Source organism: Brachycentrus maculatus, unplaced genomic scaffold (genome assembly GCF_059751285.1).
Source record: "Brachycentrus maculatus isolate JH-2025_06_01 unplaced genomic scaffold, ASM5975128v1 h1tg000078l, whole genome shotgun sequence".
Lineage (NCBI taxonomy): Eukaryota > Metazoa > Arthropoda > Insecta > Trichoptera > Brachycentridae > Brachycentrus > Brachycentrus maculatus.
This window is the reverse complement of record NW_028280832.1, coordinates 78,770-222,948: the sequence shown is the minus strand read 5'-3', so window position 1 is coordinate 222,948 and position 144,179 is coordinate 78,770. Positions and strand designations below refer to the sequence as shown.

General features: G+C 33.1%; 2 protein-coding genes across 2 annotated transcripts; both read right to left on the bottom strand.

Moving 5' to 3' along the window:
- Nucleotides 1-17,041: 17,041 nt before the first annotated feature.
- Nucleotides 17,042-27,945, bottom strand: LOC148311046 (aladin-like). Its single transcript, XM_088257312.1, has 6 exons — nucleotides 27,733-27,945; nucleotides 27,064-27,653; nucleotides 24,321-24,530; nucleotides 22,196-22,356; nucleotides 20,050-20,251; nucleotides 17,042-18,687 (listed from the first exon to the last, which is right to left on the bottom strand). Exons 1-6 carry the CDS (start codon nucleotides 27,853-27,855, stop codon nucleotides 18,534-18,536), a joined length of 1,440 nt encoding a protein of 479 aa, XP_088113438.1. The 5' UTR covers nucleotides 27,856-27,945; the 3' UTR covers nucleotides 17,042-18,533.
- Nucleotides 27,946-32,667: 4,722 nt separating this feature from the next.
- LOC148311045 (uncharacterized) lies at nucleotides 32,668-142,438 on the bottom strand. The gene is made up of 12 exons (XM_088257340.1): nucleotides 141,468-142,438; nucleotides 122,304-122,453; nucleotides 83,738-83,921; nucleotides 78,960-79,142; nucleotides 77,612-77,761; nucleotides 76,538-76,757; nucleotides 71,760-71,963; nucleotides 70,929-71,232; nucleotides 69,304-69,638; nucleotides 39,527-40,122; nucleotides 34,389-34,588; nucleotides 32,668-33,730 (listed from the first exon to the last, which is right to left on the bottom strand). The coding sequence occupies exons 1-12, from the start codon at nucleotides 142,436-142,438 to the stop codon at nucleotides 33,331-33,333; spliced, it is 3,897 nt and encodes a 1,298-aa protein (XP_088113466.1). The 3' UTR covers nucleotides 32,668-33,330.
- Nucleotides 142,439-144,179: the final 1,741 nt, after the last annotated feature.

The window sequence follows — 144,179 nt, the reverse complement described above, 5'->3', positions numbered from 1 at the left end:
AATGATAAATTACGTAAAAGGAAGTTTAATCAGTCAGTAGACAAAACTCGTTGGATTTCCGGCTGCTCTCATTTAATTATATAATTTTGATTGTATTGCCATTTTTTATTCAATGGCAAAAATGTGTGGAATTCATCCGTTTACGATGATTAAAACAATTTTAAATGCCACAAAAAGACATAAAAATACACAGAAGCATTTGAACGCTGTTATAAGTTTCCATATTTTTGGTAAACAAAGAATGGAAACATACATACCTCGGTAATTATCTGAGGAGGTAATTGGACACAATTTAAAAGTAGACCATAATCGAAGTGTTTTTTAGCGTTTAATCGATGTTGTGTGCCATCAACAAGAGCTTCCATTTAGGGGTCACTATGCATCCGAAACATCATTGAATAGAGACAATTTCCTAGAGCTCGTTATTATTTAATATATTTATGATCATTTTAATTTTATATGATCATATTTATGATCAGGGTCCTAGTTACCTATCTAATAAAATACAAAACGATATTATTTGCAGCGTATCGGAAGTAATGAAAAATCAAATAGAATGGGATATAAAAACATCTACTTGTGTTTCAGTAATTACAGGCAAAACGCTAGATATTATCATAGTGCGGTGACTCGTGCAGATACCGACTACCGACGACAATCACCCGGCTGGCAACACTGACAAGCGCGTCACGCGGGCTGTCCTACACATTTCTGCAACTCGGGCGTACTCATCGCGCACTGTAAATATTACGTTTGAACAAAAAATAATCTTGTCTTGTCAAAAAATGTCTTGATAAGACGAAACACGTCACATTATATAACGTATATATTAAAATAAAAGTGGGATTCGATCTAATAATTTTGTTTCATTTTGGATACATTCCCAAAAATATTTTTTTTTTATCTAATTGACTTATTTACTGAAATGGCTGACAATCCTCAGCAATGGAAAGGTGATGATACAAATTTGTCGGCGGATTTTTTTTATAATTCTTTAAAATTAATTAATGAAATTTTATTTCAAGTATTTCATGAATATTTGAAAAAAACCGATAGTCTGTATAGTATCATACAAAAATCGCAAGTCGAAGTGGGTTGCTTCAGCAATAAGATAAGAATTTCATAACTGGTTGAGTAATGATTTTCAATCGCAATTTGATCAAATATATGTCGTTGCATCGCAAAACAATTCTGCCTCTCGCATAAGGCGAAATGTTTCTTGTGCTCGTACGGAATAAAAAAGAATTTTCATCCAAATTATTGATAACATATCTTCCGAAATTAATGACAGATATTCTGAAATATCATTTTTTTCAATTGCTCAGCAACAAACTATACGACAGACATAAATTGAATTTTCCAAATGATGAATTGGAAACTTTAGAATTTCACAACATGCTGCCACGGATGATGTATTGGCCGCAGCGTGAAGTGCATTGGGCGAGTTCTTATTCCTCATCCCGGTGGTACACCACCGTTTTTCCTGCAGGAAAAACTTTTTTATACAATCTTTTGATAGACATCCTAGAGAAAGAAGTTAAGAAAATAATGAGTATCTGCAGGAATAGCTGCAACGCTCTTAAAACACAGACGTATAGTACATTCGGCTTTTAAAATACCTCTAGAAATAACTTCCACATCGCAACTTGCTGTACAAGCGTAGTGGCTGCATGTATTAAAGAAGCGTCTATAATTATTTGGCACGAAATTCCAATCGCAACTTGCTGTACAAGCGTAGTGGCTGCACGTATTAAAGAAGCGTCTATAATTATTTGGCACGAAATTCCAATCGCAACTTGCTGTACAAGCGTAGTGGCTGCACGTATTAAAAAAGCGTCTATAATTATTTGGCACCAAATTCCAATCGCAACTTGCTGTAGAAGCGTTGTGGCTGCACGTATTAAAGAAGCGTCTATAATTATTTGGCACGAAATTCCAATCGCAACTTGCTGTAGAAGCGTAGTGGCTGCACGTATTAAAGAAGCGTCTATAATTATTTGGCACGAAATTCCAATCGCAACTTGCTGTACAAGCGTAGTGGCTGCACGTATTAAAGAAGCGTCTATAATTATTTGGCACGAAATTCCAATCGCAACTTGCTGTAGAAGCGTAGTGGCTGCACGTATTAAAGAAGCGTCTATAATTCTTTGGCACTAAATTCCAATCGCAACTTGCTGTAGAAGCGTAGTGGCTGCACGTATTAAAGAAGTGTCTATAATTAAATATTTGTGGGGTGCCCTCAAAGATAAATGTTACGCCGACAAGCCAGAGACAATTGACGCTTTAAAGGACAATATTCGTGAAGCCATTGGTGAAATACAGCTGCACACAATCGATAATGTGCTTAAAAATTGGACCGATCGTGTAGGCTACTGCATGGCCAGCCGAGGCAGCCATTTGAATGAAATTATTTTCCATTATTAACCGGAAGGATTGTACTTATAAATAAAAAAAGAAATTTGAGAAAATATTCAGTAGTTTTTTTTTTATAGCATTTTCAAAAAAAAAAAGTTATTTGGCGGACCCTTTAATAGTCCAACGGTGTCAAATCGCAGCTCCGAGGTGGCCAAACGACATCAGCTCTGCGGCTGATAATGCGATCTTCAAAAACAGGGCGCAAAACATCGAGTGTAGCTTCGGCTGTGTGGCACGTAGCGCCGTCCTGTTGAAACCAAATGTTGCCAATATCCTCCTCTTCAATTTTTGTGAACAAAAATCCGTTCAACATGGCCCGATAACGATCGCCATTGACTGTAACGGCCACTCCTTGCTCATTTTCAAAGAAAAATGGCCCAATTATGCCTCTGGACCAAAATCCGCACCAAACAGTGACTCGTTTTGGGTGTGCCGGCTTTTCAATGTATGCGTGCGGGTTTTCTGTGCCCCAAATACGACAATTTTGCTTGTTTACATACCCGCCAAGATCAAAATGAGCTTCATCCGAAAAGATGATTTTTTTGGCAAAATCGGCATCTTCTGTAAGTCGATCGCAGGCCCACTCAGCGAAGCGAAAACGCATTGGATGGTCAGTTGGCTTCAACTCCTGAACCAATTGGACTTTGTATGGCGTCATACCAAGGTCTTTATGCAAAATTCGTCTCAATGATGTCTCCGAAATGTTCAATTGTTGAGAACGACGGTGAATTGATGTTGATGGCGCTTCACGCACACTTTCTGCCACAACATCGATATTCTCGGGTGTACGCACTGTTTTTGGCTTTTCACGCTTTGGTTTATCGATGAGGATGCCAGTTTCTTTCACTTTTTTCACAAGATAACGAACATACGGAGCTGACGGTGCTTCTCTTCTTCCAAAAACCGTACGCAATTTTCGCACACATTCTGCAACATTACCATGATTTTCAAAGTAATGTCGCAATATTTCCCAGCGTTGTTCAAGCGTATACACAACCATATTCGCTCAGCGGAAGGATAAAACTAATTATCTGTCAAATCAGACATGAGCTAAGTGTTACCATTCACGAAATAAGCACTAGTTGAAAAAAAAAACTTTAGATGGCTTAAAGATATTAACAGAATTCTGTCCCGTTTGGATGTAAAATAATAAGGATTTTAGACAAATACTCCCAGTCATTAAAGATTCTTCTAGACCCGCCTCGGTCAATGCATCTTTAGTGTGTAATAGTCTAAAGAATATTACTCGTTTAAATTTGAATTTATCATCAGCGACTCACGTGATTCACACTGTTTACGTGACTTTTGGAACATTTTTTCATTTCCGCTCAAGTACATTGAGTACAATCCCGCCCGGACGACGCCATTCCAAATAAGTCACTCGTAGCGTGTGCACGCTATATTCTATTTTACGAGAATTTCTCGTTTTATCATAAAATGAAGTTACTTATATATATGAATCTGTGCTTGAGGATTCATAGTTCTTCAAATGTACGATTTTCTGTGAGCTGAACCAAAGTTAACCTATAAAAAATGGAGTTAGCCATAACCTAACTATAGCCAGGTTCAAAATAGTGTCCTCACGAGTGTTAATCGGACATGAACATCACATAAATCTACACCAGATATCGATCTCTCGAACACGTGGGCACTGGCATCATATTTTATATTCACGTCAACTTCCCTAACCTCCTATGCCGTCATGTCTTCAGATATACAATTGTCCAGCCTCGAAGTCATCGTCTCTATCCGCTTCGGTACCTGTATGACGTCATCATCCAACGGATTCCAGTAGCCAACGCCCTGTCCGTATGACGTCATCATCCAACGGATTCCAGTAGTCAACGCCCTATTCACCTGACGTCATCATCCAACGGATCTACAGTTGCCCAACGCCCTGCCCATACGACGTCATCATAACCTACAAATATCTAGGTACCATCGTTCCATATAGTTTAATTAAAATTTTAGACAATCGATACAAACATTTAGTTAGTGACGTCTGGTACGTTGTCTGTAGATTTAATAATTATTTATAATTCTTGGTCATCATGTTAACATTTTGCTAACCTGTTAACGTCAAATAAACATTTTGTAAATAATTTAAGTGTTTCATTTGATGAGAATGTAGTCACCTTTAAGTATATTTATCATGGTATGCAATTAATGAACCGCGGTTTAACCCCCTGGGAATACAAGGAGTAAGTGTTAAAACCGTTGAGCTAGAAATAAAAAAAATAAAATAAAGAAAAGTGTCTTATTACAAAGCGTAGTGGCTGCACGTATTAAAGAAGTGTCTATAATTATTTGTCACAAAACTCTAATGGCACATTGGCGTGCCATCGATGTTGTAGATAAACTTAAGATATTCAACAGAATTCTGTCCCGTTTGGATGTAAAATAACAAGGATTTTAGACAAATACTCCCAGTCATTAAAGATTCTTCTAGACCCGCCTCGGTCAATGCATCTTTAGTGAAGTCACCACTATGGTCACAATTAAGAATATAAAGTTTGAAAGATAATGTTCGGGCATGCCCAGAATGGGCATATTTTTCCACGGGGCTATTACAAATGGATAACAGATCTTTAGGTGATCTGGAAACTCGAGATAGAGGTGCCATCATCTCACATTTTTCAGGGTACTGACTTAACCTCGAGGGATTTACTTCTATTGTCTTATTTTACGTGTTAATTTTAAATAAATGTTTGTTGAAAATAACCTCTTTCATTTTGGGTGATGAATTCCTACATTAAAATTAAATGAAGTAAGCCCAAGATGACCCCTTAGGATCTAGAGAGTTATTGGGTATGTTTCTCTCAAATAGGTTCATCCAAAGGTTTATTATTTTATATTCCACCCAATTTCAATATGTATTGATAACACAACTTGGCCTAGGCAACGAATGGACATTGTCTTATCATTGAGAATATTGAAAATGATGTAATTTTGCATGTCATAAAAAATTGTGTATTTTTTAATGATATTAATGACATTTTAATGAAATTAAGATTATGTAAGTCATAAATGTATTGGAGAAGAACAAAGAGACGCAGTTCATTAAGCTTTAAATGTTACAAATATTGTCCCCACCACATGCAACGCCTTTAAATTTGTATATAAGGGGTGGAGGACCAATATTTTGGTGCTCAGATGAGATTAACACGTTGTATCCCGGAGCCGTGTTTTGACGTGACAGTAAAACCGAACAAAAATGTGCATTTTATTGACATCTACTGACTTAACTTATAACTTTTTTGTACTTCTATGAATAGCAAATACTCGAACCATTCCAAAAATGTCAATTGATTTGCGATATCGATAAATATAGAGACCTCTTTTATCGATTGAAATCATATTTTTTTTCACGGCTGCTTGCGGCCGCCATTCGCCATTACGGTTTCGCTTGAGGTTGACGTTAGATTTCAAAGATTGTTTACGAGGCATATTTATCACAGGACTGCTGTTATTTTGATCAGAAAAGGTAAATATATTATATATTACATATTATTTTACATAATTAATGATTAATATAATGTTTTTATTTAGAGCATATTGTAGTTGCACGTCGGACTGGTCGACAATTAAGTCGCAACTCCTTCAACGCTTTGAGGAGGAAGACTATGTGACTTCAAAAAAATTGGAAATCTGGTCTTCCCGTCAAAGAACAAATGAATTGTCTGCTGACTACTTCGCGAGGGTAATTGCATCAAACAATACAATTGCAGAGGACGGCCTCTCTGAACCTGAATTGCTAAAAGTATTTAGAAAGGGATTGTCCCCCATATTAGTTTGTACAAAGTTTTCTTATGTTTCGGAACTAGAACGGGCGTGTCTGTCCTTTGAAAAACTAAACCAATGTAATTCGAGACCGCAATTTTCCGGTAGGCCCCCTCTTAGCAGACCTGTGGCTGAACTTTATCACAGGACTGCTGTTATTTTGATCAGAAAAGGTAAATATACTATATATTACATGTTATTTTACATAATTAATGATTAATATAATGTTTTTGTTAAATATCCTCGTAGTTTTGTGAGTCACAATACCACGTGTCAGTTTTGACAGGCAATTAATTTTAATTTTTTGTTATGTCCTCCAATATTCTTTATTTTTATTCTAGAAACATGGATAGTACATTTGATAATGAAAATATCAATGAATTGATGTTTGATTCGGACTCAGATATCGATTCATCGGCGTCTAGTGACATCGGAAACGTGGATGATTTGTGGTCCGATATTTTCAATGTTTCACCGCGTTCAGACCGCACTTTCGATTATGATGAAGACGTTGAAGAGACGCTGTTATGCTGTGCCAGTTCTGGAAAATTTCACTGGAAATCCTGGTGTAAAAGTGTTCCCAAGTGAACCTGAATCCGTTAAGTCAACGGCGGATTTGTTCCTTGGGAATAGTTTTTTTTAGCTTGATTACAGAGCAAACTAATATATACTGTAGGCAAAATTTACATAAACTGAGCACACATAGCGAGGATTTGCAATGGACTGATGTCACTGTGGATGAAATGGAAACATTTATGGGAGTATTTATTCTCATGGGACATGTACGCAAAAATAGGCTCAGAGACTACTGGTCTACTAACGCTCTGTTAGAAACGCCTATTTTTGGACGTACTATGTCCCGGAATAGGTTTTTCCAAATCTTGCAAATGCTCCATTTTACAAACAATGAATTGCGTCCCGTAGATTCCAATAGGTTATATAAAATACAATCGCTCATAGACCATTTTATTCCTCTCTTTCAGGCTGCTTACAAACCTAAGCAAAATATTTCTTTGGATGAAGCGATGATACCACGGCGAGGACGATTGGCATTCCGTGTGTACAATCCTAGCAAAATCCATAGGTATGGTATCCTTAGTCGTACTGTGTGTGAAGCAGGATCCGGTTACATCTGTAATTTTGCACTGTATCATGGGGAAAGTTACACTTTAGAAAATACGGTGACGAGTTTGCTTTCCCCGTATAATGATCAAGGCTATCATTGTTACCTTGATAATTATTACAACAGTGTAAAGTTGACAGATTCGTTGTTGCAAAAAGGCATTAGACTTTGTGGTACGATACGGCAAAATCGTGGATTGCCAGCCGTATTCAAAGCCACATCGAATGCCCTTAAAAAAGGGGAAAATGCTTTTTGTCGCAACGGCCAGACCTTGCTTCATTCCTGGTGCGACAAAAGGATGTACGAATGGTTTCCACAATACATTCTGCTAAGATGGTACACACGGGTAAGACAGATTATCTTGGCCGTGATATCATCAAGCCTGAAAGTGTGTTGGAATACAATAAGTATATGAGCGGTGTGGACATCTCGGACCAATTCTTGTCGTACTATAACATCCACAGGAAGACCATCAAGTGGTCGAAAAAAGTCTTTTTCCATCTTGTTATGTGTGCTCTATTTAATTCTTTTATTATATTTAAAAAAAACATGTTAGCAGTAAGAAAAATTTTAGAGTTTATTTATTAGAATATGTGCATGCTTTATTTTTTAGTAACAATTTTTCCCCTTCTGGAGACCACATTTTGCAGTCACCGGGTGCACTCCGAGTGCGGAACTCGCAGGATCCACCGAGCAGGTTGTCAGGGGATATGTCTAAGCTCATAATGATGGCTATACCTCCCACAAATAAAAAAGAGAAACCCTGTCAAACTTGCAAGGTGTGTGCGAAGCACAAAAAAAGGAGTGAGACCCGGTACATGTGCAAAAATTGCAATGTGGCTCTCCATAAAGGTAAATGTTGGCAATTGTATCACACTAAAACAAACTATTAAAGTGTTCTAAATAAATATATGAAGTTTCAATTGATTTAACCCATTATTTTCATAATTATAACACTTTTAAGGAACCCTTCGAAAAACATGAAATTTCACAAAAATGGGCCGGGCACTGGGGAAGTTTTATGAGTTGTATGCCGGGGCCCATAGAGTTAATATTAAAACGTGTATACGTCGCATTCGCTGTTTCTATTGACGTCGCTTTGTTCTTCTCGCCCTTGTGTTTGGTAATTTTTGATATATTGTTGTCGCTTTGTTCTTGTAACTTTGTAATTTTCTTTATAAATAAACAAGCGTCTACATTTGCGCATTTCCGTCTTCCTCATCACAAGTGTTCCAGTACCGTTAGCAGTAACAAGGTATGTTAGGTTCCTTGAGGAGGGTTAACTGACCCTATTACAATATATATATTGGTGGTTTGACTTTGTGAGGAATGAAGAGATAAGGCGTAGGACGCAGCAAATCTTGGTCACAACTGTCGTCAAGAAAAGGCGATTCAGTTGGCTTGGCCATGTACTCCGCATGCCTCCTGAGAGCCTTAATCAAGCTTGCCTCTTTTACAAGGCATCAGGTTCGCGCCGCCCAGGACGACCACTGCTGACAATTCCTCGGCAGTTCTCGTCAGAACTGACGCGGGGGGACGCGGATCTGACTTGGGAGGATGCAAGGGAGCTGGCAGCCGACAGAAAAGCCTGGAGACAGTTTGTGGACTCCATATGCTCCACCTAGGGAGCGGATATGGTTAATATATATATATATATATTACAATATACGTATATTCATCTATTCCGTATTATGGTGCTGTAACCACCAATGGGTAAATTAGACCTGATCTCCCATTTACTTCAAGAATTGTTTTGCACCTATACAACAATTTATTAATCTCCATTCCTGAAGCTGAAGGCTATATAAACAAGCCCACAATTAGGAGAATAATTGATGAAGTTAAAAACTCATTTAGCAGGTACGATAATGACGGCTAGAAGGCATATCCCATTACCAATAAAAAATGCTAAATTGAGGTCAGGTGAAACGATAACATGTGTCAAAAATAACAAATCACTTCTTGCTTGGAAGGATAGGAGAATAGTAACAGTATAAACCAATCATTATTCAAATGTTTATAAAACTGTATGAAGAATAATGAGAGGTGGCAAAGAATAAACGATAATAAAACCAAATATGATAATAAATTACACCAAATAATGGGAGGTGTGGATACTGCAGACCAGTATACTGCTATTGACCCACATCCTGATTTTGCTGTCTCTGCGTCAGATGACAATATCCTTGCAGAGTTTATAAATAAAACCATCCGCCCTGTTTCGGCCAAAATTTGTGTATTTTTTAGAATAATTGATGTATTAAAATAGTATTAATAAAGGTAGTCGAGAAGAACAAAGAGACGCAGTTCAGTAAGTTTAAAAATGTTACAAATACTGTCCCCACCCCAAGCAACGCCTTTAAAATAGTATTTAAGGGGTGGCGGACAAATATTTGTGTGCTCAGATTAAAAAAGATTCAAAACGTGTATACGCCGCGCTCGCTGTTTTTATATTGGTGTCTCTTTGTTCTTCTCGCCCCTTGTGTTTTGTAATTTTCGATATATTAGTGTAATTTCGTTATTTTCACTTACAACTTAATAAATAAATAAATGATGTAATGTAATGTAATTTTTAATAAATAAATGATTATCTTCATTTGCGCGTTTCCGTCTTCCCAATGACAAGTGTTCCAGTACCGTTAGCAGTAACACGCCCGAAGGACCTTCAAGGACTTGAACAGTTTGTTATTGGAGAAAAGCCAAGATGGATGCCATTGGAACCTCAAAAAAATTCATTACAGCCAAAGAAATGGGAAAAGCATCCCGATTTTGCTGTCCCTGCGTTAGATGACAATTTCCTTGCACAATTTATAAATAAAACCATCGCACTGGGAGTGGTTAGCAGCTAACCAAATGTAATTAACCAAATACAGCCCATCCACTGAAATGGAACAAATTTCTATAAATTATCTTGTGCATTGATTTGTTAAAACGAGAAATATTTGGTCTGGGGAAGATTTTATAAGTTACCTCCAATATCTCAGAAAAATCATGCAAGATGGCAGCCAATGCCACCCTCCAAGCAGACTGCTTTATGGCATAGCCTAAGATTTGGGAGGATAACTGCATCTAGACTGCACGAGGCTACAGATTGCAGCACAATTGATGGGATGCTGACTGAAACCATTCTTGATGGCAGGATAATTGAAACTGCGGCAATACGGCGGGGTCGGCTTCTTGAACCAGAAGTTTTACAAGTCTCGCAAAAAGACTTGAAAATAGAATAAAGAAATGCGGCCTCCTGCTTTCCAAGAAGTTTCCCATTTTTGGAGCCTCTTCGGATGCAGCAGCGGACAATTTTGTACTGGAAATAATATGCCCTACAACAAAACGATATTTTGTCAATGGGATGGAACCCAATCCAAAATATACGATCCAGATGCAACTTCAACCGCATATTGCTAACACAAAAAGAGCACTTTTCTGTGTAGCTTCTGTAATACTCATAACGGTATTACGCGTCAAATTTAAATAATCATCGAGTAGTCACGTGGTTCACTCGGCCTACGTGGGTTTCTACATGTTTACACTTCCGCTGATCTACATAACTCAGCCCCCCCACCCCACTCTTTTTTGGTCGGTCCGACCGAGCGCACGTGCTTGTGCTGGTTTGTGGTTTTTATCATGAAACTACGTCGATAATCTGTTGAAGAAGTTATTTTTATGTATTTGATCTGAGCTCTAGTGTTCCTAGTTCAAGTGTGCGATTCTGTGATCCGAACCGAAGTTGACCTGTGGAAATGGAGCCAACATAGCCAGACTTAGCCAGATTCCGGCTTGTGTCCTCGCGAGAGTTAGTCGGACACAAACATCACGTACCCCTCCGCCAAGATATCGGAGGATGGATCCAAATCTCAGCCAAGCCAAGTTGTGAGAGGCATTGTGTCCTGGGCACGTGTTCCGCCCTGAAATAGCATCTCAAACACGTGCACGCGGGCGTTGTGTGTTCTAATTCCCGCCAACTATATTGGCCTCGTGCCCTGTAATATCTTCAAATCATCGTTTTCAACCGTTTCCAGTGCGCCACGCCCTTGACGGCGCCATCTTGAGAATCGAGTTTGCCGCTCCGCTCGCCAGAGGTTGCTATACAGCGTTTGACAGTTGACATTTCGTGAACCTCAAAAACTTAGGTAGTATTGTTTCATCCTAGTTAATAGAAATTCAGACAATCCATACAAACATTAATCAATCTAGTCTGGTACAGTGTCTCTAGAATTAATATGTAGTTTTAATTAGTATTTATAAATCTTTGTGATCCTGTTAACATTTTGTCTACATAACCTCGAATAAACCCCTTGTAAAAATGTTTTAAGTGTTATCATTTGGTGAGAGATAGTATTCCCAACTAAGTTCCTCAGATATGCAATTGAAGACCCATGCTGTTACACCCTGAGAGTCAAAGAGCAAATTGTTCAACCTTCTGAGCTAACAAAGTAATTTAATTTAAAATAAGAATGTACTATTACACTACAAAAAATCACAATCACAATCCAGAGTCAAAGCCAAGTCAATATCCGTTGAGACTAACCGCACAACATTTCTTGGCTGACATTCCCTCGATTCCCCAAACAAATAGAAAATCGCTGTTCCGGGAATGTAATGCATGCAACAATACATCACAATGACCGAAATGACGAGTCCAAACACAATTTTGGTGTAGTGAGTGAAGTGTAGTGTATTTTTAGGCTTCTTATTGGATATAGAACTGGAAAGCTGATTTACTTGGGAGTAAATAATAAATTTTGTTACATTTGTACGTCGAGTAAAGGACAAAATAAACAACATAATTGTCGAATATCTTAAACCGGACCATCAACAGGTACGGAAAAAAATATTATAGTACAAGGTATGAACCATATTTTTAGAAGTAATGTAGTATGGGTAAAATTTATGATTGGGAATGGGGATTCTAGTACTTATGCTTGTGTTTTTGGAAAAGCACCATTCGGGTCAAAAATTATAAAAATAGAATGTGCTAATCGTCTAGTGAAGTGTTTTGCATCAAAATTATTTACTCTTGCTGCACATAAAAAGTTTGAAGTTCATGGAAGAACCTCGTTGCGCATAAGAATACCCCGCCTAACAGCTGCAGTACGCGGTGCCATTAGAAATGCCAAAGGGAATATCCAACAATTGCGCAAAGATCTGAAAAATGCCCCATAGCATGTTTTTGATAATCATGGTATGTGCAGAGATGACTATTGTAAGTGAAAAATGCCCCATAGAATGTTTTTGGTAATCATGGTATGTGCAGAGATGACTATTGTAAGTGAAAAATGCCCCATAGCATGTTTTTGGTAATCATGGTATGTGCAGAGATGACTATTGTAAGTGAAAAATGCCCAAGAAATAATTCATGTCCCGTATTTAGAACGGTGTAAAATTTTTCAGGAAATTGAATACCATTTGTACCCAATTATATTGAAAGCTGATGAAGTAAAAGACAATACAACTGAATGAGAATGTCTCTTCTTTGTAAGTTTGTCGGTGGTAAAAGGATAGATTTTTCTGAAGGCGCCTCATACGAGCGACGTTGCTATGGCGCTGGACTCTCGCATTCTATTGGTCCCGCATATGTATATAGGCCATGCAAAAGACTCGCAGGAAAGAGTCCTGGCAAGACAACCAAATAGATTCTTAGGAAAGCTCAAAGCCTGTCGCTTAGTTTTTAGTGAAGAAAGGGGTAAAATAAGTCGTGCAAAGAAATCTAATCGTACAGCTTCAGATTGTGAATATGGGCCAAACGCAGCACAGCCAGATATAAACCAAACCGAGACCTTATCAACCAAGTATCTAGTGAAGACCTATGCGTGGGTCAATTGGAAAATCTCACTCGGATGATGGCACGAGAAAAAAGGTTAACCGCCTCTATATTTGGAACCATATATAAAATGAGAGAGACCACTTCGTGTCGCAACATTGCTAAGCATCTCATTCTGAAAGATAAGATTCATACAAAAGCTATTCAGTATGGGAGAGTAAACGAAAATAGAGCGATAGATTTGTATGAATCCGCTCATCATGTAAAAGTACAGCTTTGCGGAATATTTGTAAGAAGTAATGTACCCTACCTAGGATCAAGTCCTGATGGATTAATTGGTAAAGAATATCTTACCGCTGCAGGTGTCTGGTCCGCATATACCAGTTATAATTACATGATTTTGATAGTTTTTCTGGAATAAACCCTGAATTATCATTATCAAAAGATTCGTGTGAATTAAAATTTTTCGAGCACTTCTACAATAAAATATCACAGACAAAATTGTTAGCAAAATAATTTTGCCCTAGCATGAAATAGGGTGTAAGAACTTCACCCCAAAAATCGAAAATCAGAAACTGGTTCGAAACTTTTAGCGCTGAATTATGCATATTTGAAGCGCTTGTCATGCTGATGACGAGAAATAGTCACCTGACAATTCAAGAGCATTGGTCAACCGATCCACAAACAATATCCCATGACCGATTTCAACTTTTGCTGCTAATGTTTCATTTTTGTGATAATCGCGTTACAAGTTCAGAATAAAAATTATGGTACATTACACTCGAATCATTTTAAAAACACTTTCATGCCATTCCAAAACTTATGCACAGTTGAAAGTATGATTGTTTTTAAAGGCAGGATTAATTTTAAGCAGTATATTCCGTCTAAACGGCACACGTTTGGGATAAAAACGTTTATGTTATGTGATGTACTTACAGGATACATTTTAGATTTCACAATCTATACAGGAAAAGGAATAGAAACAACGCGTGAAAATGAACTAGGAATGTGTGGTTCAGTGGTGACAACCTTATTGAATGATTACTGTAGTAAAGGACAGTTTGTTTTGCAATAATTGGTCCTGGACTCGCAAATTATATTCCATTGTTTCAATTTAAGTATTTCCACCCTCTATCATTTTAAGTTTAGTTAAGTTTGTAATTTGTATCAATAAAAGGTATAATCTGTCAGTACGATATTTTATTCTACCGTGCATTGAACATACCATTTTAGCTAAAGATTCAACCAAAGCGTTCTCAAGAGCTGATTTTTATGGAGCGAATAATTATAACGCTAGATATGTAAATCATTAGCAGTTTGTAGAGCCTGATAGTAGTCGACAAACCCCATGTTTAGCAGGCACTCACAACTTAACTATTGTAGCCGTCTGGCGACGCCATTTGGTGTTGTCAGGTTGACAACACTGAATTATACTGCTACTGTCAGGTTGACGACACTGAGCGGATTCAACAAAAGCAGCCAACCGGAGCGCGGGGGCGAGAATCGCCTGCCATCGCTTGATTGTTAAAGAACGTATATTTTAGCTTCATATTTCATTCAATGTTCAATAATCAATTAGATAAATTATAATAAGTTAATATCAAATCGTAATCAAAGTGTAAGAACTGTAAGTAAGCATTTTCTTTCAAATATCCTGCTCTGGCTTCCCGCACAATAACCCACACACTGGGTTTCCAAATTGGTGACCTCCGTTATACCACATACACAGGGTCTACCATACTATTAAAAGCCTAAATGTGTGATCGATTATAATAAAAGTATGGGCCTTGTTGATAAGGCTGATACAATGTTAAGTAGATTGAGCTGTATGAGAAAATAAATAAAGTGGTACAAAAAAGTTTTTTTTTCCATTTCATAGACTTATATTTACTAAATGCGCATATTTTGCATACGTTTATCATGCAAAAAAAGATAAGTCTTTCTGAATTTCAGTTAGCTGCAATTAGACAGTTAATTGAAAAATACCATAAAAGTGTAATTTAAAGAAAAGTCTAATCGTCCATCTATGTAGATGTAGGGTTTATCAGCAGATGTCTGCTGATAAATCCTTAAGATTGATTAACACTAAAAAGCATACGTTCCGAAAACTGCAAAGAGTAAAAATCCACATAGAACGTGTCGTGTATGTGTCCATACAAAATAAAAGACAAAAATTATAAAAGTAATCATTTAAAAAAAAGACAATACCGCCACACACGGGCGTCTCTCGGAAAGAAATTAAACGCAGTTCAAAGTTTAAAGATAACTCCAAATTAGTTTCATTTGATATAGTCAATTTATTTACAAATTTGTGCCAGTGGACAAATGTAAAAAAATTGTTCATGATTTACTAAAGTTTCCGAAAAAAATGGACTAACCGGCAAATCAATTTTAATAACATTTTCACCCAAACACACAATTAACAATAGCAATAAATTAGTTGAAAAATTACTAGAGATAGATCTTAAATTTTAGATATCTTCAAATTAGTTTCATTTGATAAAAGTTTCATAAATTTATTTTCAAATGCGTCGGTGGATGAGTGTAAAAAAATTGTTCGTGATTTATTCAAGTTTCTAAAAAGTTAAGCCGGTTATTAAATTTTAATAACATTTTCACCTAAAACACAATCAACAACAGCAATGCATTAGTTGAAAAATTACAAGAGATAGATCTTACATTGTCTATACCTCCAAATTAGTTTAATTTAATATAAGTTTCATTAATTTATTTTAAAATGCGTCGGTGGATGAATGTAAAAAAATTGTTCATGATTTATTCAAGTTTCTAAAAAATTAAGCCGGTTATCAAATTTTAATAACATTTTCACCTAAAACACAATCAACAGTAGCAATGAATTAGTTGAAAAATTACAAGAGATAGATCTTACATTATTGATACCTCAAAATTAGTTTAATTTGATAGGAGTTTCATTAATTTATTTTAAAATGCGTCGGTGGATGAATGTAAAAAAATTGTTCATGATTTATTCAAGTTTCTAAAAAATTAAGCCGGTTATTAAATTGTAATAACATTTTCACCTAACATACAATCGACAATAGCAATGAATTAGTTGAAAAATTACGAGAGATAGATCTTACATTATAGATACCTCCAAATTAGTTTAATTTGATATTAGTTCCATTAATTTATTTAAAAATGCGTCGGTGGATGAATGTAAAAAAATTATTCATGATTTATTCAAGTTTCTAAAAAATTAAGCTGGTTATTAAATTTTCTAAAACACAATCAACAATAGCAATGAATTAGTTGAAAAATTACAAGAATTTTACATTATAGATACATCTAAATTAGTTTCATTAATTTATTTTAAAATGCGTCGGTGGATGAATGTAAAAAAATTGTTCATGATTTATTCAAGTTTCTAAAAAGTTGGGCCGGTTATTAAATTTTAATAACATTTTCACCTATAACACAATCAACAACAGCAATGAATTAGTTGAAAAATTACAAGAGATAGATCTTACATTGTCTATACCTCCAAATTAGTTGAATTTGATATAAGTTTCATTAATTTATTTTAAAATGCGTCGGTGGATGAATGTAAAAAAATTGTTCATGATTTATTCAAGTTTCTAAAAAGTTAAGCCGGTTATTAAATTTTAATAACATTTTCACCTAAAACACAATCAACAACAGCAATGAATTAATAGATTTATATTATCCACTGACACTTCGTGATGGAATTGCATTTTTAATTTATTATTAGATTAAAACCAATATTTTTAGCTTTTCCACTTTTTTTTTTTTTTTTTTTTTTTGAAAGAAAAAAAAGTGGAAAAGCTAAAAATATTGGTTTTAATCTAATAATAAATTAGCAATGAATTAGTTGAAAAATTACAAGAATCTTTCATTATAGATACCTCCAAATTAGTTTCGTTAATTTATTTTAAAATGCGTCGGTGGATGAATGTAAAAAAATTGTTCATGATTTATTCAAGTTTCTAAAAAATTAAGCCGGTTATTAAATTTTGATAACATTTTCACCTAACACACAATCGACAATAGCAATGAATTAGTTGAAAAATTACAAGAGATAGATTTTACATTATAGATACCCCCAAATCAAATGAAACTATCATTTCATGTAGGCAATTTATTTACAAATGTGTCGGTGGACGAATGTAAAAAAATTGTTCATGATTTACCCGAGGCCTCACCATTAAAACTTGAGTTCTCAAGTCAATGGTAACACATAAAGTCTTACTAGTAGTAAGACTCAAGTGGCAATGAGCGGGAAACGTTGTGAGACAGGACCCCACAAGGTGGACCCCTAAAATTTTGAGATGGAGACCTTGGGAGAATAGAAGGGACTTCGGAAGACCTTAAAAAGATGGTCCGACAACATAGACGCTGTGGGGGATAGAAATTGGCTGCAAGCAGCAACCGAAAAAAATGGATGAATACGGAAGAGGTCCACACCCAGCAGTGGAGGACAGAAGACTAAAGAAGAAGTAACACATTGATTATCTGATCGCCCTGTTGAGTAACAGACTGTGGAGTGAAGTGTCGTTGTCATCGCTCATCAATTACTAGTGTTCTTCTGCAGGACCCATGATCCAAGCATTTTCCCGAAATCGAAGCAGTCATTAACTAAGTGATACCCTTTCCAAATGATTTCATGGAGTTATACAAGGCTGTCACCACCGAGAAAGCTGCAGCTGAGAGCCCCGCGAAGCTTGAACTCTGATTATTGAAAGACGCAATTCCATGCACACCCACACCCGAACCAGCCATGAGGGTGCTCCGGGGGCCATCCAAATCAAACAGTTAAAATACGTTCCTATTTTATACGTAATTGGGTATTTTCTTGATTTTACTTTAATATGTAATCTGAAGATGCACCACATATTATTACCGAGATAAGATTGAAAAGTTTAATGGTAGCAATTAAGACTGGCAACAAAACTAGTCACTTATATGCAAAAAGTTTCATTGACAAATTTAATCAAAAAAATATCAAGTCCATTTACATCCGACACATTTAGTGTGTAATGTGAGTATTTTCAGGCATTACTCTTTTTTTTTACATTATGACGATATTCTAATGAATTTTCAATTGATGTAAGAAGCTTGATGGGAGTCACCCATAACCCACGGATGGGCTTACAAAAAATAACTGTTTACTAAAAATATCAATGGACAGTACGGACCGTCTATAAAAATTGTCCGATTAATTGTTAAAATAAGATATTCATAACACTCTCCTTATCATTCATCGTTCACTTTGTGTAACACCACTTTTATTGAACGATGAATGATTAGATTGGTGAATTTTATAGAGCGTTATATTATACCACAATGTTAACAATGCTTTTAATATACAAAATATAAGATATTCATCGTCACCGTAGATTATAGTACTCGAGTGTTTAGAAGGACACGTGGCCTTGAATATTTTTATTCTCCGATACATGTTTCCACTTATCTAGGCTACCGAGGGTGAGCGTCCGCGCTGGCATACAGAATAGGGAAGTGCTGAACTCTGCCACTGGACCAGCCGACGGTGAGGCACACACCCTCTTCGAAGTTGTTCTGGAATGCTATCACGTTGGCTACCTCATTGCCGATTCCGGACAGGAAACAGCTGAAAAGGAAAAAAGACATGCCGATGATTCGGGATTTAAAAAAAGTAAAATCTAACAAAAGTATATTATTTTTAGTTTTTATTTTACTTAGTAAATACCACTATTTGTTCAAATCTACTGTGACACGTGTTTCGATGCATTCCGCATAATTTTCAAACACCGTATGATACTAAGAAAATGATGTAGAATGCATTGAAAACCGTGTCACACAAGATTTTAACAAATATTGAATTAAATAAGTAAAATTTACCACAAAGTGACTGCCGAATCAATTAATAAAAAAGTTTATTATTTTGTGTGTATATTAAAACGATATTTAAAAGACTTAAATATGTGGACTGTGTGGTGTTGATATGTACACCACGCGTTTCATATTCAAAATTATTAAATGGTGACTTTTTTAAAGATTGGAGTTTATTTATTTATTTACCTTATATACAACTTTAATTTTAATAAGTGGATTTTCATTTCTTCTAGCTAATGTTTTATTTTAATTTGTGTTGGGAACAGGAGGGATAATCTAGTACGGGCCAATCAGGAACTTCTCAGCATTAGCTCATTGCTGGGAGGAAACCACGTAAAACTCCTCAGGAGAAGGCGGACTGTTGACCGTCGTCAGCGGGCCTTCCATTGTACTAGAAGAGGGTTGAGCATTTTGTGTTCTGACCTAGTTAATGGTACCAACGTCCTTCACTATTTAAAAAAAGGTGCTTGATACAGGCTAGAACCAAGCACAAAGATGAGTGCATTTACACTCTAATTTTGTATGGGCGGCCTGGCAGGCACGGCATTGGAGAGTGCACCAACGCACTTGAGGCAGGGAACCGGTAAAAACTTCAGTCCGGAGGACAAACAATAGATACTTAAATGTCATGTCGATCAGAAGTAACTGCCGAAAAATTTGTCATGTTTCAGGGATTACAGGACTTCCCCATACTAATGAGCAGTAGAAGAGGTTACCAACGTTACCAGATTTAAATATACATATGGTATTTAAATTCACATACAAAATCCATTTAGAACATAAAATTATATCAAATCATGCCTAAAACCTATACCGTGACTTACATGTAATTATTATTATGATACAATACTTAAACTCATTCATTCAATTTAAATTCATTTTGTCAGAAAAATTATATTAAATCATGGTTTTCAACTCCTGCCTTGCTGTGTATATAACATAGAATTTTGTGTAGCCTCACACCAGCCTGATGATGTCAGTTACGACGAAACCCGGTTGGTGGTCAAATAAAATCCATGTGGAAAAAATCACATGGTTTTTATTTTATTTGATAATTTATGATACAATTATGTGGAAAAAATGACATAATTTTTATTTTATAGGAGGTGTTCCTTACCAAGGAGTGATCTGCAAGGTGTTCTGGATGTTGGTGTTGAATATGGCGACCACCGGCGACTCCTTGAACGTCATGGCGATGTGGTGTCCCTGGGGGCTCCACAGGAGCTCCAGGACTCTGCCCCCGGCTACCTCCCCATTCTCCAACTCCACCTTGGTGAGGTCGATCACAGGTGCGGCGGCGGCCGGAACGTTCTTATCTTCTGAAAACATATTCACTATCATACTCTCAATCCCTTCTTAGAACAACCGAAATGAAGACTCTACGAACCATTGCAGGCCTAATACTTCGCGACAGAGTAAGAAACTCGAAAATAAGAAAAATCTGCGATGTTGTGTGATGGGGAAGAGAAAGAAGAGGTTTCTGGAGAAACCATGTGGGAAGAGCAAGTTCGGATCCAGTGGTGAGAATAGCAGCAAACAGCAGCATAAGAGGTAACATACTCCCAGGAAGACCACCTAAACGATGGAGAGACAGCTGGTCTTCCACTTCCCGAATACCAGACTGGAGAATAACAGGACATAGTCCTAAATAAAGAAGAAGAAGATATTCTCATTATTAACATTTAAAGCATTTACTTTGTAGTTACAACATTTTGAGTGTGTCCAAATACTTGTTCACAAAATCTGGATTATCTCCAATTACAGGAGTTATTTTCATATTATTTTTTGACATCTCATCAAAGATGAAGAAGAATATGGAAGTCTGGGCATTTACGGGGCTGACGACCGTCATAGGCTGGTTTAAGTGATCACTTTACACACGTGAACATTCACCAATTCTACCCATTATTGACAACCACACCACTCAAATTCTTGGAAGTTCTATATACATACATATATGAACCAATTTAGAAACCTTGTTCTTGAATCACTAGAACTTCACTAGACTTCCATATTCTTCTTCATCTTTGATGACATGTCAAAAAAAATAAAAAAATAAAAATACTTTGTAGTTAGTAATTTTTTATTTTTTATTATTTAACAAAAATGCTTGTAATATCATATAACCACTCACCTAGATATTCATGTCTACCGGTTTCGAAACGTACCCGTCTCTTCGTCAGGACAATCTAGTGATAGTCCATAGCTGTGGTAGTCCACAGCATGCAAACAATACTACCGTAGCGGTGCGGAGAGATTGTCCTGACGAAGAGACGGGTACATCTCGAAACCGGTACACATAAATATCTCGGTGAGTGGTTATATACTAATTGTGTCGCACAAACAGCGTCTGTCCAACACACCGCTAGACTGTGTATAGGTGTGGCAGTGACTTCTCCGCTCCGTCGCTCTCGGGGTCGTAAATCCCGAAAGTTATGAGCTGTAGGTCCGTGTAGTCGATTCGTAGTCCAGTGGGTGTAGTGATGGTCAAGTCCCAGAAGATTCCGAAATCGAAGTAGTAGCGCAGGGTCGTTGAGGATCAAAGTGAAACGCAGAGCTCGGTGTGAGTGGAATCATTTATTCATACAATGGCACAGATATTTATTTGCTCATAACCAGTGCGGTCCGTCGAAATCGACCGAGCGACAGAAATCTTCTCCCCCTACCCTAACCTGCGCCAGGCCGGCCGCTCGCAACGTAAATAACACGTGATAACGTAAATACGACATAAAAAACGCCGCGCGCGCCGCGCCTAGCGCATTCGGTGGTCATGGCGAGAAGTTCTCGTTGCGCTCGCCCGATTTCCCCGCTCACAACGTAAATACGGTCTTAAGCACCACGTATAAGACGCCGCGCGCGCCGCGCCTAGCGCATTCTATATTTGATTGCCGTTGCGAGAGGATGTCGGTGCGCTCGGTCGACTTCCCTATGACATGTTTACACATATTTAATCCATTTTGGGGCCGTGTGCTCAGCTGCTCCGTTACACTAATATTACTAACATTTTTGTAAAAAAATATAAAAATATACATTATCATTGTGGCTAACTCTTTACCATCATCCGCCATTGGCACGCTTATTTGTGTTACCATTGATTTTTTAAATAAAATTAAGATAAGATTAGCTAAGGTTAGCTAAATCAAGTTACTAATCCACAAAGGATATTTCTGCCTGCATGTGGTATGGGCAAATTGGGTAAAAGCTTAAATACACGAAGGAAAGGTGATCAGCCTTGCTATTAAGGTACAAATTCAAGCACTTACCAGCAAACAAGGTGGCATTGGCAAATTTGAGTGCAAAGATGAGAGGCTCCTCTTCAGTGGCGAAGAGGAGGACCTGAGAGTTGGGAGACCAGCAGGCCGCCTGGACCCTGCCCCCGTGCACCGTCCACTTCTCCGCCTCCCAGTGACTCGTCTCCCAAACTCTGTACAGCAACATTTCACAATAATGAATATTGGTTCCAACATCTTAGCATGGGCTGATAATTGGAGTGCTTATCAACAGGTGGCGAAAAGAGAGCAAAAAAAACGCCCCTCACAAATTGATCTAAAAAAATCTCCAAAGAATTTATTCTTCTTCTTCTAATCCCTATCCGCGCAGCCAATGGTGCATAGGGCACTGCATCGTATTGACGCAGTGTTATCTCAATCGTTACTTGCATGGAGGCAAGGTGATCACTCCTGCATTTCAGGGACCAGTCCAGGATAATAATAATAATAATAATAACAGTAATAATAATAACAGTAATAATAATAACTCTTTATTCTAGCTTGACTAAGTGGTGGTTGCAATACTTAGTCAGCCATATATGTTTTACGTTTTTTTTATAAAATGAAATAAAAATAATAAACAAATGAAAAGAAATAAAAATAATGAAATGAATCGGCGAAAGAAAAAAATTAAATGAATATTAGAGTGTAAAATCATACTCATATTCTATTTATTATTTCGGCATTAACTTTGTGGTAAGACATGTTACAATGATTAAAGAAAACACTTCGTTTTTTAGCACTTGAGTTTTTTTAACTCAAGTGGTAAAAAACTAAGTGTTTTCTTTAACCTTTTAACTGCGATTTAGCCGTTTTTAAAATGATTACTTTTATCATGTATTTAGTTAAGAAACGATTTATTTTCCTAAACAAAAACGTTCAATGGGATTCATTGTGCCTTTTTGGTACTCTATAATACACTTGTGTCACATTATTCTTGAAATATATCGTAATATAAACAAATAAGATCGTAACATAAATAAATCAAAGCACGCATCGTGTGTCACTCTTACCCACTGGCGATGCGTAGCGTCGAGAGTGAGACAGATATGGGGCATGATTATGGCGCAGACTAATTACCGACCACAAGAAAAATCAGGGATCTGTTATTTTATTTATCCTTGCGATGTTACAAATTATTTGTCAGATATTTCAACAGATGTCATAAGGCCAAGGATTGACGTATTATTTTATCCAAAGTTCCACACCATGAAAAAATCCGTCCAAGTTGAACTGAGGTTCGAAACTTGGACCTAAGTGAAAACACAAACGGTTATGTCAGCCGCGTGTGGGGAATGTTTTGTAAAAACACAAACGGTTATGCGAGCCGCGTGGATAGAGTTAATCATACTCATATTCATTTTAACCCCACTCTTTGGGGATTTAACCCGGGACCTCCAGCACAGTAGCTAAACATGCTAAGAGCTCTTGTGCACTACACGGAATTTTACTGTCCGGCAGTCCGATTATGATATCCGGGCATGAAAAAACGGATGATTGGCTTATGCACTTGTCCGTTTTTCTCCAGATCGGTGCGCGTGAACTCGATCACGCTACACTCCCGTAGTCGCTTTTATTTGAAAAAAAACCAGACTGCCAGATAGTAAAAATCCGTGTAGTGCACGCCCATGCGCCCCAACCATTATACCATGGAGGCGGATATTAACTCTTACCACTCTGTAGGCCAGACATTCCGGCCCGTATGATTCTAGTAGGCAGCTCCGTGGGCCACAATGTCTGGCCCAGTGCAGGTATAACTTTAATCCCTGATTTCTCTATCACCCGAGTATATTCTACCAAAAAATATTTCAGATAAATAAAGTTAATCTTAATTAACATGGTCAAACAAATTGCCAGACAGAGTGTCCCAAAATTAGGGAAACAAAATATTTATTTTAATGGTAGAGAAACGTCGCATTTTTTTGATCAGAGAAGCTGATCAGTTATGAGAAAAAATGGTCAGAGTGGAAAGGGTTACTATTGCCTTAGGCAAATCAATACCAGAAGTCGGAATACGATTTTCCCGACCAGCACTCGGGCTCCTCATAACAATGCAAACTCCTTGCCCGTTTCACACTCGGGATAATCTGGAAACTGGTTAAAATAGAACGATCAGAACCTGAAGATCATGGAGGTGGCGGCGCTGAAGAGCCGGGAGCCGTCGGGCGCAAAGGCCAGCAGGCTGGTGCCGCCCCCGGCGATGCGGCGCAGGCTGCAGCGCGCGCCGCCGGGCCCCCACACCAGCACCTCGCAGGCCGCCGGAGAGCCCGCCAGCAGCAGAGAGCCCTCGGGGCTCCAGCACACGCTGCTCACGGGACTGTGCATGGGGCTGGGGACAACGTATTTAATAATATAATAAAACCCTTATCCGCACCCCAATAGTGCATAGGGCACTGCGTCAGTGGTATCTTGATCGTTTTACACATGAAGGAAAGGTGATCAGCCCTCCGCTTCAGGTACCAGTCTAGGGTAATATTAAATAAATATTACAGTGAAAAAATCACTTATATTTATTTTACCCCCCTTGGGAATCGAACCCGGGACCTCCAGAACGGTAGCCGAGCATGCTGACCATTAGGCTACAGAGGCGGACAACGTATTTACGCTGGTTTAACTTCAACAATGCATCGGTGAGCTCATTGGTATTCAGCAATATCTTCCATACTAATTAACCATCATTGCTAAAATCATACACCTAAGTAACATCGCTTCACTTAGAATCAATGAAATGTAGGTATAAACTTATGCCTCTATCGAGAATTTTGCTGAGAATTTTCACTCATGAATTACATGAAATTATAGTAACTTTAAACAAAAAGAGTAAATACACTCACGAGTATGTAGGCATAGGCTATAAAACTTAAAAAGTTGAAGCCTGAGTAGGGTCATAATAATCGGTGTTGCATAAGCCACAGCTAGATTTCAGTCATTTGGACGTTAGGTAATTAAAAAAAAAAAAAAACCATCACGCCGCTTCTCTACAGGGGTAGGCAGAGATAATAAAATGCCATACCACCATGTCTTTGCAGGCATTCTTCGCTTCATCCACATTCATGCATCTCCTCATACTACACGCCGATTATCTTGACTCCCGACCCGGCCGCTTACAAGTATTTGACACATCTAATTTCTCAAGTTTTCCTCGGTCTTGCTCTGCTTCTGTTTCCAACATTTTCCTCATAAATTTGTTTAACCGTTCTTTCCCCACTCATACGTTCCACATGTTCAAACCATCTCAATCTCAACACACCTTTCTTAATTTTATCGATAATGCTTATCTCAGCCTTGCATTCTCTCCTTATTTCACCATTCGAACATCTATCATACATCGTTTTGCCGCACATTCGGCTGGGGGATCGCATTTCGACTGGATTCAGTCAATCTTCCACTGAACCATATATTGAAAAGAATAGCATCTAAAAAAAGCGCCTTTATAACATTTAGTGGATTTCATGTTTCTCTTATACTTTTACGGTGCCAAAAAATAGCATGTCTAAGGTATCAGTTGAAGCACAAATATAACTTTAAATTTGAGCAGAGTGGTTCTCAATCATGGGTGGAATGGTGAATACTACATGTCGCTCACTCCTTTCAAGAACGTCATAAATCAAAAATCGACAATTTTCAGTTGTGCAAGTTTTCGGAATGCCCAAAAAATGTACTATATCCCAGCAAGAGGCATATTTTTAACTTAATATTTACGCGCTACAGGGCAGAAAGTGTTGTTTTTGCATTTTGAAGAACAGGTATTGTTTAATTATTTTTTTTAAACATACTAAATATTTTTCAAATGGAGAAAAAACCTTCAGGTTTTAACTAAAAAGATCTGTTGCACAGTAAAAAGTTCAATAAGTGGCTTGATATTTATTTTTTAATACATAGTATTATATTTTTAAACTTTAAAAACGTTCTCCCTTTTAAAAGTTTTTTGATTTATGACGTACTTGAAAGGAGTGAGCGATGTATTTAAAGTGATCACTTAAATCAGCCTATGACAGGTTATAAGCCCCGTGTTGTGGGTTCAGGTGCAGGAAGAATGTTATTAGGACCTCTGAGTGGGTGACTGCTTTTAATGAGACACTAATCTAGAATGACTGTGTGGGTATTCACACGGTTGCAGAATGTTGTTGTCACCACTGTCAGCGACATACCCACATTCCGACTTCCATATTCTTCTTCATGTATGTTGAGGTGCCAATAAAAAAAATACATCCTACAATTTTAATCAGGTAACCAGTGTAATTTTAACATGTGCGGCACAAAATGATTTTTTTCCAATATGGCCCAGTGAAGATTACCTCTGATTAAAAAAAAAACTAAAATAAAAGGATTTAAAAATCTTCTTTTTCAAACCCTTATCCACACCCCAATGGTGCATAGGGCACTGCATCATATAAATGCAGTGTTATTTTGATAGTTAACACAAGAAGGAAAGGTGATAAGCCTTCCGCCTCGGGTACCAGTCCAGGGTAATATTGAATAAATATATATATAAAGTGATAAAATCACTTATATTTATTTGACCCCCCCTGGGAATCGAACCCGGGACCTCCACAACGGTATCCAAGCATTCTTACCATTACACTACAGAGGTGGACAACTAAAATGATTTAAAAATTATTAAATTTAATTTTTAAAGGAACAACCTGCAAAGCGAATATTAGTCTTGTCTGTAGGTAGGATAGTAAGGATAGGGAAGGTAAATATGAAAAATACATCACAAACACCCAAACCAATTGAAAATAAATCTTTCTGGAATTTATTTTGCAATTGGCGGGAATCTAACCTGCGACGACGCCAGTTTTGCAGTCGAGCGTCTACCCATACAAAAATAATAATAATAAAACAATAAAAAAACTGACCTGTTTAGTATGGTAGCATTGCTCACTGATGGTTTGGAGAATATGGAATTCGGGTCTACGGTCCAGACGATTACGCCAATTTCACACGCGACAGCTATTTCCGACGCAGAATAGGGCCGCCAAGCCACCATGGAGACGCCTCTCTGCGAACTGCACTTCAGCGTGGGGTTTATCGTACTATCGCAACTGTAAATCCTGACATTATCGTCGGCGGTAACCACGGCTAACTTGGTCGTGTGAGGATGCCACGCCAAGTAGCGAACGGGGGAACTCGACCAATCCCGCGTGTGCGAAAACATAGCCGTCAATCGCGGCCCTAAATCTTTCAAATGCGGCTGGAAAACATGTCGAATCCTGGTCAAAGCGTTCGCAATTTTCAACACGTACATCGCCGGATACATCAGCAGTTTATTTTCCCTTCTGTTTTGCGGATCCGCGGCCACCTTGAGAGCCTCGATAAACCCTTGCTTGCACCATACGCTAGTAAGCCTCTTTAGAAGAGTATCTTCGACATCCAAATACATAGAGACGCCCTCATCTCTCGTGCAGGACAGTTCCCTCGTAACATTGATGATCGGATGGCGATTTATCTGAAAAGTTACTATGATTAAGGAGCGCGATCAGAATCAGTTTCGATAATATACAAGAGAGCGTCGTATTCGATCTTACCGAGTTCGTGAACGAAGAAATGTTCGCAAATTCTTTTTGCATAGAGCAAACCATCCCATTCATTTCACATAATGCCATTTCACCCGAAGGCGGCAAATCGGGAAATCCGTTTAGGGAAAGCATTATTACACTAAATCGCGTAAAACAAATAAATTAAAGCATGCAGCCAACGGCCGATGCCGCGGATTACATCGGATTTCTAAAAATAGACATGAGGCCGTGAAAAAACCGTTTGTTTAGAAATTGAATCCAGCATTGGATTGTGATTGGCCAAAAATGTCATGTGATCCTACTCTGGGGTGGAAAGATGTAAAAATGAAGTTAAACAGTTTATCCCAAAATATTTTAGATAAGAATAAAAAACATTTTATCAATCAAAAATATTTTTAAATTAATTTCGTTCACTCAACTACATAAATAAAAAAATAAATATGTTTTTAAAACGCAAAAAATGGGTTTTTACACTAGAGTACCTGCTTTACTTACATTTATTTTGCAATGAGGATTCAATATTCTGGCAACTAAGTGGTTCTGTTTTGACATTTGACGTTTGGTTTTGGTTGCGGTTTTCCGTTTGTTTATAGACCGGCGAATTGCCACAAAACGTAAATAAATTATTACTTGTAGGATGAACCATATGCTAATTCTAGTCTCTGCTTAAAAATGTCTTTGAATAATATTCATCTTCTAAACAATATTAGTCAAAATGACTTACACGTGTATCATGCTACCGTGTCCTTAGGCAATAATATTTCTTATGAAAACATCCATCAGCAATCCACTCACTACCATCTTCATCATGATTCACCGCATCTTCAGCAGTCTACATTGTTGCATCGTTCTCCTGGAAACATCAATGTAACAAATTACCCGGCGCCTGTAATCTCCAATACGCAAAATGCTTTTCACCATAAATTACAAAATGAGTTTGTACATAAATCTCCCGAAAAGAAAAGAAAACCATCCGCTATTTCATCGGATTTGGATAATCTAATTAAAGTAAAGAAGAAACAAAAGGATAAGATGTTGCGTTCCGATACTGATATAACAAAATCGCCTAGCCATTTTATCAATTTATTTCTCGATGATTATATTCTTAGTCTTCTTGTCGATGGAACTAATTGGTATATCAATCATATTCCTAAGCATAGAAAAGACAAAATTGCTCCTGTTACTTCTGAGGAAATAAGGTGCGTGATTGGCATTTTGTATCTCAGCGGATATGTGGACCTTCCTAGAGTCAGAATGTTCTGGGAACGAGCCCCGGACACGTCGTTTCCTCTTGTCGTGAATGCCATTCCAAGAGACAGGTTCGAGACTGTCTTCACAAATTTGCACGCTGCGGGCAGCCTCTGCTCCGACAGGAAGAATCCTCTTTCCAGAATCGGCACACTTGTCGACAGGTTACGAGAGAAGTTCTCACAGCTCGCCCCGGCCGACGGATGCCACAGCGTCGACGAACTGAGAGTTCCATACTACCGACAAGCCACTGGACTGAGGCAGTTTACCAAAACTAAGACTATGAAGGTTTGGTGCGGTTGCACTAGCTCCGGATACTGCGTTTGGTTCGATCACATTGAAGAAACCCATGTTGAATTTTCATCGCTTAACTCTGGCATAGCTGCTAACAAAATACTCACGTACGCCTCAAAAATTAACACAAAAAAAATTAATAATCCCACATTAATTTTTGATAACATTTTTAGTACCCACAGGATTATCGAAGAGTTAAAAGACCTCAATGTTGACGGGAAACCTGTCCCCAACAGAGTGTCTTTAGCAGCTTGCAAAACTCAGACTGTCCACAAAACCCCCTCGGAAGTCATAAAGGAACAAGCCAAAGTCCACAATTCTCCGATGGGAGGTATTGATAAGCTAGACCAAAATATTAATCTCTACGCGATAACGATAATAGGTAAAAAATGGACATCGCATTTTTTGCTGGCTTACGTTTTAGATCTGACGATGCAGAACGCTTGGCAGATTTACAGAGAATCTAGTCAATCTCCTCTGGACCTACTCGGATTCAGAAGAAGCGTCGTGACACATTATCTTACCAAGTATGGCAAACCATCGACAGTGAATAGTAGATTAAAAAAACGATCTTCAGATGCTTCCGTGAAGAAAGAGTTTGATGGTGTTGCATCAACGAGATGTAAAGATGTTCGATATGATGGATTGGAGCACTATGTTATACCTCAGGGGAAACAAACTAGATGTTTTCACTGTAAAATGAAAACCATGACTCGATGCTGTAAATGTGATGTTGGTCTCCACGTTAAGTGCTTTGTTTTATATCACACAAGAAAATCTGAATTAAATTATATGACTTCCGATAATCTACAAAATGAAACTGAGGAAAAACCAGAAGTTGGTTGAAATAATATTTGTTAAAGAACTGATCTACACATTTGCTCAAAATTTGTTATACCATTGTTGTCTTACCACTAATAAAAAATAAATATTATTTATTTTCATAAATTTGTAGTCTTTTTTTCTGTCTGGATGTTTTATTTTAATGAGATTCAATGGCTGGTGAAAATAACCTTATAAAAATATCCAATTGACCATCAGGCTGCTTCTCTGCAGGGGTGGGCAGAGAGAATGAAATGCCATACTGGTCTGTCTTCGCAAACGTTGTTTGCCTCTTCCACATTCATCCATCTCCTCATACATACCCGCCGATTATTCTAACTCCGGACCTGACCACGTTTATTATGTATTTGAAAAACTTGATCATGCTAAGTTTTCCTCTGGTCCCATTTCAAACTAAATTCACCTCGTATATTTGTTTAACCATTCTTTTCTCACTCGCACGTTCCACGTGTCCAAACCATCTCGACACACTTTTTTTAATTTTATTGAAAAATGCTTATCTTAGCCTTGCATTCTTTCATTATTTCATTCGAACATCATATATTGTTTTGCTATTCATTAGTCTGAATGATTGCATTTTAACTACATACAGCACTTGTGTACTGCATGGAATTTTACTGTCTGGCAGTCCGGTTAGCATGAAAAAACGGATGACTAGCGAATCGGTGCGTTTGATCAGTGTGTGATCACAGTGCGCATGAACTCGATCACGCTAAACTGTCGTATTCGCTTTTATTTGCAAAAAAAACGGACAGCTGGACGGTAAAATTCCGTGTAGTGCGCAAGCGCCCATACAGTCTACCTATATCTTTAGTTTGTCAGCTCCATGGTTCACTTCCATACATTACAGTTCATAGTCTTAGACTCAGTTGAGCATTACCAGTTTAGCCTCCTCAGTAATTTTTATTATTGTGAGCAATATTATTGTGAATCCACTGCAAGTTAATAGACTTGTGATTATTCTGTTATTCAGTACATTTTACGAAATATTTATGTGATTGAATGCAGTGATGCGTTTGCATAGTTTTAATGTGGCGTTTGCATAATTTTAAGGCTCTATAGCGGGAATAAGGAAACCTCAAATTGTACAAAAAAAAGTAAAAGTTACCTGCATGAAAAATGTATCCATGTATATGATTAGTAATATAATCTAACATTTAAATATGTATTAAAAAAAATGTTTTTGAATGTACATTTCAGAGTTTTGATAAAATTTAAATGGAGGGATAAAAGTTAACACATTATTTGTTTTATCTTCATATTTATTTCTCCAACATGTCAAAAACGTATGAAAAAGGTTATTTAAAAATTCTTATATATTAAAATAACATATTTTACATTCATACATTAGCACAGATGTACTTGAATAATATAAAAAAATACCAAAGCGTTCACATTCATATGCATACATCAAGGCACAAACCACATAACTTCAGACTTATATTATATTAGTATTTTTTCATGTAATATTTTGGGATTGTCAGTGTATGTAGAAAAATTAATTAAAAATAAGTACATAGTAGCATTAATACTTAAGTATTGTTAAGTACTTGGGAAGTTACACATTAGATATGAGAAAATCATGTGGATTCTTATTGAATGGTGAGATCTTATAAGTATTTTACAGTTTTGGAACTAACATTTAAATGCAGACCGTAAAATAACACATTTTTAAACTATTATTTTATTGTTTAAGTATCAGATGTTCTTTGTAAAAAAAATCCAGTTGGCAGTTGCCAATAGGGTATTCTGTACACAATTTATGGGGATAAGACATAATAATATGTACATATTTCATAAATATATTCACAGAAATAATTATGTAACCAGCTACGATGTATATCTGCATTCTATCACACTATAGCTAGCTTTTCAACTATGTTTATCATATTAATATGTAACGTAATTTCGAACTTATGCCTAATATTGCAACAAACATTGGTTAATATTCTTAAATTTAACGACTTTCATAGTAAAACTTCGCGGGAAGTATGCTCCATTATTAAAAAATACTTACTATCATTGATTTTATTACTGAAGATAATAATATTTTACACACATTTTAATGATTGCTAGGACACGCAATTGATGATTTTAATATTAGTAAATAGAAATAAGCAATGAGTACATTAATAAAACTGTAAAAACACAATCATTACGTATGTAAATTTTTAAACTTGCACAATTAAAATTATTATAGACTCACTTTTTATAACTTTCTTTACTAATTGTATTTCATTGATAACTTTGAATTATATAATATTACTTTAATATACATATCAGTATTGATTGATTGAAGTCAATCATACAATTTCTTATACTGTAAAAAATAATATATCTATTACGTTTAATGGGTATTTGGTTTATAATGTTGAATATACATGTAGTAATATTTTTATAATTTTTAAATATATATTATTATTACATTTCTGCAACTGTATTTTGCTTTTTTGAATATATTAAGAATACAATAAAAAAAATTGTTAAAACATATCTATTTACTTTCAAATTCGATTACATAAATATATGAATTAGATAAAAATAACATCAATCATTTATCTGAAAAAAAATAAAAGAAAATTCAATAATTCTATTCCATTACGTCTTTAAAATTACACTTTCAACTTGCTTTATTATTTTATACTTTTTAGCATTTTGATTTTTTAAAATTAATTCAAGTAATTTTTCTATCAACTAACAAATATGTAATCTACACAAGGAATCGTAAAGTATGTGAATATAATTATAAAATGATACCTACATATATGTAATACATAGATATAATTTTCTATTGATATTTAAATTGACTGTGATATCAGGAAAGTAGACTGAAATGAAATACCAAATGAAAATTTGTTATTTTTTGTCAATTAGTATTTGTTCTCAGAAATACATAAAGCCATTTGATGTAATACTGAAAACTTTGTATTGTAAAACTAGAAAATAAATATACATTGGTCACATTTAAAAAGAATGTATAAGAAGGTTTTATGTTTTAATTTCACATCACATTAAAAGTGGATAATATTTATAAGTATTTACATACAATTGTGTTCCTTACATGAAAATTTTAAGTTTAAGTTGCTTTTCAAGCTATAATTTACTATAATTCTCAATATTGGCAGGTAATATGTTATAATACATAAAGGCATTTGCAAATTGCACTAAAAACTAATACATTATAGGTTAGCTATACGGTGCAATTAGGTGTTATCGTACAACTTAATCTAGCAAGTTCAATTTGCTATTTGTTTTTCTCAACTGTGCTCTCCATGGTATAATTTGAATATCATCATCCGAATCGTCATTTTTCTTTCCATTCATTGCCTTACTATTTCCGTTTATTCCAACTCCATTGGTCTTCGCCTCTCCGTTAGTTTTAGCTTCGCCGTTTGTCTTGATATCACCGTTAGTTTTAGAATGGCCATTGTGTAAATCATGGTTTTCTTTGTCACCAAAATAATGTCCATTTCTGTCTTCTGTATCTACAGCGAGGTTGATATTGTCGATAGAAACAGCTCGTTGATGAGGAGAGTAGGGAGAGTGGTTTCTCCAGCAGTTGTCAGTGTCATGAAATCCATTCCGAGGCTCGTCTACCACACGAGGTGTATAAATTGTGGATCTGTAAAAACATATTTATTTCAATTCAATATGAAGCATCATAGAATTGATGTAAATAGGTGGTAACATTTTCTCTTTGGTTTTTATGAAGTTTACAACAATTATACTATGAACATTTTGTTATTATTGTTATAAGCTGATATTAATTGAAAATAACAACTAAATTTATGTATTACATAATTGTTAAATCAAACACTGACTTTTTGAGTCTACTAACTTAGTAGACTCAAAAAAAATCTGTGTTTGATTTAACAATTAATACATAAATTAAAATGGAGTTCTACAAATTAAATGCCAAAGCAATAAATAACATCTAAAAATATTATCATCAACCTTATTCAAACTGATACGAACTTTACATTATTATTTATAAAAAAAAGAATAACCCGCAAAACGTCTATTTTAGATGCTTGTCTGCAGGTAGGATAGTAAGGACAGGGAAGGTAAATGTGAAAAATACATCACAAACACCCAGACCAATTAAAAAAAAAAATTCTTGAATTCATTTTGCAATTGGTGGGAATCGAATCCGCGACGCCAGTCTACTCTAACTAACAAATTAACCATCACGCCGCTTCATGGAGAGGTTAACATTTTATGTTGTATTCCCTTTATTTTGGCAGTCTCTCTTCTAGTCCTAATCCGGTATGACTACTCACTTGATCTTGTTGTCTGCTTCCTCCTTCTTGGCAAGCAGCTGCCTCTTCCAAGCGGGAATGGCTTGCAGGCGGCGCTGCTCCGCCTCCTTGGCCAGCCTCTCCTCCAGCTCCTTGCGCGCCCTCTCGGCCGCCTTCTTGGCTAGCATCTGGCGCTTCCACGCCGGGATGATGTTGCCGGTCGGATCCCGCTCAGGAATCTGCTTGGTGCGATAAGAGGGTTTACACGTTTAATAAAGCTCAGAAGATGCTATCAAGTGGGGTAATACAATATGCCTACACAATCCTTGCACAAAGTGGGACAACGATTACATACGGAAGTTAATGTTTCAACAACGTAGTCTAGATTTTCATTGATAATCTGTTTCTAATTTTAAACTGGTTTTTGATAATTTTGTCATACATATGGCCAAAATACGACCATGCCTCTCCTAGTATATTAAGAACTTGGGCAGAATCTTAGATCTTCGTTTCGTAGGGGTCTCAACTAATTAAAAAATTAACAACATTTTAGTGTGTCAAATATAAGAGTTTCTGCTCAATAAAAAAGCTTCTTCGTCGTACCAATAGATGTCGCTAGTGAAAATTCTTGTGATTCTTGTACAATGTATATAGAACTTTCAAGAATTTGAGTAGTGTGGTTGTCAATCATGGGAAGAATTGGTGAATGTTACACGTGTGTAACTTTACACTCACTTTGATCACTCAAACCAGTCTATGACGGTCGTCATAGGCTGGTTTGACCAGGCCCGTAAATGCCCAGACTTACATATTCTTCTTCATCTTTGATGTGATGTCAAAAAAAGAGAGAATAGAACACCACAGCACTCTGAGATGTCAAAAAAAAATAGTTAAAAAATTGCTCAACTGAACCATAGATGCTGCCGAGAACTCGCATGTGAAAGAAGGTGTCAGTTTTCAGGACATGGGATACAGAGGGACGCTAGTTTCCTAGATAATCATGGTTTTAGGTAGGAGTGAGGATCGTCGTAATAACTTTTTTGTTAGGTCAAATACTAACGGGATTTGTGATCGCCACATCGCCGGTATAGTAATTAAAAAATTAAAATTATGCATTTACATGACTGGTTACTAATTGTTGAGACGCAGAAACCGATTCGATCAACGTGGAATAATAATTTACCGCTCTAGAGGGCCTACTCGTATTGTTGCAATAGTAAACCTAATTGTCAGAATTTATCTATGGTTTCACGTGTCGCAAAATACCTAAAATAAGTTATTTGCACGTTTTATCTGTTTTTGACTTTTCACATCGCCAGTATTTCTAACCCTGATTCTAGAATTGCGGTCATAATCTCTTAAATGATAAAGCTTAACGCAAATATTCGTAAACTATGTTTTTTTAAACCAATTTTACTATTAAATATTCATTAATTTTATTTTGTTTTAACAAAAACAAGATTTAACACTGGCAATAACATCATATGCATATTATGACCTGTCAAATGCGGGTTAAGGTAAATAACTTCGAAATAAAGAAAACCCAAATTTGTGAACAATCATTTGGACACACTCAAAATGTTGTGAATAAAATAGTCTTAATTCTTCTGGACTATATAGAGTTCCAGTCAGTTAGAATAAAGAAAAAAAAATAGTTTCATAATTATGTTAATGCGAAACTGGAAGGCGAAAAGGCTTGATGGGGCATTTAACGGATTTGACTGAAATTAGACATGGGCGATCGAATGAAATAACGACTTGTTTAAAAGAAGCCGTTACATTATTCGTTCTTTGGATTCGATCACTTAAAGCTTGTCATGCCACTAACCTTGCAGCGTTTGTTTGTGCCAAAAATAATCACTCATGAACTACATAAAATTATAGTACCTACCTAACATTAAATATAAAGAGTAAAATCACTCACAAGTAAGATTAGCCTATCAAACTTATAAAGTTGAAGGCTAAGTAGAGCCATGATAAGTGGTGTTGCATAAGCCGTAACTAGATTTAGATTTATTTGGATGATGAGTAGCTAAAAAAAGGCCTTGATGCACTAATATTTAATAAAAAATTAACAAAAATGAAATTCGTTTTATATCTAATTTTTCCTTAGAGCTGTTTCATTTTACAGCGTCGATATCTAGTTAGTTCGATTAACAGTATATAAAATAATAGATTCCTCAATAAATATATATTGCATGTCCGATTACCGCGAAATATTTTAGTGCAGAGCTTATTAAAACGGTATTAGACGTTTCACTGTTGCAAAAATCGAAAAAACAGTTGCATTAAATCGCTTCATAATATGCATCATAATAATGCATGCACAATCGTTTAAAAATTTACATCGACCGACATCATATTTATTTCGTTACAATTTTATGCGTGTCCATTTATCAAATCAACATTAAAATACACAATAATTTCGTGATTTTTATTTTCAAATTACTGTGAAATCAAATTGAATCGCACTGGATCATTTTATGTACTGGTAAAGCAAGTATTGTCAAAAAATAACGCTGTTCTCGGAATTTATTAATATGTAGTTTTCTCTTTTATTATAAGTGAAAGCGATGCTTTTTTAATGAAACGATTAGCCGTAACGATAATTTATCATTAAGACATTAGTTGTATTACCGAAGGATAGATTATAATTGATGGCTTTAATAATGTTGCAATTTAAGCAATGCAGGCATATCTATAAAATGATATAAAATGATATCGAATAACAATTTCGATATTGCTCTGTTTCTTTCTCCATCTGTTTTAAGACACCAATACAAGCATGAATAACTTCTAAGTGTAAGTAAGATTTGTGAACAAAGATTTAGACATTTAAAATATTGTGAAAATTGTGACAAAATTGGTCAAAATAAAAGTTAGATAATTTTTTTAAATTATGTTTTTAAGCGTCTCCTAGCATATATCGCTCACTCCTTTCAAGAACGTCATAAATAAAAAAAAACTTGATTTTTCAGGAAAACGTTTTTAAAGTTTAAAAATATGATACAATGTATTAAAAATAAATATCAAGCCACTTATTGAACTTTTTACTGTGCAACAGATCTTTTAAAATAAAATCTGATGTTTTTTTCTCCATTTGAAAAATATTTAGTAAATTTAAAAAAAAAAAATAAACAATACCTTTTCTTCAAAATACAAAAACAACACTTTCTGCACTGTAGCGGGTAAATATTAAGTCAAAAATATGCCTCTTTTGCTGGGATATAGTACATTTTCTGGGCATTCCGAAAACATGCAGAACTGAAAATTGTCGATTTTTGATTTATGACGTTCTTGAAAGGAGTGAGCGATATGTAAAATAGTTAAGGAAGAATCTTACATATATTTCACAAAGGTCTTTGCTTATTAAAAAAACTTAATCGACTACACTATAGATGGTGTCGAGAACTATTATACTTAAGGAAATAAATGAAACTTTAAAAAATAAATACAATTTCCGAAATTTGAGTAGTGTGGTCGTCAATCATGGGTAGAATGATGAATGTTACATGTGTATAAAGTAATCACTTAAATTAGGCTATGACAGGTCGTAAGCTCAGTAAATACTCAGAATTCCATAGAGAAACTTCCGTTGAGATATCAATATTTATTTTTTTGCTTGTACTAGCGTTCAAAATGACCACTTTTACTGTATTAGATTTAAGAATCTTACTACTTGTAGCAACATTTCATAAACGATATAGGAAATAATATCATAAAATGTTTAACTATAGAAATGATATTTGGAAAGCAAGCTACCGAGAAAGAGTAAATTAAATAAGTAATTTACAAAAATCATCACTGTAAAACCTCGATATACCGAATTATATTTTAATGGATAAAATTTCCCTTACGTACATCGTATTATTAAATAATAAAAATATGTTATGAAAATAATATGTGAAATTCTAAAATAAAAACATTTATTTAAACACCTAAATATTTGTAAATTGGTGCGTTGTAATCAAAGCCTAAAAATTACATGAAAAATTTAAAATTTTCTATTTTGTTAGTGAACGAAAAAATGCGTGGATGTAAAAATTCGTCACACCTCATAAACGCTTCCGGCACAATTACCTCGACACGTCGTGATATCTAACACTTAGTTAGTTAAAAGTAAAACTTTACCGTATATCGATTACTGGAAAGTAAAAAAAATCACTACGTACATGGATTACTTACACCGCTTATTTTTTAAGTGAATTCTTAGGCGGCGATTCAACTATCGATAATTGGATGAAAATCGGGAGTGAAATAACAATGACGCGTCACTTTTATTAGACACATTTTGTTACACGAAAGAAAAGAAAGATATAAAGTGAACGTTATTAGAGAAGGTGCATTCTTTACAAGGAGGGGTAATTCATTCCATAGTCTGGCCGCTTAGACAGAGAAGGAATTACTGAAGAATGAAGAATGATGTCGAGGAATGGAAAGTGTTCTTTCTTGGGAAGAACGAAATGATAGACCATGATTTGAGACGTATATAAAATTGTCTTCAAGATATTTAGGTGCATTGAGGTTGTGAAGAATATAATAAAGTAGCCAGAGAGATTAAAGATTTATGCGCTGGTTGAAGGTTATAATTATACCTGGACATTATACATATCGCTTACTCCTTTCAACAACGTCATACATAAAAAAACTTGATTTTTCAGAAAATCGTTATTAAAGTTTAAAAAGATAATAAAATGTATTAAAAATAAATATCAAGCCACTTATTGAACTTTTTACTGTGCAACAGATCTTTTTAGGTAAAACCTGAATATTTTTTCTCCATTCGAAAAATATTTAGTTCACTTTAAAAAAATTATTAAACAATACGTTTTCTTCAAAATGCAAAAACAACACTTTCTGCCCTATAGCGGGTAAATATTGATTTTTAATTAATGTTTTACTTTGTAAATACCACTATTTCTTAAAATCTACTGTGACACGTGTTTCGATGCATTCCGCATCATTTTCAAAGACCGTAAATATTAAGTTAAAAATATGCCGCTTTTGCTGGGATATAGTACATTTTCTGGCATTCTGAAAACATGCACAACGGGAAATTGACGATTTTTGATATATGACGTTGTTGAAAGGAGTGAGCGATATGCACTTAGGTTCTGGCCTGCTGACGGTCAGTGTGACTAAGCGAAGGTTAAAACTGACCAAGATGAAAATCCACTCACCTTCTCCACGAAGTTGTTAGCGGTGAACTGCTTAGTGAACTCGGAGTACACCTCCTTGTCCACCATATTCTCCATCTTGGCCCTTTCCACTTTCATCTTCTTGATCCCGGTGATGTCTTTGGACATCTTGAGCTCGGCTATTAAGTCCGTCTTCTGCGCCTGGAAGGGCTCGGTAGCCAGGCACTGCATGCTGACGCTCCTCACGGGGGCCGAGAGGGTCTTGGAGGCCAGCATCTTGTCGGTCCTGCGCAGGCGCACGCTATTGAGGTCCCTGATGCTGATGGCCGAGAGCGGCTGGTGCCTCTCCTCGGCCGGCGGCGCAGGGGCGGCGGGCGGCGGCGGCGGCGGCGGGGGCGGGCCCTCGCTGCAGCAGCGCTCGGGCTGGGAGACGACCATGTAGTTGTCTTCCGCGTCCGAGGAGTGCTTGGAGGAGGCGGCGGACGCGCGCCGGTCGCCGATGGAGCGCAGGTACTCGGACGGCTTGATGAGGCGGTTGGAGTCGCCGGACTGCGGGAAGCTGGGCGGGACGAACGGGAGGACGAGCTGCTTGTTCACGAGGTTGGGCGTGCCGGAGCGGGCCCGCTCCGTGTACGTTTCTACAAAAAGAAAAAAAGTCTTTTAAAGAATATTTATTTAGTTTTCATTTTATTTTTTGACATCTATGACAGAAAGATAACATGATTGGATGATTTTCTTAAACCATCTCACCAGTATTATTTATCCGAAACTCCTGAAATGCGAATGCTTAGATGGTAAGCTGCAGTGTCCCTTAGAGACAAAATAAAGAGTTCACGCAATTGTAATAGGCATCAATAGTAAGCTAGAGGAAAGGCAATTGAAATGGTTGGGATGGAAGTAGATAACCTGAATATATTGTAAACCAGGCGACTGCAACGGATCTTCCTCGAAAGATATCTAGAGGCAGAACAAAAAAAACATGGATGCTGCATAAAGATAACGTGATTTGAAGGCTTGTCCTAGGGACGTTGTCCATGACAGAAGGACCTACAAGCCGAGGACGAGGAGAGCTGACCCAAGTAGTCTACAAAGTACAACAATAAGTTGGGATGTAGCCAGAAAGAAGAAGATTTTTTGACATCTCAACATAGATGAAGAAGAATATAGAAGTTAGGGCATTTACGGGGCTTACGACCGTCATAGGCTGGTTTAAGTGATCATTTAACATTAACATCCATCAATTCTACCCATGATTGATAACTAAACTACTCGATTTTTTGGAACTTCTATATACATATATATTTTGTTCAAATTCGAAACATATTGCTCGAATAACTCAGAATAATTTAGATTTGTGACCAAGTATTTCGACACACTCAAAATGTTGTATGTTTTTTTCTCTCCAGGCAATGCGAATATCAAATTTACTTTCTTTATCACTCTGGTATTTATGATAAATTCGCGAGAAACGTTCATAAATGGTCTTAGTTGAACTCAAAGTAGGTACTTATAATGTATTCTAATATAATTAACGGATAGTTAAATACACAGGGCGTTATGGGTACGATATTAGGGCACTTATACGATGATAAATTGAAGCTCTGCTATGCTATTAAATCGATACTTGTAAACCTGTCCGGTATATAACGAAATGTGATTATAAAATCTAATTCGACATCACTTTCATCCAGAAACGTAGTGAATGTTACTATTATTTAAAGAAAATGGAAGACATAAAAAAACTCAAAATATTTTTGAATTCCATATACCATATATTCAACAATTTAACTGGTAGGTTGGTACTCTTGCCTTATTTTTTTTTACCAAAAAATAAATAAAGAAATTACAAAATTATTTCCATGCAAGTTTTTTAGATTTTAAAGTTACAGGTACACTATATGTATTTCTTTCATACACATAAATAAAGTTGTGAATTGAATCCTCGTATTATGGAGAACACATTATTAAAATTCCTAAAATAGGAGTTCGAATTAAAATTTTTATTTGGTAAAAATGGATAGATATCACCAAAAAGTGACTGCTGACTCAAATCTTCAAAATCAAAAGCGGCGTATAATGATTGACAACCATACTACTCTATTTTTTTTTTAAATTTGAGTAGGGTTGTTGTCGATCATGGGTAGAATGGTGAATGTTACAAGTGTATAAATTAATCAGTTTTTAATTTTTTTACAATAATTTAAAAAAGAATAACCCCTAAAGCCTCTTTACTTGCTTACTAGGCTTGTCTTGAGGTAGAACATTAAGGATATGGAAGGTAAATGTGAAAAACACATCACATATACACACCAATTGAAAATAAATCTTTCTTGAATTTATTTTGCAAAAGGCGGGAATCGAACCCACGACGCCAGTCTACCCAACTACGCCACGGCGCCTGTCATCGTTAGGCCAGCTTATGACGTGTCGTAAACCATGTAAACACCCAGACTTCCATATTTCTCTTCACCTATGTTGATATGTCGAAATATTTAGAAAAAAAGGTTTTTATCCAAAATGATCTATTGAAAAACGGTATGACTAACTAGCTAACTAACTAACCATCACACCGCTTCCCCGCAGGGGCAGGCAGAGATAATAGAACGCCATACCCCCTGTCTTGGCAAACATTATTCGCCTCTTCCACATTCATGTATGTATGTTCTGAAAAACGACGAGTCGTGGGTGTAAAAAATGAACCGGTTCATGTAGTGAAACAAACACTAAAACAGCAGAAAGTAAAGTTGTTATTGATGCCCGAGGGGTAAGTATGGAACCGAACCAGATATCGATCAAATGGAAAAGAGAAAAAGTGAAACCGGTCAGATGAGACAGCCATTATTGGCCAAAACATGTCGATAATCGAGTAGGTGGCATCGAGACACCACCATTTATCTACACATTAGCTACCTATGCACTCGTAAGAGTACATACATGTAGGTAGTTATTTAATGCGGTAGTTATTAGTCATAAATATAAATTTATATTAAAACCTATAATACAAGCGTGGAGTACGTAGGTTCCAACAAAGTAACAGTTACCCATACCTATCGCAAACCTAGATCAAAACTATATCAACTCAAAAATGATGATTTAAGATAATCACTTATTCGGATTCTACAAACGAAGACGCATGTATCAATTTTTTCGATTTGTCAATATTTTTTATTTATTTATTTATTTTTAAGAACAGAAGTATTTGTGTTTTTATTAAATATCTGAAATATTCTTCAAAATATAGCACTATATGTGTTCCTTTTGGTGAAAAAAAGAGTTCGTTTCTCTCTTCCTACCCCTTCGGGAAAGCGGCACGATGGTTAGTTAGTTAGTTAGGATGAAATATTTTACGGAATATATTCTTAAGTGGGCATTGTCAATTCATAAAAGAAAACCGAAAATTTCTGTTACATAAGGCGACATAACTATACGTTTTTCGTCTCTCCTGAAAAAACAGTTTTTTGAGTTGATACTCTTTTTATCCAGGGGTGCGATATGTTACATCTCTTTTGTTCAATTTTGTTCAATGTTCGCATTTGCATTTGTTCAAAAAATCATTTACAGTAACCCCCCCTATAACGTTTAGATAAGTACCGCGTTATCGGAAGGAACGTTAAAGGGGTTAAAAGTTTTTTAAAAAATTTATAATGACTCATTTTAGTCAATTCTACTGGTTAAAATGTAAATATACAATTTAAAACTTTAATCCCCTATAACGTTTCCTCCGATAACGCAGTACCTATCTCAACGTTCTCTCTCTCTCTCTGTTCTCTCTGGTCTTGGTCAATTCAAGTTTTACTTAATAAATACCACTTTTTCTTAAAATCTATTGTAACACGTGTTTCGATGCAGATTCTAAAAGTGAAACTCAAATTAAAAATGTTAGTATAATACGGTGTTTGAAAATGATGCGGAATTCATCGAAACACATGTCACAATAGATTATAAGAAAAAGTGAATAGATTTTACCACAGAGTGACTGCCGAATCAAATAATGAAAATCTAAGGGATTCTTCAAAAATAATCAGCAAATCGAAAAGACTAGTTATATAAAGCTCTGAGAAAATATCACGCGAAGTGATTGCTGTATGAGAATATGGAGCGATTATTTTTTTTCAGGCATTTCCGTCTTTTTAATTCAGACTTCACTTCCACGATGTAAGTGTATCAGAATAAATTACACGATAAAAAAACGACAATAATTTATAATCACGCCTAAAATTAAAAACAAGTAACTTTCCAGACACAGCAAAGCTTTCGAAAGCAATGTAAGATCACCTTTCTAAACTTTACAAAAAAACCCCAGAAGCGTTTGATTATCCAGTTTTTTTTTCAAATATATATTTTGTAAGTTGTGCACAAAGCCACTAAATCTTATATTTTCCATATATATATATTTATATATTTATACAGATAATATTTCGGTAAGTAAACATAATATGTGTCGCCTACTTTCAAAATGCGCCAGATCCATGTAAGTCGATTTTACAAAAAAATCAAAATTCTCCCGGTAACATTTATGTTTCAAAGATTTGTCTATCTTTAGATGAAATATTATGAAATAGAGAATTTTCCCATTTTTTTTTTGGAATTTTTTCAGTATTTAAGAAAAAAACAAGAGACACAAACCGAAAATGACGTCATCTTAATTTTTGACCTATCCCCGCTCTCTGATTGGCCGATATGGGTCAGAAGGCAAGTTTCATGAATATATCGGAATTTGAAAGACAACGCTGTTTTTGAGTATTTTTAGCAGGGTTTTCAATATTAAGCAATATTAGCAAGTATTAAAATATTTTAAACAATAAAACCCACAATTGGCATTCCGATAGAGTATTAATTTTTAAATCTTATAAAATTGGATCTGGCGAATTTTGAAAGTAGTCGACACATATATCCTTTTTTTATATTACAAGGATCAATTTTGTGGTCGGAGTTTTTAAAAGTTATATCCACATATTTAGATTTTAAAGTACCGTTTCGACACGTATATTTTTCCGAATTTGACAATCATCTCTTAGTCAAACATTTTTTTGTTGATAAAGATACAGTGGTAAAAATGTCAAATGAATAATAATAAATTAATAGTTTAAACTATTTTTATTATAGGAAAGCAAGTACGTCAAATACTTGAAAGCAGTCAGGTCAGACGGAATAATCGCCGGGTATACACGAGGAGTCGCATGAATGTGGAAGAGGCGATTTTTTTTGTAAAAACATTGGTGTGGCGTTCTATTCTCTCTGCTTCCCCCGCTTGGAAGCAGCGTGAAGGTTAGTTAGTTAGTTAGTAAATCCTAAAAATATTCCTGTGTTTTTATTCTCTATATAGTCTTCTAATTTTTGACATTAAAAGTTGATAATTGTCATCACTTGATTAGCCCCTCCCATTCTTTTCAATCAACAGATCCTTCAACTTCTTTTGACAGACACCATTAACGCAAATAGTCATCGGACAGACGAAAAACGCATGTGGTTAGTATTTTGTGTAGGTGTAAGAGGGTGGATAGTGCAATGGTAGTGTGTATAGTGTTGTTTTCACGCTAGTGCACTGATTGTTCTGACGAAGAGACGGGTACATCTCAAAACTGGTAGAATTTTTTTTTCAATGTTTATTTATGTACGTATTATGTATAGCATTCTATAAATCTCTAACCACAAAGTTTGTAGGAACTCATACATACTCGTATATCATTAATCTCATTATGCTTTGTGTTTACATCAAAAAGTCCCAATTTCGAAGTAATTGTATCAAACATGAAGGAACATCATTTCTCCAAAAACTGAAAAGGAAACCTGAAAACCTGAATTTTCATTTGATGGATTTTATTTTGTTTATATTTTGTATGCTTTAGCATGGAACTTTGTGGTATGGTAATAAAACACTCTCGAAACCGGTAGACAGAATAAGTGTTTTAAAAAAGTGGTAATACACAAAGTAACACCCTGAAAAGAAACTGAACGAATACCATAAACATATACAGACTATACAATAGAAAACTAAACACAATAACTCCCACGTACCGCATAAATATATGTACATATATGTTCCCCTGTAATATAGACAAATATGTTATTAAAATGTACTCGTATAACATGATACTATAAAAAAAAGAAAAGCACAAGAGTTTTTTGGAGAGCAGATTGTATTAATTAGAAATGTTTTTTTAACATCTCATCAAAGATAAAAAGGAATATGGAAGTCTGGGTATTTACGGGGCTGACGATCGTCATAGGCTGGTTTAAGTGATCACTTCACACACGTGTAATATTCACCAATTCTACCCATTATTGACAACCACACTACTCAAATTCTCGAAAGTTCTATATATATGAACCAATTTTGAAACATTTTTCTTAAATCACTAGAACTTCACTAGAGACATCTATTGGGGAGATGAAAAGTAACTTTTTTATTGGGCAGAAACTCTTTTATTAGTATGTAAAGTCCGAAAACATGATTATAGTCACATACATGAGAAACGCCAGAAAATATCATTTTCATTTTTATTATTTTAGCTTATAATTTGACCAGTAAATTTTTCATATTATATTCTGACAAAAAATAATATGAAAAATAACTCCTATAATTCCGAACTCCGAAAATAATCCAGATTTGTGAACAAATGTGTGGATACACTCAAAATATTGTAAGAAGAAATGTATAGAAATTGTATAAAAAAATGCAATTATATTAAATAAATATCAATAAAAAATCACTTATTTAAAATAACTAACCATTTGCTGTTTAAAAAAAAAGTGGGTATCACAGCTTAAAGCTTAAAGCGTAAAATATTTTAATCACTTTTATCACTTTCACAAATGCACAAAAACGCCGAAATTATTCATGTAATTAAAACTTCAGTAATTTTTCGCGCTCGCGGATTTCAGATCATTGCCGATTATAAAAATTTACAGTTATCCAAGATGTCTTCATCGCACGCTGTTCACCGCGAGAGTTGCAGCGGACCACTAAAGTGATTGTACGGAGAGGAATCTCCCTACATCGCGAGATGGATTAGAAATGGTAGGGGAAAGCAGAGAGATGGTGCATATTCATATTATTATTGATATATTCCAATTGAAATATTAACAAGATTTTAAAATTCAATCTCGACGATAATTTTTCATCATATTTTGGCCCACTTTTGTAATTATATAGTTTACCTTTTTACTAGCAAGCAGCCGTGAAAAATCGCGATAAAACAAAAAAGCGATATGGCGAAAATCGTTTAAAAAACAACATTCTCGGGATTATTTAATGATTGAAGCCGTGTCATATATAAATTAAATTTTTTCTCTTAAAAAACTAATATTCATGAATCATTTTTCGGAATTTTATCTTTCTGACAATATGACAAGCCAGGGATTCCATGTCATGTATAACTTTGACTTGTCTTCTCTTCGGTAAAATAACAAATATACATGAATTATTTTTCGGAATTTTATCTTTCTGACAATATGACAAGCCTGTGATTCCATGTCATGTATAATTTTGACTTGACTGCTCTTCGATAAGAAAACAAATACTTACACATTAAGTATTTTTCGGGAACTTTATCTTTCTGAAATATGGTTAAGAAATGCTAAAAATCATTCAAAATGAAGTCCACTAGTAAATTTGAAGCTGTCTACACTATCTAGTTGAATCGATAACTCAAGTTTATTATTTAACTACGTATGGGTAACTTTAACCTTATTTTTTAAACTTTTATTTCTAATGACTGTCATTTTTAAATCCGTTGTTGTTAGAAAGTCATATAATTTTTTACCAAATCCAAGTAAAGCCAAAGTTTTCTACACTACGTTGTTAAAACGTTATCTTCCATATAAAGTTGCAGGCCGGAGGAATTGTTTTTTTTTGTGTTATATTGTATTGTATATTATATGTCAAATGAATGTCAGAAGACAGACTTCCACGTATCGCCCTTCAAGGAAACCCTGAAGGACGCAGACCCCCGGGCAGACCTCCAAAAAGGTGGAATGATAGCTAGAAGTCAACATCCCAAGAGCGACAAGCGGAGGCACAAACAGATCCTTAGATCTACAAAAAGAAGAAGAAGAAGAAGAAAATATTTTATGCCTTTTAATGCATAATATTTTTGGAAAAAAATGATTGAAAAACCTATCCTCTGTGACGTATATTTTACGGGAAGCAATCAATATTTCCTTTATGTATTTTAACACTTTGTGTTGACGACAGAAATAAGTTTGAAAACAGATTACGAACAGAAATCTGCAGTTACTGAACGGAAGCGAAAACGACGATGAAAATTTTATGCACTCAAGAAATAGGAACGTGATATGAAATTATTATTTCCCTGAATAAGAAACATTTGTGCAGCATGTGTTGTTGCTTCAACATATCAGACCGAGTAATGCGCGATCATTTACTAAACGCTGATGCTGAATTGAGCACAATGATTTTATGTAGGTGCCAATATACGTGATTCTTTCAAATTATAATTTAATATTCAGGTTTTTTTTACTTTAAATTGGACGTTTTACAAAACAAATTGGATGTTATATTGTATTTCATAACAAAATTGAATTTTTAATTTTTATTTCTTTTATTTATTTAGTTAAACTTCATGTACAGAAAATAAATAAGTAAATTGGTGGGCTTATTGCTAAAAAGCAATATCTTCCAACCAACCAAAAATATGTTCATATTTGTACTACACAGGGCTTCTTTTAAACAAAAAAGGTCCTGGAACTCACTTCATCTCAATCTTTTTACAAAAAAAATAATTCATTACAATACCATAAATTATCATTTTGATGAATTATATAAATAAAGATTGTAATAACGTTAGCGCAAACATTGTTTCGTCTAATTGAATTTGTAAATTAAATATAAAAACAAATTAATCTGTAAAAAGGTGCACGTACGCCGTTCCACCGCGTTACATGAAAAAAAGGCCTGGTGCTACTATATCGTCAGTGTGAAAACCTGCCTACATCTTTCATTCTTCAGACTAGCAAGTGCGTTAGACGTCAAGTTGGCAAGCCTGCGCGGCGCAGTGTCATAGTCTGTGCTTGGAATCATGAGTAGTATTAAAAAAATCTATTACTGATAAATTCATTGCAATATCTTATGCTCCACTAAATGCAACTGAGGAAATAGAAGATAGTCGAGGTCGATACTGAAATGAAAATTCATCAGATGAGTGACAATCACTGTTTCTTGTGGCAATAATTGGACCAAATCGATTCGCGTTTGATTATTAAAACTGCAAAAAAGCGAGGTACACGCTGTCGAGAAAGGATTAGCAGATAAGAGTATGCAGAAGCGTATAGGGGCAGTGATCTGCTCAGTTCCTACCCAGATGTTTCATGGCGCGGAAGAGAAAGCCGCCATTCCTCTTGTCTCGTGCTACGAGCCACGAGCGTCATACATGCCACACACCACACACTACACACCAGAGAAGGATAACATTTTATTTGGGCAGTTCGTCAGTTTCCTAAGTTTAGTGAAAACTTCCGAAAAACGTAAAATCTTTAAAAATTATCAAACCTTTAAAACTAAATTTAAAAAACATAAAAGATTCACCCCAACCTAAACTCCATACCGAGGAATATTTTTTTTATTCATTTAATTTACTTTATTATTAGCTTTGTTTATAAAAAAAAAAATGTAAAACGAACTCTCTCTGTAAACACAAGTATCTACTTTATTAGAGAGGTTAAAAGTTATATTTTCAATATTTTGTATTTTTACCAACTATTTTGTATATTTAAATATGTATTTTGTAAAAAAAAAATTCAATAAAAAAAATAGTCAAATAGAAAACCTCAACTAGCAAGGCCTTGCTAGTTGCGGTATTTAAGTGAGCTTTCTTTTAAAGAAGTTTCTCTTATGCCTCGGTCTCTTATATCCAAGATAGTATTTTACTCGTAGCAACTTTAATAACCCATGGATATTATTATACTATTGTGTGCAAATACATACTAGAGTCGCTTTCAATTCTCTCTGCCTACCCCTGCGGGGAAGTGGCGTGATGGTTAGTTAGTTAGTTTACTTCTCTCCAGCTTGAGTTTTTGAAGTCAATCAAATATGCAATGCGCAATTTTTTGCACTGTTTGGCGCGATTAGCCTTAAGTGTTCAAATCCAAAAACCAAATTCAGTAATGTCTACTTTTAAGGAAGATTTTTAATTGTGCAATCGTGGCTAGCACATCTGACTACCATACATAATGTCTCAATTTAAACTCCCGATTAGGTCATTTCCTTTCCAACTTGCTCAGCATAGCACTTTCATGTGGAAGAGTTTTCACAGGTTTCAATAATCGGAAAAAATCTTCAATGGGGGTGAGATTGTTCCGCTTATTATAGTTAAGAATATTGATAATGATGTATTTTGTTGTTGTGTTCAATATGGAGTTAAATACATCTCTCAGTGCAACTACATTTCAAGGTCATATAATAAAACACCAAATTCTTTTAAATGTATAAGTGATTAAGTACATATTTGCTAACTTTTATCATTTTCATCTTTATGATTTTTGTTTTTCTGTGAAAATCAAATATTTGTAGTTTAAATTAGCACGTTTTGTTTATTTTTATCTCTGATATCAATTGTATTCTTGCCAGTGCCTTTTATTATAACCTTAAATAAAATATATACCCACACACAGGTCATGCCTTTGTAGGATCTTGTTTTTGTATTAATATTATATATTTTTTGTACTTGTAATTAAAATGTATTTTGAAAATCAAAAAGAATTTAAAATAAAAAAAAAGCATTTTTGTATGTCATTATTTTTTATTTAATTTATGCGTGTGTCACTTCAAATGTGTAGTGTGTCGCTTAGTGACTCGCTCGTCACAGGTTGGCCATCCCTGCTATAGAGCATTTTATCCCCAACACACTATATACACGACTTGTGTACGAACGTATCGTATTATTAATATGCTTAATTACAGAAACCGCTGCCATGACGACTTCAAATCTACAGATCAAGGCGCGCCATCTTATCTGCTTTAGGAAAACTTCATTGCTTCGTTAATCCCATTATCCGTTTTGCGGATAAGTGAGTCGGTCTTTTTCCGCTTCAAAAGCCATCCTTCATTCATCCTATAATCCTTATGCTCTTTTCTATCAAAATACATATATTATTTTAGCAAACAAATGAAATATTTTATTGCACTTTATACTATAAGGAAGGAATGCAAAGCTGAGATAAGCTTTATCGATAAAATTAAGAAAGGCGCGTTGAGATGGTTTGGACATGTAGAACGAATGAATGCGGAAAGAAGGGCAAAACAAACTTATGAGGCGAATGTTGTTGGAAAAAGGAGCCAAAGAAGACCGAGAAAAACTGGGCACTATCAGGTATGCCAAATACTTGAAAGCGGTCAGGTTAGGAATCGTAATAATCGGCGGGTATGTATGAGGAGATGCATGAACGTGGAAGAGGCGAAGAATGTTTGCAAATACAGAGTGGTGTTGCGTTCTATTCTCTCTCCCTACCCCTGCGGGGAAGCAGCGTGATGGTTAGTTAGTTAGTTAGTTTATAATATACGTGAGTAATGATATCTGTCAAAACGAAAAAGACTATACCCAACATTTTGAATGTTTCCAAATACTTGTTCATGTGTGTGATTATAGTCCAGGATTCGGACCTCATATACAAATATAAGAGTTTCTGCTTAATAAAAAAGCTTCTTCATTTCACCAATAGATGTCTTTGGTGAAAATTCTAGAGATTCAAGTACAATGCTTCGAAATCATATATGTATAGAACTTCCAAGAATTTGAGTAGTGTGGTTGTCAATCTTGGGTAGAATTGGTAAATGTTACAAGTGTGGAGAGTGATCACTTAAACAAGTCTATGACGTCATAAGCCCCATAATGCCCAGACTTACAAATCCTTCTTTCTGTTGAGATGTCAAAAAATATAAAAAAAACTCCTAATTGGAGATAATCCAGATCTGTGAACAAGTATTTGGTCACACTCAAAATGTTGTACATAAAAATAAAATTACAACATTTTGAGTGTGTCCAAATACTTGTTCACAAAATCTGGATTATCTCCAATTACAGGAGTTATTTTCATATTATTTTTTGACATCTCATCAAAGATGAAGAAGAATATGGAAGTCTGGGCATTTACGGGGCTGACGACCGTCATAGGCTGGTTTAAGTGATCACTTTACACACGTGTAACATTCACCAATTCTACCCATTATTGACAACCACACCACTAATATAAGAGTTTCTGCTTAATAAAAAAGCTTCTTTACATCTCACCAATAGATGTCTCTAGTGAAATTCTAATGATTCAAGAACAAGGTTTCTAAATTGGTTCATATATATAGAACTTCCAAGAATTTGAGTAGTGTGGTTGTCAATAATGGATAGAATTGGTGAATGTTACACGTGTGTAAAGTGATCACTTAAACCAGCCTATGACGGTCGTCAGCCCCGTAAATGCCCAGACTTCCATATTCTTCTTCATCTTTGATGAGATGTCAAAAAATAATATAAAAATAAAATGCTGCACTTATAAAATATATCTTTTTTTTACATTCATACAAAAGAATTTCCACGAAGAGTTACATAAAATTGTCTAGTCATAGTGAAATGGAAAATAATAATAAAATAATCTTAATCACCACTTCTTCAACGTGTCTTATAACATTTTCTCGAAATTTACTCTTCCCACGCTATAATTTTCTTATTGTATTTTATAAAATCGGTATTAAGTAAACACACATAACGGAAAGTTGAGTACTCTGGAGATTTTATTGTTACTGAAACAATAACACGCGGAAGTTGAAATATTCTATCGTAATTATTGTAACCATATATTTATATTCTTTCGCCGTAAAAAAAACGGTCAAAAATACAGAACTCGAGTAGCCAAAATGTATTGTTCACAACGTCCAAATATTGAGGTCCTCACCAAAAAGTTGCACTTCCAATGTTACACAAAAACCATGCAAATATACATACATACATGCATTTATTATACGTATTACGGCTCTTTAGGCATGGCCTGTGTTGAGCCGAATACTAACATGTTAATACAATTTTTATATTATTTTTTAATTTTTTTTATAATATATTTTTTTTAATTATTAGATTATAAACATAACATACAGGAGATACAAAAATAATTTACAGTTTAAAGGTTTTTCAAAAAGATAATTACACCTGGACTTTAATTAATTCACTTTCTACCTTGTCCCTTCCAATGTTAAGCAACCATCGACGGACACTGTTCTTAAAGACCTGACCACTCCTGGAAATCTTAATGGTTCGGGCAGCAAATTAAATATTTTTGGCGCAAGGAATGAAAATTTTTTTTGAGCAAAACTTATTTTTTAAAAAAAAATTATTCCTGTTTACTATATACTATCGAAATGTTAATTAAAGTTGTCACAAAACGTGACCAATCCTGTGAACCAACATGATACATATCATTAAAACGCACCAAAAATATTTATAATAGAAATGTAACGATGGTGAGGATCTCCACAAAAAATGCCCATAAATTGGGTTTTCTCCACATAGGATTTATTTTTACATTTTTTTTGACATTTTAACATAGATAGTGAAAGATATGGACATAATTGTTGTTGACTTTTTGAATGGGACAGTATAAATTATGTATAGAACTTGGTATACTACTACTACTACTACTACCATCACACCGTTTCCCCGCAGGGGTAGGCAGAGAGGATGGAACGCCACACTCTTCTGTCCTGACATACACTCCTCGCCCCCTTCACATCCATACATCTAGTCATACATGCCCTCCGATTACGCAGACTTTTGACCCCGCCAGATTTTAGGTTCTGATTGATCTGATCGTGCCAAGTCTTTTTCGGTCGTCCACGTTCTGTTTTCCCTCTCACATTCGCCACATATATTTTCTTAGTCATTCTTTCGTTATCCATTCGCTCCACATGTCCATACCACCGCAAAGAACTCTTCCTAATCTTTTCAATTATTCCTCGTTAAGCCTTATATTCCTTTCTTATATCGTCGTTTTTAATTCTTTCATACAATGATTTTCCACACATTCGTCGAGACACATTCGGAGCGCATTTCAACAGCGTTCACTCTGCTTTCATCCTTCCTTTGCCAGTTCCATGTTTCCGTGTAATAATGTTCCATGTAATAATGTAGATTTTTGTGTTAATTAAAACAATAATAAGAGCTTTATTATTTATTGGTTTGGCGTTAACTTTATGGAATAACATGATGATTTGATTACGAACATAAAACTTTTGTAAAATATAAGACCACTTATGAGTTTCTTAACATATTATTCAATGTATTAATTATTTCAACTTTTACTCATATAAACACGACTAGTTTCAAAAACTACAAATATTCTTATCAAAATATTTAGATGCAAAATGTCTGAAAATACAGAGTTTGTATTTTCACATGCTGATAAAAACATTTAGAAACTTAAAAGTAGTATTTTTTTAATTACCTAACGTCTAATTGACTCTGAAATCTAGTAGCGGCTAATGCAACACTGCTTATCACGGCCCTACAACGTTCCTACTTCATAAGTTTATAGCGTAATCCTTATTGTGAATGGTGGGTTTAGTCTAATGTGTAAAGGCAATTAACCGTAACTCAAGTTGCTGCTGTTCGGCGTAACACGGCTCAAAGCTTTCTTATAACTAGCTTCTATTCATATTCAATAACAGATTTTTCTCTATCTCTTTCCTTTACCGAGATATTCATTATCAAAACTATATGATATGCAAAATTGTATTAATTTGATACATGTTTTGGCAAAAAGCATCATATAACTTTAATTTTAAACTCGTTTATCTCAAAACTACAGTTGTTAACTTGTGGCTATTTGCCTTTGCACATTAGTAGTTTACTCTTTATGTTTAAAGTTTCTAAAACATCATGTAGTTCATGAGTGAAATTTCTAGGAGAAATCACACATGGATCACATTTTCTTGGTCAAAATTATTCGCTTTGACGTATATTATATAAGTAGTTAAAGAAGAACAATGATATTATTGATTTTTTAACTATTGTGTAAATTATGAATATATTTGCTTGGTGGGTCTCTGCAAAAAAAAAGTTCGAAATATGTATAAATTTTGTTTTAAATAAATGTACACAAATAAAAAATAAAAAAAGTAAAAAAATAAATATAACTTTGATGCATCGTGTGTTAAAATTACCTTACAAAAGTGTTCATCAGCACAATTTACAGTACACATTATAGATCTTCGGTCAACGCCTTGCCATTCGTTACCGTAATATCACCAGCATAGACTTAACATGTCGTGTCTGGGGAATCAACCATCCATCACGAGTCGTGATTCGTGATAATAATGTTGTCAGTGATTATCTGGCACATATGATTAGATAATCAGTGATCAATCAGTAATCGTCTAAAGTAATCACGGTAAATCCATAGTTAATATCATTGTAGGTTTCAAAAAACCACAAGTAAAAACCTCGAATATAAATGATATACATAGTAATAATTGGGAAATAACTATAGTTATGTTACGCTCTGTGTTGCGTGAAGTTAGACTATTGTAAATTTAAGTTATCTGTTAATTTGAAAGGGAAAACATTTCCCACTTGGCTTACGTCGGTTGTATATATGTATATTTACATGTATGTTTATGTATTTATATATATATATATATATATATATATATATATATATATATATATATATATATATATATATATATATATATATATATATATATAACGTGGTAATATTTTCTTTTGTAAATTGGGTATAAATAATATGTAAAGTGGGTGTATAATAATAAAATAAACAATGTGTTGCTTTGTAATTAAAGAAACGACAATAAAAGTTTATTCTTAATTAATCTTTATAATAATTTTTATATCTATCTATCTATCTATCTGATTCTGACAGTTAATAATATTATCGGAAGTCTTTTGTTTTATTCTGAGCGACGCATGCGACATCTGGTGGTAGAACTGTTTTGTGTAGGTACTATTTGTAAGTACTTAATAAAATGTAAAGGTAAAACATCTCCCCCCTTGGGGATGAAAATTCATAGTACAATTTTCATTCGTCCTCCGGATCATCTTCTTGTAGTGAAGGGACTGGTATAAGTTTAGTGATATGATAGTTTTTTTTTTTTTCTTTCTATCTTTTTTCCTTCTTTTTTTTTCATTCTTTTTTTTCTTTCTTGTTTTTTTTTTTCTTTCTTTCTTTTTTTTTCCTTTTTTCCGTTCTTTTTTTTTTCTTTCTTTTTTTTTGTATTTTTTTTTTCTTCTTGACCCTTTTAAAGTAGACACAGTTTTTTTCAATCCATTTGTTTTTTTCTTTTGAATTTGATCTCTTAAAGTATCTTCTAATTTAACCAAATTTACAACTTTTAATTGTTCATCTGCATTTTCATTCGAGTTTAATACTGGATTCCTGCTTAGACAATCTACTTCTAAATTCTTCTTTCCTGGAGTATATTTTATTTTATCTTTCGTAGAAGTTTTTTCTACTTTATTTTTATTTTCATTTTTCAAGCACTGTTTCTGTGTTATTTGTATGTCTTCATTTTTATTCTGATCTTTTAAAATATCTTCTAATTTAACCAAATTTACAACTTTTAATTGTTCATTTGCATTTTCCTTCGATTCTAATACTGGATTCCTGCTCACACAATCTGCTTCGAAATTCTTCTTTTCTGGAGTATATTTTATTTTATATTTTGTAGAAATTTTTTTCACATGATTTTTATTTTTAATTTTATCACTAGTTCTTAAATTTCCACGTCTTCTTTGATTATCTTCTAATCGTTTTCTTTGATCATCTTCTGATTTTTCTCTCTCACTCCGAACATATTGTAGTAATTGTTTTAATACATCTAATGTTTCATAATCCATTTCCAATTAACAAAATTGTCGTTTTATAACGTGGTAATATTTTCCTTTTGTAAATTGCGTGTAAATAATATGTAAAGTGGGTGTATAATAATAAAATAAACAATGTGTTGCTTTGTAATTAAAGTTTATTCTTAATTTATCTTTATAATAATTTTTATATCTATCTATCTATCTATCTATCTGATTCTGACAGTTAATAATATTATCGGAAACCTTTTGTTTTATTCTGAGCGACGCATGCGGCATCTGGTGGTAGAACTGTTTTATGTAGGTACTTTTTGTAAGTACTTAATAAAATGTAAAGGTAGGTACCTAGTTATTTTATTACATATATATATATATATATATATATATATATATATATATATATATATATATATATATATATATATATATATATATATATATATATATATATATATATATATATGTATATATATATACATATATAAATATATATATATATATACATATATATATATATATATATATATATATATATATATATATATATATATATATATATATATATATATATATATATATATATATATATATATATATATATATATATATATATATATATATATATATATAAATATATGTATATATTTATAAATATATTTTGTTCGCCTCCGTAGTGTAATGGTCAGCAAGCCTGGCTACCGTTCTGGAGGTCCCGGGTTCGATTCCCAGGGGGGGTCAAATAAATATAAGTGATTTTTACGCTGTAATATTTATTCAATATTACCCTGGACTGGTACCTGAATCGGGGGGCTGATCACCTTTCCTTCATGTGTAAACGATTGAGATAACACTGCGTTTATATGAAGCAGTGCCCTATGCACCATTGGGGTGCGGATAAGGGTTTTGTTATTTATTATATATATATAACACAAATTTCAATTATATTACATTTTTTTACGATTCATATTTATTTATATAAAATATGTATGGTAATTTAAAAAAAAGCATGATATAAAAAAATCTTTTAAAATCTAAAAAACAAAATGTTAAAAAAACATGTCTATAAATTGCCATAAACTTGGTTGTGGGAAGTATTCGATTGGCAAGAATGTTTCATAAGACAGCAAAATGATATCTCAACACATTTTGCGATGTTACGAGTCGCCACAATAGGGAAACACGCCAAGTTCTTATAAAACACAAGATATTCATGTCGTGTGTGAATTCCCTGTCGAATTTTCACGGTCTGTTAGAAAATTATAATATATTACGGCAATTGAATAATTATCAACCTATTACCGCCTCAAAATGATTTCAAGAAAAAATTTAATTTTTATATCTACGTCGATAGGGGTACCTACTAATATAGATATTGGCTAGCTGCTAATAATTGATATTTTGAATATTTAAAGCATTAACTTTGTGGATCACTGTAATATATTTCGCTCGCTCTTTTCAACAACGTCATAAATCAAAAAGCGTGATTTTTCAGGATATCGTTTTTAAAGTTTAAGAATATAATATATTTTGCATTAAAAATAATTATCAAGCCAATCATTGAACTTTTTACTGTACAACAGATCTTTTTAGGTAAAACTTGAAAGTTTTTGTCTTCATTTGAAAAATATTAAGTATATTAAAAAAATTAAACAATACCTTTTCTTCAAAATGCAAAAACAACACTTTTTACCCTGTAGCGGGTAAATATTAAATTTAAAATATGCCGCTTTTGCTGGAATATAGTACATTTTACGACCTAAAATGATACAACAAAATGCATACTTAGTCAACATATTTTATTTAATATTGCTTCAAAGAAAACAACAATCACGTTGAAAATGAAAATTTAAGAAAAAGAATTCGTTTTATATAATTTTTGTACAAAATAATTGTTAAATTTGCAAAAAACTCTTTAAAGATGGAATGGTTTTCGTGTATTTAATAATACAAACAATAAACGAAAAATACTAAAAAGAAAGCAAATTCGTAGTTGAATTAGTATTGTATTAAACGTAGCTTTAACTGTTTTTTTTCATATTAAAGACCGTTTAATATGAAGTTTACATGTAACCGGGTCGAACGGCGTTGCTTTTTTCTCGGATAATATATATTTTTTAAATTTTCAAAATCACTTCTACGAAACAATGTTTGCGCTTACGTAATAACAGTCTTTAATTCGTCAAAATAATAAATTACGGTATTGTTATGGATATTTAAATGATATTAGAATATGTCACTCACTCCTTTCAACAACGTCATTTATCAAAAACATGATTTTTCAGGAGATCGTTTTTAAAGTTTAAGAATATAATGATGAATTAAAAATAAATATCAAGCTACTATTGAACTTTTTACTGTGCAACAGATCTTTTAAGGTAAAACCTGAAGGTTTTTTCTCCATTTGAAAAATATTTAGAATGTTTAAAAAAATAATTAAATAATACATTTTCTTCAAAATGCAATAACAACACTTTCTGCCCTGTAGCGGGTAAATATTAAGTTAAAAATATGCCGCTTTTGCTGGGATATAGTACATTTTCTAGGCATTCCGAATCCATGCACAACTGAAAATTGACGTTTATTTGATATATGACGTTGTTGAAAGGAGTGAGCGATATATTTTTTAAGTAACATCTTTACATTAAGTGAGTTCCGTGACCCTTTTTGTTTTAAAAAAAAGCCCTTGTTATATGGTTCATATAAATAAATAATTGGTGCTAAATGTGCTAACCACTAGACACAGAAGCTTATTCGTAAATAATAATATTTTTTTGTTATTGTGCAGCGAACGATCGCTTTCATCTCTCTGCAGAAGTAAGAATCTGTTGAATTCGTCGGCTGGCAATAGCGCATCGCGTCGGTCCGCGGTGGAATACATTGGTTGCACTCTACATACGCCATACGCCATACATCACATACGAGCATACACTCGAGAGATTGGACCTACTTTCAGTAGACGTTTCATGTCCGATTAAAATTATTTAATATTCATTACGGAGTCTGCGCAGTTTGCATTCTGGCTCTGCTAAACAGTGTCAAGTCCGAAATATCAGAAAAACGATAATTTTTACTTTCTACATAATCGTACATATATGTGTATGTGATAATTGGTTGGTAAATAAAACGAAGACTTTATGGAGAATGAAAAAACAGGAATATTTTTTAGCACTAACCTACTACAAAACTAAATGTCACGCCGCTTTTCCACAGAGATAGGCAGAGAGAACAGAATGCCGCACCAATTTGTCTTTGCAAACAATTTTCGCCTCTTCTACGTTCATGCATCTCCTCACACATACCCGCCGATTATTCCGACTCCCGACCTGACCACATTCAAGTATTCAAAATATTTGATCAGTTTTCCGAGTTTTCCTCGGTCTTCCTCTGATTCATCCAGATCTACATTCATCTCTTTCAAAAACTACAACTTTGGATTTGTCTACAATCAGCAAATCACATTCCTTGCACATACATATTATACACCCTTGACATCAACGCCCGCAGGTCTTATTATCGGCAAAAAGCACAGCTTCGCCACCATACAAAAGGCAACAGACAGTCAAATTGATCATATTATCTCTAAGATTTAAACCATTCACTTCTTTAATGCAATTATCCATGTAAAAATTGAATACACAAGAAAAAAAAAAAATTAAATTTTAAATCACGAGAGATGACAAATTTCAGTAAAATTACATTTTTATACGATTCATTTTTATGTTTATAAAATATGTAATCTTAAGAAAAGCATCATATTTAACACAGGTGGTATTTGAAAATGGTGTTACCAATCTATCTCATTTCCAATAATTACCACGACTTCGTTAAATTCTTAAAATAGTAAAAGCGGCTCAAATTGATTAGATGTATTGTTATTTTAATACTATATATTTTACAAGAAACCATTTAAAAGCAACGACGCTAATTATATTAAACTATTTTGCATTTAATTTCTCTTATTTCTAGCACATTCAATACAAAAAAATTAGTTTACTAAATATTATCTACTCCACAATTTTAACTACTCGTATCCAAACTTTGTTGTTTTTGACCAAATATTTTCCTTTACCTAATTTTTCCCCTGTTTACGGTCATTTGAACTTTGTTTGTAAATCATTGAAAAAATTAACCAAAAACAATTTGTTAAATCTTCAATCAATATCAAAAAGTGCAAGGGAAATTTAAGAAAATAAATACTTAACATTTGAAACAATTTAAAAAAAAAATATTAAAAGTTTTATTTTCCAACTAACAGTTTTCAAACAAATCATTTCGTAAATTCTCCTTATCATTATACATAAATGTGATTTTTTAAAAACCAGCCTATGACGGTCGTCAGCCCCGTAAATGTCCAGACTTTCATATTCTTCTTCATCTTTGATGAGATGCCCAAAAATAATATGAAAATAGCTCCTGTAATAGGAGATAATCCAGATTTTGTGAACAAGTATTTGGACACACTGAAAATGTTGTACATAAATGTAAAATGCATTCTGAATTTATAATAATTGTAAAACATCATCTATAATGTAAAATGCATTGAACCGTGTGTCACATATTGATAATAACTTGTGTTTTATGTGATACGTTTTTTTTATACATTCTTGAAGTCTTATACGGTAATTTACATATTTCATTTAAAAAAATCATCGAACTACATAAAAATATACAAAATAATTTATATTTTAACATTAAATAACTTTCCCCTTTAAATGCTAATGTACCAGAAATTCGCAATATGCGTTAATTTCGCTACATGGAACTAATACATCAACCATTCAATTAAGTGCCCGGTTGCCAGTTCGAATTAATCAATTTCACACAAAAAATAAAAAATCATGTATGCAAATATATTGTTTAATTTTATGATCGGAATTGATTTACAATTGAAGCCGGTTATCCGGTTAGGAATAACTCGGTCCGTAATTTAGCAGTCAAGTTTCTACCCGCAACAAGAGCAATGCATTGGGGTCAGTTGAGCAGCGAGCACTAATTAAAGTGAATGCAATATTAGAGATCTCAAATAATAATAAAAGATGGCGAGTGAAATTTGGACTGGATCTTGACAGATGTTATCGGCCATAGAAAATACCCAGAGACTTGGATTTTGCTCAGTTTCTATGCAAATGATGAAAATCTAGATCCGAGACTCGAAGATCTAAGAAGTTAACTAAAATCTAAGTAGATAAAAACAACAACTTTGTTTTTTCCCTCATTAATTTTATTTGACCAGCAACCGGGTTTCGTCGTAATCGGCATAATAATTCTTCTTCTCCGTCTTCCTCATTGCTGAGGGTTGTAACCCTTGCAGAAGCAATGACTCTTCTGCAGTTATCCCTTGACTGCGCTGCACGTAGCGCTCCAACCACTGAGGTGCCTGCTGCTGCTTTAACTTGATCGGTCCATCGTGTGGGGATCTTCCTTTCCCTCTCTTTTCCTCCAGGCTACCGATCACAACTAGTCGTTCCAGGCTATCCTCGTTGCCACGCGCAACGTGTCCAAAGAACTGGAGAATCCGACATCATCACACTTGTTACAAATCAACGCATTTTCAGATTCAACTATGTAAATATTGTTAACCCCTGCCTAGTTGTCTACATAAAATAGAATTTCGTCTAGCCTCACACCAGTCTGATGATGTCAGTTACGACGAAAACTGGTTGCTGGTCAAATAAAATTCATGTGGAAAAAACCACATAGTTTTTATTTTATTCTATAAAATGCAGTTCCACCAAGAAATGTCAGTACAAAACATAATTTAATTTTTTTTTTTACATCTCAACGTAGATGAAGAAGAATATGAGAGTCTGGGCATTTACAGCGCTTACGACCGTCATAGGCTGGTTTAAGTGATCATTAACCCACGTGTACCATTCACCAATTCTCATTCAGTGTGTTTGTCAATCATGGGTAGAATTGGTGAATGTTACTCGTGTGTACACTTAAACCAGTCTATGACGGTCGTAAGTCCTGTAAATGCCCATGCTTCCATATCCTTTTTCATCTTTATTTCTTTTACCTGTGTAAACTACAGTCTAAAATTTATATAAGTATTGAAAAATAAACTTATTGATATCGGCAAGATTCCTTCCATAATTTTCCTAAATAATCATATTACCTGTTTCATTACTAGTAATTATTACATAACGTAAAAAGGCTGTTAATTTGAGAGTTAATAGCTTGAGCTATAAAATTTTAAGCGTTACTTTTTTAGTACTTATTACATACAAATTACATGATTTACTTTTAAAAAGAACCGGCTATGTCAGTTTCATGAGAGCATTAGACTTGCATTGATTATACTTTATTGTATATAATAAAGATATTAAAATATATACTACCACCTGTGTATTCGACTGATTATCGCTTTCACACTAGGAAATAAAATGCATGGTGAAAATCAGTTTAAATTCTTTTTGACAAAGTAGGTTTTGAACCCTCCCATAGAGCGGTAATCCGCAAACCTTTTCTATTCAAGTTACACCTACCAAATTGAGAAATTTCAGAGGTGCATATTTACCATACTATGGTTTCATTTTTTTATTGAATTTTTATTTATTTAATATATTTACATTTATAAGTATACCATGTGATTCGCTGTGCCTCTCCAAAAAAAGACTGAGCTCTTGTGCTTGGAGAGGGACTTACACTCATGGTTTAACGTTATTTAATAAATGGTGTAAAAGTCTTTTTTTTGTATACTTTTTCAAGATTTATATGTAATGGGCTTTAATTTTTTTCTTAAGAATTTTTATATCTTCTATTTTTCTTATTTCCTTAGGGAGTTTATTGAACATATTTAACATTTGTGTCGTCTACTTTCAAAATCCGCCAGATCCAATTGTATAAGATTTTAAAATGTATATTCTATCGGAATGCCAATTGTGGCTTTTATTGTTTAATATATTTAGATACTTAAAAACCCTACTGCAAAATAGTTAAAAACAGCGTTCTATTTCAAATTCCGCTATTTTCATAGAACTTTCCTTCTTACCCATATCGGCCAATCAGAGAGCGGGGATAGGTCAAAAATTAAGATGACGTCATAATCGGTTTGTGTATCGTGTTTTTTTTTTAAATACTGAAAAATATCCAAAAAATGGGAAAATTCTCTATTTCATAATATTTTATCTAAAGATAGACAAATCTTTGAAATATAAATGTTACCCGGAGAATTTTGCTTTTTTAGTAAAATCGACTTCATGGATCTGACGGATTTTGAAAGTAGGCGACACATATTATGTTAATTGCGAATTGTGAACTAGATTACTTTGTTAAAGGTATCTCAAATTTAAATTTTTTTTTGTAAGAAGGAAGATGGAAGTCCGACTTGGTGTTTACTGTATCTAACAGGTTGGCAACGAAGAAATACTTCAAGCATATAAACAGTATAATAATAACGATTAAAATTTTTATACTAATCAATCTTTATTCAGAGTACTTGTCCTTCGAACTAATTATGCGCGTTCACCTGTTTCGTATGGCTAGTGAGTACAACTCGTGTTTTAGCCAAGTTGACATTTTCAATTGCGGAAAATCTGTGCTTCGAAAAAAAAAAGTCGATTGATGAGCATATTGTCCTCTCAGGGTCTTTAAAAACTATGCTTCTCTGCATTGTATGCATGTCCCTACTAGAATCAACATCACACACACACACACACATAGCCTCTTACACACTTTACACATGCACATTTTATCTCATAAATACGTGTTCATTTGCTAGATCTACACTGAATATTTTGTGCTTATCTTTATGTGGGAAAAGCACTAATTCCATAAAAAATGACATAAGCAGGAAATTGGGTGAATGATTGATCTTTGCCGTTTGTTCAACAAGCCAACTGTTTATAATCCCTGTTTGTTGGATGATTTATGTTGACATGGAATAGGTACTACACACACACACACACACACACACTCACCCCAACCAACATAACTTTCATAAGAATAGCATTATCGGAGGATTTTTTTAATTGGCCATAGTTTTGTTAATAAATGTTGTATAATATATTGTTTTGTAGTGGCTGTAAAAATCCCAAATAAAATAAAATAAAATAAAATAAAATGTCTCTGTGGTTAACTGTAATTGGCTTGTTTAATGTATATTATTTAGTGTTTTCTGTAACATAAGTAGCTGTTACAATGATTAAAGAAAACACTTCGTTTTTTACCACCTGAGTTTTATTATAGACTACATGTTTCAGAAGTTAAACTTCCATCATTCAGGTCTGTATAATAATTAAATATAAAATATAAATTATAAATATAATTATACAGACCTGAATGATGGAAGTTTAACTTCTGAAACATGTAGTCTATAATAAAACTCAAGTGGTAAAAAACGAAGTGTTTTATTTAATCATTGTCACATGTCTTACCACAAAGTTAATGCCGAAACAATAAATAAAATAAGTAGCTGTTACTAACCGAAATAAAAAAATATATAAAAAATAATCCTCACATTTCTTAGAGGCAAGTCGAACTAGCTAAACAATGAATCTGAACGAATTACAATTGCAAATTGGCGATACTCGCAATTTAAATTAATTTCAGGTCAAGCAATTAGCATTCAAAATACTTTCTTCGTTCGGATTAAATTATTCCATTGTTATGGACAATAAACACAAATCGGTTTTTCGCCAAAAATTGATACGCTAATCATGCCCGAGCGGACCGTGACCGCTGAATATATTCTCGTATCAAAAATTATTCGAGATCTTCATTCAAAGATGTGTTACTTGTAATTACATACGCAGAATGTAACAATAGTTATCATAAATCACGTGAAAGGCGTCAAAGCAGCCGCGGGAAAGGTGTTCACGGGAAAAGTAGCGAAAATCGCCTGTTAACATTATGTCTAAATTACTATTTTAATTGAATTTTCGCAATCATCCGTTCTATGGAAAAATTCTACCTATTATTGGCATAAAGAATTTGACATGTAACACGTGTGTAAAGTGATAACTTAAACCAGCCTATGACGGTCGTCAGCCCCGTAAATGCCCAGACTTCTATATTCTTCTTCATCTTTGATGAGATGTAAAAAAAATAGCATTGGGACACACTCGAAATGTTGTTCATAATTCTAAATACGAGACAAAAGATATATTATTTATGATTTTTCCACTATAAAATTTTTAGCTTATAATTAAAATTAAGTGATTTTTACACTCTAATATTTATTCAATATAATCCTAGACTGGTACCTGAAGCAGAGGGCTAATCACCTTTACTTTATGTGTTAACGATCAAGATAACACTGCGTTTATATAATGCAGTGCCCTATGCGCCATTGGGGTGCAGATGATTTTAAGCTTTATTTTTATTTTAATTTTCCAAAGGAATAACCCACGAAGCCTCTACTTTTAGAGGCTTGTCTACAGGTAGGATAGTAAGGATAGGGAAAGTAAATGTGAAAAATACATCACAAATACCCAAACCAATTAAAAATAAATTATTATGGAATTCATTTAGCAATTGGCGAGAATCGAACCCGCGACGCCAGTTTCTCAGTCGAGCGTGTACCCAACTATGCCATGGCGCCTGTCCAATGAATTGTTGGTAGCGTTGGTCTAATGAGGACGATTTATTAATTACTTTTAATTCAAGAATGCTGTACCTAAGATAAAATAATTACTATACTTTGTTTTGTTAATTTTGAGAGAAATTACACGGGATTTTGAGCATTAAATCGACAAGTAAGTGAAATTGAATTAAATGCGTGCCAGACATTGACCCAATGATCCTGTTTTGAATGTAATTGTTGGATAGGTACCCTCGCATTTATAGCTGGGAAAAGGCAACAACTAACCCTTCAAGACCTGATAATTTGTAACAAAGAAATTTCATAAATATACGGCTACGTTTCAACAACAAGTGAGTTTAAAATTTTAATCCTAAAATAATCAATATGCTTTTGCTATAGGTTTTGTACTGACATTTCTTGGTGGAGCTGCATTTTCTAGAATAAAATAACCATAAAACTAACTGCGTAATTTTTCCCACATTAATTTTATTTACAACATTTTGAGTGTCCAAAAAGTGTGTTTATAAAGAACTTCCAAGAATTTGAGTAGTGTGGTTGTTAATAATGGGTAGAATTGGTGAATGTTACACGTGTGTAAAGTGATCACTTAAACTAGCCGATGACGGTCGTCAGCCCCGTAAAGGCCCAGACTTCCATATTCTTCTTCATCTTTGATGAGATGTCAAAAAATAATATGAATTTTATTTGACTGAATTTATTTTATCAGACTGGTGATGTCTGAATGAAAAATCAGTCTGATGATGTCGTCAACTCGGTTGCTGGTCAAATAAAATTCATGTGGAAAAAATTACATACTTTATTATATAATCCACACGTTATACTCGTCAAATCCGATTTAAGAAAATGAAGTAGAAAGCTATTCACTTAATAATGATTACCAATTTACGAATAACGATTAATTTATTTATCACTTATTTTTCAAAGATATATTTTCACGGGAAAAGTCTTCCATCGTTAGTAACAATATTTCTTAAGCAAAGGATATTTCAAGTTTTTTTTTAGTCTTTCTTAAAACTGACATAACTTCGCCATCTTGGTTTTTCTCTGACGCACTCTGTTTTATCGGCGGAACACTTCTTGAAATATTATGTTTTATGATAGAATGTTTTTTTAGAGGTGTGGTTTTTAAACTGACAACATTGTTTCTGCCGACTGTCAATTTGACAGTTGATTTGTAGTCAGTACGTTTTGCCATTCACCATAAATGATCATTATGGAAATTATGAAAATGAAAATTTATGAATATTTTCACCAAAACCTAGAATTTGTCACATCATGGCATTGATGTGACAAAGCTGTGATTTCAACAAGATGGCGTAACATGCCACACGGCGGGTACCACCATCAATTTATTGCGGGAAATTTAATTTGTATACCTCTAAAAAGACACCATTTTCATACATATACATATTATGTCAAATAAAAAATATACTTTATTATTCAATTTCCATTATCATATTTTTTCAAAATAGCTAACAGCATTCGTTCTTAGAGGGTTCAGAACACTTATTATGCTCTTATTTAATTCAACAATAAATTTAAATAAACGGCTCTTTTTTATTAAGATTAAAATCTCGGGCATTTCGGAGGCAAGTCTTCAACAAAGGGAAATATATTATATCCGCTTAGTGAAAGTGTTGAGCATACAACACGACTTAATTAGTTCTCTAATTATTCATCTAATTAAATATCTCCCATTGGTGGAAAGATTGCCTAGAACTGTACGCAACAGCGCTTTTATATTGATGTGATTCTCAATTGTGTACTCATGCAGAATACGACAATAATCATTATAAGAAACAATGTGTTTGTTATATCATATTGCGAAATAATAAAATACAAATAATTTTGTGAGAATTCGAAATTTTACGTGTGTGGTTACGTAGGTATTGCGGTAGTTAATATTTCAATACACAATAGAAAATAATATTGCTGCAATACATTATAATATCATAATTTAACATGACTTTCGTACATGTTATCTGTTATGAGTCAGTGTCAAATACAAGTACACATATGTAAATATTGTATTTTATAGTTGAAGGAAATGGCGTCCTGTATCCACCCTTTGAAGGGGTTGGAATTATTTAATAAGAACTCCATCCCCAGAGTTATTATAACGTGTAAACAACTAAACTGCTCCTGAACACCAGAAGCCAGGAGTTTTAAATTACGATAAATAATTATTTATCGTAATTTAAAATTATTAAAATTATTTTGTTAACACATTATGTTAACAAAATATTCAGGCAGATCTGTGCGCAAACAAGTGGCAGAAGTGGACATTTAAAAAAATATTTTGCAAAAATTATAAATTTGTTTGTATCGTAGTCATACAGGAGAAAGTGACCAAGTGCATTTTTTACAAAAATGTGAGCATTGACGATTGTATATCTTACTAGCTTAATATTGCCCTAAAAAACATCCCCAAGGGTTTTGAACTTGTTAGTATATATATTGACTTGGTAAAAATTACTAACTGCATCGATGTTTATTTTCTTGCAAAGCAAAAGTGACTTAAATGGCCCTCCTGAACATTTTATGTATTGTTAGTTGGTCACTTTCTCCTGTACGACTACGATATATTGTAATATCTTCGAAAATATTTGATATTTTGTGATAAAATTTTCGTAGTTTTTGTTAAACATAAAAATTCTATTCATCATGTCTGTTCGCCTTGCAATATAAAAGTCAGCCATTGCAAGGTGAAACAGCTGTCACAAAATATATGAATTCATAAAAAATCGAATCAATCATTTGAGTTATGTAATAATGGGTAATGAAATACTACAAAGTTAAGAAAAATTGCCCAAATAAAAGGGGTAAATTTTACTTGAAGGTTAAATTATAACGTTTTTCCTCGTTTTTTATAGCAAGCCCATATGGAATTGGCCACATTGAAGATTAAAATAAGATACGTTACTCTAAATTGTTTAATTCATACATTGATTCGCCGGAATTGCTGGAACGTTTATTTACGTATACGTTTTAGAGTTCCCGGTCGGAACTAGGGCAACTGAGACCTTAGCGCTTCCCACGAGTAGAACAAGCTCTAAACAAGGTTCCTATATTTTTCATTTATCAAAATTGGTCAACTATGAATATGGCGAATTTTGTTCAACACGACATTGTCAGCACTGAGATAGCGTACATAGTAAGTCGATATCCATATCGTGATGTGTGCCAATTTTCACATAATTTGAATTGGACTTAAGCTTTGATCTTCCCTTTTCCGCTTTTCCTCCCTCCCGTCCCTCATCCAGGTATTTATATTAAATTATGTACATATGTGAAATTTTATAAATGGAATGTTACAAATACCTGTTTTTTGTCACTCATTAAATTAAATGTATTTATGTAACTATTCAGTAAAATTTCCAAATAAAATAGAAAGTTAATTTTTTTAATCCTAAAAATAAGGTTCGTTTTTATAGTTGTGAAGTTCTTACCTGTTTTTTCTTCGAGCTCAGCGGGCGCCGCAGGTGGAGCAGGTGGTGGCGGCGGCGGGGGCGGTCCAGGAGCAAGGGGAACGTTACACTCCTCAGACGAGCTACCCACATCGGACACCCCAGACTCTCCCGACACAGGATCTCTGCCCCCGCGGCCGTCCTGCTCCTCCCTCCCCGTGCCCTGCCGCTCCTGACCTAGAGTCTCCTTGCTCATGTAGACCTGCTCCTTCCTGCTCGACTCGGACTTAGTGGTCTTGCTGCCGTAGCCGTTCAGCTTGGTCTTGGAGTAGTCTTCATTCTTCTTGTTGTTGTGGGATTCCTTCATGTGGGAGTCTCTGAAAAAAGAAAAATGAAAGCATGTAGAGCTAAGATGGATAATAATAATAATAAAACCCTTATCCGCACCCCAATGGTGCATAGGGCACTGCGTCATATAAACGCAGTGTTATCTTGATCGTTTACGCACGAAGGAAAGGTGATCAGCCCTCCGCTTCAGGTACCAGTCCAGGGTAATATTGAATAAATATTACGGTGAAAAAATTAATTATATTTATTTTACCCCCCTTAGGAATCGAACCCGGGACCTCCAGAATGGCAGCCGAGCGCGCTGTCCATTACACTACGGAGGCGGACAAAAGATGGATAACTCTTGTCAAATATCAAGGTTCCTAAGATTGTATATCTGGATCACGTACTTTGTGGAGAGAAATACTACTTTTTTGTAATGATTATCATGGGATAGATAGAAAGACGCCTAGAGTTGCCAAAAAGCAAACATCGTGCTGCGCAATATTGCTAATGCTTTGAAGACTGCAAAGCCTTTGCCAGAATGATCGCCAACAATGGGGGAGACCTGATAGAGGACAAGCAGAAGATGAAGAGCTGAGATATTTGGAATTTAGGTGAGCATTACTACATTACTCTCATAGATTGTGCCTACTTTCTGAATCCAAGTGGTGTAGAGGACACCGCCTTGAATCAACGCAGTGTGTGTGGTTATATGAAGGCAGAATGATCAGTATTATGGTCCAGATTCACGGATAAAAGAATGAAATATTTCAGAGGATGCAGATGACGGGATTCAGATTGAAGGCTTTTACAGCTTTATTGGAAATACGAGAAATATATAGCTCACTCCTTTCAAGAACGTCATAAATAAAAAAAAATTGATTTTTCAGGAGATCGTTTTTAAAGATTATATAATACAATGTATTAAAAATAAATATCAAGCCACTTACTGAACTTTTTACTGTGCAACAGATCTTTTTAGGTAAAACCTGAAGGTTTTTTCTCCATTTGAAAAATATTTAGTATATTTCAATAAATTATTAAACAATACCTTTTCTTCAAAATTCAAAAACAACACTTTATGCGCGGTAGCGGGTAAATATTAAGTTAAAAATATAGCTCTTTTGCTGGGATATAGTACATTTTCTGGGCATTCCGAAAACATACACAATTGAAAATCGACGATTTTTGATTTATGACGTTCTTGAAAGGAGTTAGCGATATGTAGAGGAGGAATGGCTTGAAGTATAGGATAGTAAAATAAAATAAAAACAAAGGTAAGGGTATCATTTACATATTTCTCTATTACATATTTTTAAATCACATATTAAACAAACCTCAAACTCGTCCTGGAGGTTGAAATCTTATTTTGGCTGCTGTATATGGATCTTGATTCATCTCTAGCCAGATAGATATCTTCGTAGTCGTGGTCGTGAGTGCTTCCATTGACGCTCTTCTTGGTGCCGGCGCTGCCGAAGCTGAAGTTGCCGTTGCAGACTCCGTTGCTGTGGCTGGTTTTGCTGTTGCCGTTCGTGAGGGTGATGTTGTGATTGTGATCCGCCGAGCGCTCCGACATGTCTGAGGATGACAGGTTCCCGTCGGACCCGGCACCAGAACTTGACGAGTGAACTTCAACTTTGACTAGAAACAAATACGAGTCTTAGAAACTTTTTAAACAGGTTCATATCAGTGAAAAGTAGAAAAGTATCCGTTTAACTGCTGAAATGTTTTCCTTACAGTATGCTAATATTGTAAAAAACTTGTTTGCAATAATGGTTCATTTAAAATTAAGTGGATTAAAAGGAGGGTAAAAAAAGTTTTTTCCAAAAAAATGCATTTTTATTTTTTGTCGGTATTTCGACGGCGAAAAACGTCGTTATATTGACGGTTTTCAAAGTAAAATGCAAAACCAACACTTTCTGTCCTGTAGCGGGTAAATATTAAGTTAAAAATATGGCTCTTTTGCTGGGATAAAGTACATTTTCTGGGCATTCCGAAAACATGCACAACTGAAAATTGACGTTTTTTGATATATGACGTTGTTGAAAGGAGTGAGCGATATTCGAAATGTAAAAATAACTTCTATGTGGAAAAACTCAGATATTTGAACAAGGAATTGAACACCCAAAATGTTGTCATGAAATCTACTTTAAATGTAACCAAATCACCTGTCATTCCATTAGTCTGGGTGATTCCATTCTCCTGTATTCTGGACGATCTCCTCGAAGAGTTGGCAGTGAGGGTTGTGGACTCTCCACGGGATCCTGGGCTACAGGACTTAGCCTCAAATAAGTCCTTTACTCTATTGTAGATGAGCTCTTGGGGGTTGTGTAGATAGAAGCTGTCACCGCCGACTGATGTGGTAGAAGCACCTGAAAGGAGAAGAATCAGACCACAACATGAGTAAACTAAACGAGAATGAAGTCACACATGAAATGAAAAAACATTATATTTTATCGTATACTTCATTAGCTAGACAGAACATATCGCTCACTCCTTTCAAGAACGTCATAAATAAAAAAAACTTGATTTTTCAGGAGAACGTTTTTAAAGTTTAAAAATATAATACAATGTTTTAAAAATAAATATCAAGAGACTTATTGAACTTTTTACCGTGCACCAGATGTTTTTAGGTAAAACCTGAAGGTTTTTTCTCCATTTGAAAAGTATTTAGTAAATGTAAAAAAAATTATTGAACAATACCCTTTCTTCAAAATGCAAAAACAACACTTTCTGCCATGTAGCGGGTAAATATTAAGTCAAAAATATGTCTCTTTTGCTAAGATATAGTACATTTTCTGGTCATTACAAAACCATGCACAACTGAAAATTTAAGATTTTTGATTTATGACGTTCTTGAAAGGAGTGAGCGATATAGCAAGACAGGACCCCACAAGATTGACCCCAAAATTTGTACGATGGAGACATTGGGAGATCAAAAAAGGTGTCGGAAGACCCCAAAACAGATGGTCCGACGAAATAGTCGCTGCAAGCAGCAACCGATCGAAGGAAATGGAAAAAAGGGGATGAGGCCTAATGGAGGACAGAGGGCTCATGAAAAAGAAGAAGAAGACTTGATTGGCTTACACATTTGAATTTTCATTTGAAGTTGGCTGGATGAAAGGATGAAAGTAGATAATGTGTGGCAAAACGATGTATGATAGACGTTTGAATGGTAAAATAAGATAATATTGAAAAGCTGAGATGAGTATTATCGATAAAATTAATATAAGTGCGTTGAGATGGTTTGGACGCTTGGAACGAGTGAGTGAGGAAAGAACTAAAAAAACAAATAATGAGGCTAATGTAGTTGGGAAAAGGAGCACAGAAGCACCGAGAAAAACTTGGCATGATCAAGTATACTTGAAAGGGGTCTGGTCAGAAGTCGAAATAATCGGCGTGTATGTTTGAGAAGATGGTGAATATGGAAGAGGGGAATAATGTTTTCAAATACAGGTGCGTTTTATTCTCTCTGCGTTCCCCTGTGGAGAAGCGGCGTGATAGTTAGTTAGTTGGTAGCAAAAATCTCGATTGCATTTGAAAGTTAATAAAATATAAGTATATATTATATACCATATAAGTCATCAAAGATGGAGAAGAATATGGAAGTCTGGGCAATTACGGGGCTAACGACCGTAATAGGCTGGTTTAAGTTATCACTTTAAACACATGTAACGTTCACCAATTCTACCTATCATTGACATCCACACTACTCAAATTCTTGGAAGTTCTATATAAATGAACCAATTTTGAAACATTGTTCTTGAAACACAAGAACTTCACTAGAGACATCTATTGGTGAGACGAAAAGAAGCTTTTTATTGAGCAGAAACTCTTTTATTAAATGTAAATGCCCCGTAAAAGCCCAGACTTCCATATTCATCTCCATCTTTGATGAGATGTCAAAAAATAATTTGAAAATAACTCCTGTAATTGGAGATAATACAGATTTTGTGAACACACTCAAAATGTTGTAAATATATATGAGTACTCATACAAACATTTCTGAAGTATCAATGCTTTTTAAAAAATGGACAAAAAATAATTATTTAATACGTACAAAACGGTTTCAACTTTAGTATTCCAATCCAAAAATACGAGCAGCACAAACCACATCGATTTAACAACCTGACAGCAACTAATATTGATCTAGCACGATTCTTGATCTTCAGCGGGAACAATAGCAGAAAAATGCTGATTCGGTTTCTCCCTAGACGCGGTCTTTGTGATTAGTATACGTTTTCTTATCTCACATAGGTAGTAGGAAGTAATATAAAAAGTAATTAGAAATGTCTTTATGCCTTGGGGCGTGATTAATATAATAGAGACATGATATTATACAATTCCTCAATAACAGTGAAAGCTTATCAACTCCATGAATATATTACAATCTTATGATATAATTCGATAGAAAAGAAATCGATTTAATCACCAGTGGATCAATTATCATGAAAATTTAACCGTACGAACTTGAGCGATAGTTTATTTGTAGCGTTAATCGATTGCATCTCTACTAAACACTTCCGCTACAAATCTTATTTTTGTATGGTGCAATAGTGATTTACTTGAAGACATCCAATTTGTGGATCAACCAATCATTGTATTCGGTAAAACGTAAAGACAGCGGCCCTTCTAAAACCATGATGTAATAATTATAATAACAACATGTTGAGTGTGTCCAAATACTTGTTCATAAAATCTGGATTATCTCCAATTACAGGAGTTATTTTTATATTATTTTTTGACATCTCATCAAAGATGAAGAAGAATATGGAAGTCTGGGCATTTACGGGGCTGACGACCGTCATCTGAGATGTCAAAAAATAATATAAAAATAACTCCTGTAATTGGAGATAATCCAGATTTTGTGAACAAGTATTTGGACACACTCAAAATGTTGTAAATAAATTATCTGGTCAAATTATAAGCTTAAATAATAAAAATGAAAATGGTATTTTCTGGCGTTTCTCATGTGTGTGATTATAATCCAGGATTCAGACCTCACATACTAATATAAGAGTTTCTGCTTAATAAAAAGCTTCTTTACATCTCACCAATAGACGTCTCTAGTGAAGTTCTAGTGATTCACGAACAAGGTTTCTAAATTGGTTCATGTATAAAGAACTTCCAAGAATTTGGGTAGTGTGGTTGTCAATAATGGGTGGAATTGGTGAATGTTACACGTGTGTAAAGTGATCGCTTAGTTTAGCATTGTAAAACCAGCCGATGACGGTCGTCAGCCCCGTAAATGCCCAGACTTCCATATTCTTCTTCATCTTTGATGAGATGTCAAAAAATAATATAATTATAATAATTTTGAATAATTTAAAAGGCGCCTTCTTCTTTTTCTTATTTTTCTTATTTTTCCAGATCCTAAAGATCTGTTTGTGCCTCCTCTTGTAGCTCTTCGGAGTTGACTCCCAGCTGTCTTTCCACCTTTTTGGAGGTCTGCCTGGGGGTCTGCGTCCTTCAGGGATTCCTTGAAGAGCGATACGTGGAACTCTGCATCTGACATTCTGTTTACATGATCATTCCAGTATCCCCTTCGTTGTCGTCACCACCTCACGATATCCTCCGTCTCCCACATGCTTATAAAGCGCCATTTTCGTAAAATTCTACCTCAAGGGCGCTTACATACGTATAGATATGGATAATGATATGAAAATGATATCGACATATGAAAAAATATTAAATAAAAACGTCGTCAATCGGCTGAGTCTGAAGGAGGGAAAGTGGAGCCGCCGTATTATTGCGCCACTCTTCTCGGCCTTCTCGGTCTTCTCAAAATGTTAGGCAGGACGCCCCCCTATGCAATGGCAATGCCGAAAAGCAGGTTGCTACTTGGAGCAACACCATACTTTTCTTTTCAAAACCACGTATTTCTTTCGAAGAAAACTTTTTCAATACAAAAACGGTACTTAACACAAAAAAATCAATGACGTCAAATGTTACCTGGGTTTAAAGAAAATTACGTTGCGATTTATCTTATATTGGTTTATTTGGCAGTCACTTTGTGGTAATATTTTATATTTCCATTTTTAATTTGAGTTTTACGTGTTTATGCTATTTCTTAAAATCTATTGTAAAAATCTAAAAAATATTTATATGAAAAGTCATAAACTGCAACAGTTTGAAACAAAAGAAATTCATAAAATTATAAATAAAAATATTTTTTAAAATTAATTTGGCGTTTAATTTGTTGAACTGCATTTTAATTTATGTATTAATTTTTAAATCAAACACAGATTTCTTCAGTCTACTAAGGTGTATTTCATTAACAAGAACACATAAAATATTTATACTGTGACAATTGTTTCGCCTTGTTAGGGCATTATCAAACAAATGTGAAGATCAAATGGACTACGGTCCTTATGTAGCTATAAAATTCTATGTGACAGTTTTAATATGTGCAGCAATTATTTATGGGAGACAACAGTCACAATATTAATTTTTTATACATTTTTGTTAGTAAAATACAACTTAGTAGACTTAAAAAAACTGTGTTTGATTTAAAATTAATACATAAAATAATAACAAACATTAAGACTATGACTAAAGACTCCCCGTGTTGTCTATGTTCCCACTATTTTCATGATTTAAAAAAATGTTTTAATTGAATTTTCAAACTAAGGGAATTTTTAACTACTTTAAAACTAATCTTAGATGCACAAAAGTTTTCCGTTTAGTATTTGTAACTTATATTTATTACTCCATTTTTATATATTGCTACGCGGAATTTTTTTTTTTGTATTATGTGTGTCTCAACTGAAAGATGAAACCACTTTTGTTTTTTAAACAATGATTTTAGAAGCCTGCAGAAGGCCCATTTTTTGACACTACCAGGTACGACCAAATCCACAAAGGCCTATTTTCGGACAATACCAGGTACGGGCAAATTGAACAAAGGGGTGAGGCAGAGAACCGGTTCTAAAACGAAAAGTCATACCTGAACTTTCCTCGCCAGAGGAGGCCGTGTGGTGGGTCGGGGTCCTCATCGGGTTCACGTAAAGGCCGTCGGAGGGCGCATGAGCCGGGCTGGCCACGCCCTTGACGCTGCTCAGGGTGCCGGGGGGGTGCAGGAAGAAGGGCTCGCGGCCCACAGAGGGTCCGCGGGTGAGGGATTGAGAGCGCCTGCGATTCGAATTGACGCAGTCCATCAGCGAGCACTGAAATACAATTTTAAAATACTATTAGTAAATCTATGATATTCTTTAAATCCTTATCCGCACCCGATGGTGCATAGGGTACTGTATAATATAAACGAAATGTTATCATGATCGTTAACTCATGAAGGAAAGGTGATCAGCCCTCCGCTTCAGGTACCAGTCCAGGGTAATATGCTATACTGTCCATGAGTAATGATATCTGTCATCATGAAAAATCTTATTCTTCTTCTTCAAACCCTTACCCACACAGAATGGTGCAGAGGGCACTGCATAATATAAACGAAATGTTTTCTTGATAGTTAACACATGAAGGAAAGGTAATCAGCCTTCCACTTCAGGTACCAGTCCAGGGTAATATTGAATACATATTAGAGTGAGAAAATCACTTATATTTATTTGACCCTTCCCTGGGAATCAAACCCAAGACCTCCAGTACGGTAGCCGAGCGTTCTGACCATTACATTACGGAGGCGCAGGATAATTTGTATAGTAAAGTATTAAAAATACGACTGTTAAGTAATACAGTATGGTATTAAAAATACAATTGTAAAGCATTTTGATGAAGGAAGATGCCAGGTCATAAGCCCTGGGAAGCTCAGACTTCCATCTTCTTTCATAATAAAATGATGAATGATATACGAATTGGTGTCGTATCAAGTTGAGACACTTTTGAAATCCATATTTACCTTTATCAACATTTTTAGTGTGTCAAAATAAATCTCCCTTACCCGAACTTCCATATTCTTCTTCATCTATGTTGAGATGTCAAAAAACTCCTAGTTGGAGATAATCCAGATTTGTGAACTTAAATTTGGACATAAAATATAATATAGTAAAAAGGGATGTTTCCTTACCGCGGAATCTCCAGATCTGCAGGTGCAGGAGTGAACCCCTTTGTATGAGGCCAACCCTTTGTGGGATTCTCTCATCTCCCTTCCTTCTCGTACATCTCTTCCGTCCCGACCTTCCAAGGCAGCTCCGTGTTGAACCAGAACGTTCAGGCACTGAAAATATATATTTTTTTATAAAAATATAACTGAAACATTGTTTTAACGAATTTTATTTTTGGTACTTTTTTCAACCGGTTTCGATAAGCATCTTGTCATCTTTAGGGATGGATGTGAATCAAATATAAAACGGAGGAAATTTATGATTAGGTGAGTAAGCGGGATAAAGAACTGTGTAATTAAGTGAGGGGTGAAGTGAGAGGGGGTGGAGGAATGTTTTTATTATTGATAATTGTTGGAATAAGGAAATATATAAAACAAAAGAAAAAAATAATAAAAAAATAAAATAATTACCCAATCATTTTTCCCGCTTACTCACGTAATTTAACTATTTCTCTGTTTTATGTTCTGTACGTATCCATCTCTAAAGATGACGGTTGGAAATTTCCCAAAAAATTGTTAAATTTTAGTCAGTTTTATTTTATACACTTTTATTAAATATGCCATAAAATATCAGCTATATATCAAAAACGTTAAGAATTATATATATATATATATATATATATATATATATATATATATATATATATATATATATATATATATATATATATATATATATATATGTATATATATACATATATATATATATATATATATATATATATATATATATATATATATATATATATATTTATATATATATATATATATATATATATATATATATATATATATATATATATATATATATATATATATATATATATATATTTATATATATACATATATATATATATATATATATATATATATATATATATATATATATATATATATATATATATATATATATATATATATATATATATATATATATATATTTCTTAACGTTTTTGATATATAGCTGATATTTTATGGCATATTTAATAAAAGTGTATAAAATAAAACTGACTAAAATTTAACAATTTTTTGGGAAATTTCCAACCGTCATCTTTAGAGATGGATACGTACAGAACATAAAACAGAGAAATAGTTAAATTACGTGAGTAAGCGAGATAAATGATTGGGTAATTATTTTATTTCTTTTATTATTTTATTCTGTTTTTATTTTGAATGTATACATTAAATTTAAATTTTTATTTTATTTATTTCTTTTTTTCCCTTCTAGAATCCCAAAAACGCTCTTTTAGGACATCCTGATTCAGAAAACTCCCATAAACTGCAGGTTTTGTGTTTTTCCTTAGATACTCGCCTCGACTTGCTGATTTTCTGCCGCGTCGTTGATGGGCGACTTGCCGAAGCGGTCGAGCGCGATGCGCGCCCCGTGCCCGAGCAGCCAGCGCACGGTGGCCAGGTGGCCGCGCGATGCCGCGAAGTGCAGCGGCGTCGCGCCGTCGCCGTCGCGCAGGTTGGGGTCGACGCCCTGTTCTAGGATCTACAAATAAAGAAAAAAATACTCTTAGAATCCATATCAACACTTTTCAAAAATAATATAATGTGTCAGATATTAATAGTAAGGTAAGTCATTATCTCCACCGACAAGACACACAAGGTGGCTTGATTAGTCTCTACAAAAAATGTTTTAAATATTAAACAAATAAATTGTGATTAAAATAAATGTATATAAAAAAAAAATAATAAATATAAAAAAATTTAAAATACTGTTTTTGGACGATTCCATTTGTAGTTCGCAAGTTGTCGTCCGGAGTGGACGTATTCGCTGCGCAATGCCTAATAAAAGCAACATTTAGGAGTTTTTCCCGTTTTTTAATTGTTTTTTTTTTAAATCACATTTTCATGTGGTGGATGGAGTGTGTGGAAGTTTTTGGCGTCAGGGGAAGGGTAATTAACTATGACTTTACTTTGAGTATTTCAATGTTTTAGAATTAGTACATAAACCCTGATGATGACAATGTTCTTGTCGTAACCGGTTGAAAAAAAGTGTACCAATAAAAAAGTGGTTAAAACAAAGTTGTTTTATTTTATAAAGTTTATAAAATGTGTCACAAAGTATTTGCGGAAAATATTTAAGACATTATCTATTTATTGATTAATTTATTATTAGATTAAAACCAATATTTTTAACTTTTCCACTTTTTTATTTGACCAGCGACCGGGTTTCGTCGTTACCGACATCATCAGACTGGTCTGATGATGTCGGTAACGACGAAACCCGGTCGCTGGTCAAATAAAAAAGTGGAAAAGCTAAAAATATTGGTTTTAATCTAATAATAAATTAAAAATGCAATTCCATCACGAAGTGTCAGTGGATAATATAAATCTATTTATTGATTGATTTGGCGTTCAATTTGTAGAACTCCATTTTAATTTATGTATTAATTGTTAAACCAAACACAGATGATTTGAGTCTACTAAGTTGCATTTTATTGTTAAAAAACACATTAAAATCAATTTTGTGACAGTTGATTCCTCTATTAATGGCATTTTCAAACGAATGTCATAACTAGACTGTTTGAAAATACCATAACTAGGCGTAACAAAAGTCACAAAATTGATTTTTATGTGTTTTTTTAACAATAGAATACAAATTAGAAGAGAAATCAGTGTTTAATACCTAAATTAAAATGGAGTTCTACAAATTAAACGCCAAACCTATAAATTAGTAGCATCCCTAGTTTCATTACAAAATAATTAAATCCCTGGTTCCATTACAAAAGTGTCGGGTTGTGGTACCGTGATTAGTGTCACGCACTCTTTGTTTGTTATTTTTTATATTATTCTCAATATTATTAATATTTAAAGCATGTTATTTTTTGTTTTTAAGGAATAATCCGCAAAGCCCCTACTTTACGAGGCTTGTCTGCAGGTAGGATAGTAAGGATAGAGAAGGCAAATGTGAAAAATACATCGCCAACACTCATCACTTGAAAATAAAAGTGTTATCGAATTACAAAATACTCAATGACAGTGTGATATTGAAAAAATAGTTTTTTTTGCATGTTTTGTATTGTTGTATTCGTTTTTAGATGCTCTCTATCTCTAAAACTAAATCTCTCTTATTCTTTATTTTGTAAGATTTTTTTCACTCGTATCATGTGTATGGTGTTGCACTCGCATTTTTTTAATACATACATTTGATTCCTCAAATAAAAATTAAAAAAAATTTTTTTTCGTTGATGTCATAAAAATTATTTACTAATTTTCATCATGGGAATTGATAATAATAATAATAAAACCCTTATCCGCACCCCAATGGTGCATAGGGCACTGCGTCATATAAACGCAGTATTATCTTGATCGTTTACACATGAAGGAAAGGTGATCAGCCCTCCGCTTCAAGTACCAGTCCAGGGTAATATTGAATAAATATTACAGTGAAAAAATCACTTATATTTATTTACCCCCCCTTAGGAATCGAACCCGGGTCCTCCAGAACGGTAGCCGAGCGTGCTGACCATTACACTACGGAGGCGGACAAAAATAGTAAAAATAATAGTAAAGTAATATCATTATTAAAATAAAAAAAGTATCATATCTGTTTTGTCAAATGGTTACTTACTTCTGACTAGTAATTTGCACTGATTTCTTCTCAATTATTAGTAATACTCGTACTGGCCATGTTTTCTACACTTACATACTACATAAATCGAAACCGGTGATCTAGCGATTATAATAAACGCCAATTTCAAACACATTATATTATCGCCTTGAAATCTGGTTAAACCATTTACATAAACGACACTGAATGAATCAATGACTTATTTCGATTTGAAACATTGTATTTCAAGTTGAAGTATACATTTTGTTGTATTCAGAATATATTCTGTTCATATTCGTTTCAGAAAATACCGTTCAAAAATACCGTAAAGAATATCGCTCACTCCTTTCAACAACGTCATACATAAAAAAACTAGAATTTTCAGGAGATCGTTTTTAAAGTTTAAAAATATAGTAAAATATATTAAAAATAAATATCAAGCCACTTGTTGAACTTTTTACTGTGCAACAGATCTTTTTAGGTAAAACCTGAAGGTTTTTTCTCCATTTGAAAAATATTTAGTATATTTAAAAAAATAATCAAACAAAACCTTTTCTTCAAAATGCAAAAACAACACTTTCTGCCCTCTAGCGGGTAAGTATTAAGTTAAAAATATGCTGCTTTTGCTGGGATAAGGAACATTTTCAGGGCATTCCGGAAGCATGCACAATTGAAAATTGACAATTGTCAAAATATATGACGTTGTTGAAAGGAGTGAGCAATATGCAAAGTCATAATTACACATGGAAAAAAACCGAAGAAAATTTAATTTTGAATCTAGTTTAGTTTTTTTTTTGTTTTTATAAAGAATTCACTACTTAACGTTTCATGGTATATTTAATAATTTTTATATGTACGTAATATAAACAAAAATCCGTATAGGCGCAGACAATAAAATAAAATATACAACAAAAAAATAAACCATGGAAACCTATGGAAAAACAAAATATCATAAAAAGCAAAACAAAAGATTAAAATTGATGTTTCTTTATACCCATAAAATCTGGTGGAAATTCCCTTATTTTATCTGATTGAACAGTCTATTACATGTATACACATTTTTTTAATATAAATTGAGTGTTTATACAAATTATAGACTACGACTCTCGAACGTGACAATGTTATTTGTTTTACAGCCACTACTTAAATCTCAAAACATTGATAACAAATTAAAACATCACTAAAGTGCACTATTAAAAAAGTTATACGTAAAAACATAATTATTATACATAATAATAGCCAAAACACTTTCTCTTGTCTACCAGTAAGTGGGAAAATTATATTACATCTGAAAGCAATTATTTATATCGATTGGCTCCTACGTGCCTAGATGGGAGAATTTAGTATGACCAATAAATCGCTATTTATTATCACGATTCACTGGCTAGATGTACAGATAAATATTTGAAATGTGATTAAGAGCACCGGTGTCTAGTATTACGCATTTTATTACCTGTTTCTGGGCGGCACATGAAAAATGCGTTTATTCTTCTCCAGAAAGCAAAAGGCATTGGTAACCGCGACCACTCTAATTGAAAGGCATAATCAAATATCGGTAACGGATTAAGGTAACACGTGAAACGCGTACCGTTTGTTTATTTAAGCATTAAATTATTTTATATAGTCATTTTCATTTAAGATTTACAAGGTAAATACCACTATTATTTTGTTTAAAGTAAAACTTAAATTAAAAATGAATAGATATTACCACCAAGTGACTGCCGAATCAATTGATGATATCATCATCTCAAGGTGAAACAGTAGTAACTATAATTAATAGTTGACAATAAAAAAATAGAAAAATTCGATATTTGTAAACAAATTAAGTCCAAATTTACCAAATTAAATACGAAAAATAGAAACGACGATGAGTGAATTTATTAATTAACTCGCCATCTACACACCATCCAGGCAATGGTATGTGAAGATAATGGAATTATCCAGACTCAAAATTTGTATAAATAATATTCTGTTTATTCAATATTTACAATGTTTTTAATAATTATATTATTGACAATTATGTTATTACTGGACGACTCTCGGACAGACCAACAAAACGATGGTGCGACAGCTGGAAATTGACACTGCAGGAAGCTAATCCCTCTTAAAATAGGCCACAAGGCCCACACCAAGAAGAATAAGAAGAAAAAGAAGTCTTACGATCCAAACAATGGTATGCGCTGTGACGAGAATGGAACCATCCAGACTAAACCGAATCTAACCTAACCCCAAGGAAGACCACCAAAGAGATAGATTGAAAGCTGGGAACCGACATCGCAAGAGGCCCCAAGGAAGACCACCAAAGAGATAGATTGAAAGCTGGGAACCGACATCGCAAGAGGGATTAGGGTCTTAAAAACAGGCCACAAGGCCTACACCAAGAAGAGTAGAAGAAGACTCACCATCCACTCAAGGAAGACTACCCTCAGGCAGACCACCAAAGAGATGGATTGCCAGCTGGGAATCTACATCGCAGGAGGCTAATCCCTCTTAAAATCAAGAAGATGGGTAAGAAGTAGAGGAAGACTCACCATCCACTTGAGGCAGTCGAGGCAGCCCATCTGGCTCGCGGCGTGCAGCGGCGTCATGCCGTCCCGGGCGCGCGCCAGCAGCGAGCCGCCCGCCTGTTCCACCAGGAAGCGCAGAACGGGCAAGTGGCCCTCCTGCGCGGCCAGGTACACGGGCGTGACGTCATTGTCCATCGCCGTGTTGGCACTGCGAACAAAAATAAACAATGAATCGAGGGATTCCACATTAGCCAGCATGTGAGGATGATAATGGAATACATGAGTTTTTTCGGGCCATGGACCATTTTGAGAATACCTCTCCCGTTAGACAAAACTCTATTTGTGAATGTGATGAGACGTCATCACAAGATGTCACTCATTTAGTGTGGATACGTCCAATTTTTTTAAAAAGAAATATTTTAATAAAAAACAAAATGTGCGAAAGAAGGTATGCAGTTGACGAAAATTGATGAGGTGATAGAGTATATGTAAAGGTCGTAAGTTCGTCAGGTCGTCGTTCATCTTTGATGAGATGTCAAAAATAATAAGATCTATCAGGTTTAGTAGTGTATTATTTAGAAAATATGACGAGTCTTGATTGATATACTATGAGATATTGAATTTATTGTATCTATAGTATTATGTTGTATCAACCTTTTTAATTTACTATTTACTACACATATTCACTATCATTTTTCGGAAATATAAACTGAAAATGCTATAAATCCTTGTACATGCAAGGAGAATTTTATAGGCAACTAATAAATATTATAAAAACATTATTTATTGATTCGGCATTAACTTTGTGGAATGACATGATTATTTTATTAAAATTAAACATTTGAATATACACTTGAACGTACCAGAAGATGAAAACATCTGTCGTTTTTGAAACTAGTCGTAAATAAAAATAAAACTCATGAAAGTGGTATATTCAAGTGTTAAATTTTAATAAAATAATTATAAAAAATACATGAATTTCTTATTTTTGGCATACTTCATTTCTTCATTAGGTCCCTGATGTCAACGATCACTTGAGAGTATCTATCCTTGTTTTGGGCAGCTCTAAACAGCGCCTCGGCGATTCTGATCCTGAATCCTGATGTTTGTATAGTGATATAAGGAGAGAATGCAAGGCTGATATAAACAAAATAAACTATTTATTCCCTGAACGAGAACAATAGATTATACGTCATACCCTAACAACGAATTAAACATATAAACATATCGTAGTCATACAGGAGAAAGTGACCAAGTGCATTGTTTTACAAAAACGTGATCATTGACTATTTGATATCTTACTAGCTTAATATTGCCCTAAAAAAATCCCAAAGGATTTTAAACTTGAAAGTATAATATATTGACCTGTTAAAAATGACTAACTGCATTAGTGTTTATTTTCTTGCCAAGCAAAGTGACTTAAATGGCCCTCCCAAACATTTTACGTTTTGGTAGTTAGTCACTTTCTCCTGTACGACTACGATATGTAGACAAACGAATGTATTACCAAAATTTTCCTTGCATAAAATCCACAATATCACTTATTAGTTTTTAAAACGTCGACATCTACAATCGAAAAGTTTTCATCACAACAGTTATGAAACATTTTATAATATTTTCAAATAAATGTAGTCAGTTCCTTAGATTTTCATTTACACAAACAATTGATATTGATTTTTATTTTTACAACACTTCACTTACAAAATATTTTGCAACTGAATACAAAATTATAGCTTTATATTTTATACCCCACCACTTATGGAAGATGAACGGTGCATGTTAGTAAGCTTATAATTTTTTCTTTATGGAACATTTTTTTTCACATAAGAGCTTTGTATTTTCGAAACACTTGACAGAGTTCAGGCAAGCTTTATGTAGTATCGTACACGAACGTACATTAACGTCTGTTTGAGGTGAAATTTTCTCGACTAATCGTCAATCGTAAAGATGAAAGAGAATCTGGTCAAGAGCTGGATGTATGGAAAGCGGTTTGAACGACATTCTAGTACTTGTTAGGTTAACAATAATAATAGCGAATCGTTGACTTTAAGAAAATCACAAGAACTTTGATGGATAAGTACATGCGTGCATAATTTATGTATATATATATATATATATATATATATATATATATATATATATATATATATATATATATATATATATATATATATATATATATATCTAAGTAAAAAGATCTGTTGTACAGTAAAAAGTTCAATGAGTGACTTGATATTTATTTTTAATACATTTTATTATATTCTTAAACTTTAAAAACGTTCTCCTGAAAAATCAAGTATTTTGATTTATGACGTTCTTGAAAGGAGTGAGCGACTTGTATTTTCTGTTCTAAGAGGAATGTTTTATAATCGTTCCGATCACATTTATGCCACTTTATCTTTCTAGTATTTATCATTTTAGAAAAATCTAGAACGCCATTTCCTCGCGTTCTCAATCTATAATGAAAGAAAACTTGTTATATGTACATTAAAAGAGTAAAAATTATAACGGAAAACAACAAAAAAACCGAGAAAGTAAAAGCGTCGATGAAATATTTAAATTTTTACGAATGAAAAGAAAGATATGGTTCTGAAATCGTTTGCTGTAATTACTGTGCAATTATTATGATATACAGACACATTAATTGGAATATTGCATGTGAGTTGCAGGAATTGTGTATTTAGCATAATAGTGTATTTTATTGGCAGGTGATATATCAATCGTGATAACGATCATCGTACTTCTTTGAGTTGATTGATAGCTATTTAGTTCTGCGAGGAAACTAACAATGAAGTGACAGCCACTCCCCATTTTTCTCTTTATTTTGTATAATCCTCCGTAGTGTTATGGTCAACACGCTCGGATACCGCACTGAAAGTCCCGGGTTTGAAATCCCCAGGGGAAGTGAAATATAAATTATTTTTCACTCTAATAATTATTCAATATAACTCTGGACTGGTACCTGAAGCGGAGGGCTGATCACCCTTCCTTCGTTTGTTAACGATCAATATAACACTGCGTTTATATAATGCAGTGCCCTATGCACCACCGGGTGCGTTGACGGTTTTGTATAATAAAATATATAGTTTTTTTCTAAAAGTTTTTTTCACACACGTTTTATTTGACCAGTGATCGAGTTTCGTCGTTACCGAGATCATTAGACTGGTCTGATGATGTCAGTAACCACATTCACCGCATAAATATGTTTTACTATTCTTTCTTCATTCATTCGATTCACATGCCCAAACCATCTCAACACACCTTTATTAATTTTTATCGATAATACATATCTTACTCTTGCATTCTTTCCTTATATAACCATTCGAACATCATACACCATTTTGCCGCATATTTGTCCGAGAGATCACATTTCTACTGCATATAGGAAACTGTTATCTACTTCTTATTTTACTAACTTTATATTCCAGCTTAGCTTTCGGCGATTACTATTTTTTTTTATAACTGAACATCTATCATACATCGTTGTATGTATTACTCGTACGTATACCTACATTATTGTATATTTATCAAATATAATACAACTAGCGCCATCTATGCTATGTGGTGAGAATTAAAACCATTAATTTTCTCTAGCGGCCGCGCGCCAATCGCGAGCTTCCGCAAAGTTCGCAACCGTACCGTTAGTCGTCGCTAACGGAGAATGTAGTCGGCGGCGGCGTCCGAACCGTTACTTCAGTGCCGGATTTATACTATATTACTCAATTATCAAGTACTAAAATATGGAAGTCTGGGCATTTACGGGGCTTACGACCGTCATAGTCATAGCTGGTTTAAGTGATCACTTTACACATGTGTAACGTTCACCAACTGTACCCATGATTGACAACCACACTACTTAAATTCTTGGAAGTTCTATACATATGATCCAATTTCGAAACATGGTACTTGAATCACTAGAATTTCACCAAAGACATCTATCAAATGACTCCTACAATTGTGAGAAAATCCAGATTTGTGAAAAAGTATTTGGACACACTCAAAATGTTGTTCATCATCATCAGCCTGTGTCCGTCCACTGTTGAACGTAGGCCTCCCGCATGAGTCTCCATCCTCTTCGATCCTCCGCCTTCCGCATCCAGGTCACTCGCGCTATTCTTCTTATATCGTCAGTCCATCTTGTAGGGGGTCGGCCGATGCTTCGTTTGCCAGTTCTTTGGCGCCATTCCAATACTTTTCTTCCCCATCGACCGTCGTCTCAGATATGTCCTGCCCATTGCCACTTGAGTGTGCCTATTCGTTGGGTTTAAAATGTTGTTAAAATATCTTTATTTAGTTAGAAGAAACAAAAATCCAATTAATGATCTATCAACCTTGTACATAATAAGCAAGGTAAAAAAAATGCAATTCCCATCTAAAAAAACCTCAGTATTCTCCTGAGGCACCTATTTTCAAAACTTTCCAGTATCTTGCTTTGAGTTTTGGTAAGGTGCCACGACTCACACCCGCACAGCAGCACCTTAGTACATAAAAATGACGTTTTTTTTTAAAAACATGTAAATATACATATTTTTTAAAAACACCAATAAGCTTAGAGCCGTCATAACTCCTAATCCGACACTGGTTACTATCACTCTTACTTATGTTCTCCGGTTTATACGCGATCTCGCGCATGCACCATTTCACGCACAATTGCCTGCAGAAATGCACCGATTCACCAATGCACCAATGCACCAATGCACGCACTTAAATACTTGAAATACACTCAACTCGAAACAAATAACGGTATCATTGAATTAAACTTTTATTAAATTCAATCGACTGGAAGATATTTGAAATATTGAGATAGTGTCACCAATTTGAATCAATCAAAGCAACCTGTTTTCACCATTTCTGTTTGACATTTCAACATACATAGATGAAGAAGAATACGGAAGTCTGGGCATTTACAGGGTTTACGATCACTTTATAAACGTAAAAACATTCACCATTCTACCCATGATTGATGACCACACCACTCAAAGTTGGTTCCCGATAGTTACCTAAGACAGCGTCGGAATAGATTGTTTCACATTCCTATACACAGGACCAACCTGCCGATGGTTATGCCTGTAGGAAGAGCTACCGCTATATTGAATGATATTACATTGAATATTGATCTGTTTCATGTGTCTGAAGGAGTTTTCCAACGTGGTATTCTTCTGCATCTTTAAATCTTCTTGCTTACTTTTTAATGTATACTCTTTGAATATATTTATGTTTTGTAAATATTTTTTTTTGTTGATAAATTGAATTTTAAATTCAAAAGAAAATATCTATTTTCAATCTTAAATAAATAAAAAAAAACATTCAGTATCTTGGTATGAATTCGTTAAACAGTGCATTTTCATAAACCTAAATTTCTTCTTTTTCTCTTAACATTTAGTAATCCAAACGATTTTCTAATACGAACGACCCACTGCAGAAAATAGATGATGAAGAATATGGAAAGTAGGCATTTACATGGCTTTGATTGGCAACCACACGATTCAACTTTTTGGAACTCATTAATAAATACCTAAATTTATTGCTTTGGCGTTTAATTTGTAGAACTTCATTTTAATTTATGAATTAATTTTTAAATCATACACAGATTTTTATGTGTTTTCAATAAAATACAACTTAGGAAACTCAAAAAATCTATGTTTGATTTAAAAATTAATTAATAAATACCTTAATCATTAATCTCACGAAACTTCATTTGAATTCACTTGAGCCATCTATGGTTGGCTTGAGAAAGATTTTATTTAGCAGGGACCCATATATTTTACATAATAACGGGATTATTTTACAAAATGGGAGACGCCTGAAAACATGGTTTTTTTAATTTTTTTGCAGTTTTTATTATAATATGTATTATTTTACATAAAAATATGATGAAATAAACGTAAAAATAAAATATACCTACAAAGGTACCTAACATATAAGTGAAAATTGATTTTCTCAACATGTAATGAACATCTCCTTCCTTTTGTATGTATATAGATGTGTACATAATAATATAACGTATCACGCAAGAAGTAAGCTACTTTCTTACTGTAATTACGCTTTAAACAGTTAATTATATCAATCATTCAGCCGATGTGACTCTGTCGTGGTAACGTACCATGCAGAATGACTTCCAACGGCATTCAAAAAGTTTTCAAAAAGCATTAATTTTATTTTATATTTCTATATTTTATTTGGATATTTTACAGAACAGTTTGTACCATTCCAGTTGCAAAATTTCACATTGGTAATTTAACATAAATACCTGGAAGACGTACGGTAGGGAGAAAAAGGGGAAAAGGGAAAGATCAAAGCTCATGTCCAAGACAAATTATGTGAAAATAGGGACACACCACGATATGAATATCGGCTTACTATGTAAGCAATCTCAGTACTGAGAATGTCGAGTAGAACATATAAAAATTCCCATATTCATGTTTTTTTAAAGCAAATTATTATCAAACGCTGGATTATTCACACTACGGATGTTATGTCAATATTGTAGGTGTTTAAACTTGTGATGAAAGATCTATCGTTTTTTATATGAAAGAAGATGGAAATCTGAGCATCCTAGGGCTTACGACAAACAGAACCAAATTAGTGGATATCATGGATCGCGTGGCACGACTCAAGTGGCAATGGGCGGAACATGTTGCAAGACCGGACCCAACAAGATGGACCCCTAAAATTTTTAGATGGAGACCTTGGGAGTACAAAAGAGGCGTCGGAAGAACTAAAAAAAGATGGTCTGACGACATAGCCGCTGTGGGGGTAGAAACTGGCAGCAAACAGCAAAAGACCAAAAAAATAAATAAACGGAAGATGCTATAGCCAGCAGGGAAGGATGAAGGCTAAAGAAGAAAGAAGAAGTTCCGCCAGCCAATAAGGTCCGGGTACTGACCCGATGGTGACTGGTACGTAGACGCCTTATTTTTGTATCGTTATATAGAGGAAGCCATTACAGTAAACCCCCTATAACGTTGAGATAGGTACCGCGTTATCGAAGGAGACGTTATAGAGAAGTTAATGTTTTTTAAAATTGTTTTTCAATTTTAAATGACTGATTCATCACAGTCATTTCCACAAGTTACAATTTAAAAATACAATTTTAAGACATTAACCCCTAAGATAAAGGGGTACCTATGTCAACGTTGTAGGGTTGTTCACTGTACTTGGTCATTTATGTCATCTGCGTAGACTTTCCTTCGTTGATTAGCAAATAAAAATCAAGACGCATTTATTGAAATTTGATGACGACAATTTTCGATATCAATTTATATACCTGCGGTTAGTTCTGTTGGATCTTGCTGACTAACTGAACTAAATGAACGAAGCGCCCTTGAGGTAGTACGAGTATTTTACGAAAATGGCGTTATATAAGTTTTCCAAATTTATTATTATTATTAAATACTAGCCCCTTTCACTGCCTACACCGTGGCGCTTCTAGAAAATTTGGTGGTGGATCTATAAACTTCTATTTATTTTGATTGGCAGTAACAGGGATATTGAAAGCTTTTGAATGTAAATTCACACAAAAATCGGGATACAATTTAATTTTGTTTCACATTTTCAATCAATTTCGCACCTTAGTTTAAAAAAATATTTTTCAAGAGTAGGACAGCCAGGAAGCCTAGATGCTTCTGTATCAGATCTGGGAATGCGGTGGGACAGCCTTCAATATAATACCTGCGGTTAGACTATTCATAAAAGATATTTTATTTTCCATGGATACACTATACACTTTACAAAATCAATAGAATTTTTGTGTGAAAAATGTGTAAATCATTCTACATACCATACACTCCTTTCATTAATATTTATTTGTAAAATAACATGCGAACTGATTTTTAAATAAGTATCGGCGAGACGTTTTCCTTTTAAAGAAAATAAATGATTCTGTAACAGTCAGTCCATAAAAAGGTACTCATAAACGAATAAATTACCTTTTAATTTATTTTAAGTACCATCTAATACGCAAACTATTACATGCTAGTCTCTATTCGACAAAAATCGACCGCCGTAGAAAAATTTATCGCATGTGGACTGGGTAGAATTAATAAAACAAAATATAAAAATAACTTTAAAAAAAAGGAATAGCCCGCAAAGCGTCTATTTTAGATGCTCTGCAGGTAGGATAGTAAGGATAGAGAAGCTAAATATGAAAAATACATCACAAACACCCAGACCAATTGAAAATAAATCATTCTTGAATTCATTTTGCGATTGGCGGGAATCGAACCCGGAACGCCAGCTTCGCAATCGAGCGTCTACCCAATTACGCCACGGAGCTTGTCGAGGAGTGTAAATGGAGAAACTCAGATTTGTGATCAAATATTTAGGCACACCCAACATATTGTATGTAAGTAATTCTTCTTCTTCTTCTTACCCTTATCCGCACCCAATGGTGCATAGAGCACTGCATCATATTGATGCAGTGTTATCTTGATCGTTAACAGATGAAGGCAAGGTGATCACTCCTGCGCTTCAGCAAACTAAGTACGTAATTAACGTCTCTTTATTAGCTACCATATGGTCGATTCTTTATGATTATGTCTGTTTTTCAATAAGTTTTAAACATAATTTTATTCAGCCCATTAGACGTCAAAGCTGATTTAAATTCTTTACCGTGTTTGTAACATATGTTTGCTTTAAAAGGACGTCGTTCTAATTAACGACTTTGTATGAAAACGTCTTTTACGTTGTATGACACAGCAGTAGTAATTATAACCACAATAGGGTGCTTTAAAATATTTTATGTTTTAACCGTTACTGGTCCAATGTCGAATCTCATTCGACATCGATTTTTTCCTTTTAGATCCCGTGTTGGATGTTATTGGATATTTTTATAATCATTAGTATTATTTATTTAAATTCCAAGCTTACATTTTTGTCACTCGTATCTATTACGACAGTATGTGGAACAAAGGACAAAGGTTTTTTTTTCCAATTGGAATGTAACTGTCTACCTAGATTTGAAAAAAAAATTGGTGGACCGGAAAGGATTAATGAGCAATGGAGAGAAGGAAGCTAAACATATCCCTTAAGGACCGAAAAATGAATGTTTGGATAGAGGAAAAGACTAAGGTAACAGATGTCGCTCAAATAATCGCTGAACAAAAGTGGAACTGAGCAGCAGCACGTATATCTGAGGATAAATGGACGGAGAAGGTACTTGACTGGAGTTCTAGAACAGGAAGCAGAAGCGTAGGTAGAGGGTATTTCTCAAAAAAGAATTGACTCGTATCAAAATCTACACATTTTGAGCATTCATTTGTTCCTCACAGACTTTAATAGTGTGTGGACACCGTAAAATAAAAACCTCAACCGATGACTTTGTGTAAACAGTGTAAATCAGTTCTAGGCAGTACTGGCGTCAGTAACTAATACAATGTAAACCCGCCTTAATAAATAAATTACTCTATTATTGCGCGTAGGTACTTATAAGTGAAGAAATTCAACAGTATTTTTTTACTTCGGATAACTAAACGAAATAGAAAGTATTTTGTATTATATTTTAAATTATTCGTAAAATATATAATTAACGCGTAATTTCAAAGCGCCTTCAAATTAGGTACGCGTTCGTAAGATATAAACCGTTACACTTACATCTATAATATAACGAAATTCTGATCCATAAATTATTTCAATTGTAATAAAGTTAGTACCTTACATTTTAGTATTTATTACACTCTAGTTGGTAAGCAGTTGATCCAAAATAAGCAAGAAGTGATCTTGAGTGGAGAAGATAATCATAGGATGATTTTTTTTTATTTGACGATGTAAGAAATCGATAATATGATAAGCCGAGCGATACAGCGTTAAAATCATTTCCAACAGTTTGAGTGTCAATTTTGAGTGTAATCAAAATACTTTTTCACAAATTTGGATTATCCTAAATAAAAGGAGTTATTTTCACATTATTTGGGCACACTCAAAATGTTGATACTAAATTAACTGGTCAAATTAAAAAATAAAATAATTAAATGAAAAGGATATTTTCTAGCGTTTCTCATGTATGTGATTAAAATATAGAATTCGGACCTTAGTGTAAGTGAAAGAGTTTCTGCTCAATAAAAAAGGCGTCTTTCGTCTCAACAATAGATGTCTCTAGTGAACTCTCGCATAGTGAATTTTATCAATATTATAAAGTTTCAAAAAAATTGAGTAGTGTGGTTGTCAATCACGGGTAGAATTTGTGAATGTTACACGTGTGTAAAGTGATCACTTAAACCAGCCTACGAAGGTCGTAAGCCCCGTAAATGCCCAGACTTCCATATTCTTCTTCATCTATGTTGATTTTTATCTATGTTGAAATGTAAAAATGTAAAACTAACTCTTTAGTGGAGGATACCAGATTTGTAAACAAGGATTTGGACACATTCAAAATGTAGTGAATAAAATAACTGGTTGAATTATAAGTTAAATATAAAAATTAAAATCCTACTTTCAGGCTTCAAAATAATTATATTGTCCCAGTATGTAAAATTATCCGGTTAGGATCTTGCATACATTTAAACAAAAGCTTCTTTCCTAAATAAAAGCTTTTTCAAACCAACCACATATGGCGCCAGTGAACTCACACATAAAGCGTATTGAGATTTACGATATATGTAGGAGTTCCAAAAAATAATAGTGTGGTTGTCAAACATGGGTAGAATGGTGAATGTTACACGTGTGTAAAACGATCACTTCATCAGCCTATGAAAGGCCATAAGCCCTGTAAATACTCAGACATCCATATTCTTCTTCATCTATGTTGAGAAATCAAAAATACACTAATTAACTAACTAACCATTACGCCGCTTCTCCGCAGGTGTAGGCAAAGCCAATAGAAATCCACAACACTCTGTCTTCATTAAAGTCAAAACATTCTTCGCCTCTTCCTCGTTCATGCATCTCCTCATACATACCTGCCGATTATTTCAACTCTTGACTTGACCTGACAAAAATACACTGTGTTGTTCAAAGCAAACTGCAATTTTTCGTAACTGCGAATTACACAATGATTCAAGTCATATTTGCATCTAGTAATCGTTAGTTTCAAGGTGTTGCCAAATTCAAAAATTATTCCCATGAAACGTGGACTTTCATATTAATGTATCTTTGCTTTGTACATGGCCATCTACCATAAGTGATGGAATTGGATCTATTATAGGCCAGATTAACAAATAAAGCGTAAAATCATTATGATAGATCTATTCCTATCATACTCCTATCTAAATTACCGTCATCAAATTCAGTTTCATTTCGTTTTGACGGCTATTTATTTATTGCAACATTGAAAATAAAAAATACTTGGATTCAATGTCATTTCGAGTAATATTTTCCTTTTACAGTTAAACCTCGATATAACCGACCTCTATGTAACAAAACTAAAACGTCCTGTTAATATTTATTATACATGCTTACTTAACTTCAAGTGTCCCCGGATGTAAACAATTTTAAGCGGTCACAAATTATGTCTCAAAAATTGAAAAGTGCCAACAAAATATGATTCCTTTTTCAAAGCAGGATTACCGAAAGCAAACGCGTCGATATCAAGCAGAAACGTCAGTCAATTTACGACGAGTGTCCGAAGACAAAAATACAATTTTGTTTGTGTTTTTATTGTTTATTTATATCTATGTAAATAGCATGTTCATATTTAAAAATAAGTTTTTTTGGTTAATTTTACACCAATTTTTTATATTACGCACTTTCGGTTTTAACGGACACCCCTCTACCCTAATAAGACCTTAATATCGGGGTCTTACTGTACTTGTAACTCTCTTATATAACCTTCATTGTCTTCAAACGAGACAAATTTATTTATTTATATTTTATGATACATATTATTACAAATAATAAATTATTATAATGCGCCCTCATTGAGTTTTCCCGCGCCGAGGACACATTTTAAAATACTTATTTATAAAACTGCACGAAAGAAAATGTTTATGTCGTGCAATCAAATACGACGTGGCCGAATGAGGCGATCTACTTTAGATCTTACCACTCCCATTACACATTTATGAATAGGTCTTTATACTTAGTTTTATTTTTATTTTTATTTATATTTTTAATGACTTTATGGATAGCGGAATCAGGTTGTACAACTTTAACTTTAAAGCATTTATTTAGCGGAGACCCTTTTATGTGTATGCAAAATCCGAACCCCAGATTATTTTAACATGATTCTCAATTTTTTTAGTAGTGTATAATTTGGTAGGTTCTTTTGATTCACAACTTTTTGAGAGTATCCAAATTTTTGTTGACAAATAGGTTTTCTCAGCATTTATACAGTACAATTATTTGGACAGACTCAAAATGTTGTAAACATGATATTCATATTTATTGTTGCACAAAATGTTGTCACAAAGATTTACAAAACTTGTGTCCGACCCATCATGACGTATGGGATCGAAAGTAGAGCGAAAAGGCACAAAAAACGCGCTTAGAGTGTTAGAAATGACGACTCTAAGAAGCATATCAGGCAAGAGTCTTCAAGATATTGAAAGCTGCCCCACCGCATTCCCAGATCTGATACAGAAGCATCCAGGCTTTCTGACAGATCTGTTCTTGCAAAGCAAGTTTTTTTTTAACTACGTTGCGAAATTTATTTAAAATATGAAACAATATAAAATTGTAAACCCGATTTTACTGTGAATTTACATTTAAAGCTTTCAATATCCCTGTCACTGCCAATCTAAATGAATACAAGTTTGTAAATCCACGACCAATTTTTTAGAAGTACCCCGGTGTAGGCAGTGAAAGGAATTAGTATTTGGTTCAGTTAGTCAGCTAGATCCGATTTCGACCCGACGTTGGCCGGTACACAGACGTCTATAACCCCGACCAGCACAGCAGCAGACACGGAATAGTCTTCGAGATAGAATAAGAAACGCCAGGATCAGGGAAATACGCGAGATCGAAGATGTCGTTAGGTGGGGAAGGCAACGAAGGAGACAATGGTATGCGCATGTGAGGAGAATGGAACCATCCAGGCTCCCCCACATCGCACTGTACTGCCAACCCCATGGTAGACGACCAAAGAGATAGATTCATAGCTGAGAATCAACATCGCAAGGGCTAATCCCTGATAAATAAAAAATCCCTAAAAAATAGGCCATATGAAGAAGAAGAAGAATACAAAATGTTGATACATTCCAGCTTGTTATTTATATAACCGTTTCAGAAACCGCGAATAATTTCCTCAAATAAACGCAATCACATACATTATCATTCGACCAACGCAGATTGAAAATGTTGGTTGTTCATGAATATTTCCCAAATAACATTACTAGTACCTACTGTGATTAACAATTAGTGCTGGTCCAGTTTCATTTCATTATGTTCGCATATCTTTCAAAGACTTTCGCAATAGAGAGCATTATTAAACCGACTTATTTAATCATTTTCTGGTCTACCAAATTTACTGTACATTTTTCATCTAAATATGTACATAGATAAAAATATAAATTTTAGTTTGTTAGAAATTATAAATATCATGGGTTATCCACAGATTGCTTTGAAACTTTGACAAAATGTTGCATTTAAATACGCAAGTGTTTTTAATTCGATGAAAATGTAAATGCTACTTTATTTAAAATCTCAAATCTCCTCTAAATTTTTCACCGAAATTTTTCTACATACATAAATAAAAATATAACTTTTTTCATCTTAAATATTCTAATCTTATTCACCAATTGGTTTGAAATTTTGACCTGCGATAGTTGAAAATATGTTTAAAAATGGCAGCGCCATCTGTTGAACTTAATAGCAATACAAGCGATATTAAACATTTATCATGGCAAACAGCTTGTTTCTTGAGATTTGCTTATTTCTTTAATACCTACAAAAAAATTAAATTACACATATTATAAATGTGTGCTTTCTTTTTTCTTTCTTTTCTATTTAACTAGACTTATTAACACATTACAGACAATAATACCTTGGTATAATGTAATACTTTTAACCACACTACTCGAATTCTTGGAAGTTCTATATATATGAACCAATTTAGAAAACTTGTTCTTGAATCACTAGAACTTCACTAGAGACATCTATTGGTGAGATGTAAAGAAGCTTTTTATTAAGCAGAAACTCTTATATTAGTATGTGAGGTCCGAATCCTGGATTATTATCACACACATGAGAAACGCCAGAAAATACAATTTTCATTTTTATTATTTAAGCTTATAATTTCACCAGATAATTTATTTACAACATTTTGAGTGTGTCCAAATACTTGTTCATAAAATCTGGATTATCTCCAATTACAGGAGTTATTTTCATATTATTTTTTGACATCTCATCAAAGATGAAGAAGAACTTCCAGACTTCCATATTCTTCTTCATCTTTGATGAGATGTCAAAAAATAATATGAAAATAACTCCTGTAATTGGAGATAATCCACATTTTATGAACAAGTATTTGGACACACTCAAAATGTTGATTAGTATTAATATTGAACTTTTTTTATCGATTTAAGCAATGTCCCAAAGTGACAAAGTTTCGAAAAGAAAGTAAAAATAATCTGGCGTAGAAAAAAATTACATGGTTGAATGCTTTCAGACATAATCACTAAGCATGCCATTGTAACTGCTGTGTAACAACAGGTGTAAGAAATTACCTCAGATTAGCTGATAAAAAGAGCTAATCTGATACTTAGCTATCTGCGGATTCCTTATGTTACACTTGAGATCATTCGAAAATTGTTCCTTGATACTTAATCTGTTCTCAACACACTTAAGTACAGAAAAACCTCGATATAACAGACGTCTATTTAACAGGCTTCATATTGTGGGTGTACTGGCAAAAAACGTTAACAAAACATGCAATTCGACTTAATGATGCAGTATTATAAAGTTTTCGACGTTCTATAAACTGGCAAAATACACTAAAAATGTCAAATTTATGTGGTTTTAAAAGTAAATTCAACATAAAGTTTATTTATTTATTTAAACTTTATTTACAGAAAATAAAGTACATAGGCGGGCTTATTGCTAAAAAGCAATATCTTCCAACCAACCAAATAGCAAGTAAAAGTGGGTATTTCATTCAGGCTAAAAGCTTTAAATAACAGGGATTATTCATTATTTTTTATTAACTTATTACCTTTCAATAAATCTTTTCTTTTCAAAACAGTACACTACTTCGAAGCAAAACTTATTCTTTTTAATACAAAAACGGTGTTTAAAAAAAATAATTACGTGAAATGCCACCTGAGTTTAAACAAAATTAAGTTGCAACTTAACGAATACTGGGCCTTAATGTGTTTTCTTGTATAAAAAAATACATATGCTAATCGAGCGACGGATTTTCCAGGCACTGATTTAAATTCAAATTATTTCCTGCGCAGTATTTGATAACCCGGAATCGTTCAAGAAAGTGGACATTTTGTATTTATTGGCATCATAAATCGTTGGAAGATCAAGTGACATTAAATTATGGCAAAAAAGTAGAAATAAAAAGGTCAAGGAAAGGAACAAGATATGTTTTTAAATTTTTAACGAATACTAAGCATAATATGACCTATTTGGTATAATTTGTAACTCACCATAGTCCTCTTTTGAGCCTTCTCTTCGGTTTCCCGCTGCATGCAGATGTGGAACATGACCTTGAGAGTGGTTTAACCTTATCCCTCCTGTCAGACATCCCAGCGTTGGACATGGTCCGCGAAATGTTCACAGAATACATGTTTCGACCTCTCAAAAGTTCATGGGTTCAACTAGTTTCAAAACCATTTGATAAATCACTTTGTCCGATTTGATTTATAAAAATAAAAAATATAACTATTTGCAATCTCTAAGATAATTATTTGTCTTCACTTCAAACAAAAATCAATCATAAAGTTGTACTAACTTGAGATGAAACTAATATTCGGCAAATTATTGATTCGGCAGTCAACTTTTTGTTAAAATGCATCTATATTTGGTATTTACTAAGTTTTACTTAGTAAATACCACTATTTCTTAAAATCCATAGTTCGATGCATCCCGAATTATTTTCAAGGACTTTCGAAATAGGGAGCATTATTACGTCCGCATCATTATATACGGTGTTTGAAAATGATGCGGAATGTATCGAAACACGAGTCACAACAGATTTTAAGAAATAGTGGTATTTACTGAGTAAATCTTAAATCAAAAATTGAGATGTAACGTCCATCTTTTTTCAATATACACTTCATAAATTCCTCAACTCATACGCTACAATCAGCCATACTTCTAAATCCATTAAGACGCTACCCGCTTGCAATAAATTTGTGATAATTGCTGATAACATCAGATCAGCGTGATGATGTCGGTAACGACAAAACCCGATCACTGGCCAAATAAAATTAAAGTGGAAATATATATTATAAAGTTATTGTTTTTATCATGTAAAATACAGTTCCACCAATAAATATTAGTACGAAATATAAATCTAGCAGAATTTTAAAGTAGGTACGGATAATCTAATTCCTTGGTCGTCAAACTGCGGCCCGCGATATAGCAAACAATTTTAGTAGACAATAATGAATAATGACTACCAAAACCGGTTTTGCGTGCAAAGTAAACTAAATAAAAGGGGCTTTTACATTTTAATAATAACAAATATAATATTATAAACTACGTATAAAAATTACATAAAAAATATGTTTGTAGTTCTGATAAAAATCTTGAATAATAAACTGTTTTTTCTTTCTTTTTTTATCAGGGATGATACAGATATCTTTATCCATATCCAAATCTTTCGGATATCCGAAATAAAATAAAAATATCCGTATCCGAATTCGATATAAAAAATGATTCGGATAATTGCGGATGTTACTCTAAATTACATTTTCAATTGACATGACGCGATATTAATATTTGTTTTGAGTTAAGACAGAGATTATCTTTGACTGTTTTAGCGCTGCGACTAACTTTATTTTTACAATATTTTGAGTTATTAAATTCTCGATAGAGACAAAGAATATTTTAAATTTATTTCAGGGAATAGCATTAAGTGGCAACTTAAACCAGCTAATGACAGGTCATAAGCCCTGTAAATGCCTAGATAGGGGTAGGGGTTGGCTAGGAGTATGTATAGGAGCTTCGAGCTGGAACCTAGCACGTAACAGTCGGCTATCGTACATAATACCCAATTCATAAGTGTGCGGCCCGCAGTGATACCTCACATTGTCCCATGTGGCCCCTGACCAGAAAAGTGTGACGACCGCTGATCTACCTAATTCGTATTTTTTAAATGGATAAAAAATAAAATCAGACTTTTTGTTTCGTCATTGAAGAAGAGCTGTTTTTAAATATTTTAATTTATGTAACACGTACATAATAAATGGGTATAATTTTATTAATTAGTTTTTCATTATATTCAGATAGTATCTCTTAAAATTTTCAGTTTAAAGCTCAACACATCATATACCATATTGCAAATATTCATGGAGAAAATTATACAATAATTCGACTGCATAATAAACAGTGGTCACTTCCGCATATATATAGACACCAACCTGTTCTAAAATAACATCTACTTTGGGAATCACTGATCTAGATTCTAAATGTTTTATGGATCATCATGAATTCATTTATTGATGTTTATTTCGATACGAAATCAATGAATTTAAAAAATCAAGAGATACTATTTTCATAAATATTTATTGTACATTTTATGGTACATTTTATAAACTTTATAAAATAAATCAAACTCAAATTTTGTTTTTATTTTTGGTGTTTTTTCCAACTGATTTTGATAAACACTTTGTCTTCTTTAATGATGGATACTAAAAAAACAAAGTTCTTATCGAAAGCGATTGGAAAAATATTTTAGTACTATAAATAAAAGTGGTTAAAAACAATCTTTGAGTTTTATATTTTATATGAAGGAAAGGTTTATATTTTATAATAAAGGTGTGTTGAGATGGTTCATGCATGTGAATCGAAATAGAGAAGAAAGAGCAGTAAAACAAATTTATGAGGCGAATGTGGTTGTTAATAGAAGCAGAGGAAGACTGAGGAAAATTTGGCATGATCAAATATTTCAAATACTTAAAAGTGGTCACGGAATCGGAATAATCGGCGGTATGTATTGTATAAGGATATGTATAAACGTGGAAGAGGAGAATATCGTTTGCAAAGATAGGTTGCTGTGGGGTTCTATTCTCTCTGGTTACTCCGGCGGGGAAGCAGTGTGAAGGTTAGTTAGTTTTTTTATAGATAATACTGATTATTTTAGATCTATAAATCTCTAAAATGATAGAATATCAAGTACCGAACTATCTCTACAAAAACATCTTACATGGTTGTGAATAATTGAGTGTGTTATTTACGACTGAAGAAATTTACACGGTGAGACAGAAAAATGGGTGCAAATTATTATATTCCATATTTCGGATATTAACTTAAAAAGGCACTACCAATTTATCGCATGAACTCGCATGAACTCGCATTTAACCTCGTAACTAATGTACGTTTAACCTCGGCTCGTAACGCATGTCTGTATTGAAAACTATAGTGCATGTTGGTCTTCGGGTCGACCAAAAATCGCATGTGTTAGACATTTTGTGTAGTTTTGAGTGTGTAAATGGTGCTATGGTGGTGAAGGGTAGTATTGTTTGCATGCTGTGTTAGTGATTGTCCTGACGAAGAGACGGGTACGTCTCGAAACCGGTAGACGTAAAAATCTCGGTGAGTGGTTATATACTAATTTTATTAACATTTTTGTAAAAAAATAAATAAGTAAAAATGACTAATCACAAAGTAATGCTTTAAATATCAATAATATTGAGAATATACAAAGATTTTCTATTGAATGTTACTTTAAAAATCATATTGCGGTTTCGTAGAAGATTGATCAACTTGGCTTCAAATAAATTGACGATCGATTTTACACCGCGTCGATTCAATGTGTTGCCATATGCACCATCAGGTGCGGATGGAGGCCAAAACAAAAATAACTGTTTTTTTTGTTGGAATACATATACTTTGTGTTCATCCTGTACACATTTGTGAAAAGCATGAAATACCTCTTTATCTGTGTATAATGATGAGTATTGCTGGTATGTGAAATTGCATTATTGTGACGGTACATTAATTAGTGTAACAAATCGCTCACTCCTTTCAAGAACGTCATAAATCAAAAAACTTGGTTATTCAGGAGAACGTTTTTAAAGTTTAAAAATATAATACAATGTTTTAAAAATAAATATCAAGCCACTTATTTAACTTTTTACTGTGCAACAGATCTTTTTAGGTAAAACCTGAATATTTTTCCTCCATTTGAAATTTTTTTTAACCCTTATCCGCACCCAATGGTGCATAGGGCACTGCGTCATATAAACGCAGTGTTATTTTGATCGTTTACACATGAAGGAAAGGTGATCAGCCCTCCGCTTCAGGTACCAGTCCAGGGTAATATTAAATAAATATTACAGTGAAAAAATCACTTTTATTTATTTTACCCCCCTTGGGAATCGAACCCGGGACCTCCAGAACGGTAGCCGAGCGTGCCGACCATTACACTACGGAGGCGGACAAAAATATTTAGTAAATTGAAAAAAAATATTAAACAATACCTTTTCTTCAAAATGCAAAAATAACATTTTCTGCCCTGTAACGGGTAAATATTAAGTTAAAAATATGCCGCTTTTGCTGGGATATAGTACATTTTTTGGGCATTACGAAAACATACACACCTCAATATTGACGATTTTTGATTTATGACGTTCTTGATAGGAGTGAGCGAAATGTGTACCCTCAATAGGTAAAAAATTATATTGCATGCTCATATGTTAGTATTATGGAACAAGCTACCCACAAAACATGATATGATTTAATTTGTAAATATCGTATTATTATTATTATTATTATTATTATTATTATTTTTAAGATAATCCAGATTTTGTGAACAAGTATTTGGACACACTCAAAATGTTGTAAATAAATTATCTGGTCAAATTATAAGCTTAAATAATAAAAATGAAAATGGCATTTTCTGGCGTTTCTCATGTGTGTGATTATAATCCAGGATTTGGACCTCACATACTAATATATGAGTTTCTGCTTAGTAAAAAGCTTCTTTACATCTCACCAATAGATGTCTCTAGTGAAGTTGTAGTGATTCAAGAACAAGGTTTCTAAATTGGTTCATATATAAAGAACTTCCAAGAATTTGAGTAGTGTGGTTGTCAATAATGGGTAGAATTGGTGAATGTTACACGTGTGTAAAGTGATCACTTAAACCAGCCGATGACGGTCGTCAGCCCCGTAAATGCCCAGACTTCCATATTCTTCTTCATCTTTGATGAGATGTCAAAAAATAATATGAAAATAACTCCTGTAATTGGAGATAATCCAGATTTTGTGAACAAGTATTTGGACACACTCAAAATGTTGTATGTAAATATCTTTATCTAACTACGAAACCGAAACTCGATTTTTGAACGAATATACAATGGATTTTTTTTAATCAACCATATAATTTAAATAAATTTTCAATTAAAATTTCAATTTATTCTAAAATTTATATTTACATTACAAACAAAATATTAAAGGCGTATAGGTCCACCTCCATAGTGTAATGGTCAGCACGCTCGGCTACCGCGACATGCGAATAAAAGAGTGTTTGCTAAATGAAAGCTTTTCCAATCCAATCATGGATGGCTTAAGTAAACTCACATGTAAACTGTCATGAGATTAATGATATATGTAGGAGTTATAGTGTGGTTGACGATCATGGGTGAATGGTGGATGTTACACGTGTGTAAAGTGATCACTAAAGCAGACTATGTCCGCCTCCGTGGTGTAATGGTTAGCGTGTTTAGCTGGCGAGCTGGAGGTCCCGGGTTCGATTCCCAGGGAGAGGGGAGGGAATGAAAATACATATTAGTGATTTTTCACTCTAATATTTATTCAATATTACCCTGGACTGGCACCTGAAGCGGAGGGCTGATCACCTTTCCTTCATGTTTTAACGATCAAGATAACACTGCGATTATAAAATGCAGTGCCCTATGCACCATTTAGGTACGGATAAGGGTTCGAAGAAGAAGTAAAAAACAGATCGGTGAACAAGTATTTGGACACTAAAAATATTGTGATTTATATTTTTATCATTATTTGTTCAGAATTTTGGTTTTTCACCCTATGGATGAAAAATAAAATAAAATACCACTTAATTAAAACATTACAGTACTCTCCATCATATTGTATACATTATACGATTTGCAGGTACTCTGTATGATTTGATGGAAGAAAATCAGTAATGATAAGTGATGATCAATTAATTTACGGTCTGTTCCGGTTCCAGTGAAAGACGAGTGTAAGAACGAAATTTCAGTTATTACAATGCGTTCCGTGTTACGCTTGCACATGTGATTTCCACAGACAATTAAGTTTCTCGCGTTTAGACGGAAATGCCACGGAGGAAGAGGCGAATATTTTCCACTCTCGTGTTTCCGAACGCCATTCTTGAACAGTCGTAAAAAATTAACGGCGTGTTCTATCCGCCATTTATTAATATGCACTGTATATCCGCGTTTTTATCAAAGATTACTATTATTATTGATACTTTATTGCTTAAAAATCAGATGAATTAGAGTCGAAAGGGGTTTGTATGATAAAGTTTTGAAAGTGTTCTTAATTCAATTTAAAAAATATTTAAATAAAATCCCGTTTCTTTCAGTAAATACCAACCTACTCAAAAAACAAACGACACAAATCGTAATGTATTAAATCCAGTTTTTTTTATTCTTTTTCAATTTTCAATTTCAATTTCAATTTATTTATTTATAGTTAATATACACATTTCAAACTGAAATTTAAATCGTATAAATTAACAAAAATAGAAAATAAGCAAAATACTACTATTGCTAAAGGTGTAGAAGAATCATCTTCTTCTATCAATCTTCTTCTTCTAGCCCTTATCTGCACCCATTGGTGCATAGGACACCGCATCGTATTGATGTAGTGTTAAATTGATCGTTACTTACATGAAGGCAAGGTGATCACTTCTGCGCTTCAGGAATCATTCCGGGGTAATATTAAATAAATATTGGAGTGTAAAATCAGTAATATTTCTTTTCACTCCCCCTGGGAATCGAACCCGAGACCTCAAGCACGGTAGATTAACACGCTAACTATTACACCACGGAAGCGGACATATTTTTTCAATTCATTAAACAAATTTTAAATATTGAAATTAAAACATTGATTTGAGTCTACTACGTAAGTAATAAAATAAAAATTATTAAATATTTGTTATTTGAATAGTCAAACATTGAATTAAAAATCATTTAATTAAAACAATTCGGCAAAGATACTCATTCATTCATTCAAGCCCTTATCCGCACCCCAATGGTGCATAGGGCACTGCATCTTATAAACGCAGTGTTATCTTGATCGTTAACACATATGAAGGAAAGGTGATCAGCCCCCCGCTTCCGGTACCAGTCCAAGGTAATATTGAATAAGTATTATAGTGAAAAAATCAATTATATTTATTAGAGTGTAAAATCACTTATATCTATTTTCACCCCCCGTGGGAATCGAACCCAAGTCCTCCAGAACAGTAGCTACATACGCCAACCATTGCACCACGTAAGCGGAAAAATTTATACATAGTACGGTAAAAAGCCTGTGGTTGCAAAAACGTCTAGATGAGAGAGTGCACTTAATAATCAAACAAATAATAGGTCACTGATCTACTTAGAATGCCCACCTAATTAGATAAAGCATTATTAGCTGATGAAAGATAAATCAGGTGTTATACGAAGCCTACATCTCGTCTGAACTGTGGAGCTTCTACCAGTTGATGGTGTGACAAGAGTTAGCAGCGAATAGATAAGATCTTTGGCTTCTTGGAGCGTAAAGTCATTTCAGATGAATTAGATCATAACGTTTTCAGTGTGTCCAAATCATTGTTCACAAATCTAAATATATCCATCCACTTAGGAGTTATTTTTGTGTTTCATAACATTTCAATATTGGTTCAAAAAGTGTCTCTCATAAATAAAAGATTACTCAATTCAAACAAGTAGATTTTGGCGAGAACTCACATATGAAAAAAATTACATTTATGTATTGTTCTTATTCTAACCCTTATATGCACCCAATGGTGCATAGGCCACTGCAATAGGCTGCAACACTGCGTCAATAGACGCAGTGTTGTCTTGATCGTTACTTACATGAAGGCAAGGTGATTACTCCTGCGATATATATATATATATATATATATATATATATATATATATATATATATATATATATATATATATATATATATATATATATATATATATATATATATATATATATATATATATATATATATATATATATATATATATATATATATATATATATATATATATATATATATATATATATATATATATATATATATATATATATATATATATATATATATATATATATATATATATATATATATATATATTTATACATAATTCCTATAATTGACATATAAAGTAATCACTTAAAACCAGCCTATGATAGGTTATAAGTCTTGTAAATATCGAAACTATCATCAGCCCCGTAAATGCCCAGACTTCCATATTCTTCTTCATCTTTGAAGAGATGTCAAAAAATAATATGAAAATAACTCCTGTAATTGGAGATAATCCAGATTTTGTGAACAAGTATTTGGACACACTCAAAATGTTGTAAAAAAACTTGTATTTATTTAGATTGGCAGTGACATGGATTTTGAAAGATTTTGAATGTAAATTCACAGTAAAATCAAGATACAATTTTATGGTGTTTCACATTTTCAATAAATTTCGCAGCTTAGTTTAAAAAATTGCTTTGCAAGAGCAGATCTGTCAGGAAGCCTATATGCTTCTATATCAGATCTGGGCATGCGGTGGGACAGCTTTCAAATTCTTATTGGTACATATTTTAAAAATTGGTTCATTATTAGATTTTTGTATCTTGCTCTCTCATGTATGATGTATCATGGTTTTATGAAGTCGTTCGATTTTAACATATTGTATTAAGCTCGTAACCACATGTATTTTTAGCTGGATTGGATCGTATTCACATAGCACGATTATCATTGAAGTGTATTACTTACGAGACAATGAATAGAGTTACACGAGAAAGCTTTGTATGGCAACAATGAACATTTGTGTCCCATTAAATGAAGAGCGATCACATTTTTAAAAAAATTTCGCAACTTGGTTTTTAAAAAATTGCTTTGCAAGAGCAGATCGATCAGGAAGCCTATATGCTTCTGTATCAGATCTGGCAATGCGGTGGGACAGCTTTTAATGGCCAATTGAGGTTGCAATTTGTCAGATGCCCTTTTATGCCTTGATCTAATGTTCTCATGTCAGTACATCCATTATGCGATGACAATGCTGCAGTTTTGGGCGGGAAAACTCATTGTTTGCCGCCATTTTCTTGCTACAGATGTCAGGTTCATTGTCGTGGAAATTTTTCTTTTTCTTTTCGTTCGCTACAAAGCGTTGATTATGCTGCAGAAAAACAAAGACACTTTTTTTTATAATGCACAAATAATGACACGTTTCTTCGAGATGTTATTTTTAGAAGAAACATTTTTTTTCACTTTTAATCGTCGATTTATTATTTAACTTTTGTAATATTTTGTATAACGTGTTACATTTCTGTATTTTGGCTGTGTAATCATAGTCTTTGTTACATATCCAACTCAAACACAAATACAAGAGAGTTACATTAATGTGAGATCTTTTTATACGATTGGAAATAAACCCAACATTTTGAGTGTGTCCAAATACTTGTTCACAAAATCTGGATTATCTCCAATTACAGGAGTTATTTTCATTTCATTTTTTGACATCTTATCAAAGATGAAGAAGAATATGGAAGTCCAATAATATAATCCAGGATTCGGACGTCACATATAATATAAGAGTTTCTGCTTAATAGAAAGCTTCTTTACATCTCACCAATAGATGTCTCTAGTGAAGTTCTAGTGATTCAAGAACAAGGTTTCTAAATTGGTTCATATATATAGAACTTCCAAGAATTTGAGTAGTGTGGTTGTCAATAATGGGTAGAATTGGTGAATGTTACACGTGTGTAAAGTGATCACTTAAACCAGCCTATGACGGTCGTCAGCCCCGTAAATGCCCAGACTTCCATATTCTTCTTCATCTTTGATGAGATGTCAAAAAATGAAATGGAAATAAACCCTGTGACAAAGTGTATTTAACCTTTTGGTCACTACAATATGTTTTATTAATGGAGCATTGTCTTGATTGATACTGTTTATCAAATTAATTTGTAAATATATGCGATTTTAAAAAATAAATATGCCAGCGAATAAAAACTTGTGCAACTCAATTTTATAACTTACATAATTTCAAATTTAATTACGTATTAAAGTGGGTACAGTAATATTTTGTTAAAAGTCGTAAAATATTGCAATAGTCATAAACATTGCAATGTAACACGGTGAAAGGTTTTAGTGAAGATATGCTGTTCAATTTTGAAATCCATACTTAAAATAGTGAACAGTTCATTTAATGCATTGACTATCTAAAGATATAAAGGTACAAATACCTCGTATAATATAATAATAAAGATGTTTCATAATTATTTATATGCAATAAATAGTTAATTCCCTGTCTATTCTAAGTAACCATTTTAGTGCCATATAATAAAGCTTAGTTGGGTACCTATACAAAACCATATTACGTATTAATTTATTTTATTATTTTTCTATTCATATTAAAAAAACCTTTTTTAAGACAATACAAATTTAAAAAAGGAGATGGCAGTTTTTTGTTGTTGTTAATAAGATCCAATATAAAATAAAATCTTTATAACACTTAAACATTGATATCTCAGCATACCATATCGCTCACTCCTTTCAAGATCGTCATAAATCGAAAATCGACAATTTTGAGTTGTGCATATTTTAGGAATGCCCAGAAAATGTACTATATCCCAGCAAAAGAGGCATATTTTAAACTTAATATTTACCTGCTACAGGGCAGAAAATGTTGTTTTTGCATTTTAAAGAAAACATATTATTTAATTATTTTTTTATAACCTAAATATTTTTCAAATGGAGAAAAAGATCTGTTGCACTGTAAAAAGTTCTATAAGTGACTTGATATTTACTATTAATACATTGTGTTATATTTTTAAATTTTAAAAACGTTCTCCTGAAAAATCAAGTTTTTTGATTTATGACGTTCTTGAAAGAAGTGAGCGATATATGAACATTTTGTAATTAATTTTTACTTGGAAAATACTACTATTTCTAAAAATCTATTGTGATACCTATTTTGATGTATTCCGGATAATTTTCAATTAAATATATATATATATATATATATATATATATATATATATATATATATATATATATATATATATATATATATATATATATATATATATATATATATATATATATATATATATATATATATATATATATATATATATATATATATATTTATATATATGTATAAATATATATATATATATATATATATATATATATATATATATATATATATATATATATATATATATATACATATATGTATATATATATATATATATATATATATATATATATATATATATATATATATATATATATATATATATATATATATATATATATATATATATATATATATATATATATATATATATATATATATATATATATATATATATGCAGTGTTGTCTGCTCTCATGTAAATTTGTGTTTCAATTTTTTTATTTAAATAGCTGATGAAAACTGGGCATGATTAAGTATTTTTAATACTTGGGCATGATCAGATCAGGAGTCGGAATAATCGTCGGATAAATATCTCAAGATTTATGAATATGGAAAGGGTGAAGATTTTTTGGCAAATACAGATTAATGAGGCGTTTTATTCTCTCAGACAATCAATCTCTGTGGAAAGCAGTGTGATGGTTAGTTATTTAGTCAATTCTGAAAACAAGGTTTTAAATTTTAGGCGTTCCATCCTCTCTGCCTACCCCTGCGGGGAAACGGCGTGATGGTAGTAGTAGTAGTAGTAGTAGGTTTTAAATTTCTTACACAGAGTAATGTTAATATCTCATTTGAAAAACGTAATTAAGGATGTCCATAATCAATTGGCGACCTTTAAAAAATTATAAATATATCTAGTTCCTTTCCTTGACCTTTTTATTTCTACTTTTTTGCGATATTCTAATGTCACTTGATCTTCTAAAGATTTGTGATGCCAATAAATGCAAGACTGTTCACTTTCTTGAACGATTCCGGGTTATCAAATACTGCGCAGGAATTAATTTAAATTTAAATCAGGCCTGGAAAATCCGTCGATCGATTAGCATATGTATTTTTTTGCAAGAAAACACATTAAGAAACACGTTAAGTCACAACTTAATTTTCTCTAAATCCAGGTAAAATTTTACGTAATTGTTTTTTTCTTAAAACACCGTTTTTACACTGAAAAATAAGTTTTTCAACGAAATAATTATATGGTTTTGAAAAGAAAAGAGTTATTTAAAGGTAAGGAGTTAAAAAATACATTTAAAATATGTTTTCTGTATATGTACTAAAAAACAAACAAAAGTATCCAATAAAAATCCTTAAAAAAAATCAATCGCGAAAAGAAATGTGACCTCTTTGGTGATCTCCGGTAGAATGAATTCTGTGTTAACGAATATCCCCTTAAGCATAAATAAGGTCATATCCACTCTGAATAGTAATTTATGAATTTGATCAGCGGGAGTGTCTGACAACACAAAAAATGAAGTAAAAATAAAATATATATGGTATTTGCCACCGGTGACTGACACTAAATATTCCAGTTGAGACTTGTTAGCCACTGGTAGTCGACAATTCACAATTGGAATATTTAGTGTCGGCCACCGGTAGCCGACATTTCACAATTGGAATATTTTGTGTCGCCCACCGGTGGCTGACATGGCAGTCAAAGTGTTAAAAGTGAAGTTAAAAACGACTCAATACGTCGCATCTGGTCAGGTGTTGAAAGGTCATATGTCCAAATCCTGGATTTGATAAATTATTATTTCATTTATTGAATCGAAAGTTCATTTGCGAAACGTGTTTTTAGATGTTATCAAATTCAACTTTATATCCATCACAAAACGATAAAATTATTTTCTAATACACGTTTTAATACCTGTAAAGTATGTAAAATGAAATTCAATGTTTTAATTGCATAACTGATTTACGAACTAACTAACTAACTAACCATAATGCCGCTTCTCAGCAGGGATGGGCAGAGAGAACAGAACACCACACCAATCAGTTTGCAAACAATTGCCTCTTTCACATTAATGCACCTCCTCTACAAAAATATGGAAAAGGCATAATAATGGAATGGGTAAACGATCAAAAGTTGTTAAATAAGTTTGTTAGTGTATATTATATTGAATTAGATAAAAATAACAAAAGTAAGTGGTCCGAAGAGCAAGAGCAGGGAGACAGTTGCTGACTGATATCAAGGTCCGGAAGGTGTCCTATCTGGGGCATGTGCTAAGAGGAGAGAAGTACGAGCTATTGCACCTAATCGTGAAAGGCAAAATAGAGGGTCCACGAGGTGTGGGCAGAAGACAGATCTCCTGGCTTCAGAATACACGAGATTGGACGGGGATCAGGACCGTCGAGGCGTTGTTTCAAGCTACCCAGGACAAGGACAATTACTCTTAAGAGATAGTCAACGTCAGGGGACATGACATGACAATAACAGAAGATAAGAAGAAGAAAATTGAAAGAATGATAAAATTTAAGAATGTAAAAAGTTTGTGAAAAGAACTCCATCGATAAGACACGATGGCTGATGGGTCTCCGTAAAAAATACGTATGTTGTATGTATTTATTAAAGTTGTTTATATGGTATGGTTGTTTATCGCTCACTCCTTTCAACAACGTCATGTATAAAAAAACTTGATTTTTCAGGAGATCGTTTTTAAAGTTTAAAAATATAATGAAATGTTTTGAAAATAAATATCAAGCCACTTATCGAACTTTTTACTGTGCAACAGATCTTTTTAGATAAGCCTTGAATGTTTTTTCTCCATTTGAAAAATATTTAGCACAATTAAAAAAATAATTAAACAATACCTTTTCTTCTAAATGCAAAAACTACACTTTCTGCCCTGTAGCGGGTAAATATTAAGTTGAAAATATACAACTTTGGCTGGAATAAAGTACATTTTCTGGGCATTCCGAAAATATGCACAACTGAAAATTGACGATTTTTGATACATGACGTTATTGAAGGGAGTGAGCGATATGTACGTTTATATTTTTAATAAATAAATGTTTTTTTAAGTGTAAAGTTACTTAAATATTACAAAATCACTGAAATGTAAAAAAAACATGATTAGGATTATCGTATACCATATGTTGTGTCATAGTTTTGAATATAAAATGTCGATAAGTCCATGAATAAGATCATCACTTTTCTTACCATCTTCTAAATCTTTCGCAAGACGAATTAAAAATCAATTAACGAACGTGCTATTGTCTGCTGAACTTATTCATAGGTAGTATATGAATGCAAATACCTCAAAAATCCAAAGAACTATTGAACGACAATATAGCTAACGGTGTCAAATATTTCAGAATATGTGAAGAGCCTTAATTAACTAATAACTATTGTCAACATTTCAAATATCGGTTGCGACTTCGCTTATTGAATATTAACGTTTCAATTACTTTTAAAGTAGGTACCTATGAGATGTTGCAATGTGTGTTCACAACAAAAGATCAGTTGTATCTCGTTCAACTACTATTTTTTTCTCATCTTCTATTAAAATTATTATAAACGTAATATATCGTGTTCCCGGGCTCGATTCCCAGGGGGTATAAATAAATATAAGTGATTTTTCGCTGAACATATATATATTTAATATTACCCTTTACTGGTACCTGAAGCGCAGGGCTGATCACCATTCCTTCATATTTTAAACGATCAAGATAACATTGCAACTATATGATGCAGTGACTTATGTATTATTAGGCGCGGATAGGGTTAAAGAGAGAATATCTACAAATGTTATGAAAAATTAGTTTTTCCCTCTACCTCCTTCCCTAAACTCCATTTTTCCTTTGCCTTCCTTATTATAGTCAATGTATAATTTAAATTTTATATTATTATTTTTAAATGTTCGATTTTTTCACTGTAATATTTATTCAATATTACCCTGGACTGGTACCTGAAGCGGAGGGCTGATCACCTTTCCTTCATGTGTAAACGATCAAGATATCACTGCGTTTATATGACGCAGTGCCCTATGCACCATTGGGGTGCGGATAAGGGTTTTATTATTATTATTAAGAAAAAATTGTTTCACGACATAAATCAAATACGACGCGATCTATTTCACATCTACCCACCTTCATTATCCATTTATAAATAGCTCTTTTATATTTAGTTTCTTTTGTTTAATGATTTTTATGGATCAATGATTAAAGAAAACACTTTGTTTTATTAAAGACTACATGTTTCAGAAGTTAAACTTCCATCATTCAGGTCTGTATAATAACTACAATAATAAGTTATTATACAGACCTGAATGATGGAAGTTTAACTTCTGAAACATGTAGTCTATAATAAAACTCAAGTAGTAAAAAACAAGTGTTTTCTTTAATCATTGTAACATGTCTTACCACAAAGTTAATGCCGAAACAATAAATAAAATATCTTTATGGATAATGGAAGCAGGTTATGCAACTTTATTACATAATAATCAAAGTTCTTTTGCTATATATGGTATCAAACGTTTTGACCAATATCACAAGTCTGTTTTTGGCTGGTTGGAAAATTATGCTTTTTAACAATAAGCCCGCCAATTTATTTATTTGTTTTCTGTACATTGTAAATTGTCCGCCTCCGTAGTGTAATGGTCAGCACGCTCGGCTACCGTTCTGGAGGTCCTGGGTTCGATTCCCAGGGGGGTCAAATAAATATTAGTGATTTTTTCACTGTAATATTTATTCAATATCACCCTGGACTGGTACCTGAAGCGGAGTGCTGATCACCTTTCCTTCATGTGTAAACGACCAAGATATGATGCAGTACCCTATGCACCATTGGGGTGCGGTTAAGGGTTTTATTTTATATATTTCTGTACATATAATAGAATATCTGCTTTAAGTACCTACAGCCGCATAATAACTGTTATTTATCTATTTCTTTATATAGTATTTTTTCCACAATTTTCAAATAATTACCGTAATTTTTTTCAATTTCAGTTTTGATCTTAAATTGATAAAGCCATTGTAACGCCAATTTTCTGGAAAATTAATTCTGTCACACCAAGCGAGCGGAATGAGTATTTATTTTCTACGTAGAATTTCTGTACATTCAGTTAGAATTGTTTTTTTAACCATTTTTAAATAAAACGTCGCCATTTACTCAATTAAATATAAGAAAAATAGTATAAACATGTTTAATTTAAGTTTTGTTTAGTAAATACCGCTATTTCTCAAAATCTATTGTGACACGTGTTTCAATGCATTCTGCATCATCTTCAAGCACCGCATGTGAAGCTAAGTCAAAATTTTAATAAAAATGTGTAGATTTTACCACAAAGTGACTGCCGAATCATTTAATAAGAGTAATTTTAATCATTCAAAATGAGATATCTTTAAAAAACTAAAACAAAAATTCATTATCCACATTTATAATCGATATTTTTTAAATCGTTGACTTAGAACATAATATAAATTTATTTAAAACAGTTGTCCGCAAGTAGTTTTAAAATAAAATATGAAGACCTCTTACGGATAACTTTTGAAAAAATATGATTTTATTTTGTTCTGAGATGTTTAAAGGTAAGAAAATATCGTAATAAATAATCTATTTAATTTTTGCACAATATTTCATATATAATGTAATTATGAATATAATTATAATAAATTGATATAATTATTAAGGTTTTATTTCGGTTATGTTCTGAATTATATTCACCCTTATTTTATACATCCTTATGATGTTATTCACCAAAGAAACAAATTTTAAAAAAACTTAAACAAATATAAATAAATAATGTCTACAAAACAAACTGTCACTTTCAATAAAAATATTTAAATTTAACACAACACTTGAAGAGGTCATAAGTCCAAATTATTTTATGAACAAATATTTTATTTCAGTCTCATTAATGCAATAAATTTATGAGAAAAAAACGCACTTTCGTTTTTACGCGAAATTTTCATCCGACGCTATGTCCGTAAAGTTTGCGGTCAACAAGCGATGATTTCCAAGTCACTTTATCAACTGACTAGCTCCTCGCAACTTGGCCACAACAATCTCGTATACTCCGTTCATTTCGCGCAAACGAGACAGTTTAATAATTTTTACTCGTTCTTGATAATTGTTTCCGTCTATTACATACCGCCCGAAAGGTGTGACGCTATGAATTAAATATATTAATGAAGTTTTAAAGACATAAAAAGTGTCATTTCCTTATACGCTTCGCTAATTGTCTTGGCGCTAATTAAACCAAGTTATGCGCATTCAATGTCACGATTTACCCAAATGTGTTATAATTATGGTGCAATTTTATGCTGGAAAATTTTGATACGGACATTATTAAAGCAATAATTTCACTTTTTAATTGACACGATGATGGCGTGATGCGCATAATATACTATCATTCTGGTAACTCCCTTTTTGATATGAATTACATTCAATTTGAAGTAGAATTATTCTCGTTTTATTTTGTATATCAATTAAAACGGAATTCAGTCGTCTAAATCACGGTAACGTGTATTACTTAACAAAATAACAAAGATTATCATAAAATTATCTGGTAAAATTATAAGCTTAAATAATAAAAATTAAAATGATTTTAATCCAGAATTCGGACCTAACATACTACTATAAGAGTTTCTGCTCAGTAAAAAGCTTCTTTTCATCTTACCTCAAGTTCCAAGAATTTGAGTAGTGTGGTTGTCAATAATGGGTAGAATTGGTGAATATTACACGTGTGTAAAGTGATCACTTAAACCAGCCTATAACGGACCATATTCTTCTTCATCTTTGATGAGATGTCAAATAATAGTTATAAGTTTATCATAATAAGCATTCCTTTATTATTAATTATTAGTCACAAATTATTTTAATATCAATGTTTATTTAAATTTTGCACTGACTTTTTTTATAACTTACAAAACTCAATGATTTTTTAAAATTACATTTGTTATATAGCTTTCATAAATAGCGACAATCAGTGGGATGATTTTCATACAGGAAAGTAGTTTTAGTTTATTAGATGAAATATAGAAAACTGCTAAGGAAACGTGCTTTAAAAAAAACTATGCATTTTCCTAGATTTTTGCATGACAAAACATGCAGCTTCCCTTATTGAATACCCTTAATAAAATCTACACCACTGAATTTCTCTATATATTAAACAAAAAACAACAACAACATTTTGTACTCTCCCTTTTTAAAAATAATCATATTTTAAGTCATACTTTAAAAATATGATACGTAAAACATTAATTGAAAGTTTTACGATAAGTAAACGTGCAATGTTGTCATTTTTAAAATTGTTGCGAAAACGATACTCAAGTCAATTAATAAAATCAAAATACAGTAAAGTATGTAAATAATAAATAAAACAATATTTTAGTGCCTAGCGGACATACTATACTTGTTGAGGTAGACTCGATAACTTGAACTAACGGATCGCCGAGTTACATTTTTCACTGAAAAACTTAACCGTGCTAAACCTGATCTTCGCCAGCCTCGTTAAACCTCCAGTAAAGGCACCTCATGAAACATTCAATAAGGCAATATAACAACTGAATATGGGTTGTATTACGCCCAGTAAAGTGCCATCGTTTTATTAGTTATGATTCATCAAAACCGAGCTAATAGAAGTAAGCCACAGCTATGGGTAATCAAGTTGGAGAAAATGTTTAAATCCATTAGATTGTACAACATTTTACTCATTAAAATAACAAAGAAAGGGAATAACGTTACATTACAATAAATCGATATCTTACAAGATAAACTATGCAGGTAATGCAGTCCATTTCATAAAAAAAAATGAATTGCAACATTTCCAGAGTAAAGATATTATAATTTTTATTTTAAGCCAGATGGTATAAAATGATAAAATCCCATGAGAAGTCGCCGAGTTATCAATCAGATACCACGTGAAGAAATAGTAAAAAATAATAAAACCCTTATCCGCACCCCAATGGTGCATAGGGCACTGCTTCATATAAACGCAGTGTTATCTCGATCATTTGCACATGAAGAAAAGGTGATCAGCCCTCCACTTCAGGTACCAGTCCAGGGTAATATTGAATAAATATTACAGTGAAAAATCACTTATATTTATTTGACCCCCCCCCTGGGAATCGAACCTGGGACCTCCAGAACGGTAGCCGAGCATGCTGACCATAACACTACTGAGGCGGACAAATGTATACCACGTAAAGAAATAGTAAAATAATAGAAACTTAAAGAGTTGAAAATATAATAAATTCTAGTCACTTTATATCGTGGGTTGATTGAAGAAACAAGTAAACTAAAAATAAATATTAAAAAAAACAGTAAAAACATTATTATTACTGAAAAACAAAACATTATCAGACTACTGTGTTTCATAATTCCCTAACAAGGCGAAACGACTGTCAAGATTTTTTTTATGTGATTTAAAAATAAAAATATAGAACTTAGTTGACCCTAAAAAATAGTGTTAAATTCAATATTTAAAATATTAATTCTACATTCAACCATCTTCTCATATATACCCACCGATTATATCAATTCTGACCTGACCACCTTCCAGTATTTTAAATACTTGATGACATTCATCCCGAGTTTTCTTCGGTCTACCTCTACTTCTATTTTCAACTGCATTCGCATCATAAATTTGTTTTACTGTTCTTTCTTTACTCAATCGTTTAACATGCCCAAACCCATCTCAACACACCTTTCTTAATTTTATCGATAATGCTTATCTAAGCCTTGCATTCTTTCCTTATATCAGCATTCAAACACCCATCATAAATACGTCTGAGAGATCGCATTTCGACTACATTCAGTCTACTTTCATCCTTCGTTTGCCAACTCCATGCTTCACTTCTAAGTTTTACTCGGTCTTCATTTCCAACTGCATTAGCCTCATAAATTTGTTTAGCTGTTCTTTCTTAATTATGTCGATTATATTGACGTGGTGACAATAAATTGGAAAAATATTAGTAATTCTATTATTTTTCAGTTGAATTTGCCAGGTATTATACCCCATCCCATACATTCCCTGTTAAATCTTTACCGGCGTTTTAAAATTCGCGCCCCCTTTCCGAGGCAATAATACAGGTACTAGTTATTATTGGCGTTCATTTCTGAACTGTGCGATCTGCATACACTTGACCAAGATAAACTCGACTGGTCGATCTTAACTGGACCGCTTCAGCTAATCGCTCCAGTAACTACTGACGTGTTGCTATAACTAGGCCACTGTGTGGAGAGTAATATACGGAGTTTCCTATTTTTGTATTATTTCACTAGATGGATAGTAAATTTCTTCCAGCATTAAATTTTCTTCAGTACCTACTCATTACTGTAGTTATTAATGCCTGTAATTTGATTTAACGGAGATTTAAGTATCTTGTTGAATACTTTAAGTAATCTGAGAACTCATCTCGGATAAACTTTATACATAATAATAATAATAATAAAACCCTTATCCGCACCCCAATGGTGCATAGGGCACTGCGTCATATAAACGCAGTGTTATCTTGATGGTTTACACATGAAGGAAAGGTGATCAGCCCTCCGCTTCAGGTACCAGTCCAGGGTAGTATTGAATAAATATGACAGTGAAAAAATCACTTATATTTATTTTACCCTCCTTGGGAATCAAACCCGGGACCTCCTGAACGGTAGCCGAGCGTGCTGACCATTACACTACGGAGGCGGACAAAAATTTTATACATAATAATAATAATAAAAAAACCCTTATCCGCACCCCAATGGTGCATAGGTGTGGAGGTGCATAGGTGTGTTACACTACGGATGGTGCATAGGTGTGTTACACTACGGAGGCAGACAAACTGAAAGTTTTACAGAAAGTTATACAAACTGAAAGTTTTCAAGTGATTTTTTTTAAAACTGGTAATTATCTTTTTAAAGAACAGAAAACTGGCAAAGTGTATGAAACTGAAAAGAATGAATAGAAAAAACTTAAAAATATATGACAAAAAAATAATAGAATCTCAAGCTAATAATTGAAATATGATCATTATAAAATTAAACAACGTTAACACGTTTAACCCTGATGATGGCAAGGTTGTTAATGAAAACAGTTTCCAATGAAAAGTGGTTAAAAACAAAATGGTTTAATTTAATAAAGTTTATAAAAAAATATTATCAAATAACATTTTTAAATACGACACACACACTAAGAGAAAGATGTAGCACAAATAAACTTAAATTGTTTATTGAAATGACTTTAAAAAAAAAACTAGTATGATTTTTTTTTAAATAAAAGAAAACTGGCAAAACTGAAAAGAATGATAAAAAAAAAATCAAAAATATATGACAGAAGAATAATCGAATCTCGAGCAAAAACATATGAAATACGTTCAAATAAAATTTTAAATCAAAACACACTGACAAAAAAGTTGTAGCACACAGAAACTTTATTTTAAATTTTAATTTAAATTGAATTTTATTTTAAAATAGATTTGAAAAAAATAATCCGGTAATTTAATGTCAGGTCGTGGTCCCGTGGTTAGTGTCCCGGACTCTTTATTCAGAGTTTCTCGGTTCGAACCCACTCTACCACAATTTGATACCTATTTCTAATAATGAGCCGCTCAGGCTCATATAAATAGTATGAAATTGAAATATATGTGCAAATTATGAAAACACAAATATTTCTCTTTTTGTTTTGAATATTGAAAGCATTAACTTTGTGGATCATATTGATATATTATTTTGAGAAATAAAAAGACTTTGTTTTTTGATCCACTCACATTTTTATTAACCAACTAGTTTCGGCAACAACTTGTTGCTCTCTTCAGGGTTTATTAATCAGCAATAACATGAAATACGTTCAGTCATAAATTAAACCCTGAAGAGGGCAACAGATTGTTGCCGAAACTAGTTGGTTAATAAAAATGTGAGTGGATCAAAAAACAAAGTCTTTATGTTTCTCAAAATAATATATTTCTCTTTTTGATTAAATATTAAATAACCAAAATCTCTGGCAATCTTCGAATTACTTGTAAATTGAGAACGCGAAAACACTCTTGAATTCGTGTTATATTATCCTCATAAATATCTATAACGAATTGGGGCCTCGTTTCCATTTTAAACTCGAATACCATTGTAATAAGCTTGACTGTTTTCTGCCATTTCTTTTCCAATATTGTAATACGACTATTGTTCAATTAAATAATTACAGATAACTGAGTATCGTTAAGATTTGTGGCGCATGATCAACCAAATAAATGTGTTAATAATTGAAATTAAATGGAATTATTTTAATGGTAGAGTTTCTCTAACAATATTATATAGTACATCAATTACATTTACATTCTATTTACTGTTTATTATCGTGGAAATATCTCATTTTTATTATTATTACCGCGGTTAAACAATAAAATTTCGAATGTAAGAATATGTAATGACTTGAAGTTTGTAAATTACTTATTATATCAATAATAATAATAGTTAATGAGCAATCAATTGTTTCTGCTAATTTTCAAAAAAAGAAATTCATATACGTAGCTAGAAAATAATGATATGTACAAAATATAATTGTGTAATAAAAAAGTATAAAATTACATCTTTATTAGTATTTCTTCCATTTATACTTAGGTATATTAAATTATAAATATTTTCTAAATTGCTATTTTTTTGTAAAAAAAAAAAGACTTAAAAAGAAATATCGGCAGAAACATCCTTTCACTGGGTGACTGTCACATAAAAAAATAATAAACAAAAAGACGCTGTGTGTAAAAGAAAAAAAATTAGTAAAATCTCTTTTGTCAATAATTTGGGGGCAGTTTTAACCCTTTCCGGTCCCCCAAAATTAAAAAAAAATCTAGGTAGACAGATACATTCTAAATGATAAAAATATTTTGTCCTCTGCTCCACATACTGTTGTAATAGATTCGAGTGACAAAATGTAAGCTTGGAATTAAGATAAATAATACTAATGCTGAAAAAAATGTCGAATAACATCCAACATGGGACCTAAAAGCAAAAAATCGATGTCGAATGAGATTCGACATTGGACCAGTAAGGGTTTACGGAGTTTACACAATTCAGTAAGGGACCGGCTGCGGGAGGGGCCGTTTTTAGAATATATATAGGAATTTGATATTTTTATCACATTTTTAACTCAGAACTATTTTCTTTTCAAAACAATACATTTATTTCGAAGAAAAACTTATTTTTCAATACATGGACGGTATTTAAAGCAAAAATTCATTTGCGTTAAATGTGCATTGCATTGCATCTGGGTTCAAAGAAAATTGCGGGCTATCGAATATCCCGCCTTAACACAGCTATTTTAAGGACTTATATAAAGGTTTAATTCAGGAGAGGTTTAAACGTTTCAATATTTTTGAAAATTTGATATAAGAGGATTTCACTTTAAAAAAAACACTGTATTTGCTCACCTGATGTCAGGGGTGGAGTCCACGAGCAGGCGCACGCAGTCCAGGCAGCCCCGGGCGGCCGCGTAGTGCAGGGCGAGCGCCCCGTTGCGCGCGCGCTGCGGGCCTCGCCCCGGCGCCATCCCGGCCGCCGAACCGCTGGCACTGCAGTAGCTAAAAAAAAACATTTCATTAATCGATCCGGCAGTCAATTTGATAATCTATCCATTTAATTAAAATTTTACTCCGTAAATTCCACTATTTCTTGAAATATGTTGTTACTCGTCTTTCGATGCATTATTACCACAATGCGAGTGCCGAATCATTTTCAAACACACATCGCTCACTCCTTTTAACAACGTCATATATCAAAAATCGTCAATTTTCAGTTGTGCATGTTTTTGAAATGCCCAGAAAATGTACTATATCTCACCAAAAGCGGCATATTTTTAACTTAACATTTACCCCCCACAGGACAGAAAGTGTTGTTTTTGCATTTTGAAGAAAGGGTATTGTTTAATTATTTTTTAAAATATACTAAATATTTTTCAAATGGAGAAAAAACATTCAGGTTTTACCTAAAAAGTTCTGTTGCACAGTAAAAATTACATAAATGGCTGGATATTTATTTTTAATATATTGTATTATATTTTAAAACTTTAAAAACGATATCCAGAAAAATCAAGTTTTTTTTGACGCACCCAAAAATGTTAAACTTATATTTATTTTGACTCTCCTGGGAATCGAGCCCGGGACCTCCAGTATTGTAAACAAAATCCCTAAATACTACACTATGGAATATTTTTTTGCCGCGTAATTGTTTCGAATAAAAACTCAATTGTTCAATACAATAACAGTTTTATAGTATTGAAAATTAGCAAAAATTAAATTACGTTAAATGTGACCTGGGTTAGTAGAAAATTAAGTTGCAGGCTATCGATTATATTGCCCTAATTACCCAATCCTTAATTCTTTCTACTAACCTCACTATGAATATTTCAAAGTTTTAGATTTAGTACATGTCCATCCCTGAAGATGAAAAGGTTCTTGCCGAAACCGGTTGGAGAAAAGTACCAAAAATAAAAGTGGTTAAAAACAATGTTTTAGTTTTATTTTATAGTTTTATAAAATGTGCCACAAGGTATCCTGCAAAAAAAAATTTAAAGAAAAGTACAATTGGAATGGAAAAATGATAAAAGTGGCTTCACTTTACACCTCACGCAACTAATTCATATTTAATATCTTTCCTCTGAATAGAAAATGTAAGATCGCGTACATGTTAGCAGAAAGCATTCAGCACGGAGCTACCAGGTAAACATAACGTAACAAAGCCGCGGGTAACATGAATATCTCAAGCGATATAAATCTCTCCGGACGGTTATTTGTTCGGACGATCATTTGTATAAGTTAATCTACATAATTCAATTAACTTTGTCCATATTCTACGCGTTTCCTTTCTACTTAGTCATCGAGATCATCTAAAAGATATCACTTTCACTGTTTGCTAATTAATAAAGTCAAAACCCGCCAAAAACCCAGAGCGACGCGATTTCAGGTCGAAAATACATACATATTTATATCAAATTAGCTGAAATACCCGACGTTGTTCGGTTTTCAGCTCGAGTTTATAATTTGAATGTGTTTATTTTTTTTTCAAAATCTACATATTTATAAAGAGATGAGTTCAAAATGGTAAAATTTCTTTGTAAAAAATGTACCATATAATATCTTAGTGCAACGTAAAACCTTTATTTTTATGACGGATATTCTTTTTACATGCTAGATCATAAATACGTTGAGAATTTCAAATAAATTATATCTGTTGCTCGATCTTTTGCGATACTTTCGCAAAACTGCTCGCTGCTTTTTCGCTTCGGCGAATAACGACATTATGCCTGCTACCCTGGTATTTTTTTACGTAAGTGATTTATTTATTTATTAGTACGTTCTTATCTGATTTTCGAGTGCATGTGCATTCAGTATAACAAAAATGATTGCGAAATTTAATGAGGTCTCTCAAAAATCTAACGACGATGCGACAAATAGTGTTTAAATAGCTCTTCCTACCGTTTTTTGGGATTCAATGTCTCGTCTCTGGGAGGTGTATTTTCCTGTTGCTCGCTTCTTCATGACGCAGACGCCTTTAGTAATTTTTTAGATCCGAATTTATTGCGCAATATATTGAAATTGCCTCTCAAGACTCATGGGTAGCTGTTTAGCTACCGAATATGATGATATTCGTTACTTTTTATCGGCTTGTATTTCTCTCCAGCTCCTAATGCTTGCCATCAGGTTTTTGATGGCAAGCATTAGGAGCTAGATAAACGTAATTCGCTACCAAATGTATGCACTGATTGATTGGATTAGCTTTAAATGATCGAAACTAAAAATTGACTCAAGTAACGAATTCCTTTAAATAAAACGATTTTTTATTTGTTTTTTTATATATCGCTCGCTCCTTTCAACAACGTCATATTTCAAAAATCAAGATTTTTCAGGAGATCGTTTTTAATGTTTAAAAATATAATAAAATGTATTAAAAATAAATATCAAGCCATTTATTGAACTTTTTACTGTGCAACAGATCTTTTTAGATAAAACCTGAATGTTTTTTCTCCATTTGAAAAATATTTACTTTATTATAATAAAAAAACAATACCTTCTGCCCTGTAGCAGGTAAATATTAAGTTAAAAATATGCCGCTTTTGCTGGAATATAGTATATTATCTGGCCATTCCAAAAACATGCACAACTGAAAATTAACTATTTTTGATATATGACGTTGTTGAAAGGATTGAGCGGTATATTATATAGTTTGTAATAAGCAATAAATGTTATTGTATCACTTTAAATTTTTGGGTTGTTTTTACTTTAAAATCCTGAGATCATTTTGCGCTTCCTATAATTCTTTCCAGCTTACGTTTTTGATGTCAAGTACATATTATATATTAGGAGCTAGATAAACGTAATACGCGACACAATTTGTGCACTAATTTGCGTGATTAGCTTTAAATAATCGAATCCTAAAACCGAATCAAGTAACGTCTTCTTTTAAATAACTCGTTATTTTATTCATTTTTTTTAAATTTATTGATCGCTCACGTCTTAACGAAATATGCTAAACTTTCTAACTTTTATGCTTTAAGTAATACAAAAATAGATGAGAAACGGTAATAAGCCTTTTCAAGTGCGTTTTATTACATTAGTATCATTATTACTTTGAATACAATAAAATTGAAAATTAATTAACATAGACTTACTTTATCACATTACATATTAGATTCTTACTTTTTACCATAATGTGATTTTCTTCGTTTTTATTTTCATAGCCATATTTTTTCTTTTCTTTTTCCTATTCGCAACACGGCTATGCATACATTAAATATTTTTAATTATCATAATATTACACTAGTTGTACCCAGCCACGCGTTGCTATGTCTCAGTCTGGTTAAATGAAAAAGAAAGAAAAGAGCATATAAAAACACGGGCATATTCGAATACGTTACGTCAAATTTTGAAAGCAATCGGTGTAAAATGTTAGATTTGCAATTTTTCAGGAAACGTTCATTAACATTTTTTTTGTATAGACATTGCGTGAGTTGGTGTTATGTTCAACAGCTGGCGCTGCCATTTCGGTAAAAAACTGCAAGTATTTAAAAATTTCATTTTGTTTGTCCTAGGTAAAAACACCTGTCACAAGAACATAAAGCCACGCGCGTATCCCAATGCAACGTTATAACAAAATTTCAAATCAATCGGTGAAAAGATTAAGGAGAGTTAAGATTTTGAACAAAGGTCAAAACAATAATTTTATTCAATTATGGAATCGCGTTCAAATAAAAAAAAATGTTTAAAAAAATTTAAATCTAAAAAACAATAGACAATAAATTGGTTATACTTATTTATAATTTACTTTTTCGTTTTTTTTTTAAATTCAGTACCTACATTGAAAATTTCAAATTAGAATTCTAAAAAAAGGAATAGACAACAAATTGGTTTCATTTATATTTCAGCATTTCAAAATTTAAATTTAGAATTACAAAAAGCGAACAAGATTATGAATTAATATTTGCAATTTTATTTTCACAAATTGATTGAATACATCATAGAACGTTGAACAGTAAAGTCATGCGCCATCTTTTTAAATTTGTTAAAACTTCTAATCGCGATGTATGAATACGAAGGCAGTAATAATTTAGTATTAAACTTTTATTTTTCATGAAGCGAGCTCGAGAAACGCGTGGCCCCATTATTCAACGATTACCGTAGCTGAACCACACTGCATAATTGTGTTTTTAAAAGTAATGTTCTTTTAAATGCACATCGGTAGATGGCAGTAGCAGAACATTTATAGTTTTTTTTTAAATATGTTTTTGTGTTGTTGCGAATATCTTTTTAGTGTAGCGAAATTAACAAAAAATAGTTTTCCCTCCTAGTTTTAAATATAATAACAATTATAGCTACTAAAACAGAAAAATATACAAATGAATAATGTTAATTATTACAGAGGTGTCAAACTCAAAAGGCATCAAGTCCACTATCAAAAATTCACAAAATCATCAAATTTCAATTCATAAAAATTTTAATTTGCAAAAAATCAATTCAAATAAAAGTATCACTAATTCAAAAATATTTATAGATTTGGCGTTCAATTTGTAGAACTGCATTTTAATTTTAAAATCAAACACTGTTTTTTTTTTAGTCTAGTAAATTGTATTTTATTGTTAAAAATTATTATTGAAAAAAACACATAGAAATAAATTTTGTCACAATTGTTTTGCCTTATTATGGCATTTGTTTGAAAATACTATAACAAGGCGTAACTATTGTCTCAAAATTATGATTTATGTGTAAATAACAATAAAATACAATTAAGTAGACTCAAAAATCAGTGTTTAATTTATTACATAAATTCAGAAATACAAAACTCTTGTTTTGTAATATTTTGATTTGTGTTTTTTTGTTCCGTGTGTATGCTTTATTAATTAGTTGATTTCCAAATTGTTCAAGGCATGTATGTACGAGTATATCGCTGACTCCTTTCAACAACGTCATATATCAAAAAACTTGATTTTTCAGGAGATCGTTTTTAAAGTTTTAAAATATAATACAATGCATTAAAAATAAATATCAAGCCACTTATAGAACTTTTTACTGTGAAACATATTTTTTTAGGTAAAACCTGAATGTTTTTTCTCCATTTGAAAAATATTTAGTATATTTAAAAAAATAATTAAACAATACCTTTTCTTCAAAACGCAAAAACAACATTTTCTGCCCTGTAGCGGGTAAATATTAAGTTAAAAATATGCCGCTTTTACTGGGATATAGTACATTTTCTGGGCATTCCGGAAACATGAACATCTGAAAATTGACGATTTTTAATAAATGACGTTGTTGAAAGTAGTGAGCGATATGTGCATTTACGTGTGCAATTTCTGAAGCAGATGATTACAGACTTAAAATGGGTCCAGTAATCCATCTCTGTCGAATAAGAACGTGCTCTTGTAGATCTAATTGCTTTTACCACTCGTCCACGGAGCGGTAAAATAATAATTGACTTCAGGTTACATTATTACTACATTGTAGGGACCTATCTACCATATCTTGATATATATCAGAGGAACCTTAAAATTCGTATTAATTTATTTGAACGCCTCGCATTTTAAAACTATTTGAATTTGCAATTTATCTGACATTTTGTTTCATAATAATTTAAATTGAATCACATAACTGTAGCTTAGGTATTATTTTTTGACATCTCATCAAAGATGAAGAAGAATATGGAAGTCTGGGCATTTACGGGGCTTACGACCGTCATAGGCTGGTTTAAGTGATCACTTTACACACGTGTAACATTCACCAATTCTACCCATTATTGACAACCACACTACTCAAATTCTTGGAAGTTCTATATATATGAACCAATTTAGAAACCTTGTTCATGAATCACTAGAACTTCACTAGAGACATCTATTGGTGAGATGTAAAGAAGCTTTTTATTAAGCAGAAACTCTTATATTAGTATGTGAGATCCGAATCCTGGATTATAATCACACACATGAGAAACGCCAGAAAATACCATTTTCATTTTTATTATTAAGCTTATAATTTGACCAGATAATTTATTTACAACATTTTGAGTGTGTCCAAATACTTGTTCACAAAAAACAAGTAACAAAACAAGTAACTTGTACTTGTGAACAAGTATTTGGACACACTCAAAATGTTGTAGCTTAGGTATGCTTAGTTTTTTATTTTCTATTTTATGAAATTTTATCAGATACGTTGACTTACTGAAAATTCTTATCGGCGATATTTTTAAAAATGCCAAAAAATTTGATATTATTGTATTGTATTCACATTCTGTAGCTGGATTTCATAATTTACCCATGGATTATTCCGACTCCTGACCTGTTCACGCCTACAAATTTAAAAAGATGATTATGCCATGTTTCCCTCGGTCTACCTTTGATTCTATTTCATATATTTTTTATCGTTCTTTCCTCATTCGTTCGTTCCTTATGTCCAAACCATCTCAGCGCACATTTATTAATTTTATCTCAGCTTTGCATTCTCTCTTTATATCACCATTCAAACATCTATCATAACCGTTTTGATGCCATTCGTCTAGGTGATCACATTGCGACTGCATTCAGTCTACTTTCATCCTTCTTTTGCCAACTCCATGCTTTACATCCAAACAATAAGGTTGGAATGTTGAAACCATGACTCCCACACTTCTAGTTTAGCTTTCGCTGAAACATTTTCGATAAACGTATTGATGCCATTCGTCTGAGTGATCGCATTTCGACTGCATGCAGTCTACTTTCATCTTTCTTGTCAACTAACTAACTAACTAACCATCAACCCTTTTCCTCGCAGAGGTAGGCAGGGATAATAGTCCGTCTCACCACATTCATGCATTTGCTTATGCATACCCCCCGATTATTTCAAGTATTTTATGAGTGTTTGAAATGATTTATTATGTCAAGTTTTCTTCGGTCTTCATCTGTTTCTATAGCCAACCACATTCGTATATTATATCGCCTAATAAATTTGTTGGAATATTCACATTTCTGCCATCTTTCTTGTGCTTCTTTAGACTTACTTCCATATGTCAATCTATTTTAATACAATTGTAAAATACCATATGAATATTAAATGCGTGTTTATTTAGAACACGTCACAGTGACCTTCACGTAACGAGTCCAAGAGTGCAGTTATATGCATCTACACTAAATGCAATTCTAACTGCACAACATGTTATATGCACTCCCTTCATAATACCCGCGACCGCCCGCTTAGTATACAATTTTACGTAATAAACCAGATGTATGAAAATTACACATAATTTACACTTAAATAATAGTTATTTAAAAAGGAATATTCGATAAATATCGTGATTTTTTTTTAAATTACAAAGATTATAATACCACTTAATGAGTTTTATTTTCATATTATTTTTTGACTAAATATGTTGCGACTTAACGAATACTGTGCCTTAAAAACAGAACAATTATTTTTATTTACAGAACATATATATATATATATATATATATATATATATATATATATATATATATATATATATATATATATATATATATATATATATATATATATATATATATATATATATATATGTAATAAAATAACTAGGTACCTACCTATACATTTTATTAAGTACTTACAAAAAGTACCTACATAAAACAGTTCTACCACCAGATGCCGCATGCGTCGCTCAGAAGAAAACAAAAGACTTCCGATAAGATTATTAACTGTCAGAATCAGATAGATAGATAGATAGATAGATATAAAAATTATTATAAAGATAAATTAAGAATAAACTTTAATTACAAAGCAACACATTGTTTATTTTATTATTATACACCCACTTTACATATTATTTACACTTAATTTTCAAAAGGAAAATATTACCACGTTATAAAACGACAATTTTGTTAAATGGAAATGGATTATGAAACATTAGATGTATTAAAACAATTACTACAATATGTTCGGAGTGAGAGAGAAAAATTAGAAGATGATCAAAGAAAACGATTAGAAGATAATCAAAGAAGACGTGGAAATCTAAGAACTAGTGATAAAATTAAAGATAAAAGTCCATGTAAGATTTGTGAAAAATTAAATAAGGGAACTCGATATCACCCTGAAGCAACATGCTGGTTTAAAACAAAGGACGATGATAAGATTAATAATAAAAATGAAGATTTACAAATTACACAGAAACAGTGCTTGAAGAATGAAAATAAAAATAATGTGGAAAAAATTTCTACAAAATATAAAATAAAATATTTTCCAGAAAAGAAAAATTTCGAAGCAGATTGTATGAGCAGGAATCCAGTATTAGAATCGAAGGAAAATGCAAATGAACAATTAAAAGTTGTAAATTTGGTTAAATTAGAAGATATTTTAAAAGATCAGAATAAAAATGAAGACATACAAATAACACAGAAACAGTGCTTGAAAAATGAAAATAAAAATAAAGTAGAAAAAGCTTCTACGAAAGATAAAATAAAATATACTCCAGGAAAGAAGAATTTAGAAGTAGATTGTCTAAGCAGGAATCCAGTATTAAAATCGAATGAAAATGCAGATGAACAATTAAAAGTTGTAAATTTGGTTAAATTAGAAGATACTTTAAGAGTGGATTTACCCATGGATTATTCCGACTCCTGACCTGTTCACGCCTACAAATTTAAAAAGATGATTATGCCATGTTTCCCTCGGTCTACCTTTGATTCTATTTCATATATTTTTTATCGTTCTTTCCTCATTCGTTCGTTCCTTATGTCCAAACCATCTCAGCGCACATTTATTAATTTTATCTCAGCTTTGCATTCTCTCTTTATATCACCATTCAAACATCTATCATAACCGTTTTGATGCCATTCGTCTAGGTGATCACATTGCGACTGCATTCAGTCTACTTTCATCCTTCTTTTGCCAACTCCATGCTTTACATCCAAACAATAAGGTTGGAATGTTGAAACCATGACTCCCACACTTCTAGTTTAGCTTTCGCTGAAACATTTTCGATAAACGTATTGATGCCATTCGTCTGAGTGATCGCATTTCGACTGCATGCAGTCTACTTTCATCTTTCTTGTCAACTAACTAACTAACTAACCATCAACCCTTTTCCTCGCAGAGGTAGGCAGGGATAATAGTCCGTCTCACCACATTCATGCATTTGCTTATGCATACCCCCCGATTATTTCAAGTATTTTATGAGTGTTTGAAATGATTTATTATGTCAAGTTTTCTTCGGTCTTCATCTGTTTCTATAGCCAACCACATTCGTATATTATATCGCCTAATAAATTTGTTGGAATATTCACATTTCTGCCATCTTTCTTGTGCTTCTTTAGACTTACTTCCATATGTCAATCTATTTTAATACAATTGTAAAATACCATATGAATATTAAATGCGTGTTTATTTAGAACACGTCACAGTGACCTTCACGTAACGAGTCCAAGAGTGCAGTTATATGCATCTACACTAAATGCAATTCTAACTGCACAACATGTTATATGCACTCCCTTCATAATACCCGCGACCGCCCGCTTAGTATACAATTTTACGTAATAAACCAGATGTATGAAAATTACACATAATTTACACTTAAATAATAGTTATTTAAAAAGGAATATTCGATAAATATCGTGATTTTTTTTTAAATTACAAAGATTATAATACCACTTAATGAGTTTTATTTTCATATTATTTTTTGACATCTCATCAAAGATGATGAAGTATATGGAAGTATGGGCATTAACGGGGCTGACGACCGTCATAGGCTGGTTTAAGCGATCACTTTATTCGCGAATTCTACCCATGATTGACTACCACACTACTCAAATTCTTGGAAGTTATATATATATATATATATATATATATATATATATATATATATATATATATATATATATATATATATATATATATATATATATATATATATATATATATATATATATATATATATATATATATATATATATATATATATATATATATATATATATATATATATATATATATATATATATATATATATATATATATATATATATATATATATATATATATATATATATACATATATATATATATATATATATATATATATATATATATATATATATATATATATATATATATATATATATATATGTATATGTGAGTGTGTGTATGTGTGTGTACATACATGAGGTCTAAAATTTGAGTTGTGTGGTTTTCAATCATGGATAGAACGTTGAATGTTACACGTGTACAAAGTGATAACTAAAGCTTGCCTATGACAGGTCGTAAGCCATGTAAATACCAATACTCTCTTCATCTATGTTGGGATGTCATAATGTAAATGTTACGAGTGTGTTCAAATTTTTGCTCACAAATTCTAGCTTGTTCAGAGTTAATATTTACTTGATGTCCATATGAGTTAATATATTTTGGTATTCTATAAAAAAGTGAAGATAGTCCCACTTTTAAAATGAAAAGAGTAGAAAAGTAATTAATAAAATAGTGTGTGACACTTTTTATTTTTAGCTCTCTAATTATATAAGAAGTCGGATAGTATTTTCTTTACATATTTTAGCCAAAGCAATGTACCAGTTATTTATTTTAAATACAATAAGTTGACATCAATATGCCAAAATTAAAATAATTTCTTATAATATTTTCTCTTCTCTTTGAATTGTAGCACTTTTGTGATAGGTGCGATGATATTTAGCACCATTCAATGTGTTGGATTCTATTTTAACAATTAATGGTTTGTCAAAAATATTATCCTCTTAAACGATGTGATGTGAATCTGATAAGAAAGGCAGTCTTGTAAAAAGCGAAACGAGAAATGCTTCAAATTTCATTTGTTTACTGTTTATAGAACAAGAATTTTTAAAATATTTCATTTGTTTATTAAAGACGTCTCAAACTTAAGGGGATACTACGCAACACAGCCGACGGCCGTAGAGGTAACACGTTTTTCCAAGCCCTATTTTTTTAATGAATGTATTATGGAATTTTTTGTTTTTTAGAATTGATATAGATAAAATATTTTTATATTTTTTTAAAACTACTCACCTTTCAATTACTCCATTCTTATCAAAACCGTATAATTATTTTGAAGAAAAACTTATTTTTTCAATGCAAAAACGGTGTTTTAACAAAAAATCAATTACCTACGTAAATTGTGGCCTGTTTTTAGAAAAAAATATGTTGCGACTTAACGAATACTGTGCCTTAAAAACAGAACAATTATTTTTATTTACAGAACATATATATATATATATATATATATATATATATATATATATATATATATATATATATATATATATATATATATATATATATATATATATATATGTAATAAAATAACTAGGTACCTACCTATACATTTTATTAAGTACTTACAAAAAGTACCTACATAAAACAGTTCTACCACCAGATGCCGCATGCGTCGCTCAGAAGAAAACAAAAGACTTCCGATAAGATTATTAACTGTCAGAATCAGATAGATAGATAGATAGATAGATATAAAAATTATTATAAAGATAAATTAAGAATAAACTTTAATTACAAAGCAACACATTGTTTATTTTATTATTATACACCCACTTTACATATTATTTACACTTAATTTTCAAAAGGAAAATATTACCACGTTATAAAACGACAATTTTGTTAAATGGAAATGGATTATGAAACATTAGATGTATTAAAACAATTACTACAATATGTTCGGAGTGAGAGAGAAAAATTAGAAGATGATCAAAGAAAACGATTAGAAGATAATCAAAGAAGACGTGGAAATCTAAGAACTAGTGATAAAATTAAAGATAAAAGTCCATGTAAGATTTGTGAAAAATTAAATAAGGGAACTCGATATCACCCTGAAGCAACATGCTGGTTTAAAACAAAGGACGATGATAAGATTAATAATAAAAATGAAGATTTACAAATTACACAGAAACAGTGCTTGAAGAATGAAAATAAAAATAATGTGGAAAAAATTTCTACAAAATATAAAATAAAATATTTTCCAGAAAAGAAAAATTTCGAAGCAGATTGTATGAGCAGGAATCCAGTATTAGAATCGAAGGAAAATGCAAATGAACAATTAAAAGTTGTAAATTTGGTTAAATTAGAAGATATTTTAAAAGATCAGAATAAAAATGAAGACATACAAATAACACAGAAACAGTGCTTGAAAAATGAAAATAAAAATAAAGTAGAAAAAGCTTCTACGAAAGATAAAATAAAATATACTCCAGGAAAGAAGAATTTAGAAGTAGATTGTCTAAGCAGGAATCCAGTATTAAAATCGAATGAAAATGCAGATGAACAATTAAAAGTTGTAAATTTGGTTAAATTAGAAGATACTTTAAGAGATCTGAATAAAAATGAAGACATACAAATAACACAGAAACAGTGCTTGAAAAATGAAAATAAAAATAAAGTAGAAAAAACTTCTACGGAAGATGAAATAAAATATACTCCAGGAAAGAAGAATTTAGAAGTAGATTGTCTAAGCCGGAATCCAGTTTTAGAATCGAATAAAAATGCAGATGAACAATTAAAAGTTGTACATTTGGTTATATTAGAAGATACTTTAAGAGATCTGAATAAAAATGAAGGAATTCAAAAGAAAAAAACAAATGGATTGAGAAAAACTGTGTCTACTTTAAAAGGGTCAAGAAGAAAAAAAAAATACAAAAAAAAGAAAAAAAAAGAACGAAAAAAAAAGGAAAAAAAGAAAAAAAAAACAAGAAAGAAAAAAAAGAAGGAAAAAAGAAAGGAAGAAAAAAAAAAAAAAACTTTATCATATCACTAAACTTATACAAGAAGATGATCCGGAGGACGAGTGAAAATTTTACTATGAATTTTCATCCCCAAGGGGGGAGATGTAATAAAATAACTAGGTACCTACCTATACATTTTATTAAGTACTTACAAAAAGCACCTACATAAAACAGTTCTACCACCAGATGCCGCATGCGTCGCTCAGAAGAAAACAAAAGACTTCCGATAAGATTATTAACTGTCAGAATCAGATAGATAGATAGATAGATAGATATAAAAATTATTATAAAGATAAATTAAGAATAAACTTTAATTACAAAGCAACACATTGTTTATTTTATTATTATACACCCACTTTACATATTATTTACACTTAATTTTCAAAAGGAAAATATTACCACGTTATATATATATATATATATATATATATATATATATATATATATATATATATATATATATATATATATATATATATATATATATATATATATATATATATATATATATATATATATATATATATATATATATATATATACATATATATAGACCAACCTTTGGCGGTCGTTAGCCCGTCCAGACTTCCATATTTTTCTTCAGATATTTTTATTAATTTTTATTTCAGAGGAACGTCATGCGTGGTAATCAAATGTACTTATCACTACCCTACTAAATTTATTCACCACACATGAGAGAAATAACATAATTCAGTATAAATTAACATGGAGTTACTGTATCTCTCACTCGAACAAACTAACCTGGTTTATCAATAAAACGTTATGGTATTTCAATATCATCATCCACCATGCTCTAGGAAGCAAGTTATTCCGGTAACTGAGTAAGCCATACAACTTGTAATATCGCTCACTCCTTTCAAGAACGTCATAAATCGAAAATTGTCAATTTTCAGTTGGGCGTGTTTTCAGAATGCCCAAAAAGTGTACTATATCACAGCAAAAGAGGCATATTTTTAACTTAATATTTACCCGCTACAGGGCAAAAAATTTTGTTTTAGCATTTTGAATAAAAAGTATTGTTTAATTATTTTTTTAAGTATACTAAATATTTTTCAAATGGAGAAAAAACCTTTAGGTTTTACCTAAAAAGATCTGTTGCACAGTAAAAACTTCAATAAGTGGCTTGATATTTATTTTTAATACATTGTGTTATATTTTTAAACTTTAAAAACGTTCTCCTGAAAAATCAAGTTTTTTGATTTATGACGTTCTTGAAAGGAGTGAGCGATATGTATGGAGTAATCGTAAATAAATATATCAACTTAATAATACATATGAAGAAGCTAAATGATTTTAAAACGCACAACAATTGATAAAAGTAACTATGTATGTTATTGAATTTATGAGGCAATTTTTTTCGGTAATAAAAGCAGAGCATGTCAGAGAAACCCTTGCCATGTTCAAGTAATGGATCTTTGTCAGACGGGAGGAATATCTAATTTAACATACTCAACCTATAAAGGATAGTTTTGTGTGTTTTAATAGTCGATATAATTAATATTTTCATTCATCATTTTATTTTGGAAAATTCGCCTTCTTAAAAACGTGGGCCTTAATTACTGAACAATTATTTTTAACATATTTAATTTATTTTCATTGAATGATTCCGGAGTCACTTTGTGATAAAATCTATTCATTTTTAAAATAATAATTATTACAAATGAATAATTTAGTAGCGTTTATTAAGTTTGAGACATCCATAAAAAATAATAACAGCCTATGACGGTCGTCAGCCCCGTAAATGCCCAGATTTCCATATTCTTCATCTTTGATAAGATGTCAAAAAACAATATAAAAATAACTCCTGTCATTGGAGATAATCCAGATTTTGTGAACAAGTATTTGGACACACTCAAAATGTTGTAAATAAATAACTTTTATAAAAATCAATAATATAATAAACGGTGTTGAAAAATGATGCGGAATGCATCGAAACACGTGTCACAGTAGATTTTAAGAAATAGTGGTATTAACTAAGTAAAACTTCAATTAAAATTGGATAGATTTTACCACAAAGTGACTGCCGAATCAATTAATGCATTTAAACTAGTTTAGTTATTGTTTCGGCATTAACTTTGTGGTAAGACAATGATTAAAGAAAACACTTCGTTTTTTACCACTTGAGTTTTATTATAGACTACATGTTTCAGAAGTTAAACTTCCATCATTCAGGTCTGTATAGTTATTATACAGACCTGAATGATGGAAGTTTAACTTCTGAAACATGTAGTCTATAATAAAACTCAAGTGGTAAAAAACGAAGTGTTTTCTTTAATCATTGTAAACTAGTTTAGTATGTGAAAATGTTTAGTATCGTTGTAAGAGAGTTGAATACGTGATCAATACTGCAAGAAATACTGTGACAGTTTTCTTGAAATCCACGACATGAATCTGTTAATTATTACTGCTCATCTAATTTGTATAAACTGATCATTTGTAAGCTAATACATGGGTTAAAAACTTAATCTGGCCAGCATTAAAATCTAATACTGGTTTTAATTTCTAGAAGCATTTTGATCTTCCATGATTTCTAAAAATAATGACCAATAATAAATAGATTGTTGTACCAGCTACTGAGAAAAAAATAGCACTTTTTTTGTTTCATTTGACATTTCTACTTCTAATTCTTACCATTATTATATCCATGTGGTGTATAGGGCACTGCATCATTTCTATGCAGTTATATCTTTATCGTTAATTACCGCGTATCAGGTACGTATAGCAGTCAATAGTGATAAAAGTGGTTGTCAATCATGGGTAGAATGCTAAATGTTACACGTGTGTAAAGTGATCACTAACCAGCCTATGATAAGACGTTAGCCCTGCAAATACCCAGACTTCCATATTCTTCTTCATCTGTATTGAGATATCAATAAAATGAAAAAATAAACCCAGATTTATTAACAAGTGTTTGAATTCACTCAAAATGTTGTGAATATGTAATTAATTTAATTAATTAATTCGGCAGTCTCAATGTTGTCAAATCTATCCATTAATAATTTATGTTTTACTCGGTAAATACCACTGAAACTTAAAATGTATTGTGACACGTGTTTCGATGCATTACGCAGCATGTATCGAAACACGTGTCATAATAAATTGTGTTGCGACGCATTACGCATCATGCATCGAAACACGTGTCACAATAAATTGTGTTGCGACGCATTACGCATCATGCATCGAAACACGTGTCACAATAAATTTTAAGAAATAGTGATATTTACCACGTAAAACTTAAATTAAAAATGAATACATAAATATTTTATCGTAGGTACCTAAATTAATTACACGAAAAAATTATGAATACTTATACTTTTACTGTGTGAATGTTTGCTTATTATTATTATTGGTTCGTTGAACTGAGACGGTGTACAGCAGCCATACTCAACCTGCGGTCCGCGGGCCGCATGCGGCCCGCCAAGCTTTTTTGTGCGGCCCCCAACACATTTATTATCAGGAACATGATTTACAAAATCTGGCATTCTATAAATATAGAATCGTATATCTTGAGATTTATTTCTACTTTGACGTACAGACATGGAAACCCGAAGAGGATGGTCGTTGTCGTGTCAACATCAGATCTGGTATAAGAGTGTTGCTACTGCACACGCTAGATTTATTCCCAAAAAACAACATTTGACAGACAAATATTTTAAAATAGTTTTGGTCATATTTTTATAAATCTCAAATGGTTTTCCAAAAAAACGGGGGTGGTGGGTTTCATGATATTTTTTGTCATACCAGTATAGTGTTGCGGCCCGCGTAGCTTTACAAATATATGTATGCGGCCCGAAGAAAAAAAAGGTTGAGTATCATTGGTGTACAGTGTACAGCTCGCCGGAAGTGACTGGAGCATGTTATTACTTATTTATGGTTTATATTATGGCGGGTACAGGGGGCTTTATGATGTCACAAAACTATATTATTGCCAAATGAGGAAATCGTCACACCGTGAATCGTGAAACCCATTGGATTTCAGTACAGTAAAACCTCGATATAACGTTTTGAGTGTGTCCAAATACTTGTTCACAAATCTGGATTATCTCCAATTATATGAGTTATTTTTCGTGTTATTTTTTTTGACATTTCATCAAAGATGAAGAAGAATATGGAAGTCTGGGAATTTACGGGGCTGACGACCGTCATAGGCTGGTTTAAGTGATCACTTTACACTTTAAGTATTTGAACACTATCAAAATGTCGTAAATAAATTAACTGGTCTAATAAATAAATAACTCGATATAACGGACTATTTAGAGTGAAGGGGTGTCTGTTAAAGCCGTAGACCGGTATTTAAAAATCTTCTTCTTTCTTTCAACCTTATCCGCATCCAATGGTGCATATGGCACTGAATCGTATTGATGCAGTGTTATCTTGATCGTTAGTTACATGAAGGCGAGGTGATCACTCGATAGAACTATAAATTTGACGGATTCGATCTGCGGTCAGTCCAGGGTAATATTAAATAAATATTTGAGTGTAAAATCACTGATATTTATTTTCAACCCCCCCCCCTGGGAATCGAACTCGGGACCTCCAGCACGGTAACTAAATACGCTAACCGTTACACTACGGAAGCGTATCAATATATAAAAATAGCTGAAAATATTTTTATTTTGAAAATATAATAACTTTATTTAGATATAAATAAACAATACAAAACACAAACCAATTCTATTTATTGTCTTCGGAGACTTGGTATAATGTGAGTATCATGGTCGTCAAAATTTTTTTACATGCATACTTGAATTTAAGCATGTATAATATTATATAATACATAATATTTAATACATTTTATATCAGGACGATTTTTATTTTCTTATATTTGACTAGATTTTCTGTCCGTTATGTCCGAAGTTCGTCAAATCGAGATCCGTTATATCGAGGTTTTACTGTGCACATTAACTGAGACTTCGAAATGCTTTGTATACTGATGGAACGGTAATTTTATTGTGCAGAAAAATTTAAGCGTACATATGCTTGTATTGTTGAATCAATGAATTTTGACAAAACGAAATTCTGTCAATCGCATCCGGGTAACGTCGGTCTGTAGTCAGCTGGAGAGCTGTCATTTTTATTTGTTTTGTGGTGCCTATAAATGTTCGATGTATTGACAGTTTAAAGTTTTTTTCATCGAACGTTTATCAGGAAACAATGAAAAAAAAATTTAAAAAAATCATGAAATTGAAACAAAATTAATTTAATAATATTACCCTCCATATTTTCATATATTATTTTGTTTTATATTTGGGCATATAAAGAATTTCTTTTAGGACTATCGTGATAATCCCCATGTGTTATTATGCATATGTTTTCATTTATTTAATTTTTAAATGATTTGATTTAAATACGAAAGGATTTTTTTAATATTTTAATGCTCGGCTACTAGATAAAAGCTGTATTACTGGATAAAAGTATCGAATTACTAGATAAAAACTGTATTTAAAAAAAAACATGTTACATTCAAATGTTTCATTTAATGAAAACTGATCACACACACACACACATACACATATTGAAAGTTCGGAATACGTAAAAATCTTTTGGACACATCCCTGAAATTATTTAATTTATGGATATTCTCCAAAATGCTTAGTAACTAATTAACACAGGCCAACGTTTTTAATTCATACTCAAACAAATAGACGCAGACGTGTAGCTCCAGAAAAGAAAAAGAATAAACATAATGTCAACACAGATATCTGTATTGTTGAGAAAGTCAATATCCTTCACCTTATGTAAATGTAGTAAGTAAATTCGAAGCGTGTTTAGGAAAAAAACAGTTGAAATTATTAGGAATATTTGAAACTGCTGTTTGCTTGATTTTTTTATCCGCTGTCGTGAAGTTTTTTTTTTGGATTGGATCTTGATAATATACCATAGGTATATTATCAAGATCCAATCCAAAAAAAAAAATATATAAAAACATATATATTTTATATATATTTTGTATAAAATATATATTTTGTATATTATATAAAAACGTGTCAGAAATGAAGACTCTAAGAAGCATATCTGTCAAGAGTCTACGAGACAGAATAGGGAACGCCAGGATAAGGGAAATATGCGAGATGGAAGATGTCGTTAGATGGGGAAGGCAACGAAGGAGACAATGGTATGAGGAGAATGTGTGAGGAAAATGAAACCATCCAGACTCCCCCACATTGCACTTTACGGCCATCCCTGTGGTAGACTCTGGGCAGACCATTAAAAGATGAATCGACAGCTAAGAATCGACATCGCAGGAGGCTAGTCCCTCCCTAAAACAGGCCACAAGGCTTACACCATGTAGAAGAAGAAGAAGAAGATTTTGATTAAATAATATATATTTTACCGTTTGTTTCCTGCATATAGTTCTTCGGGAACATCTCCTCCGATACACTTCGCAAGAACTTCGTTCCTCGCTTCTTTCACATCGAAGAACACTCTCCCACCCGATTCCGTCCCGAAATTAGAACTAAGGGAAGAACTAGCCCTTAACAATTCCAAAGATCTACAAACACTACCCTTGGGAAAATGTCTCGTAGGCACTTGAACTGTGGGATATTTTTCTGTTTTTGGTCTATCGGGACACAGGTTGGAAGCCTTTTTTCTTATATATTTGCGAAGACGTAAAGAAAGCATGAAGCGAATTCGTATATGCCGTTTAATATTTCTGTCGTATCTTATCTGTTCTTTAGTTACTTTGCTGTCTTTGATTCGGGAGGAGTTAGATTTTTTGTGTCGCTTTGTTTTTACTTTTTCTTTGAGTTTTCTAATATGTTCTAAATAATTTACACCGCCGGTTTTTGTTCTTAGTTCTATCGGGTCTACGTAGATTGGTTCTACGGAATCTTGTCCGTTGTTTGAGTTCGTCTTCCAACCTCTACTTAGAGACCAGTTACCATCCGAGGTAGAATAACTTATTTTTGACTGCTTGCCCAGTGATTGATTTTCAGGGTTGTCGCTCTGTTCGTACTTGAAATTACTTCTGAAAGAATAGGCATATCCTCTTCGTCTCATCCAAGTGTTTTCGCAGGTCTCTGAGGATTTGTTCAAAGGCAAATTTTCTACTGAATTCTCTTTCGGAGTGTCGCTTTTTGGCACTTTATTCAATCGGACACCAAATAGCTTGTCTTTCAAGACTTTAACAGCGAGACTGCACTGCTGACGTCTCAGGTTGTTCCTCTTTTCCTTTTCTCTTTGTAACTCCCGTCTAATCTGTTCCTGTGTCATGGGAGACCAATCTCCAGCTTCCGAACAGCAGCATATTTCTTTCACAAACTGCACTAACGCGTTGCAATACGACAGTGGGTCCTTCGCCATCGTTCACACTGAACAGTTCATTTTGGTTCAGAATAATTCGGTTATTCTGATATCGCAATCGATTGCATTATCATTTTCACAGGTTTCGAAAATCATTATTGTCTCCGTTGATATATTTTTACATGTTTCACTATAATAGCATTTGAAAATGTTACAAAAACATAGTAAATATGTAAGTAATGAACACGTAGATGCGCCTTTCCTTTCACTTATCATTACGTGAAGAACAAAAAGGTTGATGTGTTCATTACAGCAACAATTCAAAATCGCGTGCGTACTGGACAATACACAACATAATCAGATCATTGCTCTTTCCACCGTTTGAATGTATATATATCTGCTAATGAACTGTTGTAAAAATATGTACACTTTACTTTTATATTCTAGTATAAACGCACTTTAGTCCTAATATCCTTTATTTATTCTTTCCGGTACTCGTTTATAACCAAATCCTGTTAATCATAACTTGACCATTATCACTTGGGTTGTACGCAATTCACAATAACAAAAATATAACGCCACATTACTAAAACAAACACCCTTAGCAACGGCCGGTATCGAACTGTCAAAATATCTACATTTCACTAAAAACACTGTAAGTTAAAGCAACTCGGTTCACTTTAGGGTCACTTTACACGATTCACCAAACGCGGTATCACTTCGCCGTTTTTCTTCGAACTATCGCCTTCATCACAAAAACTTGACTATCCTCAACTCAGGGCAGATACGAATTGAGTATTTTCCTTTTCAATCAGTAGTTGATAGAAATCGGCGCTGGCCGGCAGCGATGCGCGTTCGTGCCTTCGCTAAATACACATAAATTATAACAATATGTAAGAATTAGTATTTGCACGGTACCGACTAGAGCGGCCAAGATCCGCGACGGAGGTTTTCTTCGTGTTTACAAGTTTTTTTCACGTTGTTCTACCGTAAGACATCGCTCTCGTGTGAAGGCAGACGCCGGCAAAATGGAAAGTCCGATCCGAAAACGACACCGCTTATCAAAAATTCATACACTGGCCTCAAAATCAAAACAACTCGGTGAAATTTAGATTTAGGGTTTGGCTCCAGCGTAAGTGGACCGAATTCGACTTGACGACAGTGATTATAGCGTTAATCGTTCACTACCAACGAAATCGAGGCCCGGACCGCGGTATCTCGTTTATCAACCATTATCAAAGTAGCTCGCGAGAAATAAATATCACGTTTTTTTGACGAGAACCGGCTTTCGGAAAAGTCTGATGCAGCGCGAGGTTTGACGAACGAATGATCTGGAACAGAGATCGATTCAATTGTTGGTTTAATCGTTAAAAAAACTCGAACTCCGAGATTTCTCCGCTTATCGGTACAGGTGGTACCTACGGCAAACTGTCCTCAGGCCGCCATATCAATTTCACTTTTTCCGGTAACACCGATCCGATTATTAATTTACCAACAATAAGTCGTGAAGAGTAAATAATGAAAGCGATATTATAAAATTTCTCGACGAGGAAGTTTTCTACGCGCACGTTACGAATATATCGTGTATAAAGTCACACTGACAGGTGGACGCGATCGGTCAGTATGGAGTGACCAGTCGAATTGTTACCTATTGTCTCTCTGCCCCCTTCATTATGTACAAATTACCCCATTTTGTCGGACCGTGAGGTCATCCGCGGAACCAGGCGACCAGAAACGTGAGAAGGTTTTGAAGTTCAGTGCGTTGCACCGGAAAGCTTAAGTTTGCATTCATTGTTCCACA

Excerpts from the sequence above, each read along its gene's own strand:
- LOC148311045 (XM_088257340.1), bottom strand. The coding sequence starts at position 142,438 with ATGGCGAAGGACCCACTGTCGTATTGCAACGCGTTAGTGCAGTTTGTG. Across the intron at positions 83,922-122,303 it reads GACTCCACCCCTGACATCAG|TGCCAACACGGCGATGGACA; the intron begins GTGAGCAAATAC and ends TTTTGTTCGCAG. Across the intron at positions 34,589-39,526 it reads CTAACAACTTCGTGGAGAAG|CAGATTCCTGAGCGGGATCC; the intron begins GTGAGTGGATTT and ends TATCGCACCAAG.
- LOC148311046 (XM_088257312.1), bottom strand. The coding sequence starts at position 27,855 with ATGCTTTCCCTAAACGGATTTCCCGATTTGCCGCCTTCGGGTGAAATG. Across the intron at positions 27,654-27,732 it reads TTTCTTCGTTCACGAACTCG|ATAAATCGCCATCCGATCAT; the intron begins GTAAGATCGAAT and ends GTAACTTTTCAG. Across the intron at positions 18,688-20,049 it reads ACCTTGCAGATCACTCCTTG|CTGTTTCCTGTCCGGAATCG; the intron begins GTAAGGAACACC and ends TTTCCTTTTCAG.